The 116,123-nt window shown below is 51.1% G+C and overlaps 2 protein-coding genes across 3 annotated transcripts; one reads left to right on the plus strand and one right to left on the minus strand.

Annotated features, from left to right (window-relative positions):
* Positions 1-6,861: 6,861 nt before the first annotated feature.
* Atp2c2 (ATPase secretory pathway Ca2+ transporting 2) lies at positions 6,862-63,647 on the plus strand. Its single transcript, XM_034522490.2, has 27 exons — positions 6,862-7,083; positions 24,615-24,725; positions 26,340-26,456; positions 30,141-30,230; positions 31,767-31,802; positions 31,906-31,967; positions 35,533-35,641; positions 39,748-39,897; positions 39,970-40,038; positions 40,520-40,595; positions 43,356-43,422; positions 47,947-48,071; positions 48,209-48,306; positions 49,857-49,958; positions 50,963-51,052; positions 53,095-53,196; positions 53,635-53,791; positions 54,487-54,657; positions 55,239-55,336; positions 55,425-55,475; positions 56,617-56,783; positions 58,217-58,285; positions 58,374-58,490; positions 59,673-59,820; positions 60,933-61,031; positions 61,318-61,459; positions 62,861-63,647. The coding sequence occupies exons 1-27, from the start codon at positions 6,991-6,993 to the stop codon at positions 62,977-62,979; spliced, it is 2,835 nt and encodes a 944-aa protein (XP_034378381.1). The 5' UTR covers positions 6,862-6,990; the 3' UTR covers positions 62,980-63,647.
* Positions 63,648-65,482: 1,835 nt separating this feature from the next.
* Meak7 (MTOR associated protein MEAK7) lies at positions 65,483-85,861 on the minus strand. Of its 2 annotated transcripts, XM_034522992.3 has the most exons (9): positions 85,470-85,861; positions 83,971-84,251; positions 79,576-79,744; positions 76,779-77,009; positions 75,795-75,939; positions 73,324-73,752; positions 69,240-69,358; positions 67,605-67,784; positions 65,483-67,175 (listed from the first exon to the last, which is right to left on the minus strand). In XM_034522992.3, exons 2-9 carry the CDS (start codon positions 83,982-83,984, stop codon positions 67,059-67,061), a joined length of 1,404 nt encoding a protein of 467 aa, XP_034378883.1. In that variant the 5' UTR covers positions 83,985-84,251; positions 85,470-85,861; the 3' UTR covers positions 65,483-67,058. The 2 variants fall into 2 exon arrangements, with proteins under 2 accessions (XP_034378883.1, XP_034378884.1); XM_034522993.2 differs by lacking the exons at positions 83,971-84,251; positions 85,470-85,861 and adding an exon at positions 83,463-83,580.
* Between the last annotated feature and the right edge of the window lie 30,262 nt (positions 85,862-116,123).

A 116,123-nucleotide genomic window follows, 5' to 3' on the forward strand; every position in this document is an offset into this window, starting at 1 on the left:
AGGCCTGGAAAAAGAGGAAACCCCACAAAGATTGTGGGGAGATTATGCTGGGCTGAGAAGGCCAGGAATATAGAAGCTGGGGGCAGGGCTGGTTGACTCTCCTTTGAATAGTAACCAGGGCTGTGAGCACGGAGAGGATGGCAGAGGGATCTGTGGTCTTGGCCCAGGGGTTAGATGTACCCATGTCCTGGTTCAGGTCTCCAGGTAGCCCAAGTCCTACAGGTTTGGAAAATGAGTCCTTGGGGAGTCATGAAGAAGAGATGATTTCTTTTTCTTTGTGTATGTGTGTTTATTCACATGTATACATGTGTGTGTGAACATGCAGAAGCCAGAGATCAATGACAAGTGCCTCTCTTAATTGCCTGTCATTGCTTTTGCTTCTCCTCCTCCCCCTCCTCCTTCTTCCCCTCCTTTCCCTCCTCCCTCTTCTCCCCCCTCCCCCTCCTCCTCCTTCATCATTGTTTATGTAAATGGGATGCATGTGTGCCAGTGTCTGTGACAGTCAAAGGATAATTTTGGGTGTCAATCCTCCTCTTTGTTTGAGACAGCATCTCTTGTTCACCACTGTGCAGAGCAAGTTAGCTAACCTAGAAGCTTCCAGGTTCCCCTGTCTCTGCATCTGTTCTTGCTGTAGGGGTGTTGGGATCACAGATGCTATTGTGGCAGGCTTGGCCTTGGTTCTGGGGTTCCAAGTCTGAGTCCTCAGTGTTCCATAGCAAGGCATGACTCTCTGAGCCACCTCGCCATCTCGGGAGCCATTTATCTGGAACCACAAATTCCTACCACGCCATGACGTTGGCCTGGGAAGCAAAGGCCTGTGACTTGGAGATCTCCACCTGCATATCTACCTTCTAGAAAGTTTCTGGAAGTCCTCCCAGCCATGCTTGGTCTTCTCCCTGTGAAAACCCTTCTGTAAATAGATATAGTTGTACATCAGGTGCCAATAATTATGGTGGCTTCTAAGAATGGTAAGGAGAGGATTCCCAGGCCTGCCTTGGCCCAGGGAGAATGACCCATTGCTGTGACCTGGTGACCGAACAGAAATGCCTATGGCTGGGGGAGGAGGGGGAAGGCATCAGGCATCTGAGCTATGTGTTTACCCCTTGGGCTCCTTTGAGTCCTGGGTCACCTTTGCTGGGTCGCTGGTGTTCTCAGGCACAGGTTGGAGCTTGTCCCGGTCTGGTGGAATGAAAACCCTGCAAGAACATTGATGTCACCAGCAGGACAGCTCTGGAGAAGACACTGAGAGCGAGCATTGGAAGTGGCTGTCACCCCTGTCGCCCCAGGCCTCTGCTGTGCCCTTCGCTCCTTGGAGCCTACCCTCCCCCAGGGTCCCATTCCTCACTTTCAGTTCTGCGCCTTCACGTCACCTCCCGGCCACTTCCACTGAAGGCCCCCACCCATCACCCTGCTTATTTATTTTTCGTTTAAAAAAAGATTTTTTTGAACTTATATCGTCTGCATAAAAGCCCTGCCTGCTCTCTCTCTCTCTCTCTCTGTGTGTGTGTGTGTCGTGTACAAGCCTGAGGCTGTGGAGACCAGAAGATATCAGAGGAGATGGAGCTACAGGCAGTTGTGAACTCTCTGACGTGGGAGCTTGGAACCGATCTTGAGTCCTCTGGAGGAGCAAGTGCCCTCAATTGTTGAGCCACCTCTCCAGCCCTGGCTCCTTGGTAGTCTCTGTCTGTCTGTCTGTCTGTCTGTCTGTCTCTCTCTCTCTCATTTGCTCTTTCACTCTCTCTCTTAATTAATATACAGATTTCATTATAGGGTTTCCTATGCACTTGGTTTTGGTTGACCCCCCCACCTCCCTCCCCTGCTATACCTCTCCATCCCCAGTATCTACTCTCTTTTCCACTTTGATACAATGTGCATTCTCCTGCTGCCACACTATACACTCCCTCCCTCACTGCCCCCCTGGAAGCCTCCTCATAAACCCCTTTCCATTCCTGGCCTCGACTCTCACCCACAAACACTCACATTTGATGGTTAGAAGCTAAGCTCCATGTGTGAGTGTGAACACACACTATTTGTTTTTCTGTGCTGGGTCACCTCTTTTAATATTGTCTTCATGACATTACTGCTTGTCCCCAGCTCTGGGCTGTAACAGTGATCAGCACCTACCCTCAGGGCCCCAAACTCCAAGTATTTGTTCTCTCAGATCTAGAAGTCACAGTCTAAAATCTGGTACTGGCAGGGCCACACTCCCTCTGGGGCAGGAGGCTTTGCCATCCTTCCAGGGTTGGATGGTTCCAGGTCCTCTTTGGTGACACTTCAGGTTCTAAGACTTCCTCATCCATCTATCTCCAATTCTGTCACTCTGATGACATCACCAGTGCTGGAGTCAGAACTGTTACAGGGGCCTGAGATCTTAGCACAGCTGACGCCATGACAGAATACCATCCAGAACCTAGAGGGCACAACCTGCCAAAACTAAAACAAAGGCCTAATCTATCAATGTCCATAGTTCTGGGAACGTCTCTAAATGTACTAACTTTGTTTTGGGGCTTCTGTGATTCCATTTCTGGCTAACTGTTCTTGCTAACTGAAGTATGTCAACCCAGAGCATGGTTGTTGTGCTTACAATCTCACCCTAAGAAAGGCTCAATGCTACACTGGGTAGCCACCAGTCGGCGAATAGACTTTCCATTGGCTGAAGCCCCTGTCAGAGCAGTCTTCTCCGGTGAACACCTCACAACAAGGACTCCCAGTCAACTCAGGCTGAATTTACTCCTGGAGGCTTAAAAACAGTGCATCTATGAAGATCTTCATTTCAGATAAGGACCTGCCCTCTGATGTGATGGTTAACATGCTAGGGTTTCTAGTCACCATGGAAACAAAGTTTTGTGCTTGTCTATGAGGGATTATCTAGGTAAATTGAGGTAGGGAAGAACCAGCCTAAATATGGGTAACACCATGCTGTGGGCTGAGGTCCTGGGCTTCCTACAAAAGGAAAACCAATTGAGGACCAGCATCCACCTCTCTCTGCTTCCTGATTGGGTACAATATGAACAGTCACCTGTCTCCTCCCACGTGACTCCCCTACCATGATCGAATGTCTTTCTTGGAACTGTGAGTAAAAAACAAACTTAAGGTCTTCCTTAAGTTGCTTTGTCAGGCACTTTGTCACAAAGTGAGGAAAGTGACACAGGAGGGGTTAGACGGGGACATGTCTTCTCCCTCCCCACCATTATTCAGTCTGCTACCTCACTGCCTGGTGTTGCACCACACAGAGATTCACAGCAGTCCTGTCTCATCGGCTACGAGAGGACAGGGCTGGAGTCTGCTGTGCTTCTGGTTCCTTCCCCATAGACCCTGGACACAGCTTAAAAAATATTGTTGAGGGGCCTGGAGGTGGCTCAGTCTGTAAAGAGCTTCCTGTGTAACCATGACGACCTGAGTTCCATGTGATGAGACCCTGGGAATCCCAGCGCTGAGAAGACAAAGAGAAATAATTTCCATGGCTCGCTGACCACACCAGTGAGAGACCTCCTCTCAAAAACCAAGGTGAAGATCAACAGAGGAAGACACACAAGGTTGACTTCTAGCCTCTACTCACAGGTACACCACGTGCCTGTGCACTTCTGTGAACACACGTCCACATACATGTGAACATGCACACAGCGTGAACACACACATACAAATGTGTTCAATCAGTGAGATGGGTTGTTTTTTCCTCCAGTGACTTAGCTTTCTTCAACTGTACAATATATTGTTACTGCTGTTTTGAGACAAGGTCTCACATTGTAGTTCAGGCTGGCCTGGGACCTCACTACATAGCCCAGCCTGGCCTTAAACTCATAGCAATCCTCCTGCCTCTCACTCTCCAGTGCTGGGGTTACAGGTGTGTCACACCTGCTTCTGTGGTTGTACTATTTTGTGTGTGCTGCTAACACACAACCCGGGGAGTGTTTGTACAAGTGCATGTCACTGCCAGCTCATTCCTACAACTTAAAAATGTGTCTGAAATAACACCTGTGTGCAATGCACCCTCTTAGAAGAGGACACCTCCAGTTGCCAAACCCAGGAGTGCAGTTTATGACCAAATAAATTTCAGGTGCCTTGAGACTGTGTCAAGCCTGCTTTTCTAGATGCATTCTTGGGAGCTAATTCACAGAGAAAGAAAGGACTCCACTTTCAAGGAGAGAGTGAAGGGAGTTGACCAGTGTGACCTCACTCATTGCTCAAGGTATCCAGAGCAGACATTTCAAGAAAGGCTACATGCTTCTTAGGCCTCGCCCTTGGCCCAGCTGTCAGGACCATCTCCAAACAGCACACCTCAGGGGTTCCCAGGTAGGGCAGTTATTTTTGTCTGAGGACATTCCTTAAAAGGTGGGTTCTAGAATCTTCCAAGGTGAAGAAAGAAATGAAACAGAATTTCTCAAAGGGAAAATGAAAACCCTTGGACTCTGTAGGGGCGATTGCAGTATGTCAGGTGACAAGACAAGAAGAGAGACAGAAAACAAACAGAAGCCCCAGGTGTCACTGCTGTGAACATCTGCACAAGAGCCCTGCTTACTCCAGATCAAGGTAAACGATGAAAGACAGAGAGTATTTACCTCAAAAAGTCAGCAAGAAGCATGAGAGAGGCGGAGAGAAGCCAGCAGGACACACTGATGTGGGACGAGGGAACTCAGAGGGACAGGAAAGTGCCTGCAAAGGAAACTTCAAAGCCCCTCTCCCTGTGTCAGCTCAAGTGGCTGTCACCAGAAAGCACAGGACCAGACACTGGCAGTTACCTTACAAACAGCACACTTTGCACGCAGCTCACGGTGGTCTGGAGATGCCCCGAGAACGTGGCCTGCAGGGCAATGATAAGGTTCAGAAAATAAAGATCTAGCAAAAGCATGTCCACAGGCTGCATTTTCTCATCACAACGAAAACCTTAGTCTCCAAAGCCTGAGTCGGCCACTTCCAGTCGCTGTGCTGATCTTTCCACGATCTGCTTCATTTGGGGGGACTGCTCCGTGACATTTGGCACAGTGTCCCCTCTCACACTTCCTGCACGTTCTCACGCCTGCCCACAGATTCCAGCTTCCACACATCCGGTGGGAGCGTGGCTGTGGTGATGGGGATCCAGGAGCTGAGCTGTGAAGAGGGCATGGGGGGAGGTTAGCCAACCAGCCCATTGCTGCTGCTGCCAGAACCTGCCTTGTCCCCATCAGCAATGCCCCGGGAAGGAAGGTGAGAGGTTCCTCACCACCAGAGCATTCTTTTTAGAGTCACGGGAGATAAGTTGCAGAAGACTCAGGAGATAACGGAGCCAAGTTCCCATGTGTTCTCCACAAGAACGAAGGCTCTCCTGAGAGCTCAGATGTCAGTGCTAGGCAGTGGCTGAGGCTTCCCACTGCACAAGCACGCACCAGCAACACAGCAGGCCCTGACATTTGTTCTGGAAGTTTCTTTTCTGTGCCCACAGAATGTGTTCTTACCCTTCTCCTAGAGACTCAGCCCAGGAGGGGACACCAGTGACCTCCTGTCTTATGCCCAGAGCCACTTCTTCCCCTGAAGCTCCCCCACTTACACTTAGTGGGTTTCTCCTCTCTCCATGCAGGCCCTCCACACACAGTAGTCAGTTCATCCTATTGCTCTCTCTGATCCTTTATGCTTTTCCTGCTGTGTCCACATCTCTCTCACAGACAGTCTCTCACTGAAGCTCTCTGGTGCTGTTTTCTTTCAGGACACCAACTCACACGGGTGGGTAGGCAGGGTGGGTAGGCAGTATCTCCCCCACTTCACGGAGGAGTAAACTGAGGTGGAGAGAGACCGGAAAAGTCATCTAAGATCACATGTGGCCTGAACTGCAAAGCTTAGGGAGACCAGTAGTTTCTCTCTCTCTCTCTCTCTCTCTCTCTCTCTCTCTTTTAAAGAAGTGGGGTGGGGGTGGGGTGAAGTCTCATGCTGGGGGAGGGACCTCACAGCCGGAGCAGGCCTCGTGGTGGGGGATGGGCAGGATGATGGAGGCACTTCGGTTTTGTTAAGAGAGAAAGATGCAAGGGAGACATGAAGCCCACCCCGTCAGGTTGACAAGGATTGCAGGGGCCACCGCTTGGGGGAGCCAGTGAGGCAGGTGGCAACTATTTGTTCAAAGGGGGCAGTTTAGTTACACAAACAAATATTCAGTCAGTTGATCAACTGCCTGAGGTCAAAAGTAAACCCAGGATGGGGCATGGGCCAGCCCTCTCCAGGGGCCGCCTTTGCTCCGTGGAGTTGGGGACCCTGGTCCACCCTAAAGCCCTGTGGCTTTCCAGAGCACACACTGGGCAGCCCAAAGTGTGCGACACCCCTCTCCTTGTCACAGGGTACCAGGGTGCTGCCGATGCAAACACGCTCTGTGCCGAGCCCTTCAGGATCACCCTGCCTACAGGACGCCCAGTTTTCCTGGGATGGGGGTGCTGTTCTGATCACTAGAAAGAGAGGAGTGTGCTTTACAGGTGGACATAAAGGTTGGAGATCGTCCACAGGTGGCTGTGATACCCCCAGTTTCCCTACTCCCAAGGGCGCATCTGCATAGGTGTGGGTAAGGTTCCTGTAGGTCAGGTCTCAGCTTTCTGCTCTATTTCAATTACAGATGCGGCCAGGTGGCTCAGAGAGGCCAGATAATTGACTGGCCCGGAGCTGCTCTGTCCCGAGTGAGGCTTTTGGCTCAAGACTTTCTCCCTTTCAGGTGATTCTTACGCTCTGGCAGGTTTGGACAAGAATCTTAGCTCTGAGACCACACAGTGGCTTCCTGATCCTTCCAGAGCCGACCCTGGGAGTCTGGGGTCCTGGCGCCAGCGGGGCGGGCCTGGCGTGCAGAGGGCGGAGCTACTGAGCCCTGCCCAGGGGCGGAGCTCACCTGGGGACCAGGTAGGCAGCTCCCCGGCAACCCGGCCGCCCGGGAAGCCTGGGCGCGCAGCAGCCGCGGCCTCTCTAGGGCCCCAGGGACGCGGGCAGGGACAGCGACCCGCCCCACGCCCGGCCGTGGAGCAGCCTGGACACCAGCTCACCATGGGGAGACGCTTCAAGTTTCTGCAGAAACTGGCCTTCTTGGGCCAGAACCACCGGTACAAGGCGCTGGAGAGGGACGAGGTGGAAACCCTGGTGAGTCTGGGCGATTTGGTGTGAAGCATGACTCCACATCTGTCCCCTGGGACTCTCTGTATCTGACCCCCGGAACCCCGTGGGTCACTGGATACTGAGATTCTTCTCAGCACCTCCTTTGACTCTGAAAAGAAGCTAGCTTCGAAGTAAGCAGCTCGACCTGGCTCAAGGCACAGAACTCAGTAGTTCACTTGGTTAGGTCAGCCCATTTTGGGAATGAGAAACTGAGGCCTGTGCTCTTTAAGGGCATGGAGCTAGTAGGCCACCTAGCCCATCTAGCCAGGGAGTTAACTTAGTTTTTTTCTCTGATTCTAGGGAATTTAAATATTTAAATGCCTTAACACACACAGACAGCTGCATGGACTTTTAAAGCCTGCTGGGATGGAAAGAGATGGGGACAAACTACACACCCCCCCATACACACACACACACACACACACACACACACACACACAATCCTGCTCAAGTTTAAGAGTGAAAATTGAAGCATCTCAGTCGGGCTCCTGTGGAGGCCTTTCCTCTACATCCGCATGGTTTTTAAAAAACTGCTCTGAGCCAGGGTAGCGCGTGCCTTTCATCCCAGCATTTGGGAGGCAGGGACAGGTGGATCTCTAAGATGGAGACCAGCCTGATTTATATGGTGAGTTTCAGTACAGTCAGAGTGACACAGAGAAACCCTTTCTTTAAAACAAGCAAACAAACAAACACCCACTCTAAACTGTATAAAGTCTTTGAACCCCCAGGGGACCCTCTGGGATAACCTTACAGCACTTAAGTGCAAGACCTTTCTCGTCAGGACCAACAACCATAAAGTTGTTTCTGTGACTCTGATGGGGAAGTAGGTTGGTGACCCTCCCCCGCCTGCTTTGTAAAGTCTGAGAATGGAAACTCACAGCACACCCAGAACGCCATGCTTGTCCATGGGAAACACCCCCCCCCCAAAAAAAAAAAAAACAAAACGGTCTTTTCATGCCAAGGGGGGAGGAGGAGCTAGGTTAAATTTGTATCAACAGAAGATGTTTCATAACATTTCAAATTTATTTTCTCCCAAGGAATGCCATGGTCAAAACACTTAATGGTGTGGTTTTTAGATATCTATGCATTTATTTACAAAAGTTACTGTCTGTATCCGTATTGGTGTTGATGTAAGAATTCTGGTCTTAATGCTGTGAACCACAGGACCCAAGACTATCCATGTTTCTCTGCAGCCTTATGGGTTAGCGGTGTACCATAATCCTTTGCTAATGCCAAGCGTGTCCCTACACATTTGTACTGTGTGGTTGGCGGGAGTTGGAAGTGTATTTGTTGACCCTGATGGCTTCCTTTCAACTTTTTCTCTTCTATTTCTTCCTCTGTCTTTTGATGTTTTGGGCAAGGCGGGGCATCCCTAAGCACTCCTAGATGTGTAGCTGGTGTCATCAGGGATTCTGCGAGTGTGCAGGTGTGGGTTGGATGAAAAGTCCATCTGGAGATGCTCTGAGCCAGGTGGACTTTGTTTCCCCGAGCTGTTCAGAAGAGCTGTATAAAGGCAACCTGTCTGCAGGCGTATTTCCCAGCTGGCCGTATTATCTGTAGCACACTAAAGATGAGGGAGCCTTGGGCATGTGGAGACTTATGAGGAGGTCAGCAATACAAGCAGTCCTCAGAAAAGGCCAGCTGTGTCAGGTGTACTGTCCCCAAAGCTGGCCTTACAAACACGAGGCACGAAATAAGGGTGCATAGTCAGGGTCTGGGGAGAGTGGAACTCAATGGTGGATCAATGCTTCAGTCCCTGCTTCCATCCCCAGTACCACAAGAAACAAAGCAACCACACTAAACGCCAGTCCCCAGGAATGAGATGAAGAAATAAGGCTGGGAATACATTGCATCCTGCTGGGGCTGAAACCCTGTGTGTTTTTTTCTCCCCAAAGGCTTTGGGGAGAAATCCAGTTCACTCTGGGATCACTTCTGCAATTGTCATGACGTGGCTTTATGATCATTTGGTATGTGCTGTGTCCCAGGTGCTGGCTGGTTTCGCAGTACACGCAGGTGTCCTGAGACTGGCTGAGTCCCCTCCGAGGCCTCTGGCCTCCAGATGAACTTTATGGCAATTTTGGCACAGAGATGAGTGCCAAGGTTCCAATGGGCATCGTTTGGTTCTCACTGAGTATTGACTGGACAATCTTGGGCAGCGCAGAGGGTAAGACAGCACACAGTACTCACAAATTAGTTCATGGGGAGGAGACGGGAGTGATAGATGAAGGAAGAAGAACGTGCTTCATCAATGGTCTTATCGACTCAGATGTGCCAAGGAAGAAAGCCAAAGAGACTGGAAGGAGAAGAGAGGCTGGAAGAGATGGGGAAATCACCAGGTTCCGGGGGTCAAGGCGGATTTGAGGTTCAGCCCCCAGGCTGGCGGGGTAGCTCCTTTTTGCTGCGATTTCAGAGTGACAAATGGACAAGCATTTGTAAGACTTCTTGGTTTTGACGTTGAACAACGCTCTCTCTGATGTCCTGCACAGTAGGGACAACAGGAGACTAGAAATCCCTACTCCTGGGAAGGCTAGGTGCCAGCTCCAGGGATCTTGACTCTGTCCTCGAGACTGCTCCTGAGGTGGACGTGACCCCCACCTGTCCTACCATCCTAACTATTGGCCTTGTCATCCTTCTGGGCTCTGCAGATCCAGACCTGGGTACCAGTAGGTGGGCATGTGCAATGGGCACCGTGTCACTCGACTGCTGTGTGTTGGGTTGGGCTGAGGAAAAAGCCTGCACTCTCTGCTCTTAGGCACCCATCCTGGTGGGTGGAAGCAGGTCAGAGTTGACCTTGACTGTGGAGTTTGGAGAGAGCAGTGTCTGAGATTAACAGGAGTAGAAAGATGAGTGAGCCGGGCAGAGTGCCAGACAGGAGGGGGGAAGTACAGGGGCTGGTCTGAAAAGGCCAGGCTACACAGGTGACCCAAGGAGCCTCAGCAGAAAGACTCTGGCCTTTCTATTTACAGTTGTGGGGACCTTTGACTAGTTTTAAATCAGGTCTTGGCAGTTGTTCACATATTCATAAATGTACCAGACTTCAGAGACTCAGTAAAGAAAAAAAATTCACAGATTTGTATGTTTAAGACCCAACGTTCAGCTGGAGAGATGGCTTCTTCATTAAAGTACTGGTTGCTTTTCCAGAGGACCCAGGTTCGATTCCCAGACCCACATGACAGCTCTCAGACATCTGTAATTCCAGTTCTAGGGGGTCCATGTACTCTTCCAATGTCTGAGATAGCTGCATACATGTGGTCACAGACATGCACACAGACAAACACCCATATACATTAAAAAAAAAAAGATTAATTAAAAAACAAAGACATGACTCTTATCTAGCATGTGCAAGGCCCTGGGTTCTATAACGTGTGTGTGTGTATGTATAAAAACATATATGTATGTGTGTGTGTGTATATATATATATATATATATATATATATATATATATATCTTGGCATATACTGAGCAGGCTGTATGTGTGCACACATGTGTGCATGTACATGTGTGTGTATGTATGTGTGTGCATGTGTGTAGCCTTCTTGATATGAATCATGTCAGTTAAAGAAATTGACAGAGAATTGGTGTGGGCTTTTTCCTCAACCCAACCCAACACACAGCAATTGCTGGAGTCTGGGTTGAATGACATGGCATCCATTGCACATAAAAAAAAGACATGTATACATCACATATATGTATGTATACATGCTATATATCACAGAATTTATACATATATATTCTTAGCCTGAGGCTGACTCACACCCATCAGAATAGAATTCACCAATATACAGGGATCTTAGAGAAAAGGATCACAGCCTCTTCCCCTTGTCATCTTAACGATTGACACTGAGGTGTGACTTCAATCCATATTTTCATTCACCTTGCCAATCAAAGGAGCCACAGGCCTGCAGCTCAGCTGTGGACACAGGCTGTATGTATACCCACTGTGAGGAGACTGGAAACCACTGAGACCCAACCCATGATGGAACGGAATGGCTGGTTCCGTTCTCCATCCCTGGCTGAAGAACACTTTGCCCCCAAGCTTGGAACAGATACTTACACTTGTACAGCTAAGTGCTCCTGGCTCAGGGTCGCTCTCAAGGTGGTGGTCACACTGTGTGCAGGACTGTGTTTTTATCTGGAGCCATCCAATTCTAAGCTCTATGGCTATGGCAGGTCTGTTCCCTGGCTGTGTGGTCCTTTCTAAGGGGCTCACTGTTGCCCGGCAGATGGATGGCTCAGTGGGAATGAGTAAAGGTAGCCTTAGAATACCCACAACGAACCCCATGAATGAGGACTCCCAACTCCTGCCGTACCTCTTTGCAGTTCTTCGAAGGAACTCCAGGCTTAGTCCCCTCCATGGGAAAGGGATGGCACACTGTGTGAGTGAACACTAGGGAGCACGGTGTTAATTAGGAACTCCCTCAGGCTGCCCTCTCACAGTAGTGGGAAGACTTCCAGCCAGTGTGTGTATCTGTCGTCACAGCATTCTAGAAGTGGAGACAGGAGGATCTACATTCAACCACCCCCTAGCTCCATAGATAGGTCTGGGAAAGCCTGGGCTACATGAGACCCTGCCCAAAAAAAGAGCAGAAAAGAGAGGAGGATTTCTGTAACTGACATGATTCATATCAAAAAGGTTACACACACCTACACACACATATGTACGCACATGCATGTGCTCACACACATAGCCTGCTGCTTGGGAGTCCCTAGTTCTGTGATGTTTCCTTTGGTGCTATCTTTTTCACCTGGGCTCAGAGTTTGGAGTTGTGAGCATGCTCGCACCAAGAATGGCCATGTCCACATGTGTGTGTCGAACGGGATATCAATATCCAGGAGCTTGCTAGTTTAAGGTGCTCAGTCTCGGGCCTGTGACACCTGGTGGCAAGCTGGCTGTGACCAATAGCTGCAGAACTGGCTCGGCCACTTGCAGATAAGGAACATCTGGATTACAGGAGGTGTTGCTTCACTTCGGTCTGTTGTATATAATAACTCCCTTCAGGGCTCCTTGGAGGTGGCAGGCAGGGAGCTATGAACAAAGACAGGCTTCATGTCAGCCACCTGCCTGTGGCCAGCTGGCCCTCTCTAACCCCCTAACCTCTGTAGCATTACCCTGGGATCCCCAACTGGGATCTGTGATGTCTCCATTCTCCTGTGAGTTGAGAATCTTGTCACTGGTGCCACCAGGTCTGTGCTTATCAGGCCACTGAAAGAGATTCAACTTAGTAAGTTCTCAGGCAGCCTGAAGGTCCTGGAGAATCAACATATAAAGATACCATGGTGTCCATTTAGTCCTAACGTCACAAGCCTTGTCCTTGTCCTCTCTTCTCTGACCATATGAGTCCCAGGACTCAAATTCAGATCCTCAGGCTTGACAACAAGGATCTTTCTTTCCTCGATGAGCCATCCCACCCATCTCCTTGGAGGGCTTTTGACCTGTGAAACTTTGGAAATGACAGCAGGGCAGGGATCGCAGCACCATTCAGTGGGGCCTGTGGTCACCATGGCCTCCAGGGCTAGAGGGCTGGGATTTTTCTCAGCTTCCTGCCTACTTCCTGTCTACAGGACCTAGCTGGGGGGTGGAGGTTCAACGATGTTGCTCATGGGTACAGGGGTCCCAGGTGAGCCAGCCTACCCTTGGAGGAGGTGCTTGCTATGGTTCACACTGGAAGCCTGGGAGGGAGGGACTAGCTCCTGGCTCCTCCTGCGCTGGAGAGCACCATCTCCCTTGATGCATCCTGGTCATCTTCTGAGGGCATCTTGTGTCCTGAGCTACTAAGAACTCCAACCTGGTGGACCACCCTCAGTGGCCTTGCTTCTTTTAAAGCCCTGACTGCTGAGAAGCCATATCCTGAGGCTGGAGTCATGGTGGTCATGGGAGGGGAGGCAGCACATAGCTCCAAGTTCCTTATGGGAAAACTCTCCTAAGGAGTCATTGTCCTCCCAGGAGCTGCAGTCACTGTGGGAAAACCATAGAGGCTGTACAGTACTTGAAGTTAGGCTAAGCCCTGGTCTGTCCCCACATCTAGACAGAAACTGTTCTTCTGTGAAGTCTCTTCCAGAACCTTCTGTTGACCTACTGGAGGGAAGAGAGCCCAGCAAAGCACAATCAAGTGTAGACAGAGAAGACGTGCCCACGACTTGTGACTCTGGAAACTTCCAGAACCAAGGTCATTGTTGCACACATGATCTCTCTGAACAGCCATGAGTATGAGCCTGGTTAGTTTGTGTGTCACCCACAAGACCACTCACATATTCCCAGGGCTTACAAGTATTTGCTTCTAGGCAGATCAAATGTGGGGGTCTTGTGGGTATTGGGGGGTTTGATCTGAGACCAGCCATGGCCCAGAGTTTCAGCTGCAGCCCTGGCAGGCCCATTTCTTCCTGGTGTATGAAGGAGGCTGAGGTGACTCATCTGGTATCTCCCTGTGTTCTGCTGTGTAAGGAGACACTTGGTCATAAGAATGGATGAGAGTCGGGTTCATTCCTGGGCTTCTGGGTTCTTCCTTTGCCCTGTCCACAGGATCCTTAGAGCTTTTAGGCAGCAGTCTCAGAGTTTTCATGGTCCTTGCATGTCCACAGGCCTCCCCTCAGCACTTATGGAGAGTTAATGGAATAACCAAGAAGTTGTACTGACTCTTAGCAGCCCCAGGGAGCATGCGAGCAGAGTGTCGGGCCTGCTTTATACCTCAGACACTGGCACCTAGGGTGATTCTGACACTCTGGGCTTCCACGGGCCTTGGTGGCTCTGGTGCTCCCTGGACCATGAGACCTACTCAGTGGGTCAGCAGCTTCTCATCGGTTAGACATCCACCTCTTGTGCTCCCTCTGGGGTGAGAGAGTGAGCAGAATGCCTGCCCCATGAGGAAGGGCGGAGCATGGCAGACAGACAAAGCCTGTTGCTTCTGCTGGGCTACTTTCTGGAGGAAAGAGTGGGGCTCAGAGATCCGAGGCTTGCATTTGACTGACACGCTTCCGGGTGACAGCTCGCACCACGCACAGGCCCTGGAGCCCACAGCATGGCCACGGTGGCAGATTCCTGGGAAATGAAGTCTCTCTTCCTCCTCTGTGATCTGGGAGGTGACTGGGCCCCTGGAAGCCCTGAGGGCAGGTGTCTCTATGAGTCACTTTCCCTCTGCCTTCTGTAGTTTTCCCTTATAGCTACTCCTCCCCAATCCCTCCCCCAAGCACAGAGGTTGTGAAATTTCAGTGTGCCCTGCCTTCTCTTCTCATTAGATTCTGCCCGTGTCCATTGTTATTAATTGTGGCCTCTGGAGTATCTGGGACTAGACATGACCCTTCCCTCTTTGTCTTCCCATTTCCCCCCTTTTTATACCTGTCCTATTTTTTTTCCCTCATGAACCCACAGCAAACCTCAATGGACACAATTCCACACCCTCACCCCCACCACGCATTTCGGGCCCCGTTTTCCTCCCGGGCACTGTTAGCTTATCGATGTGCGACAGCCAGGCTATGGTGTGCATGGGCGTTCTGGTTCTTCTTTCTCAGATCCGCTCTAAAGACTGTGGGATATGTTGCAAGATTCTCTGGCCCAGGCTGCTTTCCTGTAGACTCTATTGCTCTACCCGGCCCTGTGAGAACTTGTGTGGTAATGCCTTCCCGTCCCCACGCCTGAATCTACCCCTCTGTGCAATGGGGAAAATGGTGCACATCTGAGGTGCCCCCGGGAAAGAGTGATTAATATAGGATTAAATATTTAGATCATTAAATAGTGATTAAATATTACATAGGGAATGGAGTATCGAGCCACCTGAGGGCCGCTCATGTGTATGTTCCTGCACACACCTGCAGGGAGGTCAGGCCAGAATCTTGACTTCTGTTTGAACCTCAGACACCGTATTTTGTCTCCCACTGGCCTAAAAATTGCCAAGTAGGCTAGGCTGGCAGGCCAGAGAGTGGTTCATCTGTCTCTCCCTCTAACCTGCCTTCTTCCCAGGACTGCTTGATGTTTTGTTTAATTTAATGTGGTTTTTGGAAATTAAACTTGGATCCTTGTGCTTGTAAAGCACAGTCCCCATTGTTACTCTTTAGTGATGGGTAGGTGTCATTGCATGTCTCTGTATCTTTTCTCCACCTTCAGTGAGACATCCCAATTCTACTGCCCCCCCCCAGCTCCCCCAGGCTCCCCCAGTCCTGCACCATTAGTAGGCAGGCGTATATCCACCTTGGATGGTGTCTATACCTAGCTAGTTGCCTCTTCCATTTTGAATCCTTAGAGAGAGTACCAGAAGTTCTGACGTTTCAAGAACTTGTCTATAGTTAGACAACTTGCCTGGGAATTTGAAGTCTGGCCCTCTGACTTGTAAGTTTTACTTCTCTGTGCTGGTGGCTAATTTTCTCTTAGGCTCCTCAGCCTCTTTCAAAATGTTTTATGCAAATAGCTTCTTGGTGTCAAGTGAGTAAGCCAATCATCGTCCTTCCTGTCTCTTCCTGGCCAGATGGATTCCAGCTCCCCACCCCCCAACACTGCTCCAGCCAGGGACCTGGGACAAATGTTCCCAAGACCAGAGGTCAGAGACCCAACATCACTGAGGTGAGGGGTCTGATGCTGCCCACAGGGAGGCCCTGGACATCGCAGGAAGAGGCAGGCAGGTTTTTCCCAGTGCTGGAAGAAAGCCATCTTTATCCACTGGTCTCCAGAAGTGAGGCCCACAGAGGTAGCCTCAAGACAGGCAGGCAAAGCCTGAAGCTGAAACCAGGGGTGGGACTCAGTTTCCAGGAACACAGGCACGGTACTTCCTGGAGATCAGACCCTGCTACTTCTTGCTGTACAGGCCACAGCAGGTCTTAAGGAAACTCACCTTGCACAACTGATCCCAGGATGAGTGGATGACATGGAGACCCAGGCCTATGTCTGTCTATGAGGCAGGGAGGTGGACTGGTGGCACCACTGCCCACCAGGAGGTAGGCTCAGTGCTCAGGCTTACTGTGGCCTTGGGTGGAGCCCTTTGATCCTGGGACACCACTTGCCCCTTCAACAAAGTGGTCACTGTGAATCACCAACCTTTAGGACAGACTTGGAAGCTGGTAAACGCAGGCTTGGCAGCTGTGTTGGGGCAGACGTGCTCAGTGAATATGCAGACTGGGTCTGCAGCTGTAAGAGGGACCTGTTAGAAGACCATGAGACAGACACTGAATGTCCTTCGTGCAGACCCCTATAGTTAATACATGTCTATGCTAACCACCTTACCGTCACCCTTGCCACCCATATTTGGGCACAAATTATACAGTGATCCCTTACCCCTAAACACTTGAAGACATTCATTCCTAATTGCAGTAAAGGTTTTACAGTCCTCTCTGTACCTCCACTCAACCATGGGCACATTCATGTGGTGCGAGGACTCACTGGGGTCTAGAACCTTCTGGGGTCCAGTGTTCCTTGCCACCTGATATAAGCAATGGTTCCTTGGTTTTCCTGATCTTTGGGGTCCCTGGCATTCTTCCACGATCAATAGAACTTTTTTGTTTTTCAAGTCAAGATTTCTCTGTGTAGCCTTGGCTGTCCTGGACTTTCTTTGTAGACCAGGTTGGCCTCAAACTCACAGAGATCCACCTGCCTCTGCCTCCTGAGTGCTGGATTAACAGTGTGTGTCACCATGCCCATCTGAGGTCCCTGGCGATCTTAAAGATTCCAAGCTCATAACTTTGTGGATTATTTCCCTATTTGGTCTGGTCCGGTGTTTCCTCAGGTACACATTAGGTCCACTCTCTGAGGGGCCTTGTGGAGGGTGTGTGTGTACACTCACTGTGTGCTGACGTGCTCACTGTGTGTTGAGGTCGGCCTTGATTTGGGCGTCTCCACTTCACTTTTTGAAACTGAGTTTCTCACTGAACTTGGTGCTTGGTGGTTTGGTTACATTGTCTGCCTCCCTGTCCCCAGCACTGGGGCTATGACATGTACTGCCGTGTGTGACTTTTACATGGGTGCTGGTGGGCACTGAACTCATGGTTGTGTGGCCTGCACTTTATCAACTGAGCCAGGTCCCCAGTGCCCTTGTGATGCTAAGTGTCCCATTGCTGGTGGTGGCAGCTCCTAGCCTGAGCCGAAACTAATGTGTTCCTCTCTGGCCTGCATGGGTGATGCTCGCCTGACTAAAAGCGTGACAGAGTGATGTCCTAATCCCACTGTCAGGCACTTCCTGCGCTTCCTCTTCTCCCCGCCCCTTGAGTCATCCACTCCCGTGTGAGCACAGCAATTCCAGTTTGACTCTGCTCGTGTCTGCCACAGTCAATATTCATTGTAGCTTGCTCTAGATGCCCCAGATCTGGCTTGTGTGAGACCCTTCCTAAGATCTCCTTGACTTTCTAGCCTTCCCCAGAAGCAGGTGAGCCTGTTGACATGGAAGAAATACTAGATTTAACTTCTGGGAAGCAGTCTTGTCTCTTGGATCCTGGTGTGCATTTTGCTTGGACCACAGTTTTGAGAAAAAAAAATATCTCTGTTTGTCTTTGCTAATGGGATGAGGGTAAGGATGAGGGTGTGTGTGTGTGTGTGTGTGTGCATACACTGTCTGTCTATACTCAGCCGTGTGTCTGTGCATATATACACCCATACATTTCAATCCAATAAACCTCAAACAGCCCATGTCCACTCCCTGAGCACTTCATGGTAATCGGGCTATTTCTGAATCATGTAGTTTACCCATGTGTGAACAGTCTCTTCCCCTTGTCAGCTATGTGTTGCTTCCCAATTATACTGGCTGCCACTCAGCCAGCTGTGTCCCCTGGTCCCTGACTATGCTGTCCCTCTTGAACAGCACACGTGGTGGGTCATGATTGTTGAGAGCTGGATACTCCTTTAGGCCTTGCTTCATACACGCATGCATACATGTGCACACACTCACATACATTCACTTCATGTACACATGTACACACACACATGCATGTGCACACTCACATATATTCACTCTCATGCACACATGTACACATACATACATGCATATGCACACACACACATTCACTCTCATGTACACATGTACACATACATGCATACATGTGCACACACACTCACATACATTCACTCTCATGCACACATGTACACATACATGCATACATGTGCACGCACATTCACTCTCATGTACACACATACACATACATGCATACATGAGCACACACACATTCACCCTCATGTACACACGTACACATACATACATGCATGTGCACACACACTCACATTCATCCTCATGCACACACATACACATATATGCATACATGTGCACACACACATATAGTCACTCTCATGCACACACGTACACATACATGCATGCATGCAAATACATGCACATGCACCCTCTAGACTCCATGGCAGACCAGGCAGGAGCTTGTTGTCCGTCTTGACTGGAGGCTACAGCTGGGGCTGTCTCTCGGCAGTCTTGGCTGTGCGTTCTTGTTGAGTTCATACTACAGGATGACACACCAAGATTTAAGAAAGCCATGGGCTTTGCTGAAGGGGGCCCAATGGGCAGGTAGGGGACCAGGATTTGAATCCTGGGCAAGCAGCCTCCCGTCTATCCATGGCTCCCTGGGTTGGTGCATGGAGGGATTTTTCCACTTGATACCGAGCCCTACTGGGCTCACTTGCAACATCCGCCCCTTCCTTTCTCTCCTGCACGTGCACTATGCCAGCAGACCTGCCTCTCTGGGTGCGTAGGACCTGAGGCTCCTCCAGAGCTGCTCTCTGCCCTGCAGCATCCCCTCTGGGCCTGCTGGCGGATAATGGAAGTTTTTTCTCATAAGCCTCTTTCCTTAGAGAGCCAGTCTTATGGTCCCTCAGTGTTTCTTTCTGAGGAAGCTGCTGCCCACTCTCCACCCCTGTCCCCAGATAAGGCAGGACTGGCTCCCCACTTTGAATCAGTAACTCTTACATGTAGTTCAAGACTCACAAAAACCACAAAACCACTCCCCATTGTCCCTGCCTTTAGCTACCAGGCTCCCAAACTCAAAGGCCACCCGAGTCCCCATTGTCTGGTGGATTCTACTGGGAGCATCTTCCACCTTCTCTTCCTCCGTGTCTTGTATAGGGCTACCTTATACATAGCAGCCCATGCCTGTATTTTTCTTCCATCTCCATCTGTCATTAATGGTGCCACTATTTGGGGAAGACTCTGTAGAAATGTCCACTATAGCTAAACACCTGCTGTGGGAACTAACAGCTTTGTGTGCCTATGATGTAACAGCCCAGACTGGTTACAGCCTACATGTCCACCCCTCCAGTCATCAGGCTGCTATATACTGATAGAATGAACTGGCCATGGTCCCACAAAGTGACAGAGTGTGACCTGCAGTCACAAAGATGACAGGAGGGCTGGGGTCCCTAGGTAGGACAGTTCTATGGGTTTCTGAAGCAGGCAGGCCAGATCCATGTATAAAGCAATGTTTAATATTTCTCGAGGGCAGAGAGAGAGAGACAGAGAGAGAGAGAGAGAGAGAGAGAGAGAGAGAGAGAGAGAGCCAGCCAGCCCAGTGCCAGGGGGATTCTGGGACCTGTAAGTTCTATCCTGGTTCTGGGTGATGCTCACTCAGGTGTATACACATGTGAGTGTCCACACAGCTGTGTGTGATTTGTATGCCTGACTGTGGCAGGTATTCTTCAATATACAGTTAACATTTTCCTCCAGGGAACTTGGAGAGGTCTCTTAGTCTTCTCACAGAGGCAGCATTGGGCCATGTGTCATGAGAGTCTCCTGGTTGGCCAGCCAGCCCATCAGTGGGTGTGTTGGATCGGCGCTAACACAGAACTGTTATAAACAGTGAGGCTCTGAGAAAACCCTTCTGTAAGAAGGTCTGTCTGAACAAGAAGTGAGCAGAGCATCTCCAACGTAGACGGAGTCACGTGCCTTGCAATGGGGAGTGTCCCGATTCATGCCCCACAGCTGTATGTGAGAGATGAGCTCTCTCTGGCACCAGAACTAATGTGTGGATGCCTTCAGCTTTATCATGGGATTGGCAGCCCTAGTCCAGATCCTTTTCCCAGTTTTCATAAAAAAGCCCAATGGATGGTCAATTTCCCCTTTCACAGGCCAGAGACTCACATCTCTCCTTCAGCAGCTTTATCTCTGGAAGCTGCATACAGTGCTCACCCTGTGTGTTAGGAAACCCATTTTTCTTTCTATCTGGGACTTGAATGCATTTCTTTTTTGTTTGTTTGTTTTGTTTTGTTTTTGTTTTTTGAGACAGGGTTTCTCTGTGTAGCCCTGGCTGTCCTGGAACTCACTCTATAGACCAGGCTGGCCTCGAACTCAGAAATCCGCCTGCCTCTGCCTCTCAAGTGCTGGGATTAAAGGCGTGCGCCACCACTGCCCAGCTTGAATGCATTTTTTATCTGAGTTTTATCTTATACATAGAAAGTCCTTTCTCACTCCGAGATCCTAAGAAAAGGCAGGCCTCAGCTTCCTCTTGCTCTTGGATGGCTTGTCTTTGTTCCTGTGTTTTCACTTGCTGATTTAAGTGGAGGTGCTTGCGTAATTTCTTGGCATAGCACAGGAACTGTGGTCTCCCAGGCAGCGGGCAGGGTTCTCTGCATTCAGAAGGAAGCCGGGGAATAAGGGAGCAATCCAACGAAGCATTGTTAGGGTAGACTTTCGTTGGCAGCAGAGGCCGTGGCACAGGCATTGGCCTCTGTAGAGAGGAGGGTGGTGCCACCATAAGGGACACCCTGTGCTGTGACTGCCACTCCCTGCCTGCTCCTGTGACGGCCTCCCTGTTCATGGCTGTGCATGCAGCTGTCATGACCACTTTCCCTTTCTAACAGCAACAGAGACAGTTCTTGCCATCTCTCCCTTCTACAGCGAGTTGTAGTGCCTTCCATTTTGCATAAACTGTGCTCACATTCCTGTGTAAGTTGGACTGTGGCTGCCCCCTCTCCCATGAGGCCAGTTGAGCCATGTGGGAGTCCTATGTATGAGCCAGCAGGCCTGAGTGTCTGGGTACAGGGAGGTGCTGGAGCCTGGAGTTTGGCAAGCAGGTGATGACCACACTAGAATACCAATGTTGCTTTGACCCGACACAAGCTTCCATCACTCCAAGCTACGCCCACGTTCTCCTTAGTGCTTGGAGAACAGAGTCCAACCTGGGTCTCATGCATAAAAGTCAGTCTGACCAGGGTGGCTTCTTGTGCTGGTTCCAGGGAAAAATCTATTTCCCTGCCTTTCCCAGCTCCAGGAGGCCACCTGCTGCTCTTAGCTTGTGACCCCTCCATCTCCAGCACAGAGTTCACTGTCTCCATCAAGACAGTACCACACATCCCTCAGTGTCTCTCAAATTCTTCACACCTAGTGCCATTGTAAGATGCACATGCCTGCACACACACACACACACACACACACACACACACACACACACGACCTATGGCTTAAAAAAAAATCACTGTATTTTTAAAAAAACCAGGATTTTGCTTAACTGGATTAAAACAGGATTTAACTTACCCTGGCCCTGAATTCTCAGCAATCCTCCTGCCTCAGCATCCCAAGTGCTGAAAATGCACATATAAGCTCAGTTTGAGTAATTTTTTCCAGTGGATGAGTGTCTCAGGTTCATACACACAAAGGGATCCCTGAGTGCTCATTTGGACATCAGAGGTGACAGGGCCCCTGTGCTCCTGTTTATTAAGCCTGGTGTTTTCTCAAGACCCTAGTTTCTGAAAGGAACCCCGCTGTCTCCTCATGGCCTAGGTCTGTCCCCTCATGGCCTAGGTCTGGGGTTTTCTTAGTGCCAGGAAGGGCACATGGCTCTTCCCTCTTCTTTTGTCCAATAGCCTGCTGCAGTTCTGTGATGTCCCCACTGTGACAGTCCATACTACTCAGAGAAGGAAACTGAGGCAGGGTCAGTTTTTCACAAGTATATTGGAGGAACCCATGTGACATCAGCCCCAGAACAGGACAGAGATTCCTGGAGTCTAAGTGAAATGAATGGGGCCTCTGTGCTGGACAGACGGGAGGCAGAGAGGATGGACACATGGGGAGGCAGAGAAGTGCGCTGGACAGCCAAGGAGGCTCTGGACAGATGGACAGGGAGGCAGAGAGGACGGGACAGGGCTGAGGGAGGCTGCGCCCTGCTGCCCAAATGGTGCCTCTGCACTGAGCTCCAGGCTGTCTGTTGAGCGTGTGTCTTCCATGGGACGCTATATTTGTCCTTTGTGAGTGCCAGCCTGAGCCTGCTGCTGGAAGAAGCTTCTCTGAGAAGTCTCTGTGTCTTGGACTGTCACTTCAGGCCTCCACATGGGAGCAGCAGAATGTTGTTTACCTGGGTTTGCTCCAGGTAAACAACATTCCGGGGTCACAGAGGAGGCATTGGGTGGGGGCAGGGAAGGTCAGCTAGTGTGGGAGTCTATAATACCAAACCCACAGAGGTCAAGCCTCGGAGAAAATAAGGCTGTGATTGCAAAGACGGGGGTGGGGGGTGGGGGGAAGGGGAGGAGACAAGGGGTGCCACAGGACACAGAATGGGGACAGACACCTGAGGGGGTGTCAGTCACCATAGTCAAGTCATGAGACATGGGTGGGTCTGAGAGCAGCCAGGATCTGAGTGTTATCAAGCCTGTGTGTGTGTGTGTCCGTCTGTCTGTGTGAGGTATGTGTATTTGTGTATGTGCATGTATATATGTCTGTATGCCTTTGGGGTATGTCTGGGAGTGTGTGTGTGTGTGTGTATAATATATATATATATATATATATATATATATATATATATATATATAGTGTCTATGTCTATGTATATGTGTGTGCATGTATGTATGTGTGTGCACACATGTGATGTTTCAAGGTCACAGGACACTACATTTGGAAAGTGAATGTGGTGTAGCCAGAGGGAGAGGTACAGGTGTGCTCACACCCAGGGCTGTCTTCCCATGATGCAGCGGGAGCAAGAGTGAGGGCTTGCAGGGCACTGCAGGACGAGAGTGCCACAGTCCAGTGGAGCATATTTCTCTGTAGAGGGATCTGGGGCAAGCTCGTTATTGGTGTGGAACATTCAGGGGACCACGGAGCCTGGCGAGGAGCTGTGTCCTTATTGCCAGACTCTGCTTCTTGATACCAGAAGCAGAATTCCAGAGGTGAATGTGGTTCTGGTCGCTGTAACAAATGGGCCATTGGGTGCTAACTCTTGCTTGGGGTGCTGTCTCGGTGAGAAAGGAAGAGGAACTTGGCCTCCACCTCAGCTGAAGGAAGATGTCGCCACCTCTTCCCTTCCTCCTTCCCAGTTTCCACTGATGGCCTGAGAAGGAAGAGATGCTATCGTGTCCCGGTGTCAGAATTCTGGGAAGAGCATTGTAAACATCTAAATGTGCCCTGGCGCTGAGGTCGGTCTGTTGTCACAGTGTCCCAGGCCTCTGGGCATTTGATGTGCCTTGAGGTCTGGGCTCAGATCTCAGGCCTGGAGAACGTAACAAGTGGCCTCTCTGTGGCTTATGCTTAACCTGGATTTCCTCAGGGAGGCGTCAGGGTTTTTGAACATGTACAGTGTCACCCTAATCCTGTTAAAGAAACTTGTTTCGTGCAGCTGGACAGATCATTGAGATGGCAAAGTGCTTTGATACAGACATGAGGACCCGACCATGGTCTCCAGGTCCACATAGACATGAGTGGTACACATGTGTAATAATATGTCTGTGACCGCAGGCACAGGTGTGCAGAACCCGGTGGCGCCTCGGGGCTCAGCGGCCAGCCAGTCTTACCAACAGGGGAATCCTTGGTTCAGTGAGAGACCCTGTCTCTTAAAGAAACAAAACAAAACTGAACACAGTGATGAAAATTCCACATGTTAACCACATGTATGCACACACTACACACACATGATGACCACATGTATGTGCACACTACACACGCATGTTGACTGCATGTATGTGGCCACTACACATACACACACCACACACATACCATATATACACTAAAATATAATAACATACCATACATATACCATAACGCACATATAACAACACACATACTCATACAACACCACCACACATACCATATACACACTAGAATATAATAATAAAAACATACCATAAACATACCATGCACACGTACAATAGCACACATACTCAGACAAGATCACACACACACACAAAAGAATATAATAATAATAACAACAACAGAAAAAGGTTATTTCCAGACAGATGTATCAGTAATATCAGTAATAGCCAATGACTATAAATAAAACCCCGTGTCCCCCTAGCAGGATGGCTCGGAGCTGAATCTGCCCATGCTGAGGAGATCTGAGCACCTGTAGAAAGAGCAGTGTGCCACACTGTCATGATGTGGAGAGAAAGCACAGGCGGAGGATGTTAGGCATGCGACTGTCTCTGTAGAGTTCATGCTGGAAAAATCACTTTGGGTGGTTGGTGAGGAGCTCGGGGACCGAAGCCGCCTGTCTCCTGATGCAGAAGCAGATCTTGAGGGTTGGTGTGTGTACTTGACAAATACTCACTTTGCATATATCCTGCTTTACCAGAGGCCTCTTAGCAGGATGTCCTGTACTCACCCGCCACGCTGCTCTCTCCACAGATTGATGAACAGTGCGAGCTGAAAGCTATCGAGAGAGAAAAGACGGTCGCAGCTCTGCCACCCAGGGAAGCTTGCAAATGCAGCAACGAGGAGTTGGCCAGAGCCTTCCACGTAAGAACGTTGTAACAGCTTGTAATAGCCCTTCCTGTCAGCTGCTCTTGGAGGGCGGTGTTTTTGTCATGATGAGTACCTGAGGGACATAGAATTTGTGAGCAGTGTATGAGAGGCACAGACTCTGGCCTAGGAGTCCAACCTCTGGGGCCACAGGATGAAGCCAACATCATATCTTTAACTTATGCTGCTTGGAACGCCAGGCAGACTGGTGACACCTGTGCATGTGCACATGTGCATGCATGTTTGTGTGCATGCATATGTGTGTATTGGTATGTTACGTGCATTCACATATGTATAAATTGCATGTGTGTATAGGGGCGTGTGTGCATGCATATATGTATTACATGGGCAGCTGTGTACCTGTGCATGGGTATTGGGATGTATATTAAGTGTACGTGTATGGGGATTTGTGTGCATAGATGCCCAGTGTCTGCTTCCCCGTTGGGGTAGCCAGGCCACCAAGCTGGACTGGGAAGGAAGCTTAGCCGGGTGTGGGTGAGCACAGTGCAGGATCGCGGTAAGCACTGAGTGTGTGGGCAGTGAACAACCCCTGGGAACAGCTTTGGAGAGCTGGTTCCATTTATTGAGGGAGATGGTATTTGTGCCCATGAAGAGGTGGCCAGGGTCTCTAAGGCAAGGTTTATGTGACCATGTACAGGGGGAGTTGAAGATGCTTTATCTACAGACTCAGGGGCTGTAGAGTGTATGTGTGCGGAGGGAAAACTTGTAAGGTCAAACAAGGAATGAAGTCTGGTAACTCGCAGGATGATAAATTTGTACGAGGGTTCATGGTAGGGGAGCTGGCTTTATAGTGCCAGGTTGGGAGGAGGGAGATAGCCAACTCCCAGTATCCTCATGTGTGAGGTATTCAGGCTTGAAGTTCTCTCAACCCTTCCTCTGTGACCCTAGGCCATTGGGGTCTCACAGCCCCTCCCATTTGTTTTATAAAGGAACAGTATTGTCATAGTCAACACCTACGTTGGGAATGGTTTGATACTGAACCAGAGCCTGGCTGGATGTGATTCTTGCCTCCCATTTGGCCTGTAGCCCATACGAAATGAAACTATGTGTCAACAGGAATGAAGATGTATTTTTTTGGCAGCCGAACTGGGGAACGTGGGTGACATCGATTTGCCAGAGGGCATTGGGTTTGGTGGGACCCATGGTCTGTAATGCAGGGGTAGTGATAAGACATGCAGAAGAGGAACATGGTTTTAGTATGCTCTGAGGTTGAGCCAAGGGAAGGTGGGGGAAATGGGTGTGAAGCCCTCTTTGTGTGTGTGTGTGCGCGTGTGCGTGTGCTTGTGAATAGAATCGGTCTAATTGTTTAAGAGAGGTGACAAACACTCCTGTGGGGCAACCTGCTCAGTGAGGACACTTCCCTTAGACCTCAGACCTGGCAAAGAGCTATGGGATCTTACCTGCCGGATTCTGCAGGAGAGGAGCGCTCTATATCTACTTCAAGTGTCTCCTCCTCCAGGGACAAGCCCATTTTCCTAGTCCCCTCCTGGCCCCAGAAGATGCTGGCTCTCACCAGGCACCTGTGACTTCACTCTTCGGTCCTCTCTGGACCTGGCAGTGTGCTCACCCTACATTCCTATCTCCTTTTAGGTGGACCTGGACAGCGGCCTGTCGGAATTTGCAGTGGCCCAGCGCAGGCTGGTCCATGGCTGGAATGAGTTCATCACTGATAACACTGAGCCCGTGTGGAAGAAATACCTGGATCAGGTAGGGGCAGGGCATCCTTCTCTGTGGTCACTAGGGGCACTGGTCAGGAAGGGCGGGCCAAGCATTCATTCTTTAAATATTGATCCTGGGTGTCCTTGGACAGGTTGCACTTGGGGTGTGGGATGAATACGTTTCAAGATAAACAGTTTTGTCCTTTGGGATGCTTTGAGCCTCCAGGAGGAACCCTGCATAGGTGACTACAGATACAGGTGGCCATAACCCTTACTAGCCATCATGGGCACTAGGGACATTTTCCACACAGCAGGCACCATGCCGAGTGGTTAAGTAAATAGGTAATGTCAATTTATTTTATCATTCCTCTAAAGTCATTTGCAAAGGGGTGGGGGAGTGTGGCAGAGGAGCAGGAAGCCTTTCTGCATGGCACACATATTTGCCAGAGGAAGCAAAGAGAGACACGAGATATCCTGGCAAACGGGCATTTCAGAAGGCCAAGAAAGAATTAAGAAGCGTGCCTCCATAGACTATAAAAGTGAAGCTATAAAAGTGAAGTCAGGCTGGAGAGACGGCTCGGCCACGGCTCGGCCAGTAAAGCGGTTTTGCTTTATGAGCACAAGGGCCCTGTCCAGAACCTACTCAGTTTAAAGCTGAGTTCGCTGCTGTGTGGTTGAAATCCTAGTACCAGGGAGGTAGAGACAGGTGGATCCAGCTAGCCTAGCTTACTTAGTGAGTTCCAGGCTAGTAAAGGGGGGGGGGGGGGGCGGACCGGGAACGGGAGGAGCAGGCAGAGACAGAGACACAGACACACCCCTGTGGTTCTGAACTTCGAGTTTACCTGCTCATCTTGGGTCCAGGAGCCCAAAGTCACCCAGCAGAAGGCTGTGGTGCTGAAGACATTCATACCCCTGCAGCCTGTCCCTGGGTACCTGCCCATCTTAGCTGATGAGCTCAGCGCTGGCCTGGTGCTGAAGGATGGTCTACCAGTCAAATGCGTAGCCACTATTAGGGAAAGGGGAGTGACCACAGCTGCCCGTTCTGGTCTAGAAGTCTGTATTTTTCCGCCAACCCAGTGTCAATCCCAGAGACCAGGCAGAGATCTCCAACACCTGAGGCCTCCGGGTCGCTTTCCCTTCCCTCTTCCTTCGTTTCTCATTTCAGGCCAGGCCTCCCCTCTTTCTGTTTGTAGACTCCAGGGCTGCCCCTAGGCTGCAGTAGCTCTCTGATTGGTTCTATGTTCAAAGCTTCCTTGATTGGTTGGTCCAAGGACCAATCATAGTTCAGGAAGACTCTTCTACTAGTGGGCTTCACCCAGATCGCTACCCAGCTCTCAGTTTGACCCCAAAACTGGTTTATAGGCACTGGGGTGGATCTGGCCAAACCCAGAAGAGACATTGTCCAGGCTGTGGAGGCTGCCAGAAGTTAGAGCCTAAGGATGAAGGCTCAGACCAAGACCAGCCGGGGTTCAGACAGCTCTACTCCGTTGGCTTTCTGCTAGGTTCTCACCCTGTCTCTTCCTCTGGAGCCCTTTGTGTGCACACTGAAAGCTCCCTGCAACACTTCTCAGGAACCCCCGCAGCAAAGCCTTGCTCTGTCTCTTTCGTAGGCTAAGAGCTGGCTCACTTATCTCCTTCTTCTGTAAGTACAAGGACACACTTATGAAAAGTGGCTGGACTCTGGGGTCCTATGTGCACACAGATTCTCTGTGTACACCCTGCATACATTCACCCCTTCCTTACATCCACTAAACTGCTGAGGCAGCCATGGGGGAGCCCTCCATTGTGTCTTCTTCTGTGACCCAATGGACTGGCTGCTGAGTCTCAGAAAGGGTATGAACAAGACCCACTCATAGCTTTGGGCGGCTGGTCCCCTTAAATGGCTTGTGAAGATCTTTGGAACATGGTGGGGTCTGGAAAGGAGACATCTATATCCTATGACATCGCCCTTGCAGCACACACTGCAGCCATCTGGAGGAGTCTGTTTGTGTGTTTTTTGAGTCAGTCTTGAACTTTGTGGGGATCAGGTTCTTCTTGCCAGCAGACCCTAACCTGTATGCCTCAGACCCAATTCCAGAGCTTGAAAGTATCCCACTGTATAAAGGAATTCTCTGAAGGACTGGTTTCTTCCCGTCCCTTCCCATCCCTCCTCCCTGCAGCCCTAGGAAGGAAGAGGAGAAACTTCCTGCTGGCTCAGGAGCCATTCCTGGAGCTGCACAGCCAATGTTTCTCCATCCCACCAATACCAGATACTATTGTGTCAGCCTAGACATGGGCAGTGGCCACTTATTGAGCCCTGGGCTGGCTACTCTCAGTGTCATGATTCCAAAGAGCCAGAAGCAACTGGGCATGGAGACTCTTACATGTAATCCCAACACTCAAGAGGCAGAGGCAGAAGATTACTCTGAGTTCTGAGTCAGCCTGCAGTAGATAGTGGGATGCCAGGCACAGAGTGGATGCCTGTGACCCCAGGCACTAAGAATTCAAGCCCAACCTTGACCATGTGGCAAGTCTGAGGGGAGAGTGAGCTAAGGAGACCCTATCTCAGAAATGAAAGTGAAAGAGAAAGAGTGGAGGGGGAGGGAAGCGGGGAGGAGAGGAGAAAAAAGACAGACAGACAGACAGACAGACAGATGATAGACAGCATTCCTATGCACTAGGAATTAGAGGCTGGGAGAAGTTGGAGGTGGGTCCAGATCATGAGTCGGTAGTGGAGACAGGCAGGAAAAAATATGATTTCTGAGTTTTTGTCCAGCATATCACACTACAGGAGCCTGTGCTGGATCATGAAAACACTGTGACATCCAGGGTAGTTGAGGTCTGTGATCTCAGGACTGTTATCTCCCCACTGTCAAGTACAGATGGTCTGGCAGGATCAAAGTGTCTTTATGCCTCTGGTGCAGAAGAGGCGAGACTTTGCTAGGGCCAACTCAAGGCTGCTGCTTGAGATGCCTTAGCCCCTCTCCCCCCCCCACCCCACCCCCCGCCCATCCTCCCACAGAGGCTAAACCTGACAGCTCCAGGGGTGATGGTGGGGTTCAACCCCTTCACCTGTCAAACCAACACACACTGCTGTGCTTCTCACAGGCCGTGGGACCCATGCACTGGACCGTATTTCCTTTTGTGCCTTGGCCACTGGGAAGCTCAGAGGCAGAGAGATATCTAAGATCTCCCTGTTCTCCTTGGCTCAGCTCTCTGATCTTCGGTGTGCTTGTATTTCCTTTCCGTTCTCTGTAACACGAGCTGTCATGGCATGAAGGATGGACCGACAGAGCACTAATGGAAAGTTCTTTGGAGAGATCTTTGGGACTTCAATGCCTAAGTGACATGGGGTGACACATCTGGGGGCTAAGAGGAACATCACTAGAGTCCCCAGATGTTATCACAGGATGGGGTGATTGTGGTACACAGGGTTGGGGGTCTATTGTAGCAAGAGAGGAGTGCTTGCTGAGGGTAGCTAGGATGGTCATCCACCGTGTATCCCAGACAGATCCTTGAAGGATGACATGTGGCCACGCGAGACAAAGAACTCAAAGTCAGGACAGGTCTGGATGAGGACAGCGTCAAGATCAACCCACAAGTCTGTCAATGGTGGACTTACCTACAAAGGAGGTCCCCTATGTAGGGAAGACTGTTAGCCTGGCCTCATGTGAAGGTCTGAGCTGCCCAACAGCTTCGGGGAGGAACCTCTGCTGGCTTTTGTGACATTAAGATTCTGTTGTTCACCTTTCAGTTCAGGAACCCCCTGATCCTGCTGCTGCTGGGCTCGTCCGTGGTGAGCGTCCTCACCAGAGAGTATGAAGATGCCATCAGCATCGCCCTGGTGAGTAACTGGTGGCCTCTACTCCTGGATTGGGGTGCTCTGGGCTGGTTGTGTCTCCTGCACCTGTCTTTCAAAAAAAAAAAAGATCATGGTTTACGTATGTACGTACGCATACATGTGGGAACATGTGTGCACCTGTACAGAGGCTAAAGGACAACCTCATTTCCCAGGTACCATTCATCTTGTTCTCTGAGGCAGTCTTTCACTAGCCTGGAGCTCACTAAGTAGGCTAGGCTTTCTAGCTAGCAAGGCCCAGGAATCCTCCTGTCTCTGCCTCGGCAGTGCTGGGGCTACAGGGATGCACTGCTACGCCTGGCTTTTTAGTTGGGTTCCGGGGATTGAACTGAGATCTTCATACTCACAAGGCAAGTGCTTTACTGGTGGAGCTATCTCCTAGCTCTGTGGCTGGTTATGGCACAAGATAAAGTGGGTAGGAGTGTACTGTGAGCAAAGGAAGAAAGGGACAGATAAAAGCAAGCAAGCCCACCACTTGCCTTTCTGCCAGCATTGAGGGGTGTGTGTGGTATAGGCGGCCCCAGCGTGAAGGGGTCTGTTTGGGGCAGGCTGTTTGCCGTCTTCTCCCCTCCCCGTGAGATCTGAGTGTTTGTGTTATAAAATGCAGTCGCTTTCTCTCTGCTGCAACCAAATACCAGAAAGAAACATCTCAGAAAAGGTTGTTTTGGCTCCAGCTTTACGAGGGGACAACAGTCCATCTGGTGGTGAAGATAATGCTGTTGTGGTGGTGGGATGGATACACACACACATATATATACATATATATATATGGTAGATATCATTCATATATATATATATATATATATATATATACATATATATATATATATATATATATATATATATATATATATATATATATATAATATTATTTTAAGTCAGGGTTTGTATTCCTGCACAAAACATCATGACCAAGAAGAAAATTGGGGAGGAAAGGGTTTATTTAGCTTACACTTCCACATTGCTGTTCATCACCAAAGGAAGGCAGGACAAAAACTAACACAGGGTAGGATCCTGGAGGCAGGAGCTGATGCAGAGGCCATGGAGAGATGCTGCTTACTGGCTTGCTTCCCCTGGCTTGCTCAGCTTGCTTTCTTATAGAACCCAGGACTACCAGCCTAGGGATGGTACCACCCACAATGGGCCCTCCCACCCTTGATCACTAATTGAGAAAATGTCTTACAGCTGGATCTCATGGAGGCATTTCTTAAGGGAGGCTCCTTTCTCTGTGATAACTCCAGCTTGTGTCAAGTGGACACACAAAACCAGCCACTACTTACACACACACACATAATTTATATATTATATATATTTATAATGTATTCAATATATATTTAATGCACGTGTGTGTGTGTGTTTGTGTGTGTGTGTGTGTGTGTAGTATATATAGGCCTTGGATCACAGGTCCATACCACGAGGCTTGGCGTACAGTAGGCTCAGACCCTCTGAGCCCCAACAGTGAGGTCAGAGCCCCGCTGTAAGTAGGGCTCACATCCCCGCTCCCGGCACCCTGTCTTCCAGGCGGTTCTCATCGTGGTGACTGTTGGCTTCATCCAGGTGCGTACATCCTAAATCCCATCTGGGTGGAGTAACTGGGCCGTGGTGGGAATTTGTCGGGGTTCCCACCCTTGAACAGCACATCTGATGTGCTTCCTGCCAGGAATACAGGTCGGAGAAGTCTCTGGAAGAGCTCACCAAGCTGGTACCTCCAGAGTGCAACTGGTAAGTCTGGACCCCCATGAGCCCATGGTCCATGGAAGGAGCAAATGAATACGCTGATGGGTCTAACAGATGCTTGGCCAGTGCTGTCACCTTCATGGTGTGCCATGGGGAGAGCAGTCTCAGTCTCACTGTGAGTGAGGAGACCTGGTATCTGGTGGCTTGATGTGTGACCATAGGCAGGAGGCGCCACCTCTCTGGGCCTCTGCTCGGGCATCAGGGTCTAACTTGACTTGGCAGGGGCTGTGGGGAAAAGCCTGGGAAATAGAGCAGAAACCTGAGTTTCGCCTGAAGAGAGGGGCCCAGAGCGCCAAGATGAAGTTGAGCTGGGGTGGTAACGGGCCCAGCCTCAGAGCGCGGTGTGGCTGTAGCCTGGCTGTATGTGCAGGGCGGGTCCTAGGCACTGTTCTACTGTTGTGAAGAGACACCATGGCCAAGGCCAAAGGACGAGATTACTGGGGCTCACTGTTTCAGAAGGGGGGGGGTTCATAATCATCGTGACAGGGAGCATGGCAGCAGACAAGTAGGCGTGGTACTGGAGCTTACATTTGAGATACTGAGACAACAACCACAAGTCAGAGTGGAGGAGAGAGAGAGTGAGAGAGCAAGAGTGGGGGAGGGAGAGAGAGCGAGAGAGCGAGGGAGAGCGAGGGAGAGCGAGAGAGAGAGCGAGAGAGCAAAAGAGAGAGAGAGCGAGAGCGAGAGAGAGAGAGAGAGAGAGAGAGAGAGAGAGAGAGAGAGAGAGAGAGAGAGAATGCAAGAGTGCCAGCCAGAGTAGGATGGTGTGGGCTCTTTTGAAAACCCACCCAGGGACACACCTCCTCCAACAAGACCACACCTCCTCCAAGGTGACCACACACCCCCAAGACCACACCTCCTCCAATAAGACCACACCTCCTCCAACATGACCACACCTCTTCCAATAAGACCACACCTCCTCCAACATGACCACACCTCCTCCAATAAGACCACACCTCCTCCAACATGACCACACCTCCTAATCTTTCACAAACAGATCTATAAACTGAGACCAAGCATTCAAACATATGAGACTACAGGAGCCATTCTACCACGAGGATGTTTTCTGTCTGATTGGGTCAGCAGCTCTGGGCAGGTGGCTGCCTCTTGCCAACCCACATGTTGCTCCTCTGCCATTTACTGTCCCCAGCTCCCATCAGCGATGTTTTAAAAAGGAAAATAACAAAAGCAACAAAAGCACCCATCTGTCCTTCACGGCCAGTGCAACACGCATGCGTAGAAACTTCTAGAAGTATCGTCTAACCTGCTCTGTACAGTGTGGGGTCGCTAGCTGTGGTTTCTAAGAACTTCAAGTGTGGCTGACTGAGGAGGCAGGGTCCTCATTTTCTGTCCTTTTTTTGATTTTATTAAAGTGAGAACGTTGGCGGGAGGGATGCTTGGACAGAAAGGAGTCTGAATGCATTAGGGGTCAACTACATTTTTTTAAAAATATTTACTTATTTGTGTGTATTTGTGTCAGTGTAGCATGCCGTGGCATGTGTAAGGCCAGAAGACAATTTGGGGGAGCCAGTTCTCTCCTGCCATGGGCTTCTAGGGGTCAAACTTGCCCTGCTGAGCCATCTTCAGACTCTAGGGCCAGCTTTTAAGGATATCATGTAGAATTCACAAGCCACCCCCTGGAACTGAAGGGAAAGACCTATCCTTCACCCACCCACGGACCTGGCTGAGGGTCCCACATGCGGCTGGGTCCCCTCAGTACCTGTACTGATCATAATGAAGACTAGAGGCACCATGTAGCCTTAGGATATTAGGAGACTCAGACACTCAGCTCAGCTCTGAGCCTGCCCAGAGATTTTTCAGGAACACCCATGACTTAAGTTGGGACTTTAGGTAGGAAGCAAGCCTCATGGGTCATAGGTCTGGCTGGTCTCCCAAGGTGCCAGCAGTTATGGGGTGTGTGTCAGACAGACAGACAGAGACAGATGCAAGACAGAGGAAGAAGGGCACAGTTGGGATGGAGAGGGAGATATGGACCCATAGGCAGGATGAACATTCCAGAAGCTGCAAAGGATAATGACCATCTGGGTCCGCCGGTTGGAGTATGAGGCCATCAGACACCCAGACAGGTGACATTAGCTGAGCAGCCAGAAATGAGTGATCTAGTATGATGACCGGACTTTAAGCTTAAATACCAAGTCTTGCCCTTTTCATAGTTGAGTACATTACCACTACCCCCAGAAGCAAATTCAGAGACAGTTTCCCTTTTAAACCAGGGCCAAGGACCTGGTGAGGTGCTCAGAGATCATCCTGGTAGGAGGAGTTAGGGGACTGTGGGCCTCTGAGAGCTCAGGGCCCTCTCACGAGTAGAGACAGGATAACTGGGAAGCAGCAGATGCTCAGTGCTCCCCAAAGCCCAAACTATCAAACCGAGAAAACTCATAGGGGTGTGGCAGTGATGGGGGCGGGGGGAAACAAGGACAGCTCTGAGGATCATCAGGTGGCCCTGACAGGACACTGGAGGCAGGGAGGGCACTGAAGGAAACACCCGTGGAGCAGCAGCCCAGTGTTCTTGGCTACAAAGAATGGAAAACTTAATTGTGCAGGACACAAGGAAATAATGTCATGTCATAGCAAGGGATCAGCGTGGGGGTTGATTGACGTGGTACCATGGGCTTGGTCTTGCCTCCTCGATCTGACTGGCTTCCCTAGAGGTGCCAAGATGGCCGCCACAGCTCTGGCCATCACTGTCACAATATAAAGGTCCCACTGAAGAGACTGTATATACGGGGCAAGGAGACCTTTCTCACAAGTTCCGGTCAACACCTCATAAGCCTGTCTCGTAAACCTGTCACAGGCAAAAATGGAACCACTCTGGTGATTATACCCAGGTATGGCCCACTAGCTAAATAAACAGGCGGCTGTAGAAAAGGGAGGGGCCCTAAGCAAAATCAAGTCTTCTGCCAGGAGGAAGGGGATTCCTACCCTGTCTCTTAAGGTCTACAAAGACCCAAGACCATGAAAGGGGGTCTGAGTGGAGACAGGAGTAGCAGGAGGTGGATCAGATGGCAGATTTTGTGGGGTGGCTGCCTCCAAGGGGCCATGAGAAGCCACTGGGAGGGTTTTGTCCTAGCTCTGTCTAGTTGCTGAGCTAGGGGAACTAGAAGAAAGGACATCTGCAGTAGAAACCTGTGCCCAGACAGCCATAGGTGACTATGCACTGAGCAGGGCCAGGCTTCCTAGGTGTTGAGGCTGCTGCCCTGATGGCATCCTTCCTTCCTGGCCTCCAAGCCAGGGCAGTGTGTTCTTGCAGTGTCAAAGTGTGATTTCCCAGGTGCCACCTGGAAGCCATAGACTACATGACCTCTACCTCCTGAACCTTCCAGAGGCAGCAGCTCCATCCCTCATGGGAGACCCAGGGTCTCTCAGTAGCCACATGCCTTCCTGAAGTATTTTGAGATGCAAGAGTTTAAAAAGTAGGACTGTAAAGTCTCGAGAGTCTGCCTGCAATAAAAATGCCAAGTCGACCTGTTCATCTAGTTGTCAGAGGGCATGAAACGGGGGTCACCATGCCGTCTCCTCTCCCATGCAGCCTGAGAGATGGCAAGCTCCAGCACATGCTCGCAAGAGACCTGGTTCCAGGAGACATTGTGTCCTTGTCCATGGGAGACCGGATCCCTGCTGACATCCGACTCACTGAGGTGAGCACCCCTTGACACTGTAGCTTGCATATAGTAGCTGGTTCTGCTGAGCAGACAGTGTGGGCACAAGACCCCCAAATCTACCGTTACCAACCAGCTTATTCTTCTAGAACCGAGGTTCCCCTGGCTGTGTGGCTTCCATTACAGTTTGTTACCCATAGTGTCAACAATGGTCCAAAAATATTAGTAATTGTCTTCTCTCTTGAGAGAGTGAAAGAGACAGAGATCATTTATTATAATTTTTTTTCTTTTAGTTGAGTATCTTTCTAGGGAGCTGGTAACACCGCCCCATGACTGAGCAGGGTAGGGGGGTTGGGGAGCAGCCAGCACAGGTCTAACACATCTTGGTTATGTGGGGTTTTGTGCGTGATGTGAGTGAGCTCGCGTGTGTGCGTATGAGCATGGAGGCTGCTGAACCACCTTGGGTGTCATTTCTGACACTGTTCCTTGAGCCCAGAGCTTGCCAAGTAGCCTCAACTGGCTGAACAGTTAGTCCCACAGACCTGCCTGTCTGTCTCCCTAGCTCTGGGATTTCCTTTGCACACTGTTGCCATGGCAGCTGCCACCACCACAACCTCCTCCTCCTCTCTTCCTCCTCCTCCTCTCTTCTTCCTCATCCCTTTCTTCTCCTCCCTCCCTCCTCTTTCCTTCCCTCCTACTTCCCTCCCTCCTCTCCCCTCTTTTTCCTCCTCCTCCTCCTCCTCCTCCTCCTCCTCCTCCTCCTCTTCCTCCTCTTCTTCTTCTTCCTCCTCTTCCTTTTGTCATTGTCTTCTCTTTTCTTCCCATATGGGTCTGGGACTCAGATCAGGTCCTTGTAACTAGCAAGGCAAGCATTTTACCAACTAAACTACCTCCTTACCCAGGGTATATGGTTTACAGAGCAGATCACAGTGGCAAAATCATCTAAGGTAGGATTTGGGTAGGCTATGGGCTACTGCTTAGCAAGGAGGGAAACTGAGGCAGAGAACCATCAAGCATGGCAGAGGTCTGGCTTGGCGACTGCGGTGGAGCTGTCTGCTCTCACACCTTGAAGGTTCAGAGTTACCATCTAGTAGAAGCATACATGGAGCTGTGTGAGGTGATGCTACTACCGCTTGGAGAAAGGACTGGGTGGCAGTCACATGAGTGACAGCCTCTCTCAAGAACAGGTGAGCACTGCTTGGTCTCTTAGTGAGATGAATGGCAAGTGACTGAGAGATTTATCCATGGAGTTCTGAGGATGAGGAGCTCTCTCTGCTGCAAGTGTTCTTGGGAGGTAAAAAGGCAGGGCCACGAGAGGGGCTGCACATGGGCCTCGTTTTGAACTCAACACCTAAAATGCCAAGTGTGTAAGTAACCTGGAGCTCTCTGCTTACCCGCATCGTGCCTCAGTTTCTTTAAATGTAACACAGGAGGTGATAACAGCCTGGGACAGTTAGGAGGGTTAAGTAGCTTTGAGGATACGGAATTGAGGAAACACTGGGTGGTGCAGTCTGTGGGAGAAGCAGGAGACCCTTGGGCATTAAGTCCTGGCCTGGTGTCTCACTTACGACATAACAGTTTGTCCAGTCTGTGCAGAGTACCGTGAGGACCAGGTAATCCATCACCTGTGATGGCCCGGGTATTGGCGGGTAATTTAAGCTATGTAGCCCTGAGTAGACCTCGGGCTTCTAGGTCAGTTTAAGCATCACCTTGACTGCTGCTACTGGCTACGCAGCCTCGGATTAATTTCAATAACGCCCGCATGTATCGGTATTGCAAATATGACACCTTTGTGCCCTGCACATCTCCCTGTTGGCACCTTGCAGCTCCCTGGGATGATCAATAGCTTTTGTTTATTCACGGCAGAAAACCTTTATCAGCGATTAAGCTCCAAGACTCGGGAGTGGCCAGCCCTGATCAGTGAGTTCCAGGAACAGGAGGTTCAGAAGCCTCAGGACAGGACCCACAATAGCCTGTGCACAGCTGCATGGTGTCACAAAGCCTTACCGTCTGTTCCCCTGAGTGGGAACAGAGGCAAAGTTCTTGGCTATTCTTTCCCACTGTGAAGTCTCAAGTGAGGACTTGTCAGAGCTGCAAGGAAGCTTTATCAAGAGGTCCTAGCACTAGGGACAGGATTGTGGGGTAGCGAGCAGAAGCACACACGTAGCCTGGGAAAGGAGGGAGCCTTTGTGAGCCCCATCCTCCAGCATCTTGGTCACATTGGGGCTACGTGGGTTATGTCCCCAGCTCTGTCTTGGACTCACTCATGTCTCTCCACCCCCCAGCCCCTGCCTCATCCCCCGAGATTGTGTCCTCTTCCCACTACCAGCTCCTTCTCCTTCAGATGCTCCATCCGAAGAGACCAGTGTTCATCTATGATCATAGACTGCAAACTGCACTCTGGGCCACTAGAGCCATGTGCACTGTGGTGGGGCCCTACCAGTTTGGCCCCCTAGTGAGGTTACTGCCATCTTGGCTTTGTCTGCGCTCTCTGTGATGTCCGCTCAAGTTGAAGCTGCACAAAGACACATTTGTTAGAACCTTCCCCGGCATTAGCATGTGTGGCTATGCTTGTACTTAGGAGCCTGTTTCTCTTGGAACTTCCTCATGGCCTATAAGGCTGCACAGCCTCCTGAGGTGGCACTCAGCGTAGCTTTGAACCTAGCCTGTTCTTGCCCCTCTCTTGTCCAGCTGTCTTTCTATGTCCCTTCTGCCTGCCAGGCACCAGTAGCTGCTGTAACAAGCCAAGTACAGGAGGCCATGCTCCTCCCTTCTCCCTCCTCCCTTCTTCCTCCTCCCTTCTCCCTCCTCCCCCAGCTCTAGAGACCAGGAGCGTCCCAGTGACCGGAGGTGCCAGTCCCCTGCATTTCTTATGGCCCCTTTCAACCTTTAGCCCCTCTCTGATCATTTGTCCTCCTCAATGACCTTGGGGTGCCATTACCCTTACTCTCTTAGGAGTCAGTATCAGCTCCCTGTTACAGAGAGCCTGTCACACCTGCCAAGTTCCCTCTGCTAAACTGGGAAAACACATCTATACATTCTGAAGATGGTGATGTTGGTATCTTGGGAGGATCCATTCCAGGGCCCCTCCCTTGCCCCACTGTCCTCCAACACTGAGGTAGGGATCCAGGGCCTCGTGCGTGCTAAGCCCACACCAACCGATGAGGAACACAACCTCAGAGTGACATCTCTAGCCCTCGATTTGCATTTTAGTTTGAGACAGGTTTCACTAAGTTGTCCAGGCTGGCTTTGAACTTTTGGCTCTCTTGCCTTAGCCACCCAAGCTCTGGATGGCATATCAGCACTGCCAGGCCTAGCTGACCTATGTTTGTATGTGCAGGGCTCTGTCCTGGGTGCCAAGAATGACCCTGAGCTCCTGGGTTTACAGCCCAGAGGGACAGGCCTGAGCCTGTCCTTGGGGGGTCATTGTTCAGTGGTTGTTGGGAGAGTCTGATAGGAAGGCCTGGACCCAAGAGCCCAGCCCCTGCCTGAGGAGGGCAGGATGGGATTCTTGGAGACAACACAACCACTTTGGGGCTGACCTTGAAGGTTAAATGGACAAGAATTAGCTGTTTTGAACAGGAATAGGCCCAAGCCAGAAGCTAGGCCTGGCTCCACCCAGAGGTACTATTGTCTCCTTGCAGGGGCTGTGCTGCTGGGACTGTTTCCTATTGACCCTTCCCATTCTGAGGTCTCAGCTGAGGTCTGTCCTTCTGCCCAGCCTCCTCCTAGGGGCTTTTCTCCCTGCCCTGTGTCTTTACCTGCTGAGCCACCTCACTGGGCCTGCAGCACACCCCACCCTGGAGAAGCTCACTCCCCATCCAGAGTGGAGCCTTTGGTTATCACATGGCTCTCACAGTAGTGAAAGGTGCTTGGTGGGGGCAGGTACGTGGAGAGGCAAAGAAGTGTTTAGGGAACAGTCGAGCCATGTTTTCTGCTGATTCTGACATTGCAAATAGCATCAAACAGGCTGTAAGACTTGCATGTCTTCCTCGAGAGGCCCAGGGCTCCAAGCTTTTCTAAGTCTGTCTTTCCAAGGCTCCTTCCCTGCCTGACAGCTGTCAATGCTTTTGGTACTGTTCCAAATACTCGAGGCCTCTGAAGGACAAGAGGAGACCTGAGGGTCTCACCTTTGCCCTCCCCAGGTCACAGACCTCCTGGTGGATGAATCCAGCTTCACAGGAGAAGTGGAGCCATGCGGCAAAACAGACAGCCCATTGGCTGGCGGCGGGGATCTCAGCACCCTGAGCAACGTGGTCTTCATGGGGACGCTGGTGCAGTGCGGGAAGGGTCAGGTAAATGGAGCCCCGGCGCCCTGCCAGTTACAGCTCCAGACCCTGTGTTACCTCCGTCTCTCCTCCACACAGGGAGTTGTGATCGGAACCGGGGAGCAGTCTCAGTTTGGAGAAGTTTTCAAGATGATGCGGGCGGAAGAGGTGAGGGCTGTGGGGTTGTGGGCGCTGCGGGGACTGCGGGGACTGCGAGGACTGCGGGGCTTCTGGGCTGCAGGTGCAGGGGCTACGGGGCTGCGAGGCTACAGGGGCTGTGGGGAGGCAGAAGAAGAGGCCAGCAGGGCTGAGGGTGGTCAGCCACAGCTTCCAACAGATTTGTTCTAAGCCAGAGTCAGCCCTGCTCCCCTTCAGAAAATTGGAGGACAGGGGATTTGGGCGCATACTTTTCGTTTTTAATTTTAAAACTTAGCATGTGTGCTGGCAAGATGGCTTAATGAGTGAGGGTACTTGCCACCAAGCCTCATATGGGAGAGAACCATCTCCCGAAAGTTATCCTCAGAACTTCATGTGTGCCTCCCCAACCACCCCTGCCCCATCATGTTTATCAAATATCTGTGCATGGTACCCAAGGTTCCTAACCATGGTCCCTCCACCCTTCCTCCTCCTCCTCCTCCTCAACCTGCAGACACCTAAAACTCCACTGCAGAAGAGCATGGACAAGCTGGGCAAGCAGCTAACTATCTTTTCCTTTGGCATCATTGGTGAGTGAAGTCGGTTCCTGGTGGGTTCTGCAGACCTAGCAGGGCCATGCTGTTGAAACTTCAGGGGCTCCGTGTTGGGCGCCACACACTGTTGGGTGTCTTAGGGTTTCCACTGCTGTGGAGAGACACCGTGACCAAGGCAACTCTTATAAAGGATAACATTTAATTGGGGCTGGCTTACAGGTTCAGAGGTTCAGTCCATTATCATCATGGTGGGAACATAGCTGCATCCAGGCAGGCATGGTGCAGGAGGAGCCGAGAGTTCTACATCTTCATCTGAAGGCAGCCAGGGGAACACTGGCTCCCATGTGGCTAGGAGGAGGGTCTCTAAGCCCACCCCCACAGTGACACACTTCCCCCAGCAAGGCCAGACCTAACAGTACCACTCCCTAGGCCAAGCATATTCAAACCTCCATACTAGTGAAACTGGAGTCCCCTCTTCGGGTTCTTAGTCTCATTAATTAAAGAATTTTATTTATTTATTTATTTATTTTAAGACAGGGTTTCTCTGTATAGCCCTGGCTATGTCCTGGAACTCACTCTGTAGACCAGGCTGGCCTCGAACTCACAGAGATCCACTTGCCTCTGCCTCCCAAGTACTGGGATTAAAGGTGTGTGGCAGCCCCACCCCCACCCCCAGGCAATAAAAGAATTTTTAAATGAGTTTGGAAGAGAGCTTGAGGACATTTTTTTTTTTAAATTAGAATTTGCAAGAAAATAATGGACCATCTTTCAGGGAGACTAATGTGGGGGGAGAGGAAGACAGATGTCCATGGCTTTCTAAAGTTAGACCAGAATGTTCTGCCATGGAGGTCAATAGGCATTTGTATGGAGAAAGAGACAGGGTCAGGGGTAGCTTCAGAAAACGAACAAAAAAGCCCAAAGCATTAGGGAAAACATGTTCTGGCTTTGGTCAGTATCCAAAAGAAAGAGACAGAAAAAGAAAAAAAAAAAAAAAAAAAAAAGGAAAAGCTATCGCTCTGAGTTAGGGCTTGTAACCCTGTGTTTTTCCACCTGCGCTCCCGTTCCCGAATAACAACTGGGAGGATTATTATTATTGAAAAAAGTGCCTAGGCCATAACTTTGGCCTGTTCCCTGCTAGCTTGTAACTTATATTAACCATTTATATTAATTTACATCTGCCCCATGGCCTTAGAGGCTGGGTGGGGAATCTTCCCACGCTTCTCTATTTCCCAGAATTCCTCAATCCCCCGCCCCGCCCCCCACGGGATGTCCCACCTACTAATCCTGCCTCAGCTTATTGGCCATTCAGCTCGTTATTGACAGATGATGCTTCCACCCAGTACACAAGAGATTATCCCTGCAAGAACTCAGAAATGGGGCCAACTGATTAGAATTGCCTGGTGAGGCTCTGTGAAGGATTGATGTAAGGGCATTCTCCAGGGGGGAAACGTGCATTATGTCTTTAAGGGAATGATTATTTCTCCCGCCTCCTTAGAAGGACTTCCGGTGAATCAGACTTCCTAGGGGTGGTCTCTAGCTGGTGATTGACAGACCCGGCTAGATTAACCCATAAGGGAAGGGACAATGGCCTATGATGTTCTCAACTTTCGAGCAGATCAGAATGCCCTGTCTCTACCAAGAGCCAAAGGAGAACCATTAGAAAGAGTCCCATCCTCAATGGCCTTTTCGGATCCCATAACAACACTGTTAGAGGAAAGACTCGAATTAGGGACGGTACCTCCAGAGAGCTCCAGGTTCTCATATCCTGGAACAAAGCATTGGACCAGAAGCTTGTGAATGGGGAGAAATGTAGAGATATTGTATTCAGGAAGAGAAAGGCATGGTAGACAGTGAAGAGGGTAAGAGAGCAACAGAGAACAATGGGGCCCAGACTCAGGTCTTTCAGTCCTTCTCTCTCTTGCTGGAACATCTTGTGAATTTGTTCCTGGCTCCCAGGGTGACTCAGGTCAATTCTTCCCCCGCACCTCCAGGGCCCAGCACAATACCTAGTGCTTTGTAAACATTTGATAACTGATCGGCAAAGGAGGAAGAGGAAATTTAATCAGGACCTAAGACATATTTAAAAAAACAGTGACCCCGGGGCGTTGGGGTGTGGCTCTGTGGTAGAGAGCTGGCTGGTGTGTGTGTGAGGCTCTGGGATCCATCCCCAACACTGAAAAAAGAAAAAAACAAAACAAAAGTAAGAGGAAGCAACAGAGGCTTACCCCAGCCCTCACAGGAATTAACAGAATATAGACGAGAACTGCCCAGTGTGAGAACTGCCCAGTGTGAACTGGTGTCGAGTGTCTTCATCCTAAGCTTGGTGGGAATCTTCTGGGAGGGGGTGGGGAGTGTGTGGGGGGAAGAGACAGGATTTTATTTCCTAGTAGAATGTGGTTTTTTTTTTTTTTTTAACAGAAAAGTTGGGTGTGTGTGGGTTCTTTTTATTTCTTTGCTTTTGTTCATTTGAAACAATGTCAATGCTGACCTCAAACACATGGCTATCCTCCTGTCTCCGCCTCCAGAATGCTGGGATTGTAAGTATGAGCCACCATGCCTACATATCCTGTGTTATTTCTTTTGCACTGCTCGCCCATCCCCCAGTCCTGGAGACTGGACCAGGGCTCCGAGCACTCGAGGCCATCCTTCTTTCCCAGCTCTGCAGTTTCAAGCTCCCGAGGTCACTACTTAGTCCCAGCATTTGAGTTCCCAGAGGGCCCCTCGGCAAGCCGCTATAAGCACGATGAGACACTGGGGACACAGGAGCCCAGACTGATGCTGCCCTGTCTCTTGCAGGTCTCCTGATGCTGGTTGGCTGGGTGCAAGGGAAGCCCCTTCTCAGCATGTTCACTATCGGGGTCAGGTAAGTGGCAAAGGCTCCCAGGTCTCTTCCCCCAGCAGAGCGTGTAGCATGCTGCAGGCCAGGCAGGGATGGGAGAGATACTTCTTGACCCCATCAAACTGGGTCTCCAGTGGCATACGGGAGAAGGCATGCACTGTATAGAACATGGGGACCCCTTCTCATCCCTCTTTGCTGAGGGTTGGATCTACCCAGCTGAGAGCCTGGGCCATATGGTAGCCTGTCTAGATAAGAGTGTGCCCCCAACCCAGACAGGGTGTGACCTTGTTTCTCAGTTTCTAGTCACCGTGACAAAACACATGAGGAAAGGAAGTAAGGGAGCAATAACTTCTTTTGGCTCAAGGTTTCAGAGGGTTCCCCACGGTCACCTTGCTCCTGTGGTGAGCCAGACCCTGTGGTGGAAGGCATAGCAGGCCAGAGATTCTCCTGGCAGAAATCGGGGAGACACGCAGGTGCCCCTGGTTCTCCTCTTTCATTCCGTCTAGGCCCTTTGGGGTGGCACTGCCCCACAAACTCCCAGCCAATCCTCTTATACCCAGAGGTATGCTTTACTAACCTCTCTGTCCAATCAAGCTGGCAGTCCAGAGACTCTAAGATGGGCCAGGGCGGAGCTCAGTGATAGAATGTCGTTGGGATGTGCAAAGCCCTGGGTTCCATCCCTGTACCACCAAAGATCAGCACAACATCTTACCATGGCTTGATTACATCTACCAAGACTCTGTTCTCAGATAAGGTTAGCCATACATCCAGGGTTAGGACCTGGATGAATCCATCAGCCTCTCTGTCTGTTTCTGACAGGATCTCATGTAGCCCAGGCTTGCCTTGAACTTCTGATACCCTGCATGTGCCTGGTATATGCCCTGCTGGGAATTGAGCCCAGGGTTTGGGGGGTACCCAGGAGTGGGAGCCTGGATCCTCTGATACCAAGACAGGGAACCGGAATTGAACAGGTGATGCTAGCTGGTCCTTGCTCAACTCCACGAAGTCACACATGCTCCATTTTACAAGTGGGGAAACTGAGACTCAGGCTTTACAGCTGCTCATGGCTATAGAATCGAAGAGTGGAGGACAGACTCTGAACCATCCCTCATGGTGCAGGATAGGACTTCTAAGATTCTGTTCCCACCCTTGGCAGCCGGCAGTCCTCACCGGCCTACAAATATTGACTGAGGGTTGACGGGCTGGCTGTTACATCATCAACGCACTGACTGAGCCTCAGGCCTGGGCCCTCGTAGGGTTTTCAGGCTGGAGAAGACAGTAAATGTGAACGATTTAAGTGTGGGTTAGCAATGTGGTTCCGGAGCTGGAGAGATGGCTCAGTGGTTTAAGAGCACTGACTGCTCTTCTAGAGGACCTGGGTTCAATTCCCAGCATCCACATGGCAGCTCACAACTCTGTGTAGCTCCAATTCTAGCGTGTCTGGCACCTTCACGGGCATACATGCAGGCAAACCACCGATGCACATAAAATAAAAGCTAAATAAGCCTTACAAATAAACAATGCAGTTAACAGCTTAACATCCATGCTGTATTGATACCCCATGGGTAATGCTGTGAGAGAGACTGAGAGGGAGCTAGGAAGGGACCTGGGACTGGGGAAGTGCCCAGGGATGTGTTTTCTGGGGCACTGAGAGTAGGGAGTTGACAAAAGACAGCTAAGAGAATATCATGAAGGGGAGCATCAGGCAGGAAGAGAATAGCAGGAGGGGAGCACCAGACAGGAAGAGAATAGCAGCAGGGGAGCACCAGGCAGGAAGAGATTAGCAGGAGAGGAGCACCAGGCAGGAAGAGAATAGCAGCATGGGAGCACCAGACAGGAAGAGAATTGCAGGAGGGGAGCACCAGGCAGGAAGAGAATAGCAGCAGGGGAGCACCAGGCAGGAAGAGAATAGCAGCAGGGGAGCACCAGGCAGGAAGAGAATAGCAGGAGGGGAGCACCAGGCAGGAAGAGAATAACAGGAGGGGAGCACCAGACAGGAAGAGAATAACAGGAGGGGAGCACTAAGCAGGAAGAGAATAGCAGGAGGGGAGCACCAGACAGGAAGAGAATAGCAGGAGAGGAGCACCAGGCAGGAAGAGATTAGCAGGAGAGGAGCACCAGGCAGGAAGAGAATAGCAGCATGGGAGCACCAGACAGGAAGAGAATTGCAGGAGGGGAGCACCAGGCAGGAAGAGAATAGCAGCAGGGGAGCACCAGGCAGGAAGAGAATAGCAGCAGGGGAGCACCAGGCAGGAAGAGAATAGCAGGAGGGGAGCACCAGGCAGGAAGAGAATAACAGGAGGGGAGCACCAGACAGGAAGAGAATAACAGGAGGGGAGCACTAAGCAGGAAGAGAATAGCAGGAGGGGAGCACCAGGCAGGAAGAGAATTGCAGGAGGGGAGCACCAGGCAGGAAGAGAATGCAGGAAGGAGCATCACTGACTCAAAAGGTAGAAAAGCAGAAGAGTCACTGAGGAGACATTGTAAAAGAAATAAAAGCGGAGACTCATTCTTGTAGGAACTCTACCTCAGGCCTCGATGGCCAGTCTGTTATTAAGGATGGTTCAGGAACTTGCTCTTCCTGGTCTCTCCTGATCTTTTATTAGTTTGTGGATTATTTTTTTTTATGCTATGAACATAGTCAGGTGTGCACACTACACCCATCTCTTGACATATGGGGGCGTCCCCCTTATAATCTAAAGTAAATGTTTGCGTAGCTGGTCTATCCAGCCCGGGCCATAAAACCAAGGAAATTGTCTTTGCCATCACCATGGAAACTGACCCCCCTCCCATGCCAAATTCAGTAATCCAGGTTTATATAACTTGTCTCTGAATGGCTCATTGTCTCCGGGTGAGAGGTCACTATTTATAGTTCTCCTCTTTTTGTTTTGTTTTGTGCTTTTTTTAAGACTAGGATCTGATACAGCTCAGGCTAGCCTCATGCTCATGGTGATCCCCCTGCCTCTGCCTCCTGAGTGCTGGAATTGCAATCGTGAGCCACCATACACTGCTGAGACCAGAAAACCCACACTACACCATACCACCATACACACTGCATTTAAAAAAAAAAAAGAAGAAGAAAAGCATTTATCTATTTGAGGGTAGGCAGGCACATGTGGAGGTATGTTTGAGATGTGCACATGCGTACATGGAGACCAGGGCACAAATTGCAGGAGTCAGTTCTCTTCTTCTACCATGTGGGTTCCGGAGATGGAACTCCATCTCCAGTGAGTGCTCGGTGGCAACTATCTTTACCACCTGAGTCCTTTCACCAGCCTGGCTCTTTTCTCAGTGGGAAACCCAACCATGACCCTCAGTGCGCTGAGGTACCATGGGTGATGAAGGCGAGGGGGAAGTGGCATCAACGTAACCAGAAATGGCTTTCAATTAGAACTCTGTCATGTTGAAAATTTTCTGTTACTAATGCTTACAAATTAGGTCCCTGTCAGGCTGGACATGTGGCTCGGTTGGTAGGGCACTTGCCTAGCATGCTTGATGCCCTGGGTTCCACTCCAGCACCTCGGAAACCAGGTGTGGTTGTGCATGCGTCTCGTCCCCACTTTCGAGGTGGAAGAAGGAAAATCAAGGTTATCTTTAGCTACATAGTGAGTTCAAGGCCAGCCTGAGCTATGTGAAACCTTGTCTTGTAAAACAAAACAAATATAGTCACTATATTAAAATAGCACTTGGCCTCCAGTTTCTTGGGAAGGACAGTTGATCTGGCAGAATGCTTGTCCCAGACCGCTGGGTGACAGTTTGCTTTGGGCAGGCCTAGCCTGGGGCTCCCATGCTCAGCATGGCTGGGGCTGACTCCTCTCTTATCTTGTGTGTGGCTCCTCAGGTAACAGAGTTTTCCCTACCACGCCCACAACCCAAGAAGTCGCTTTTTAGAAATTACTGTGGGCAGCTCCCTCTAATGAAAATACTTGAGAGTTCGCTATGGTTACAAGGCAGTCGCCTCCACCTCCACTCTAGGGCTAAAGGAGGGGGGATTGGGTGGTGGGTGTGGCCAGCTTCTCTCAGGATCTAAGCTGGGGGGGCGGTCACAGTGTTGAAGGGGCATTCGTGAAGTGTGCAGACATCAGATCTACTCCTGTGAAGGTGTGCATGTGCACGGGATGGGGTGAGGGTCCCCTCTGCTTTGGTTTCTTTGGTAGCCACAGGAAAAATAGTAAACCACTAAATTAGCCAGTGACCACTAGAATTTAAGGGACCCAGAGAAGAGTCCACATGCCACTAGTCTCCTGACTCGGTAACTCTACCTCATAATTCTCATAAATGAGAATGGTTGAAATGCTAAAAAATATATATATATAGCAGGCGCCAATTCACACTAACATGTGACTGCACGACTGGAGAGGCCCCTCTCAAGTCACAGATGTAGTTTACCAGGGATGTAGTCAGGACAGAAATAGTGAAGGAGACCAGTGCATCATGGGATTAGAAAATGAATAGAATGTTCACCGGGGCAAAGACAGCTTCACTAGCGCCAGCTGAGACTCATATCACTCTTTGGTGTGTTAAGTCTGGTTCGACTTTTCTACCCAGTCTGGCTGTGGCAGCCATTCCAGAGGGGCTGCCCATCGTTGTCATGGTGACGCTGGTCCTGGGGGTGCTTCGGATGGCTAAGAAGAGGGTCATCGTGAAGAAGCTGCCCATTGTAGAGACTCTTGGTGAGGGCTCCCCCTCCCATGCAGACCGAGTCAGGGGGCGGTGTGGGGTTGGGTTGTATGAACCTGGGGCTTCAAGCATGTGTGTCACCCAGGCTTGGTGACAGCTCATCTCTCTAAACCTGTCTCTATGGTACCAGGTTGCTGTAATGTCATCTGCTCTGACAAGACAGGCACTCTGACAGCCAATGAAATGACAGCAACCCAGCTTGTCACATCTGATGGGTTCCATGCCGAGGTAAGCCTCAAGCTCTTTCACAAGGCAGGAGACCAAGGTGTGCCCTGCTAACCCCCTCCTGCCTGGGGAAATGACAGAGTCCTCTAGTAATAGCAAGGAAGAAATAAATACCTTGGAGGTTGGTCTAAGAAAGTATTGTGACCAATTAAAGATGGCCTTTTTGATTTTATTTATTTATTTATTTATTTATTTATTTATTTTGGTTTTTGGGTTTTTTGTTTTGTTGTTTTTGGTTTTGGTTTTTGTTTTGTTTTCAAGACAGGGTTTCTCTGTGTATCCCTGGCTGTCCTGGAACTCACTCTATAGACCAGGCTGGCCTCGAACTTAGAGATCCGCCTGCCTCTGTCTCCTGAGTGCTGGGATTAAAGGCGTGCGCCACCACTGCCTGGCTCCTCTTTTATTTCTTTTTAATTGTCACATCTTACTTTTTATATTTTTTCAGGATGGAACCCAGGGTCCCCTCCATGCTAGACAGGCACTGTACTCCTGAACCACACTCCCATCCCCTCATCAGTGTCCCACCCCGATTTTGTGGTGCTGAGGATCGCCTGGCATGCTGGGAAAACACTCCGCCATTGAGCCGTACTCCCTGGCTCGCTGTTCACTTTTATTTGGAGACAAGGTCTTAACTTTGTAGCCAGGCTGACTTTGAACTTGAGATCACCTGCCTCGGCCTCTCCAGTAGCGAAGAGGACAGAGCCTGTCTCTCCTGGAGCTTTTTGAAACAGAGTTTCACTCTGTAGCCTAGGCTGGGCTGAACCTCACTGAGTAGCCCAGGATTTACTGCGTAGTAAATCTCTTGTCTCAGCTTCCCATATGATGGAGTTTCCAGGCCTGAGTCACCCCACCCAGATCTTTACAAAATTTAAAGGCTACAAACGTACCTGTCACCACCCATGACAAACTGACCCTGAGTCACTGCTCTCTGCCTCGCCCGTGGCACAGCTGTACGCTCCCTAGTATGGATATTTTTCGGTGGAGCTTTCCAGAGCAAAGGATCACCAAGGGGGGGCTCACAGGCCATGGCCTTGGAGGCCAGAAGAGGGCGCTGGAGTCCCCCAAAGCTGGTGTTACAAGCAGTTTGAAGCCATCTAGTGGTGGTGCTGGGAACTGAACATGGGTCCCTAATAAGACCACTCTTAACCACTGGCTGCCCCTCGGGCCACCTCTCAATAGAATAGCATTGTCTTGGCACACTGCCATGCTGATCTGTAAAACATTACATGGCTGGTTGCTTTTCTGCCCCAGCCTGCACCATCTTCCCTGATAGAGGTTTACGAGCTGCAGAAGTCTCAGTGTTTCCTCTCGGCTTAGGGTGCAGTCTCTTCCAAGCCCTCTCTGTGTGCACCTTAGCTTGTGTAACCACAGCCTCCACTGGGAGGGCTTGCAGCCTCTACTGTCAGAAAGAGGTCCTGGGGCAGCTGACAGTCTGCAGGGTCATCCTCAGTGTAGGCTTATGGCTTTGGGGTAGACCTAGGAGAGGGAACTTGTGCCATGCAGGGGTTGGGGGTTTTAGCTCTTAATGACACCCTCCTGCCGTGTCCTTCCAGGTCAGTGGCATCGGATACAGTGGCGAAGGGACTGTGTGTCTTCTGCCATCCAAGGAAGTAATCAAAGGATTCAGCAACGTGTCAGTGGGGAAGCTGGTGGAGGTGAGGATTGGGTAGTCATAGTGGAGTGGTGTGAGACTTGCCCGAAATGAAGGGGGGTGACTGACTGACCTCAGGGGTTGGCTCAGACATCACCCCTAAGTGGATAGGAAGGCAGAAGGGAAAAGGAAGGCTGGAGCCTGGCTGGGCTCCTGGTGGGGATCCTGATCCTCCTCCACCTAAGTCATCAGCCCTCTCTGTATGGCAGGCAGCCCCCAGGAAGTCAGAGCCTCCCTCCTCCCCGGCAGCCCTTCTTCTCACTTGGGCCCTGCTTGGCTGCCTTCCCTCCCCTCAGCCCCCTCAGCTCCAGCCTTACAGACTCAGGAACAAACTCGCAGACACCACTGGAAGGCTGAGCTCAGCCCCAGGGTGACAGGGAAGAGGCAGTTGCTCATGCCCTCCAGTTTCTAGTCCAGATTTCTCCCTAAGCTAGCTGCTGCGGAGTCCTTCCATAAAGGCTGTGGCTTAGTGATGTCTGCTCATCCTCCCATCACTTCCTTGCTCCAGAGCACGGTGTCACCTCAAGTAGAGACCCTACTAGTGGTCATTGCCATCCCACCACCCCACCTCAGACCCCAGGCCACCTGTGCCAGGTGCTCCCCTATGACAGCTTCTGGCACCATTTCCTATCCTGGTGGTACAGACCTGGCATCCCAGCTACTCGAGAGGCTAAGGCAAGAGAATTGCAGGTTCAAGGCCTGCCTGGGCAACTTAGCAAGCCCTACCTCAAAATGTAAAATGAAAAACTGAAACTACACAGTTCAGTGGGAGAAGACTTTTCCAGCATGTGAGAGGCGCTGAGTTCCACACCCGAGTGTGGGGGAGGGGAGGAGAGCACACATCTGTATGTGTCTGAGTCACTGGCTTATTTGAAGAGAACCCTTCATAGCCTGGCCCAGTGCTAAGACCATGCCTACAGTGTCCAGCCTTTTCATGGTGTGAGTGAGCCCAGGGCCCAGGTGCTGTTCGCAATACTGACTTCGGATATTGCAAACCCCCGCCTTCAGGCAGGCTGTGTTGCCAACAACGCTGTCATCAGGAAGAATGCTGTAATGGGGCAGCCTACAGAAGGGGCCTTGATGGCGCTGGCCATGAAGGTAAGAGGTCAGAAGAGGATGTTAGTGTCTTCTGTGACTCTCCACTTGCTCCCTTGAGACAGGGTCTCTCACTGAACCTAGAGCCAGGCTGGCAGCGAGCGATCCCCAGAAATCTTCCTGTTACCCTCCCCATCCCCAACAGCACTGAGGTGACAACACATACGACCGCTTGCTGGCCTAGAAGTTTTGGTTCTAGAGTGGGAAGAACTCCCACCAGGAGCCATAACCAACATTCCACTGAAGTGGAATCCCAGCCTTCCCCCTGCCTACTGTGGGCTTCTGGCACCCAGAAGCCAACAGGCTAAGAAAGGGATAACCGTGTTAGAAGGGCTGACTGACCCCCATAACCAAGGGAAACTAGCTTGCTTCTCCACAAGAAGTGTCTGCAGTGGAGAGGATCCTTTAGGGTGTCTGTTGGTCCTACTGTGTCCTGTGGTTAAAGTCAATGGAAAACTACAACAGCCTAATCCAGGCAAGATGACAAAGGACACAGATGCTTCAGGGATGAAGGTATGGGTCACTCCTCCAGGAAAAGAGCCAAGACCCGCTGAGGTGCTTGCTGAGGATAGAGGAAACACAGAATGGGCCGTAGCAGAAGGTAGTTATAAATACCAGCTAAGGTCACATGACCAGTTACAGAAACAAGGATTATAATTGACATGTTCCATCATGCTTTGTTAAGAATGTGTGTGTGTGTGTGCATATACACACATGTGTTAAGCAGATATTTGTGTTTTCTTTTCTCTCTTTTTCATGTCACTACACTGATTCTGTAATCAGTTCTGTTCCTATGGAGGACACTAACTAGTACACATGGGTGCTGGGGATTTGAACTCATGTCTTCATGTTGGCAGAGCAAGGCCTCTTACCTGCAAAGCCATCTCCCCAGGCCTAGACATCTGCCCACCCCGTCTTACGTCATCTTCACAATTTCATTACTTAGTTTTAGGTACTGAGAATGGAACTCAGGGCACTACAGTTGGCTGAGCCACGCTCCAACCTTAATTGAGTTCACTGGGTTTGCACAAAGTAACATGGGGACCCCAAACAGCCACGTCCCTGCAAAGCCCACCCCAGCATGGGTGTGACATCCCCTGAGCTGCGGAGATAGAACCCACCCCTGATCTGGTGTCCCCTGCAGGGACCCTTCTACCTCTTACATACTCTAGCATGCCCACTGCAGTTGAGAACATTGCAGTTGGGGGGCGCGGGGAGCTAGAATCCCGGATGAGGACACATAAGGGTCTGAGGCCCGCCCTACTCCTCCTCCTGAGGGGATGTCAATGGGCCTCATCCTGAGGGTCTCTTGGGATGAGTCACACTTCTCTGATGAAGATACTCATGGCTGCCTTTCTCAGAGGATGGCATTCCACAGATCAGCCACTGCTCACTGCTGTGGGGGCTGCAGGCGTATCTGTGCTTTGAGAAGCATGGGGGGCTGACTCTTTCCAGGCATGGTAGCACATGCCTTTAATCTCAACATTAAGGAAGAAGAGCTGGGCAGATCTCTGTGAGTAAAGGGGCAGCCTGGTCTAGATAGCAAATCCCAGGCTAGCCGGGGCTATAATGTGAGCCCCTGTATCAATAGGGGACCAGGGTACTATGGCTGCCTCTTTCCACAAGTCATTCCCACATCTACCACTGTTACTGGAATTTTGGAATTTTCCTCCCAGACACTAACTCTAGTGCATGAGATACCCAGCTAACACCAGGTTGCTTTTAGAAAACTGAGTTTGATCTGGTGAGCAACAGGCCCCAAAGTCCTCAAAGACCACACAGCGATGGCCCTGCAGGCCCCAGGCTACACCTACCCAAACGCCTTTGTTCCCTAGAAGTTTCTAAAGGAGCTGAGGCAAAGGCTTGGTTCTGGGACCAGAGAAAAGAAATTGTTTTCCTGGGTGAGACCTCTGAAAACAGGCCGTCTTCCTTCCCATAGCTATAGCCTGGGATTCTGCAGTTGGGATGCTGATTTACACGGACAAAGCTTAGCATGCAGCCTGGCTCAGGATGACTCCCTAAAAACGTCCCCTCTAACACCCTAGATGAACTTAGGTGGCATCAAAGATTCGTACATACGGAAAAAGGAAATCCCCTTCAGCTCGGAGCAGAAGTGGATGGCAGTGAGGTGCAGCCCAAGGAACGAGGTAAGCTTGCCTTGTGTTGAGACAAGTTTCACTAAGGGGCCTAGACCAACCTGGAACTCGGGAACCTCCTGCCTCAGTGTCTGAGAGCTGGGATGATAGGCACACCCTGTGTCTGTGATGCTATCCTTCCCTCAAACCAAAATAAGGCACAAACACCTAGGAAAGAGTGGCGGGGGTACTCTACACCTTCCAGAAACCTCCAAATAGAAAGACAACAGCCATGAACCAGGCAGTCTGGCCCATGGTGGGCACAGTGAGGACCCTGATCCAGCCACAATGTGGGGGTCTCAGGTTCCTCCTGACCTGCATTGGAAAGTCCAGGTGTGGACCCGGGGACTGGTGTCTTTGGGGGTTCTGATAAAGGCTCAAGTGCGAGGCAGCTGTCTATGCAGCAGGAAGCACCCAGTGGCAGTGGATTCTTTTCCTTTTCTTTCCAAGGATCGGGAAGACATTTACTTCATGAAGGGGGCCTTTGAGGAAGTGATCCATCACTGCAGCATGTACAACAATGGGGGCATCCCCCTGCCTCTGACACCCCAGCAGAAGTCCTACTGGCAACAGGAAGAGAAGAAGATGGGGTCACTTGGCTTGAGGGGTTGGTATTGTGTCCTCCCACCCCCTTCTCACTGGGACTTGGAGTTTGCCCGGAGTGATGCTGGGATTCACGAGAATCCTGGGCAGATCTGCCACCATCCAGAACAGCAGGCAGGTGCAGGCTGACAGCAAGGCCCAGTGTGAGACTGCCCAGTCACCAGTGACCCCTGCTGATGCAGGGGTGGCTTATGTACTGGGAGCGTCATTTGCCTCTTTCTCAAGAGCATACAGAGTTTGTGCCGTGAATTAATTTCAGGCACAAACTTCACTCCCTGCCCTCTTGGTCACTTTGACGGTTTCTCGGCGACATGGTCAGTGTCTTCCCCCATCAGACTGATGTTAAAACCCTCGTGCCATTTGCTGCCCGGTCCCTTGGAGAAAAACTCTGAAAACACTGTGGAATGCCTGTGTTCCATGGGGGCAGGAGAGGCGGTGAAGTCACCCTATTCATTACCTCTACATCCCAACTCTGGGGACAGTTGAGTGTGCACTGAGCCAGTAGCAGCCAAGGCTTTGTCCAGATGCCTGTTCTCCAGCTCCCAGGGGCTGCGTCTGGACAATCTGCCTTGTGTGACCTGGGCTATTTCCCACACCCATCCTTCCCTGTCTAGAGCGCCTGTGCTGCCCTAAGAGCCACTTGCTAGGGACAAAAGATGGTCCCCAGCTCCCACCAAGCTGGCCTTCTATTTCTCATAGTGCTGGCCCTGGCGTCTGGTCCTGAGCTGGGGAGACTGACATTCCTGGGTCTCGTGGGCATCATCGACCCCCCAAGGGCTGGAGTGAAGGAAGCCGTCCAGATCCTCTCTGAGTCTGGTGTGTCAGTTAAGATGGTGACAGGGGATGCTCTGGAGACCGCCGTGGCCATAGGTAACCAGGGTGAGGGGCAGGGAGGGAAGGAGCCTCACACCCAGTGCTCCCTACTCCGCCTTGTGTCCAAAAGGGGGAAAGTCTACATGTAAACAATGGACCTACTATGTGCTTAGGGGCTTTTCAGCTGTGATGTCCATGCACAAGTGGCATCCTATACCGTGTAATTCCAGTCTGGCTTCCTCCATTGGCTGGGCATCTTTGACAAAGTCATAGGACCACTCTGATGCTCGAGTGTCTTCATCAGCAGTGAGCCAGCAGGGCCTCCTCTGCCTCCTCCTATCATTACAGTTAGGATCAGTCATGTTGACTCTGTCCCACTAAGGCCCAGTGCCGTGAGGTCACAGGCCAGAGTTTCAGGGTGGTCATGTCAGGTGCCAGTAATACCGCTTCCCAGCAGAGTGGCCTCGGGGAAGCCGATTTTCCCATAGCTTCCTTGACATGCGTAAATGCAGGTTCACCGTGGTTATGTCCAACATGGCGACCGAGAAGGGCTAAAAAGTCAGGTGTGTCAAATGCTGGGTGGGTCAGGGCCACAGTTCTGGCCTAGAAGCCACTCCTCAGCCCCGACTCTCTCAAAGGAAGAACCATTGGCCTGTGCAACGAGAAGCTGAAAGCTATGTCCGGGGAGGAGGTGGAAGGCACGGAGCAGGGCGCACTGGCAGCCCGAGTGAGGCAGGTGGGTTCTCCCGGGGGCAGACAGGGTAGGGATGGAGGGGTCCTCCATCTCCCATGTCCACTGATGGTTCTTTGACTCCCTATACCAGGTATCTATATTCTTCAGGACCAGCCCGAAGCACAAGGTTAAGATCATTAAGGTAACTGGGCCAAATGATGGGGGCCGTCTAGGGTAGGGCCATCCAGGGGGCAGGCTCTCAGCTGGCCAAGTGACAGGAATGGTCCAGGGGGGCAGGCAGCTCAGCTGGCCGTGGTTGTAGCTTTCTTCTCTAGGTTTTAGGCAGCTGTGTGCATCCCATGTACCCATCCATCCCCACTTACAGGGCAGAATGCTATCACATGTTTAGCTGCAAAGGATGCTGGGAAACACCATATCCTAGTGGGATAGGTACTTCTCAGCTAAAACAGGAGTGGGCCCTATAAATGTGGATGTGAGAAAGCAGGGGTCCACTGACCACAGACCCTGGAAACAGCAGGGGGAGCTAGAGGCTGTAAAGAGAAAATATTCAGGCGCCCACACGGAGCTGTGCTGGTTTCTTTTTGTCAATCAGAGGCCTGTGAGTTTCAGGCCTTGTACCCGGAATTTCACTGAGTCCTTTGGTAGCTGTATTTTGTTCTTTGGGGGGGGGGGGTGCTGTTTGACGGAGTTCTGGGATATTTAGGTTTTAGTGCCAAAGAATTAATATATGGTGGCTCACAACTGTCATCCCAGTACCCGGGAAGCTGAGGTAGGAGGATCATGAGATCTAGGACAGCCTAAGATACATAAAAAGACGAGGGGGAGGGGGAAGAGAGAGAATATATATATATATGTATATGAAGGTGGGTGCACACATGCCCCAGTGCATGTGTGGAGGTCACGTGACAACCCAAGGACATCAGTCCTCTCCTATTGACCATGTGAGTCCTGGGAATCACAGTCAGGGCATCAGGACTGGTGACAAAGCTTTACTTGATGAGACATCTTGCTAGCCCCAAGAATTGGCTTAGTTTACTGCTGTTACAGTGCCTTTTAAAAGCCACCTGTGTTGCCCTAGCTGGGGTCTCACAGCAGCCTGTGAGGCCAGGATGGTGACTGCCATCTGCTTTGCAGATGAAGAAACTAAGCCGAGTAGTCCAAGGCCATGCCCCTGCAGTAGAGCCACTGTAACTAGGCCAGCTGGCCCCAGCTTCTTGAGGATAGGTGGCCACTGCCCCGTGATACAGCAGGGAGGGCGTCAGAAAAGGTGTCAGAGAGCCCTCGGGCTGCGTGCGAGCCTCCACTGCCTGCTCTTCACACAGGCATTGCAGGAGTCAGGGGCAGTTGTGGCCATGACAGGGGACGGGGTGAATGACTCGGTTGCCCTGAAGTCTGCAGACATCGGGATCGCCATGGGACAGACAGGGACAGACGTCAGCAAAGAGGCCGCCAACATGATTCTGGTAGACGACGACTTCTCGGCCATTATGTGAGTTCCCAGATCTGTACCCCAGAATGTACCGTGGTGGATATGAGGGGGTTCTCATGGGGCTCAGGGGAGTCCCTGGGGAGAGCTATATCCCAGGCTTATCACTGTGGCAGGGGTCCCCCACTCCAAATGTATGGAGCTTCTCAAGGCAGGGTCCTGGGGCTGTCCTGTCATCACTATGGAACATTAAAGAAAGCCTAGCCCAGTGGTTCTCAACCTTCCTAATGCTGAGACCCTTCAACCCAGTTCCTCATGTTGTGGTGACCCCCAATCATAAAGTTATTGCGTTGCTACTTCATAACTATAATTTTGCTAGTTCTGAATTATAATGTAAAAGTTTTTGGGAGCTATTTTGGAGTTTGCCAATGGAGTCATGGCTCACAGGCTGGGAACCACAGGCCTAGAGCCACTTGACTAACCAGAGTAACCAGAGGCGGCTGTCAGAGATCATGCTTAGGGGGCTTGAGGGATGGCTCGGTCACCAGCTTGCTTGGCCTGCAAGCGTGGGGACATGAATGTGGCACCCTGAGATGGCATGAAAATGCAGGCAGGGTGATAGAAGCTGTCAGGGAGACCCAGGGCTTACTAACAGCCGGCCTTGTCTGATTGACAAGCTCCAGGCCAGTCAGAGATCTTGTCTCACAGGAAGGGCAGCCTTTCTGGGGATGAGATCCGGGGTTGTTCCCTGGCCTCCATACTTATGAACACTTACATAAATCAAAGCCATGGCTGGAGGCTCAACCGGGAGGCAGAGGCGGGAGGATTGAAGTTGCCCTCCTCTGGATGTAATGTTGACCAGCTGAAAGACTAACACTTTGCTCTTAAGTAAATCACAATACTTAGAACACTCAGAAGGCTGTTTTTAACAACAAAGGCACCACTGTAGCAAAGTTTCTCTGCCATTAAAAATACTCTTCCAAGCATGATTATGTGTGGGTGTGTCTGTCTGTCTGTGTAGCCCACGGGCATAGCCATATAATATATGTATAATGTATAATGTATGTCTGTAACCCTGGTACTGTGAGGGGCAGAGACAGGAGGATCCCTGGGACTTGCTGGCTGCTAGCATTGCTTCAGGCTCCATGAAGCACTGATTCACAGGAGTAAGGCAGAGACAGCGGGACATCCAACGTGTTTAGGTGCATACACAGAAGATGGATGGACGGTGATGTCTCTGAACCTCTTGCTCTGCCTCCAGTGTGGATCTTGGGTTCTTACACCTGCTGTCGAGCCAGGTGTATTGAACCCTCAACATCCTGAGCATGGGTGGGGCCCTGGCTCCAGTTGAGAGGGGTCACCCACAGGATTTGCACAGAAAGAATACACCTACCAGTGTGTCCCAGGTGTCCCAGGAAGGGTTAGCTGCCCTGTTGCACCTGGGCTGACCACTCAATGTGACCTCTTGCTCACACACACTCTTGTCTCCCTTCTAGGGATGCAGTTGAGGAAGGCAAGGGTATCTTCTACAACATCAAGAACTTTGTCCGCTTCCAGCTGAGCACGTAAGCAGAGACAGACCTTCCTCCCTACTCTCTGGGTGCTGCGTCTGGAGCACGCACTGACGGGCTGTCTGTCACCTGTGCCCAACAGGAGCATCGCAGCCCTGAGCCTCATCACCCTGTCCACCGTGTGCAACCTGCCCAGCCCCCTCAACGCCATGCAGATCCTATGGGTCAACATTATCATGGATGGGCCGCCAGCGCAGAGGTGAGGCGGCGGGCTGCGGGCAGGACCGCGCGCGTGCGCCCCCTCAGGAAGGAATCTCCAGGCTGCTGAAGTGTGAACAGTTTCCGGAAGGGCAGACTGCAGCTCCCTCGGTCACAGTATACTCCTGGGGCCCGTGGCTCCATCCCACTGTAGTCAGGCCACCACATCCAGGAAGTCCTCTCTGATCACTCTAACAGTGGTGGCCTCATCCTTGGGCGTCTTCCCTGCCTCTCCCTGAAGGGGGAAGTGTCATTGTTTTGATTGATTGGGTCCATCCCCACTCTAGCTGGTTACCATGGACTTGATGCCCTTTGACCCTTAGGATGCTGCTTGCATGATACGGATGCTCACTGGTGTCGCAGGAGTCCATGGGAAGGGAAGTGTGGGCTGGCTGGAAGGTGCAGAAGACCTGTGTGCCCAACAGCCTTGGTTGCTTACACAGGGAGGTGTCACTACAAATGCAATTGATCTTTCTGTTAGTGTCTCTATAATCCTCTGTGGTACACAGAGGGAGAGCTCAGTCCATTTCCCCAGAGCCCAGTGGGGGCTGAGGTTTCCATAGGCCTCAGCTGCTGTAAGACAGCAGGTCGGAGAGCTCTCAGGTCTCTAACCCCTGTGCATCTGGGTTCTCCTGATGTTTCTGGGTGACAGAGCTGGGCCCTGTTTCTCCAGGCCCCACTTAGGACCCCTTATGGTAATGGAAATGCATGGGGGTTAGGAGGCCATGACATGGGGAAGGTTGAAGCCCAGTGCCGGCCCTAGCTAGGTTCTTGGGCCTCTCTGCATCTGGATATTTGGAGACAGATGAACAGAGAGAGAGAGAGAGGAGAGAGAGAGACAGAGAGAGAGACAGAGAGAGAGAGAGAGAGAGAGAGAGAGAGAGAGAGAGAGAGAGAGCACTATGGCTATCTGTGGGACAGTTGCTCGGGGACAAGAGCAGCCCCACTCACAGGCAACAATTTGGAGACAAGTCTGAGGCCATTGCCAGGTGTCCTTTTTAGAGGAAAACGCTCGGTGTATAGTCCAGGCTGGCCTGGGGATTTACTATGTAACCCAGGCTGGCCTTGAACCCAGAGATCCTCCTGCCTCAGCCTCCCGAAACCTGGGGTTACAGGTTGTGTACCACCTGGGCCAGCTTCTGACCGTTGCTACTTCAAAGCACCCCTGATCTTTTCTGCACAGCCTAGGGGTAGAACCTGTGGACAGAGACGCCCTGCGGAGGCCTCCACGGAGCGTCAGGGACACAATCCTGAACAGAGCCCTGATCCTGAAGGTCCTCATGTCGGCTGCTGTCATCATAGGGGGGACCCTCTTTATCTTCTGGAGAGAGGTGAGCAGGGAATGGCATTGGGTCGAACTGGGACAAGAAGGGAAGCCTTGTGCACAACTGGGGACTGGGTGCTCTCTCTGAGGCACACGCACACACAGAAGAGAAGGAAGAAGAGGAGGAGGAGGAGGGGGAGGATGAAGAGGAGGAAGAGGAGGAGAGGGAGAGAGAGAGTGGGAGAGAGAGAGAGAGAGAGCTTGTTGTCAGAGGCCAGAGAGTGGGTGCTGTGTGGGGAGAGTACAGAGGGCCAGAGCACAGACATGGGGCCTTGGGGGATTTTTATTGTCACAGGAAGTTACAAGACCCTCTTATAGTCTGAGCTCTTCCTAGCATGGGTAAATTTCATGGCCCACTGGGGAAGCCTCTTACAAGGTTGGATATGGCGAGATGAGGAATTAGGTGGTCCATGAGCTGCCTGGTAGGCTGAGGAAACCCTGTTGTGTGTAGACATGTCCTCCAGGGCATCCAGATGGCAACTTGGTTCTGAAAGCCCGCCTGGCAGCCAAGGTGGGGGGATATACATGGAACTGAGCTGTGTTCCGGCCTGGAGAGGAGTCCATCGCGGGGTTGGGGGAAACAGAGGCAAAAACATCTGAAAACTTGCACCCACAAATCCATCTCATGGGGCCTCCGGCCAGTCCTTGTGATGAGCCGGCCTGGACAGACACGGTTAGGTGTAACCATGTCTTACCATGCACAGTGACCTCTGAGGTCAGCTGTCCCATACTCCTCAAAGGACATGGGTTCTGGTCTGTGGGTTTGTGCAGTGAGATGACCTGCAAGGCAGTTACCCACTAGGATGGTGGTTCCCAACCTTCCTAATACTGAGCCCTTTAATACAGTTCGTGTTCTGGTGACCCCCAACCATAGAATTACTTTTATTGGTACATGACGACTGTAATTTTGCTGCTATTGTGATGACAGGGTGGGAGTCTCCTGGGGCCAGCACAACACATGGCTCAGAGCCAGCTTCTAGTGTATACCTTCGGGGCTGGGCTGACCAGCCATCCTCGGGCAGCATCCATAGGTCACCCCGGTACATTGTACCCCTCAGCTCTAAGACAGGGAGTCCCCTTCCTCCTCTGCCGTGAGTGTGCCTATATACTGCATTCCAGATCCCAGAGAACGGTACCAGCACCCCACGCACCACCACCATGGCCTTCACCTGCTTCGTGTTTTTCGACCTCTTCAACGCCCTAAGCTGCCGCTCTCAGGTGAGCTGAGCTAGCCCTGCCTGAAGCCCCATTCCTGTGGACCCAGGACGGGGTACTGTGGACAGGGACCCTGCAACGCTGTGTCTCTATACTCCAGGCAGAGGTTTGGGAAGAGGCATACAAGTCTCAGCTTTCATGCCCCCAGGGGCTCCAGCTCCAACACATCTGCCATTCAGCTGCCAACTTGGGGAGCAGGCACAGACTGCACGGTGTCCCTGGGGCACAAGCTCCTGAACCCACGCTGTGTGCTTACACCAGCCCACTCATGCCTCTCATCCCCCCACAGACCAAGCTGATATTTGAGATTGGCTTTTTCCGGAACCGCATGTTCCTGTACTCGGTCCTTGGGTCCCTCCTTGGGCAGCTGGCCGTGATCTATGCCCCGCCCCTGCAAAAGGTCTTCCAGACTGAAAACCTGAGCGCACTCGGTGAGTGATGGGAACTGAGACTTGACCACCAACTGGGGTGAAACTGTGAGGGCCACAGACAGAGTGGGAGCTTGAAGTCCGAGCTGCTCTCAAAAGGCAGGCTGGTCCACAGGCTTCTGTTCTGTGGTAGGAAGGTGACATGCAGACACAGGGGACACAGAGAAGGCTCCTCTGCACAGAGTGAGTCCTGAGGCTAGGACTGGGTAGCTGCATCCTGAACCTCAGAACACACACAGTCTGGGGGCTTGACTGGGGATGGTGTGACTTCTATGGTTGCTCATCTGAGCAGGCCGTCCTGCTGTTCTTGCTGAAATGACATAATGTCCAAAGGCATCCAGTGTGCACGCCCGGCTCTGGAGCCCAGGACTCCCACACTGCCAAAAAGAAGTGGGGACAGGAATAAACAAGCAGACCCTAGGCCTGCAGGCATGGATCCTGCAGTGAAACTAGCCCAAGAACAGTGGTTGAATGTCCCCTACCTTTCCTTCTGTTCCACGATGGTCACTGGCCACCTCCATCCAGGAGCAGGGGACAGAGTCGGCTCCCAGATCTAGTGCAGAGCAGGCCATTGCTCCAGCACAGATCACTACAGGCCCAGAATGGCCACGTGGATGTGCAAATACGCAAATAGTGCAAACACTTGAGACCACAGAGCAGGCCAGGAAGGGCAGCCCTCCCTGTGACCTAAAATCCGAGTCCCCAAGTCCCCGTGGGGCCTCAGTGAGTCCTCTATAGGAGAGAGCAATGAAAAGGAACCCAGGGGCTGGGAACACAGGTCAGCATGAGGACCCAGGTTTGATCCTCCAGAATCCATGCTACTGCTGGGGACTTGAGGGGCTCAGTGGCCAGCCAGCCAGCCTAGCTGAAAATGGTGACCTCCAGGTTCTGTGAGAAATGCTGTCTCACAAAAGGAAGGTGGAGAGCAGACAGCCAGAGTCAATCTCTGGCCTTTGCCTCAACATTCAAGTGCAAAGAAAACCTTTGGGAGGGGGCTCTGTTGGCAAAGTGTTTGCCTGGCTTATCCCCAGCTCCACATGACCTAGGCAGGCCTGTAATCCTAACACTGGCGCTGGTGAGGTGCAGGCAGGAGGATCCGCAGTATGAAATCCTCAGCTGTACAAGCTTGAGGCTATCCTGAGCTACCTGAGGCGCACCTCAGAAAGACAGGGAACCCACGAGCAAGTTTCTAAGCAGCCTTTTCCACAGTAGGGCAGAAAGTCAGCTTGCCAAAGCCTTGGTGACTTGTTTGGGCATCTAATGTCACAGAAGGACCCTGGCCTCTTCAAGGGTGGTAAGCCCCTTCCCCTCAGCCACCACAGTTTGTTAGGTTGAAGGGGAAGGCAGAGGACATGGTGGGTGGCTTGTAGGCGGGCACTATTGTCTGGGACTCTCTCCCCACAGACCTGCTGCTGCTGACTGGCCTGGCCTCGTCCGTGTTCATTCTGTCGGAGCTGCTCAAACTCTGTGAAAAGTTCTTCTCCAGAGCCAAGCCCACTCAGATGCCCCCGGAGGCTGTGTGATGGAAACAGTGTGTCTCGGCCTCGAACGACCTGTGTCCTTGGATACCTCTGGCCTGTCCCCGTCCTTCTGTACTATCTACTCCGTCCAAGAGGCAAATTTTAGGACCGTGCAGCATCAGGACACTGGCTCCACATGTCCTCCCGGCCTGCTGGGACATGTCCTGCACAGGACGGGGTGGAGCTTATGCTAAAACATGGCGCTATTTATTAAACCACCGTGGTTTTTTTTTAACCTGTCTCTGTGCTTGAACAATGCAGCCCCATGTGGAGGCACAGGACTTCACGGCCACCAGGACTAGGGCCACTCTGCCCACAGATGTTCCCTGCTGAGGCTTTGCATCCCCATCTAAGATGTGGTTCTACAAAGAGCTTTGCCTCGTGATTTGGAGTTCAATCCCCTGTCCTCTGGGGGAAAGCGGGGGGGGGGGGGGTGTGACTCCGAAAATATAATTTACGTAAAATCTGACTTAAAACAAAGACACAGTGGCATCGCTTAACATGGATGGGGCATTTAGTGAGAGCTGAAAATGTAAGACGCTGAAATCCCACAGACCTTTACCCTCACTCTGATGGAAGCACAATGGTGCCTAGTGTGTGCAATGGTGCCTACTGTGTGCAAAGTTCTCATGCTTACTCCGTGGACGCCAAAATAAAACCCAGTCATGACAGGAATGCCTCAGAAACACAAACACGAATGGAAGGTCCCTCCCCCAGAAACATCTCAAAGCACATGTTGGCATCACACCTTGTGGAGAAAGAACCGAGACTGGGAGTCAGGGAGGAGGAGGCGGTAGAGGTGTCACCGAGCTGGGCACTCACCTGACAATCCAGCTACTTGGGGAGCTAAGGCAAGAAGGTTACAAGCTCAAGGCCAACCTGGACAAGTCAGCAAGACTCATGATCCCCGTCTCTGCCCCTTAAAGTAAAAGGGCTGGACTTGGCGCTTGAGCGTCTACCTGGCACAGATGAGCCCCTGGCTGCATCCCACACTGAAACATGAATATGAGGAGATGTGTAATGTCACTGGAGGAACCGTGCCTGCACACTCAAAAGACAACCTATAGATGAACAGAAACCATTATGGCAGCTGTCAGAGGGAGCGGGGCCTACAGTAGCATCACTAGCTGGGCAGCTCGGGCCCTCGGGTCCCTTCGCACTTCCTTCTCAAACAAGGGGAAGCCCACACTCCTGTATCTCAAGAGGCTGGACAGGTGGATCCGTGATACTCATGGCAGGGGCGCAGGATACGAAAGGATTCAGCAAGCATCAGGAACATTATCTCACACATGTGTGCTCATGTGTGCCCAAGTACATGTGTGCTCATGTGTGCCCAAGTGTACTGTCTCGCAGGCACATGTCACATACACACGAATGTACATCTGTACAGAATGTACATCTGTACATGGACATATGCCCCAACACAGATGTATATCTGTACACAAGCCTAGGTACACACACACACACGTACACCTGGGCAAAGGTGTGCATCACACTCGTATGAGTGTGCATCTGCAAAGACATATGTGCAGACAAAAATGCCCATCTATATATAGTACATAAAAATTTTAAAGTAGCTTAAGTAGAAGAAAGGCATACCATTCAACACAAAGGGTATTAGGGGCTGAAGAGACTCTCAAAAAGCCAAGGGCTGGGGACAAGGCACAGCAGGAAGCACTTGCCTAGCTGGCACCAAGCCTCCTCAGCCCCCCCTCCTCCCCCTCCACCACCATTGCATTTCTTAGCACTGCCAGAAAGAAAAACCAGCATCTTTTAAACCAACAAGTCTTGCAGTTCATCCCAGACACACAGTGCCAGGTGCAGGAAGGGCAGTCACTATGGCAACAGTCAGCCTCCAATCAGATGCTGACCTGCCTGAAAGGATGGCGCAGTTGCACAGCTGACACAAACATCGGGAAAGACGTCAGGAGAGAACCCCTGAGCAACTCCCACTGACGGACAGAAGATGTGCAGACATGGCTGTGCCCCCCCCACCCCCACATATGCAAAGAGAGGCCTCCAGAGGAGCCTGGGGAGGAGGGGATGAACCTTCCCAGAGCCGTCAGTCTCTCCATCTTTCCAGCCCTTCACTCGGGCACTCATTATAACAACCACCTGTGCAGCATGGTCTGCGTTTCTTTACCTCTTCCTTCTAGCTCTTTCTAGGCTCACCTCCACTTCCGTCTCCGCCTGTAGGAAGGTCTCTGGTGCTCTCATCCTTCTGCATCTCACAGAAGACCACAGTCCTCGTTTACAAGGAATGATCAGTTCCTCGGGCCTGTCTGACACCCCGTGAGCGTTTGTTCCCTGAGGAATGTGTTAAAGGTATGGGAAACAAAGCCTGTCACCCATACCACAAGGGGGCTGTGCTCTCTGAGCAAACACTGGTGAGACCATCCTGTCTTTAGGATGCTATCTTATGCAGAATCCCATCCCAGCACAGAGGTCAGAAAAGAACGGGGACCATAGTATCATGACCTCCCAAGGTGTCATGCCAAGTCTGCTATCAGTGAAAGACATGACTACATTTTTATTTAAAACAAACAAAAAAACACTTGCCATTTGCCAGGCGGTGGTGGTGTACACCCTTAATCCCAGCACTCAGGAGGCAGAGGCAGGTGCATCTCTGAGTTGGAGGACAGCCAGGGCTACATAGAGAAACCCTGTCTCAAGAAAAACAAAACAAAGCAAAACAAAAGACACACTCTGTAGCACAGTGGCCCAGTTCTGTTAAGTCACACGGGGGTTGTCTGGAGATTCTAGTGTTTTCTATCTCTAGCCCACAAACCACTGACAACTGGCTTCTTGCTAAGAAAACCAAATTGGCCCGGCCCTTGTCAGCACCACACACCAACCCCTGTGCACAGAAATGGCATTTTTGTTTGGAAGGTCTTGCCTCAGACCTTCTGTTATGCTCAAGGTTGTCATGTGGGGAATTCCAGAAGCTTCCTGGGCAGAAATGCAGAACTGGAAAAATGTGCATACCTGACTTTTCTGTGGCTTTTGATTGAGGCAAACTGTATACTTCAGTAAAACTTGTATCAGATCTGTAAAGGTTCAAGTTTACAGCAAAAGACAAAACGTAGAGGTCTCAGGGGTCCGCAGCTCCTCTGGGTGGATGGAGCCAGGCGGCCATCACTTCATTGTGGTGGGCAGCCTGGTCACCTGAGTCATCTTCGGTCTTTTGGGACCACTGGAGTCTGTCTGAAGTAAGTCTGTGGTGTCCCATGACCCATCCTCCTCCTGAGAAGCCCTGAGCTGTGACCTCAGAGAAGGCACCTAGAGGCTGAGCCTCCAGCCAAGGCTGGACATCACCCACCACTGACATCTGGGATGGGCAGATGTTATGTACACACTAGGCAAGCACACAGACTTCAAGTCTCCCCAAAGGTCCCAGGTCCCGTATTTGGGTTAGCAGCACAGTAAAGGCTTGGTCTCTGGGTAAATAGATTGGGTTTGCCCACTTGTTCACGGGACTTGCTTAAAAAGTGGGAGAAAGCTAGATGGGACCCCATGACAAGCCCGTTCTGATGACCTGCCCCCACAGACATTTCCTTCAGATCTTCATCGACAAACCCACAAATTCCATGCTGCGGGTGTTGGGGGGGGGTGTTCTCACAGAGTAGAGAGATATTCATCTAAGCACCTCCTGTCTTTCCACTCATGATGGGCCATGGGGTACTTACAGGGACCCCAGAGCAAAGGCCAAGCAAGGTGCTTCCTCACAAGGCAAGAACGTAGGCCCCCAACATCCGACCACCGGTCCCAGCAGGTTTCAAGCCTCTTTGTCTTTGGATGCCATGGACAAAAGACTGAAGACAGAGTTTAAGGCCAAGGTTGACCTGTGCTCGGGGCCCCTGGGAGGCAACACCCATCAGTTATGGCTTCAGAGGATCCTTCCTGGCATGGCTGTGATGGCCTGTGTACAACCATGTGGTTCTGTGGTAAGGCTAAGCGGGAGTGAGGGCAGAGGGTCAGAAGAGCTCTTGCTGCTCACCCAGCAGTGAGGAATCTGGATGCTGTCTGCCCTGCATCTCTGGGGGAGCTCCCACCCCTGCTCCAGGAAGCTCTGTCCAGGAGCCTCAGTCCTCATCCTTGGGGACTTCCCGCAGTCCCTCGCTGTGCCGAGCCCGTCCACTGATCTCCAACAGGCTACGGGCGTCGGGATTTGAGTCCAGGATGCTCTTCTTGTTCTTGTCCTTGGGAAGAGAGGAAGTGGGTGGGTTCAGGATGTATACAGGGAGGTAACAGTGGCCACCAGCTTAGACCACACAGTGACTTCCTCCCTGTGGCTGGTGTGTCAGACCGGAGCAACAAAGTAGCCAGGTGGCATGGTAACCTGAAGCCTCCCTGGCTGGGATGCAATTGCCAGGGTCACGCAGAAATCTACTCTTCTTGCAGACAGGGCGGGCAAAGGGCCGTCTAGCTGGGCAAGGAGTGCGTCTTAGGTAGGCCCCACTCCCGAGGCAGACCCATACTCCACTTTGCTGCGTATATCCTGGCACAGCCCATAGCTGGTAAAGTCAAACTGTCCCCAGAGGGAGAGGAGGCACACACACACACACACACACACACACACATCGGAAAGGCTGCGGCTCTGTATAAGGTCACTGCCATGTAAGACTCACCTGATATGTCTCTGAGAGGTCGCCAAGTCCCCACACCTCCATCTTATCAAACAGGAAGTCCTCCTGGGCAGACAGCTGTGGGCTGTTGTAGGTGGTGCACGCGGGCTTGGCCTTGCTGTGTCCTTTCCCAAAGTCGGCAGCCACCCAAAGCCCAAAGTAATGGTGCTGCCCACCCATGCCCTGTAGAGCAAAGTGGGGACAGGTGACAGTGTCAGCAGCCATTGGGGGTGGGGAACTTCAAAAACAACAGGCTTGCTCACGCCAGAGGAACAGGAAGATCCTGAGTTCTTGACTAGCCTGTCTAAAAGACTTTGCCTCAAAAAGAGGGGTGGTAGTGGAACCAGCCAGAGACATGGGGGAAGTAGGAATTTGAGACCAGTTTTCTTTTCCTGGGTTGTGATTATAATTATATTCCGAGCTGCTAAACAGTTATGGATATCAGCCAATCACATTCCACAGATCTCTCCTGAGGCTACACACAGGGAACAGCAGGCTAGAAAATCTGCAGACTTCCTGCGTGTCCCAGGCGGTACAGGGACAGGGTGAGCACAGAGACCCCTGGAAACCCATCTGCACTCTGTGCCCATAGGAAACCAACCTGTGCCCAATGACTCCCTCAGAAAAGGTGGCAGGCTAGGGGTGGCAACTCAATTTCTCCTCTCCCCACTGCCAGGCTCAAGCTGTTACCCTGCTTCCCTGGCAGCTTTGTCCTGATGTCACCTCCGTCTCACCCTCTTGTCCCTGGTGGGCCTGGGGAACATGATACGACAACCTTCCATCTTGGACATATAGGGATCTTAGCCTGTGTCTAGAAGCTGCTCTTGGTCCCCAGGCCAAAGACTAATGGTTTCTGTGGATGTTGAGACTATTCCTGAGGCTGACAGACAAGCCCATTCTGGGCTAAACTCCCGTGCCTAAACTCTGATGTCCTGGTCATCTGGCCATGTCCCTCCTGCTTGCTGTGGTAGCATCCTGGGAGCGAACCCCTGACCCTCTTTAGCTGGCGGCCTTGGCTCTCAGCTCACCAAATACAGATGAGAAGACTTGTCAGGAAGCAGGGCAAAGAAAAAAGCCAGCAGGTCGGGTGGCTGTCACCTATGCCAAACATCCTTGCAGGTATCTGTCCTGCTACATCCAGCTGCCATGGCTGACCTGGCCTTCCCTCCCCTGCTCTCTTCTCCTCTCCTCTCCCCTCTCCTTTCTTCTCTCCTTGCCTTCCTGTGGCTAGCAACAGGCAAGAAAACGATTACCACAAGTAGAGCCTGATTTCTATCTCACGAGCTACCACTAACTAGCCCCAGTGCCCAGAGCCCTCAGCTCAGGGATCTTCCACCACCGCCAAGCTCAGCACACGGGCTCACTGTGCAGGCTCAGCACGTGAGGTGGTCGTATCGATGTGAGGGAGGATGGCAAGTGACTTGTGATGTGTCCACCACCAACACGCTCTCAGGACACAGACCAACCACTTGGGGTCTGGGGAAAGGGCCAGACTGTTTGCACACAGTCATGGGGAAAACCCAGCAAAGGTACAGCCCCCCACTGAAGAAGATGTGCCCTGGTATTGGCTCTCGGCACACACTGCACGGAGAGCACTTGCACCTGGCTGGTGGGACGCCCCCCTCCCCACCTGCTTACCAGTCCGTTGGGCATGGTCTGCTGTCCACAATTCAAGTACATGAAGTGGTTATTGTAGCCCGTGTGCAGGTGTGTGGCCATTCTGGGGGCGATGGAGAATAGGAAACATTTGTTGTCCCCTGGAAGTGACAGAGAGCCAAGGAAATAGTCACTGCCTCCGAAGCAGGCACAAAGAACTGCAGATACCAACAGGTGGCATCTCAGAACACAGCAACAAAGATCTTGTGCATCTTTGGGGAGGATATGGAGTGGTGATCAGGGGGACAGGCCCAAGACCCCGTACAAGACAAGCCTTACGGATGTCTGGGAACTCAGATGGAGGTGAAGGCCCAAGGATCCGATGTCAGTGACTGGACAATGTGGTCATCTTCAGACCTGGCCACCGGGGCTGAGTCCATTTCCCAGTGTTAGCAGGAACATGAGCATGGGGCCGAGTGGGTCTCTTAACTGATAAGCTAGAGGCAGGTGGTCACCATGGAGATGTGGACAGCTGTTGCACAGGTCAGTGTGTGACACGGTGCGGGGCTGCCCTCCCACATAAAGAATGCACCATGCGGGAGACAGCACACCCCCAGGGCTGCTGGGATGGGAACAGACAGAGCACAGTAACTATCTACCTTCATCCCAGGATGCAGGGGTGGGGACATGGGATGTAAAAAGGATGCCACTGAGCCAGGTGTGGTAGTGCACTCCTAGAATCCTAATACAGGAGCAGCTGAGACAGAGGGATTGCCTTGAGTCTGAGGCCAGCCTGGGCTACTGAGCTCCAAATCAACCTAAGCTATAGCATGACCCTCTGAAGAGGGAGAAAGAGCAAGGGAGAAGGAAAGAAGGGGGGAGGGAAGGGGGGGAGGAAGAGGGAGAGGAAAAGAAGGATGGGGGCACAATGGTACATGCTTTTCATCCCAGCACTCAGACTCTCTCTTTGAGCTCAAGGCAGCATGGCTACATATTGTCTCAAAAAGAAACAAACAAACATACAAACAAAAAGAAATCCAAGGAGGTGGGAGGGATGAAGGAGGGAGGGAAGGAGGGAGTACTGAGGTGAGGGGAGTCAGTCAAAGCCCCGGCACAGACAAGATCCTCCATTCCCCTGACTTCTGCATTTGGATAGAAAAGCCAAGTGGCATTTGTCCCAATGTATCCAATGGCTACTGTGCCCCATGACACCAAGCAAAAGGACAGGACCATAGCCTGGGCCGAGGAGGGCACATTGGGAAGATCATTCCCCAGCTCACCATCGAGGACCTAAGAGCCTCACCGTGCCCTTCTGAGCCTGCCAGAGCATCACCACAGCCCAGCACGGTGCTTTCTACCTGCAGCAAACACAAGTGAGCTGCATGGCTGGTCACCACATAGGGAAAGGACACCAGAGAACAAGCACCAGCCCAAAACTGAGATGCAAACTCCCCACTACTCAGGCCGAAGCCTCGGGACACCAGCACATCAGGGAAATGGCCTGGGCTGGGGCACGGTGATGGAACACGGCCTAACATGCTAGCATGTGCAAATATGCCCTAATGTGCTCACATGCACGAACCTGGAGTGGGATCCCCAGCACCAAGAAAAAGAAGTCACCAGAGCCCAATGCCATTCGCTCACAACTCTGGCAGGCGTGGCCGCCCTCTGCTGGAGCTCTGGGCTCAGTTGTAGAGCAAGTGAGGTTTGGAAGCACCCTCCTCACCAGGGTCAAGCCTGCCTGTTTCAAAACCACTGAGACCCAGACCTGCAGCGCTGCCAGAAATTAGTGCAAAGACTCTGGAGGAAGTGGGGTTCTTCTTGATCTCACTCAGCTCTTGAGTGGAGCCTGCAGGGGTCACAGTGAGGTGCATCCTGCCCTGGACTGTCTAGTGGGGTGCAGGGCAAGCCCTTCCAAGGACAATGCAGCAAACGGCACATACATTTGACAACCCTGGACAAACCATTCTGACTGGAAGCTCTCTGGGGAAGAGCAGTCCTGCCCCCTGCCCACGTCCCCCACCCCACTCCGGGCTCCAGAGCTGCATTTGCAGAGGGACGATAAGGCAGCGCTAAGGTACACTGTATCACCGGGCACCAGAGCCTTGGGTGAGAGCTGGCCACCTGTGGACACAGGAAGCAGCCTGCCACCCGTGGAGGAGTCTGGAGATGGCTCCGGTAGGGCAGTGAGAAAAGGGTACAACTGACACGGTCACACACAGAACCTCCACAGCCAACAAAGCCACAAAAGCAGAAAGGCTTGGACATGGGCCAAGGCAACACCCATCGGGAGGGGCAGAGCGGTGAGCATAAGCATCCCCTCCTGGGGATCTAGTGGCATCTGTGTTGTCCCCTGGAAGCAGGGTTGACTCCCTGGGCCAAAGAAGGGGTCTGTGATGCCAAACAGGAGCATGGTAATTCTACTGCAGGTAAGAAACCACTGGATGGTCAGGAACCCTATGTGTGCATGTGCGCATGTGTGTGCATGTGTGTGCAAACATGTATGGAGTCCAGAGGTTGTACCCAGGCAGCAGCCCTCCCCAGGCTTCTTCAAGCCCTCAGGGTTTAGACTCCTGCTATGATTTAGGTGTGAAATGTCTCCCACAGGCTCACATGTCTCAACGTGTGGAGCTGATGGGGGAGGGTATGGGACCTTTAGGCAGAGGAGGAGGAAGAGTTTCACTGGTCTTAGATGTTACAGCCCAGGGCCACCTCTGCCCTGCCCCCACAGAAATGTGTGTGTATCACACGTGTACCTAGTGCCCTCAGAGGTCAGAAAAGGGCATCAGATCCCCTGGAACTCGAGTTACAGACAGCTGTGAGCCACCATGTAAGGGCTGGGGCCCTCTGCAAAAGTAGCTGGTGCTCTAAGCTCTGAGCCGTCTTCCCAGCCCCGCTGCAATGCTTCTAAAGCCACCAAGATGTAGGCAAGCCGCTGTCACCTGCTCCCACCACCACGGCTTGACCCCCATGATTAATCGTGCCCCTGAAAACCGTGAGCCATGACAGCCTCTTGTCAGGCAGTTGTCACAGCAACAAAAATCAGTGGCCTGGTTCCGTTTCTGTTGCTCTGTAAGACCCAGAGAACAAGCAGCACAGGACTGAGGGTGGTTTGCCTCATAATTCCAGATTACAGATCACCATGTTAGGGAAGGCGAGGCAAGAACACAGCATCTAGGCACGCCATAGCCACAGTGGCAGAGAGGGACCACCCCCACAACGCTCACTGGCTCAGCTAGCCTTCTTCACAGAATTGCACCACCGACAAGGGATGGGGTCTTCCCTCATCAATTAACAGCCTACTCTGGACAATGCCTAAGACTGTTACAGTATCTTTTTTTTCCTGATGTAACTGTTGTCTCTGAGGCTTACTGCCTCTGCTAAGCTAGGCCTAGTCCTGGAAGCTTCCAGCCTCTGTCCAATCTATCTAAGCCTAGGATGTTTCCAGCCTCTGAGACTTGCTGCTGAATGAGCTCACCTTGTCTAGTTCTTTCTGAACTCTGGCTGGGTGGTTTGACTCAGCTGTTCTGGCCCAAACTCCTCTCCACGCTGACAGATTCAGTCTGGCTTCTCTCTCTCTCTCTCAGCCTCTCCTGAATATTTGCTCTGCTTAACCTCCAAATAACTCTGGCAATCTGTTCTAATCTTCTGGCTCCTTCTCACTCTCTGGCTCGTTCTGTCTTCACCTGTGTCTAGCTTGTTCTCGCTTCAACCTGTCCCTGTAAAACTCTCCTGGCTAAATTACCTCCTTCTTCTCTCCCTCTCTCTTACATAGCTTCCTTTTCCTCTCTCTTCTCCCCAGTTGGGCACATCCTAGTCTGTCAAATCTTCCTCTGATTCATCACTTTGTCTGCCACTCAATTAGACATCACTTTCAAACATGGCTGCTTCCTTCTACAAACTAACTTTACCTTCATTGTTTGGGATTAAAGGTGTGTGTGAAGGACTGAGCCACACCACAAGTAGACACAGGTATTTTCAGTAAATAACATAATCTTGGTGTGTGTGTGGGGGGGGGGGGGTCACAGTGTGACCTGCAACATAAGACACCCTTCTCAGGAGCTCTAGGTTCTAGGTTGTGCCAAGTTGGCAGTTAGCACTGCCCAGCGTAGTACCCAATGCTTACCTTGGAACTGAGGCTTAATTTCCCAAGAGCAGGAGGCAAAGCCACCAAAGACGTAGCCATCCCTGTCCTCAAGGACAAGCAGGCTGGGCCCCTGGTTCGTGATGTGGCTGCACAGCTGGGAGAAGCTCTGTCCGTGGAGCTGTGTGGAGAACAGCAGGCGCCAGCGGTGCCGGTGCTCCACTGCCAGGTGGGAGCTGAGGTAGATGACGGATAGCACATCCAGAATGCTCTCCAACGGCCTGCCTTGGTCCACGTGGCACTCGGGGACCAGTGTGGAAAGGTCAAAGGATGAGCTCAGGAGGCACAGGCCCCTGTGGATGACCACGCCCAGAAACACGCCCACGCGAGGGACATGAAACACCCACTCCTCGATCATGGCTTGGTTACAGATCTGGTCCAGGCACTGAGGGCCCGGAAACTGGTGACCATCTAAGAAAAGAGAAAATCAGGATTGCTGAGTGCACAGTGCCACCTTCTGGTCACTCTCCAAGCCTTCAAAAACCAATCTAAAAATCACAAGTCATCTGAGCTAGGGCAAGTCACAAGTCTAATGAGCTCTCCCAATTTTAAACACCCGCTATGACAATTCACTGTTGCATACCACAATATTCAGATTATACAGATTAGAGACATATTTTGAATATATTAGTAAAACTCTCTTCTCCGTTTCTTTGTACAATTTTGTTCTTGTGGAGGAAGGATCTCATTTAGCTCAGGCTAACCTCAAACTCACTATGTATCTGAGTGAGGGTGGCCTTGAACTCTCATCCCCCTGGCTCCAGCTCCCAAGAGCACAAGATATGTGTTCCCAAGGTCACAGATATGTGTGCCACAACTGATGTATGTGGTGCTGGACCTTGAAGTCAAGGCCTTGCGGATGCCAGGCACTATGGACTGAGCCATACCCCAAGCCTACCTTTGTTCTATGTTAATGTGACCACTAGAAAAATTGAAACTTTGTGGGCTAGCCTATTTCATTGTCTGGTATTGATTTGAACAGTTTGGCTCTGATACCCCCTCAGCTTTTCCCTCTCCTCAAAATGTACTTTGGAAGCCCGTGTCAATGGGAGGTCTTTACAAGGAAGCCCAGCCTGGGAACCCCTCAGCTCCGATGTTGGCAGAGATCACACTCAGCTGAGGGCAACAGAAGACTGGAGACCTGTACTCTATCCTGGTGGGGTGTGGCTCATGGAGCACCCGCTGGCCTACCTGGGAGGGGCAGGTTTCACCAACTACTAACCAAGCCTCTTCCCCACAATATTTACAGTGTGGCTTCCCAGTACCTAACTCCAAAGAGTCACCTGTGGAACACTCCTGGGATTTCAATTTGGGGTCCCCAGGTATAAAGTGGAGGTGGTGCTAGAGCCTGCTAGGTTGCTATGAAGACAGGAGGAACATATGTGGTCAGACTCACAGAAAGAGACAAAGGCTCTGCTCACACTGTTCCCCAGGAGTGGAAACCCGAGTGTGAACTCAGTAGGGTTGATCTTTTTGTCATTGTTGGTTTTGGAGACAGGATTTCTCTGTGAAGCCCTGAATGTCCTAGAACTCGCTCTGTGGACCAGGCTGGCCTCAACCTCAAAGATCTGCCTGCCTCTACCTCCTGAGTGCTGGGATTAAAAGTGTACACCACTACACCTGGTGGTAAGGTTGGATTTCCAACACCCTAGTCTTAAATGCCTGTAAGTCCAGCTCCAGAGGATCTGACACCCTCTTCTGGCCTCTGTAGGCACTTACACATGTGCACATATACGCACAGATAAATAAAACTAACTAGCTGAGTTAAGACACTAAGAGCGATGAAGACCAAAGCCACACGAGAGCCTCTGGGATGCAGCCAAAGGACCGTTCAGAGGGAAATTTACAGCTACAAACACCAACCCCAAAGAAGGCGGACCTCAACTTCATCATCTAAACCGCAAGAAACTAGGAAGACAGGGCTTCCTAATGAGGGGATGGGCTCAGTTGGTAAAGTCCCTGCCAAGCAAACCTGAAGACTTCAGTTCAGACCCACAGCTATGTCCCTCTACCCTCAGCACTGGGGAGGGGAGAAAGACAGGTGCATCCCTGGGCTCCCTGGTCAGTCCCAGGCTCAGTGAGAGACCCTGACTCAAAATATAAGACAGTCAGCAGTTAAAGAAGATGCCTAACATGAACATGTTCAAACACAAACATACACACACACAATAGACACAGAGATACATACATACATATACACAGATACATACATACATACACACATACACACACAAACATACATATACACACATACACACAATACACACAGAGATACATATACACATGTACACACACAAACATACATATACACACATATACATAGAGGCATACAAACATACATACATGCACAGAAACATATATATGTACATACATACACACACTACAGAGATACATATACACATACAAACATACACACACACACATACAATATACAGATACATATATACACTTGCCTTGAAACTTCATCTCTGAGAGCAGCTGGGCAACCATCGCCTGCATACTGCTGGGGGGCGCCTCGGATTTCCTCCAGGTCCAGCCTCGAAGCTCATGCTGGTGGGTCAGCACATGCACCACAGAGGCCACCAGGTCCTCTGTGAACTGGGAGATACTTCACTGTTAGGGCCAAACCTCCCCAACCCAGTCCCTGCACATCACAGTGGAGATGGTGATGTTTATCCTTCAGTAACGACCTCAGTGGACCACAGTGGATCGCAGTGGATCGCAGTGGACCGCAGTGGACCTCAGTGGACCGCAGTGGACCGCAGTGGACCTCAGTGGACCGCAGTGGACCTCAGTGGACCGCAGTGGACCGCAGTGGACCTCAGTGGACCGCAGTGGACCGCAGTGGACCGCAGTGGACCTCAGTGGATCGCAGTGGACCGCAGTGGACCGCAGTGGATCACAGCGTGGGCCCCGCCCACCTTGTTTAGCTGCTCGCGGATTCTTTTTCTTTCTTTTGGCACTCCATGTAGCTCAGACTGGCCTCCAACTCGCTATGGAACTGAGGATGATCCTGACCCCCTGCCTCTGCCCGCCAAGTGCTGGGATTACAGATGTGGGCCACTACACCTGCTTCAAAAGCTGCTGGGGAGGGAGCCGTGGGCTTCGTGGATGCCATGTGGCCGTTCCACCAAGTGAGAATACATCTCTAAGCCCTCCTCCCTCTTTGTAAAGTTTTGACAAGGGTCTTACCAAGCAAGATGCCTAGGCTGGCCTTTGACCCTCTTGAGTAGCTGGGATATCAGGCCTGCGCCACCAGGCCAGGCTTTCATTTTTCTAATTACACACTTAGCACCCCTGAAAGCTCGCCAAAACCCTAGTTCAAGAGTTCTAAGTAAATCCAAACTGTTATGTGGGCTCAGTTCCCCAAGGCCGGCCAGCAACATTACCTAAGCCACTGTCCCCAAGTCCCCCACCCATGGACACCAAGTGTGTACCTTCTGGACATCTCTGGTCTTTGTAGGACCCTCTGCAGCCGAGACCATGTTCATAACCATGAGGCCCTTCTCCTCGCTGCTCCCTCTCAACAGCTGGGACAGGAATGCTGTGAACTGCTCCCTGGAAACGTTCTTGCAGCTCCCGTGTGCCCTGTCGGTCGGCTTCACCCTCCGCATGCCGGTATATAGTCTGGTGACCATTGCTGGGGGAAGGGCATCCTTGACGTGACTCTGTTGGGGACAAACAGAAGAGTGAGTTAAACAGGGTTTACTGAGAAACAAGCTGAGGACAAGGCCAACCGATGCTCTGCAGATGCCACCTGCAACTGCGAGACCTTCCTGTGTCCCTGTGGTGCCATCTCCCCAACAGGAAGATCCCAAAGTGTACTGGCTCAGTCTGAGGTAGAGCTCAGTGGTAGAGGGTTCACTGCCATGTGGAAGGGCCCAGGGTTTGATCTGTAGTGGTGACAATAAGAGGAAGATGGAGGAGGAGGAGGTGAAGGAAGAGGAGGAGATGGAGGAGAAGACAGAGGAGAAAGAAGAAGGAGGAGGAGAAGAGGAGATGGAGGAGGAGAAGAAGAGGAGGAGGAGGAGAAGGAAGAAAAAAGCAGCAGCAGCAGCAAGCAGCTGGGTGGTGGTGGCGCACACCTTCAATCTCAGTACTCAGAAGCAGAGGCAGGCAGATCTCTGAGTTCAAAGCCAGCCTGGTCTACAGAGCGAGTTCCAGGACAGCCAGGGCTACACAGAGACACCCTGTCTCAGAAAACCAAATAAAGAAATAGAACCACAGGCTCTCCAGCTCATCATGGCCATCAGACATGTCCTGTGTAGCCACTGCCTGCACCTCCTCCCCAGCCTCCCCAGACAGGACATGTCCTTCCTGCCTCTGCCGCTCACTCTGCCTGGGGCCCCTTGATCTTAGATTCCTTTAGCTGCAGCACCCATCTATGTAAGGCCGCTCTGTATTAGCTGCATTCCTTCTGTGTTTTAAACTATTCTCAGTCTTGTTTCCTTTGCAGTGCTGCAGAGGGAACCCAAAGCCTCATGCATGCCCAGAAAGCGCTCTCCCACTTAGCTATAGCACCTGCCATGAGACCTTAACATCCTGCGAACAGAACTGCTGGAGGATCAAATTTGACAAAGAAGTGGAAAAAAGAGTGTTTCTCACAAACAGCATCTCATGTGTCCTGCAGAGCAGGGTCTGTGTGCTGGATCCTTGCAGCAGCCCACAGCACCCATAGCCTGTCCTGACTGAACGCTGTGGTTGCTGCCAGGCTCATCCCTTGTGCATGCCTTGAAAGGGTCTTCCTCAAAATCCTGAGGCGTAGGAGCCACTACAGCCTCCCCCAAAGAAGAGTCACCAGCCTCATAGCAACCCATCACCATGTGCCTCGACTGATCCTGTGGGCTTGACTATCTATTCCAGCTGCACCTTAGTCACCCGCATACACGCATGTGCATGCACATATATGCACGTATACCACATGTGGGGGTCCTTCACTTATGGAGCAACTGGTTGGCTGACCATGGTTGTGCATCCCCAAAGCCCCCATCTGCTGCCTTCTGTGTGCTCTAAGACAGCAGTTCTCGGCCTTCCTAAAGCTGCACCCCTTGGATACAGTTCCTCATGTTGTGATGACCCTCAGCCACAGAATTCTTTTTTTTTTTTTTAAGATGTATTTATTTTATGTACATGAATATACTGTAGTTGTCTTCACACACACACACTAGAAGAGGGCATCAGATCCCATTACAGATGGTTGTGAGCCACCATGTGGTTGCTGGGAATTGAACTCAGGACCTCTGGAAGAGCAGTCAGTGTTCTTAACCACTGAGCCATCTCTCCAGCCCAGAGAATTCTTTTGCTGCTGCTTCGTAACTGCAATTTTGCCACTGTTATGAATCGTTAGGTGAACGTCTGTGGTGTCTGATGGTCTTAGGGTACCCTTGTGAAAGGGCCGGTTGACCCCAGACAGTTGAGAACTGTTGCTCTCGAGGCTAAAGCTTTTGAATGGCTTCGCAGATGTACCCATCCCCAGCCTCTGGAGATAAGCTGTTTGCTTGTGTCCCTGTCCGGAGAAGCATGGCGGTCAGTCACCCCCGAGGACATGGCCAGCTCTCCCCTCTTAAACTGAGACTTTGGTGCTAAGTGAAGACGCCATGAAATTCTCTGACCACATTCTAGAGGCAACAGACGGCTGAGACACCAAGTGTGGTCCGGGCCACCACCCGGAAGGAGGTGGCTGCTCCAATTAGAAACGCCCTGAACACTGTCCCCTCACAATCCAGTAAATCCCGCCCCTCCCCCGCCCCCTGTCTCCCCTGCTTCCTCCCTCCCTCTATCTTTCCCTCTGACCTTTCCTCCTGTTTTCTGAGACAAGGCCTCATGATGTAGCCCTTTACAGACGTCTCGGTGGCCTTCCTCAGTCCTGAGTGTGTGGACCTCGGGCATACGAGACCATGCCAAGCACCGGGTCCTCGCTTAAGTACATATAAGACTCTACGTTTCCACCTATTGTCCCAGCAACTCGTAGGACTAAGGGGGGAGAGCCACTTATCAAGGCCAGCCTGGCCCTATACAGTGAATTTGAGGCTAGACCAGTATCTCTGTTCCCAAAAAACAGGGTGAGAGTGTTGTTCACCCATGGGTACCCTATGAGGACAGAACATGGTGACATAATCATAGAGCCAACCATGCCAAAAACAGGGGCCCTTCACCAAAAATCAACTTTTTAATGCTTGGCACAACTGCAGACCCTAAATTCACCGCCCCCCCCCCCCATGTGACCGCTCTTGCCTTCAGTGCCTCCAGAGAGAATGTCCCCATTGCCACGCCGCCTTCTCTAGATGACAGGGCATCAAACAGCCTGTCCACCTCAGCCTGTTCCTCGGGCAAGAACCTTGAGCCCATCCTCTGGTCCGACAGGCTCTTGGCATTACCCATCTTGCCTGCTCTCTGGAGCTCTCTGCAGACCAGAAAGAAAGAGAAAAGCCACAGCGTGAGAGTCACACAAGTATTGAGGGCCCAGGGTCAGGGACCGACCGCTCACTGCAAAATGCAGCTAAAATACTTTTGATGGGAATTTGAATCTGATGAGGTGGAAATTAACAACGGACACACATGAAAGTACGGAGGCCCTGAGTCAACAGAAGCAGCCTGGATTCCTTCTCAAAACACACTCCTTGGCGCTGGTGTGGTGGCAAGGCCCATAATCCTACCATTCAGGAGACTGAAGCAGGGGTGGTAGTGGTGGCTGTGAGTTTGAGGCCAGCCTGGGCTACATAGTTATGTTTTAGCACTCCTTTTCATGGCTGTATAATATGCCATTGTATAGACATACCACATTTTGTTTACCGGTCACTAACTGGCAGGTATCCAAGCTGCTCCCACTGTGGGGCTGTTACAAATAGTGCTGCTGCAATCCCCTATACTTGAACCTCTCTTTTCAGGTCTCTATATTCCGCCCACGGGCTTCAAGCCTCAGACACGGAACAGTAGAACTTTGGTGTCTTAAGGAGCTGCTATCTTGTTCTCCAATTTATATTCCCACCAGCCCAGCACAAGGTCCCATGCTCTCCACAGCCTTGCCAACCTTTGTGCTTTGCTGTCTTTGGGTGGTTGGGGACCTGCTCTCAACAGGTTTCCCCTGAAGACATGTCCCTCCAGAGGGCTCCTGAAGGTGGGCTGGAAACGGGGCTCACTCAGCACTCCCCTCTGCCAACATTCAATCTAACTGCTTTAAAGATTCTCAGTGGCAGCTCCAGCCCACACACCTACACACCACAGCCAGGAGCACAGGCTGGCCTCACCTTGAAAGCGAACAGACAGCAGCATGGCTGAACCCCATCCCTCTAGGGACGCAGCCTGTGTGGTCACACTAAGCAGGACCTCCATACCCTACCCCCACCCCATCCCGAACCCCTCCCACCCTGGGAAGGCAACCTCAAGCGGCAGCTCAGCCATTTGGGACTCAAGTTATCCGTGGCCACAGCTGAGTTTTAAAGAGCCACTGACTTCCAGGTGTGCAGTCACCAGATACAATGTTGCAGCTGTTTGTGGAAAGGTTGGGGGGCGGGGGATGGCGCTGCTTAGGGAGGGGACCATGAAGAATAATGTACTTCAAAGCCGCTAGAAGGGCAGACTTCTGACATCCAAGGTGACAGCTATGTGGGTCACCCAGACTTGGAAGCACAGCGGGGGTTCACTGAGACCATCTGACCACCAGGAACAGTGTGGTGACGCCTCGGAGTGTCCTGAGGCAGGGTTGGGACAATTATAATGGAAAATGCCAACCTGGATCTCCCTGGTAGTCCCCACCCATGAACCCTTCCCTCTCCTTGTCCTTCCCTGTCTCCCATGGGGACCTCAACACCTGACCCTAAAGCCCTTCCCTCAGGCCATGCCTGACTCCTGACTCCAATCTGAAGGCCACAAAAAGGGACTCTGCTCCAAGACCACTCTCCCGTGTCTTAGCCTGAGGTAACACACAGGTGTACTGATGTCTACTGTTCCCCTGCAGCCTCTCAGGAGGCGGTTTGCTCTCTGTCATATCTAATCTTGCCTGTCAGCTTTTTGAATTTGGAACCACCTAGGAGACAGAGTTCTAGGTAGGTCTGTGGAGGATTTTTGAGACTAGGTTGATTGACAGAGGAAGAATCACCCTAACTGTGGGCGGCTCCATTCCCTAGGCTGGGGACCTGGACTGGATAAAAGGGAAAGTTACCAGTGTCCATCTCCCTCAGCTTCCTGACTGTGGGTGTCATGTGACCAGCTCCTCACGCCCCTGCTCCCATCCTTTCCCCTCTGGGATAGGCTGTACCCCCACACTGTGAGCCAAAAATCAATCTTTTCCCTCTTAAATAGCTTTTGTCAGGTGTTTGGCCACAGTGACAGAAAAGGTAGATGTCACCCTCTCCTTCCATTTGGTGTGTTTTCTAGTGCTAATTCTGAGCCAGGTCCTAGGACACCCCCAAGGGCTCAAGCCTACCCTGACCCCACGAAAACCCCATGGTCAGCACCACCTGCCCCACTATGCACAACCTGCCCCTACACAGTGATATGAGCTGCATACCCCACAGCCTGTTAGTAATGAGCCACAGGAATGGATGGGGGCTGGAGGGGCGAGGGGTGGCAGCGGCAATTTACTGAGAAAGTAATTGCTAAACACCAAGCCTTGAAAGGAAAACAAGCCAGGGTCAGCACAGGACGGGGCCAGAGCACAGCTGCTCTGTGGGGGAAAGCGGAGGGAGGGGGAGGACAGGTCTGGAGCCCACAGCTCAGGGAGGACTGGGGAGAGACCTTGAAAATACAGCTCTGCACCCTGTACCACCTCCTTGAAAGGCTGCCTGCCTCCATTCAGGTGCAGTAAGAATGATTCTCGGGGGCCAAGGCTCTCCCTCCAGGCTGCCAGCTCTGTAATGTGGCCAGAAATCTGTCAGCTTCCTGGAGAAAGGTCTTTGATGCATCAGAGGCAGGTTCTGTCTGGTGTCCAGGACCTCCATAGGGACACCTGGTACATAGGGTAGCTTCCTGCTGGCAACTTATATCTGCCTTCTTCAGGAGAAGACACCTCTCAGTTACTGTAAGGTCACTTGGAGCAGTGAGTATCAACCTTCAACCCAAAAAGAGACATTTGGGAGGATCAGAGCCATTTTTCATGCCAGAAAGGGGGAGGAGGGGTCGCTGCTCACATCCACTGGGCCCAAACAGGAGAGATCCTTTAAAGGTCACCCACAGCACTGACCATTCTCCACACAGGGCTGGTGAGCTCTGCAGTGGCAATCTGGACATAGGTGGCCTCACCGGATACCTTGTCCATAACAATGGGCAGGTGACTGTTTTCCCACCTGGGTACAATCGAGGGGCAAGCCTTTCCCCGACCAGATCTAAGTCTCCTAAGCCCACCTGTATGCTTCCCTGAACATTCCAGCCTCAACCACAGTCCCCCCTCAATACTCCACAATCCTTGATAGCTAATCAGGTCCTTCCTCCTCCCCCATAACCAGGTGATCCATTCAGGAGGAACCCAGCCTCTCCCCAACTGTGAAACTCCATCACCACGTCACTGCCCCATGGCCTTAAAAGGACTTTGGCTTGCCCTGCTTTAATGAGCCTGGTTGAATCCGTTAACATCAGACTGAGGGAAGCTATCCAGGCCACCTGGTTCTGCTTCCCGGAAACCAAAGACAGCGTTTGTCACAAAGAATGGGAAAGCCAGCTCTTGGCATCCCCCAAGATCCCGGTGGCAGGCTGGAGTGTGGCTCGGACTCATCCCATAGGACCTCCAAGAAATCGTGACACTCTGGTTCCTGGGGTCAACGGCCACCACCCCATCTGAACAGCCACACCAAGCCCATGTTTGAGTCCTGAGCCTACTAGGGCCTCTGCAACTGGCCGCCCTCCATCTGTGCCAGCCTCCCGCAGGGGTGCAGGCCAGGGCACCTTCCTCACCTCCCCCTAATCTGGTTTTGTGCTCGCCTCTGAAGGAACCCTGCTGGGTTTGTCTTGGAAAACAAGGCAGGCCCACGGATCCCTTCAGAGTGCAGTTTCACCCTTCCCAGGCACTCTCTGCTTCTCTGACAGTGGGAAGACTCCTTGGGAGCTGCTCAGGCCACCCCAAAAGCCTTCCTTCCTTCCTTGAGCTGTCCCCCCGCCTCGCCCAGGGCTCCCTCCCTCCGGCTCACCAGCCTTGGCCTACAGGGACCGAGCTCTTTCCGGTGCGTCCAAGGCTACAAGGTTGCCCCGGTGGCCCAGCCCATTCCCTAGCAACAGCGCTGACGGACGGTCATGAGCACCAATCGGAGAAGGGTCATTTAGAGGTGGAGCCCGAGTCAGATCTTAACCAATGGGATTGTAGTTCACAGGGAGTGGGCGGAGCCTGAGATCGGAGAACGTTGAGTCTGAACAGCCAAGCGCCTGGGGATGGCTGACCGCGGCGGGTTCTGCAAAGGCTGTGCGCGGGGCTTGAGGAGGTGATGGCTTACAGGGACCGAGCTCCTTTCGGTGCGCCCAAGGCTGCTAAAGGGCTGGGAACGAATCAGGAGGGTTTAAATGCAGGGAGCTGATAGAAGGGGGCTTCCAGCAAGGGAGCTGGGAGCAGAGTAGGGATGCCGCGAGCAGAGGAACTGTGAACAGAAGGCCTGAGCTGGGGCTAGCCCCCCAGAACTCGGGTGGAAAAGCTGACCTCCTTACCTCCTGAAGTCCATTGCGCTGGCCAATAGAGCACTTGACACACAGAAGCAGATGCCGGCCGATCTTGTCCCCAGGAGTGGGATAGCTTGCTGGCAGCCCTGCCGAGCCTTTTCTGGCGCTGGAGACAGACACAGAGGTAGGGTACGGGAAAGCTCCAAAATTCTCAGCAGTGACGTCCCCACTGTGGGGCAGCCTCTTCCATCGAACCCCACCGTCCGAGTGGCGCAAGGGAACTCCTCTGAGTCCCCAACAGTAACAGAAGCTGCTGTCTGAAATTATAGCTGGAAAAATAACACCAGAGATTGGAGAGGTGGCAGAGTAATTAAGAACACTTGCTTCTCTAACAGAGGACACAGGTGAACCCACACTTCAGCTCAGGCCTGCTTGTTAACTCCAATTCCAGGGGATCCGACGCCCTCTTCTGGCCTCCAGAGGCATTGCACACACGGTGCACATCAAGCAAAACACCCACACATTTTATTATTTTATTATTATTATTATTATTATTATTATTATTATTATTATTATTATTATTATTATTATTATGCCAGCCCAGCTGAGTGTGGTGGCAATATACTTCTGGTCTCAGCACTCCAAGAGAATTAGGACGATTGCTGCAAGTTTGCAGCCAACCTGGTCTACACAGTGCGTTCCAGACCAGCCTGGGATACAGACACTGGAAGTTTTGAAAAGGCTAGTAGAGAAGAGACGGCAAAAGAGAAAATGGGCAGCTAGCTCTCCCTAGTGGATTGAAGTCACATGTCCACCAGAAATCATCTGCCTTCCTTTCGCTCAGCCAAGCTCCACCTAGCGTTTGTTCCCAGCATTCTACAGCCATCTTGAACCCCAGGCCTTGGGAATCAAGAACGCAGTCCTGACCTTGCTTGAGACATCTTGAACTGACTTGACCCCCACCTTCCTAAGAGCCCCTGAGAAAATGACTGGAGTCAGTGGGCGGAGCCTTGAGCAGAGGTCAGGCTCCAGCGGCCATCATGGGGAAGTGAGGCTGAGGCAGCCAGGACAGCCTTTGGGTCCTCCAGGGAATCATGGGTCACCAGTCTGTGACATTTGGAAATGTGTCAGGCCCCTTCCCCCTCCCCTTAGCACCAGGGGCGTGGCTGTGGATGTAAGCTGGGGTTGGAGCTAGTGACGTGGAGAGGAGCTGGGATTCAGGGGCTGCAGCAAGAAACCAGAGAGGTTATAAGGTCCCAATTGGATGTCTAGGGTTGAGAGTTCATCCAAGCATGCTTATTTCTATGTCATGGCTGAACCACCTTTCCAGGCCTCTCATAATCTGAAGCCAGGGTCCTATGCTGACCCAGGGTTCAGAGAGGTTAAGTGACTTTCCCAGGAACACACACAGCTGGGACACAAGCAGACCTGGTGCCAAACTGAGGGCTTGTTCCATTGTACCCTGTCACGGTGGCTTAGCAGTCATTTCCAGAGAAGAGACTGCTCTGTGGGTTTGGATTTTTGGAGCTTCTTGTTACCGTTGTTACCTCATATGGTGCAGCATGCACGGCAGAAGACAACTTGTGGAAATTGGTTCTCTTCTTCCACCGTGTGGGTGCTGGGACTGAATTCATGTCTTCAGACTTGGTGGCAAGCTACTTTACCTACTGAGCCTGGCCTTGTGGTTTTTCAGTGTTTGCTGCTGTTCTGAGATGAGGGGTCTCCAAACTTTCAGTCCTGCCTTCACCTCCCAGGCATTGGGATGACAGTCATGTCCAGCCTTGTTTCTAGAGGCCCCATGAGACCTCCCCACAGTGGGTAGGGAACTCTCATGAAGTAGCAGAAGCCTCTGAAAAAGGCTTCCGAGAATGGCTCCATCCAGGATTCTACCGCACTCTGAAGCAGGTGACCCAGCATGTGCATCCTTCTGCTGGGCAGAGAGCCCTGGCAGGAGAATTCTGCACAAAAAAAAAAAAAAAAAAAAAAAAAAAAAAAAAAAAAGCTTACTACATAGGACAAGGATCAAAGCTCAGGGTATCAGAACCAGATATGAAAGCTATGGGAAGGGGTCTCTCTCTGCACCCTCGTTCCTGGCCACTGCCTACACATGTTTTATTGATCTGCCCACCTGGACCCTGCAGGCTCCTGTCTGGCCAGCTGCCATCCTTACTCTGTCTTCTCAGTAGCTGGAGCCATCCTAACGAAGCTGTCATCAGGCCACCCCTTCCTGAAAGACTGTCAAGGCTTCTTGCTGCAGTTCACGAGATAACCCCCCCTTTTTTCCCCCAAATTCACCTGTCACCAAATTTCTAATGTCAGCCAGGGCTACCCTCCTCCCTGCATGACAGCCAGCCTCAGTCATGCTACCACCAGTGCCTGGAGCTCTTCAACCTTTCCTCGCCCAGCTTCCCCCTGAGCCAAGCAGCCCCACACTGCCGCGGTCACACCTTCCCATCCCGTGACCCCTGAACTGTCTTCTGCATCTCCATTACCTCTGTTACTGTTTGGCCTGACTCTACTTCTTATCTGTTTCCCATAAAGACACCTGTCAGCCCTGTCACTGTCCCCTCAGCACCTAGCCATCGGGATGTGACCGGCTGTTCATAGTGAGACAGGCAAGCCTGCTGCCTAGAGTCAGTACGGAAGGGACCTTTGCAGTGGGGGCCAAGCAGCGAGAGCCCATGGGCTTCGATAGGTGGTTGGAAAGCCACCAGCCATGTGGAATGTGGGAGCATAAGGCCATGAGGTCAGAGGTAGAGAACCTGGGCCAGGCTCAGACAGAACAAAGCTGTATGCTCCCAAAGATGGTCCTGTCCTAATCACTAACCCATGTGCACCTGTTGTGTTGTCTCCCATAACCAATCTGTGGGTGGGAGTGAGGCCAGGATTGTGATGGTTTGCATAAGTTTGACCCTGGGAGTGGCCCCATTGGAGTGGGTGTGGCCTTGTCCGAGTGGGTGTGTCTCTGTGGGTGTGAGCTTTAAGACCCTCCTCCTAGCTGCCTGGAAGTCAGTATTCTGCTAGCAGCCTTCAGATGAAGATGTAGAACTCTCAGTTCCTCCTGCACCATGCCTGCCTGGATGCTGCCACGCTCCCGCCTTGATGATAATGGACTGAACCTCTGAACCTATAAGCCAGCCCCAATTAAATGTTGTCCTTATAAGGTCATGGTGTATCTTCACAGCAGTAAAACCCTAACTAAGACAAGGACCTTGAGATGAAGAGAGCTTCTCAGATGGCTCCAGCATCTCAGGAGGACCCAGCTCATGATACTGTGAGCATAGTGTTTACACCTGCAAGCTCTGCTCTCAGGAGGTAGAGGCAGGATGATCGGAAGTTCAGAGTCAACCTTATCTATGTGAAAAGTTCAAGGGCACTGTGGAATGAGATGGCTCTCTTATAAACAAACACAACAAACAAAAAACCCAGCTGGGCAGTGGTGGCCTATACCTTTCGTTCCAGCACTCAGGAGGCTAAGGCAGGTGAATCTCTTCAGTTCGAGGCTAGCCTGCTCTATAGAGTGAGTTCCAGGACAGCCAGAGCTACACAGAGAAACCCTGTCTCACTCACACACACACACACACACACACAAACAAACAAAATCACAAAAACAAACAACAAAACAACACAAAACCAACCCCACACACACAAACCAACAACAAACAAAAACATGTCCTGTGGATTCAGGGGAAAAAAGGGGAGACCCTGCACCTGCCTTGCTGTAGACCTTAATGGGTTGAAATTGCTCTCAATGTAGTGACTCTGAGACCTGGCTGTTTACAAGTTGACAGAAAAAAAATATATAGGAAAAGCCTTGGGGTGGGCGTGGGGGACTCTTTTGGGGAGAAACAGTCAACCCTAGTCATCTCAAATAGGACTGGGGGCTTGGCAGGAAAAGAAGCCATCCCCCAAACGCTGTCTATGGTCAGTTAAAATGGGATGCCTCAGCTCTGTGTCTAATTCAAGGTGCAGACGGAGGCTGCTGCCCAGGAGTCCTGTCCCTGCTCTGTAGGATTTTCTTCCCCTCTCACTACCCCCCACACACACACACCAGAGGGCAGGAGACAGGCCTCCCCACTTTCTGCACCACAAAAGCTTTTGGGAGAGCTCTTTCTGGGTACAGCAATGCCATATAGCCTTGTGTCCACAAGGTGGCGCTCATGCTTGCTGCAAAATAAATTGCTACAGCACTGTCTTAAAAAACAAACAAACAAAAAACCTTGGCTTTGCAGGGCCTGCTGGCACATGCCTGTAATTCCAGCACTCAAACTCTACACAGGTAGATCAGGGTTCGGTGCCAGCCTCGGGTACATGAACCCTGTCCCAAATCATCACTATGATAGTTTTTAAAAAAGAGAATGCAGAAGATGGGGGGTTGGAGCAACAGCTTGTCCACATTATCCGGGTTTGATTCCCAGCACCCACATGGCAATGTAGTGATGAATTTGGAGTTTTAGTTTCCTTGAAAAACACAGAAAATATTATGGGAATATGTTATCATTTTAATCCCAGGTGTGAGATACAGGGCTGCTTCAGACTGTCCACAGCAGTTGACTGTGATTTGCCCGGCGCTCTGGTAAGTTGGTTTTGCCTGCTGCAGATAGTTTCTGTGATTGTGTCATGTTTAGAATTCTGGAGGCCTTTTAGAGAGTATATAAATGCTAGCAACCCCCCTCACACACACGGTGGGTTGTTGATTGGTTGTTGTTGTTGGTGGTTGCTGTTGGTATCAGTTTGTTAAACAGTCGTGTGCACAAAAGCAACAACAAAAAGAAATTAGATATCCTGACAGCGAAGACCAAACTCGCCCCAAGGAACTCAATGACCCTCATCAGCAGGAAGTAGACTAATGATAATGTTGTCCCCTTTCAGACCCCCGACTTTATTCTCTCCTTTCCTCTCCATCCTTTTCTTTCTCATCTTGTGCTAGGGGCTGAAAGAGTGGAAGAAAAAAGGGTGGAGAAGGGTGGAGGAAAGAGGAACCCACAGAGTAGCCTAAGACAGTTACATGGCAGCTCACAACCATCTGAACCTGCTGCCAGGGGACCCGACACCTTCTTCTTGCCTCTAAAGACATTGAGTGTACGTGTTACGCAAACACACATGCGGTCAAAATTAATAAAATTACATTTAAATTTTTTTTTTAAATGCAGAAGGTACTGAAGCAATGCCTCGGCACTGAAGAACACTGGCTGTCTTTTCAGAGGACAGAGATTGGGTTCTCACCTCCTCCCATGTGACAACTCACAACTCTGTAATTCCAGTTCTGTGAGATCTGACGCCCTCCTCTGGCCCTGTGGGCACACACATGCACATGATACACAGACATGCATGCAGACAGAACACCCGTTACATAAAAATAATTCTTGTTTTGTTTTGGGTTTGAGAAAGGGTTTCTACCGTGGTTTGAAAGAGAGTAGCCCTGCGTACATTCATATATTTGAATATTTGAATGCTTAGTCACCAGGGAGTAAAACTCTCTGAAAGGGTTAGAAGGATTAGGTGTGGCCTCGTGTCACTGAGGGTGAGCTTTGAGGTGTAAAAGCCCATTCCAGGCCCAGTCTCTATCTGCCTTCAGGTAAGGATGCAATTCTCAACTACATCTCCAGCATCATGGCCGCCAGGTCTGCCGACATGCTCTTTGCTGAGATGATAAGAAACTAATCTGAAACTGTAAGCAAGACTTCAAATAAGTGATTTCTCTTATAACAGTTGCCTTGGTCACGATTCCGTTCCTAGTTAGGGTTACCATTGCTGTGATGAAACACCAGGACCAAAAGCAAGTTGGGGAGGAAAGGGTTTGTTTGGCTTACACTTCCACATTATGGTCCATCACTGAAGGAAGTCAGGACAAGAATTCCTGGGCAGGAACTTGGAGGCAGGAGCTGATGCCGAGGCCATGGAGGATGCTGCTTACTGGCTTGCTTCCCCTGGCTTGCTCAACTTGCTTCCTTATAGAATCCAGGACTACTAGTGCAGCGATGGCACCGCTCACAATGGGCTGGGTCCTCCCATATCAATCACTAATTGAGAAATTTCGCTACAGGCTTGGCTACAGCCAGACCATCTAGAGGCATTTTCTCAGTTGAGGCTCCCTCCTCTCTGATGACTCCAGCGTGTGTCAAGTTGACATAAAATCCAGCCATCGCAGTGTCTCTTCACAGCAACAGAACAGAGACTAAGACAGTCTCTCTGTTACCTGTCACTGTTCTGGAACTCACTCTGTAGACCAGGCTAGCCTCCAACTCATGGAGATCTATCTCCCTCTCCTTACTGAGATTAAAGGCGTGTGCCACCAAAATAAATCTTTTTAAAAATTAAAAGTACCTTGTGAGAAAGTCTGACTGCATCAGATCGCTCAGTGTAACCCACAACTCCCCTCGATATTACTGGATATCTCTCCAGCACATTTGTCACCATTCAAGAGCTGGCATTGATGTGTCGATACTAATTAACAATTGCATTCCAGGCTGGATGGTGGTGGCACTTGGGAGGCAGAGGCAGGTGGATCTCTGAGTTTGAGGCCAGCCTGGTCTACAGAGTTTCAGGACAGCCTGGGCTACACAGAGAAACCCTGTTTTGAAAAACAACAAACAAACAAACCCTGTTTCCAAGCCAGACTGGGTAATTCAGCCTTATCACATCAGTTACTCCAAGGCTGAGGCAGGAGGATTCCAAGATTAAGCTCTGACTGGGCTACAGAATGAGATCTATCCCAAGAGGCTGGAGGAGGAGAAGGGAGAGGCAAGGAGAGGGAGGTACAGATCATGAAGTCCTGGGTTCCATCCCCAGCACAATATAAACTGACTGACCATGGTGGTTCACACCTATAGTCCCAGCGCTTGGAGGTGGAGGCAGGAGGATTAGAAATTCAAACTCATCCTCAGCTACATAGTCAGTTTGAAGCCAGCCTGGGCTACAAGAGAGACCCTAATTCAAAATGGCCATTGAATGACAGTTGGCTGATGACCCCTTGCCCCCATCCACAGTAGTTCAGTTATACCAGGCAAACGGGAACCTGCCTCTCACCTGGTTCAACGCCTGCCTGTGACTGCCTGCCACCTTATCAGAGCCCCACCCCATCGAATCCCCCACATCTGTCCACACCCAGCACCTTCCTTTCTGCCTAGACTGAGCTCCCCACCTCTCCCCCCTTATCCCCATCCCCCCTCAGGCCTCTGCTTAAATGCCACTCCCCCACCTTCATACCCGCCCAAAGCTTCACAGTCATGTCCCTCGCCCAGCCCTGAGATGGGAGAATCAGCAGATGTCTGTGCTGACAACCCAGGGCATGGCCAGACCCCACGGGGAGCAGGAGAGAGAGAGCCCTGGAGGACCCTCTGCCTCCCTCCCATTGCTTTCCCCGCAGGGTCGCCAGTTCTCCTATTCTGTCTCTGTGCAGTCACCATGTGACCCGGCAAAGGCTGGCTCTGTGGTGTCACTCTGAGTACAGCCCACACATCTCACAGGGTGAGACTCTGCTTCTGTTTTGTGAAGCCCGGGTCTCTCGTCTTCCTCCAAAGCCATAAAAGGTGACAAAGTCGCTCAGCCGCTGAAGTCCCCTGTGCGCAGCACAGCTGGGAGAGTTTGTGGCTTTGCTGAAAGAGGCTCATGGCTGCCTATTCACCTGTGTCACTGAAAGGAGATATTGCCTTATACGGCCAAGAGCAACCACCCACCAGCCACCAAGAGCGAGCGGAGGATGCACTCAGTTTCACAAGAGCCTTGTGAGACCTCTGTGCTGTCCTTGTCCCTTCTGTCCAACTCTCTACAGAAGGGCCAGGGTGCCTAGGGCCACCAAGAGTCAGGTAGGTGTTCAAGTTAAATGAGGTGATCCAACTTCTGGCCCAGCGGTTAAAATGAACCACACCCAGGTAGAGCCAGGAAAAAGAATCTCATTTATCCCTCAAACAACTCTGTAGGGGGCTGGGTAGCCTCATCGTTCCTACTCAGGGGCCATGTCTGGAAGGTCAGTAGCTGGTCCACTGAGTAAGCAACAAATGGGGGAGGTGGCATAGCAACTCTGCCTCCAGGGTAGCCATGCCAGAGAGACACAGAGGGCTGCAGCCATGCCAACATCACAGCTGCCAAGGGCTGAACTTGGCTATGGGAAGAACAGAGCTGAAGGTATGACCAGGATACACACACTACCGTGGATGTTAAAATACGGGCCAGTGAGAGGGCTTGGTGAGTAAAGAGGCTTGCTGCCAAGCCTGATGACCTTGGCTCAATCCCCTGAACCTACATAGGAGAGTCCTGACTCCTCTCCCCCCCCCCCCCCGCGCACACACACACACACACACACACACAGAGAGAGAGAGAGAGAGAGAGAGAGAGAGAGAGAGAGAGAGAGAGAACTCAAAGTTTTCAAAGACATTAAAATGTCTTGGATTTTAAGACCATGCTGAAATAAAAACAACTTCCTGGGAAGTTTTGGAGATAACTTTGTGGGTCTTACCCTTCTTGCCATTTCCCCCATGAGGAACTTTTCATGAGACACACAGTATCCAAACCAGGACAGACAGACAATGAGTATGACACAGAGGGCTAGTCCAGTCATTGCCCTGGGAGTGTAGATGGGACAGCCTTAGCTAAAACAGACAAAAACCTACTCTCTGGCTAGAGAGACCTGCTTGCACTGCCCCCTACCCTAATGCCTTTCCTGCTTGCACCGTCCCCCAATGTCTTTATCTATGTGGGCTCCATGCTAGAACAGCACCTGTATGCACGGCCTTCTAGAAGACACACCACTCAAATTAGCTACATGGCATGGGAAACACCGGGGGGGGGGGCAGAGGGGGGATTCATGTTCCAACACGAGACCTATGTGCTGTTTCTCTCTAGAGTTCAGATGTTGTCAGGGCTCCTGGGTGGGAGCTGGGGAAACAGCTCTGTTGGTAGGGTTCTTACCACTCAAACGAGAGAATTTGGTTCTGATCCCCAGACCTGTGTTAAAAAAAAAAAAAAAGCCAGGCCTGGCAGTGTGTGCTCAGAATTCCAGCTCTAGAGGCTGGAGCAGAAAGAAGCCAACATACATCTGAAAAAACAAGGCCAACAGTGCCTGAGGAACACCACCGTGGATGTCCTCTGGTCTCTGCATGCGTGTAGACACATGTGCACTCACACTGGCACACATGCAGAAGTTCAGACCCGAGATGCTACTAGCTTCCCTAGGGGAGACCTGGGGACACCCAGGCCTGTAAAGCCATTGAGGACTGTCCCTCCATCTACACAGCCATTGAATACCTACTTGTGCCGGAAACGGGGGAGATCGGAAGCAGCACTCCCCCCCCCACACACACTCCTGCTATAATAATTTGGTAAAAGTGGACAGAGGGGTCAACTGCACAAAACAGTTGAGGCAGGAGCGTTGCTCAGAACACTGAATTGTTCCCACCACCTCACAGACAGTGTCTGGGCACAGATTGGCAGGTCAGATGGAGCAGGTTACTGTGGCAGACACATAAAGATGCCATCTGTCAGCCCTAGAGAGAAGCGGAGAGAGGAACCAGTCCTGCCCACACATCGATCAGACTTCAGAACAGGGCAGGGATGGGGGAGGTGCTGTGAAGTTTCAGGCTGCCCGTCTGAGGTTCTGTTCAACAATGGCCCTACGGCACGAACACTCAGATCCATCCTCAAAGCTCAGCTATGCTATTCGGGCAAGCTCGCCTGGCTGAGCCCACCATGAGAGGCTCGTGTGATGGGACAGGGTGGCACTCAGCCAGCCTGGGTACTTCAGACAAATTGATATTCCAGGCTGCAACCAGGGAGCCTCACCACCTTCTCTGCCAATGGAGGATGTTGAGGGAATTTGTAGGTGAGTCCCCCAGCTGGCCCGAGAGTTAAGCGAGGAGGGAAGCCCACCAGCGGAACAGCAAGCCTTTCTAGTGCAGACCTCAGCCCAGCTTCCTGATGCTTAAGAGAAAGGTGCCTCCACCTCTCACCTCATCCCTGAGAAAGGGTCTGTGTGGCCTTAGACCATCCTTGCAGACCCTCCAGATTGTAAAAGTGACAGGCTAAAGTGTGAAGAGAAGCCCAGATCTGCACATACACCTCACCGCACACACATCCTAGACACCACACATGGGCACACACACACACCCACTGCAAGCACACAACACACACACACAAAATACCAAAGCATTTCCTTTCTAACACACAAGCACAGTAATCTGTCAAAATGTCTGAGAGGAGGCTAGAAAAAGAAAATTTCAGCCAGGCCTTGGAGCTGTCATCCCAGCTGTTCAGAAGTCTGAGGCAGGAGAATTGAAAGTTCAAGGCCAATTTGGGCAACTCAGTGAGACTGTCTCAAAATAGAGAGAGAGAGACAGACAGACAGAGAGGCAGAGAGACAGACAGAGACAGAGAGGCAGAGAGAGATAGAGAGAAAGGGAGGGAGAGAGAGAGGGAAGGAGAGAGAGAAAGAGACTGGGGACATAGGTCAATGGAAGAAGGCTTGAAGGAGGTTTAGTTTGCAGAATACCCAGTGCATGAAAGAAAGAAGTGGAGAGAGGGAGGGAGGGAGGGAGGGAGGGAGGGAGGGAGGGAAGAAGGGAGGGAGAGAAGGAGGGAGGGAGGCAGGGAGAAGAAGAAATATAATCTCATCTCTACCTAGGGCTCCCACAGCAGCTGCCATTGGGGGCCCCATGGGGGTCCCACACTTCTGTCACTGGGGGCCGTGTGGGGGCCCCACACTTCTGTGAATACATGTTCACATCTACCTGCTCCCCTTACTCTCTGGACCACCACAATGCCTCACCTGCTCTTTCCCTCCCTGCAAGCACACGCAAACCTACACTTTCCCAGCCGTGAAGGGAGTCGAGGGAATGGCCCTATACAGTGGATCCCTTCCTGTGGGGGCAGCAGCCACTCTGCCCATCGCTTTACAAGGCTTGTACCTACAATCCTTGCCTAGGCATCTTTATACAGAGTCTAATATTTATACAGAGGGTGTAATATCTTTATTTATACAGAGAGGCTAGACCTGTAGGCTTCATGGGCCAATGCCCAAAACACAGAACTAGTGTGCAGCTGCTTTCTTGTTTTTGAAACTGAGGACATTAAAAAAAAAAAAAAAGGTTAAAAAAAGAAAGGGAAAAAGGTATTTTCTTCCTAACACACAAGCACAATAAACTGTCAAAGAGTCTGAGAAGAGACTAAAAAAAGAAAATCTCAGGTCTCAAAGCTGTCATCCAACAGCTCAGGAGTCTGAGGCAGGAGGATTAAAAGTTCAAGGCCAATCTTGTCATTTGTCATTACCCAACTCTTAGCTGGATGTGGTGGGGTACACCTTTAATCCCAGCACCCAGAAGCCGCTGGACTTTTATGAGTCTGACCTTAGCTTGGTCTACATAGCAAGTGTCAGGCCAGCCAGGACTACATAGTGAGATCCTGTCTCAAAATACAAATTTAAAAAAAAATCATCTTAACATCTGAACCTTAGAAAGGACTAGAATTTTACAAAGCAACTAAGTTTTAAACTGGCAGGATGGCTCAATGGGTAAAGGCATTTGCCATGGAAACCTTGAGACCTGAGTTGATCCCTGGGGCCCACGTAAAAGTGAAAGAGAACCCAGTCCACAGGGTTGTTCTCTGACCTCCACGTGCACATCATAACAATAAATTCACAAAACAGACACCAGGACACCCTGAATGCCGACTTCCAGCTTCCTGAAGAGAGAGACAAAGTTTCTGTTGCATCAAGGTACCCAGCCTCCGTATTGGAGTGCTTAGTCCTAACTAACCAATTCACTATGTCCCTTTGCAGATGAATCACAGGCACAAATGGCATCCCTGCTGACGGGTTTCCAGCAGCCATTTCTGGGATGGTGGGTGAAGGGAGAGAGGAGGGAGAGAGGAGGAGAGGGAGAGAGGAGGGAGGAAAGCAGAGCAGTGCTCACCCGGTGGCTCCAGCTCAGGTGTCCCTGGGGATCTTGGTCTGAAGGGTCCCCCAGGCTCCTTCCTGCCTGCTTCCCTTCACCATGCCCTGATTTTCAGGCTCTCCTAATTTAGAGTGAGCTACCCTGACATCAGGTGGGTCAGCCCAAGAGGTGATCCCACCCAGCTGACTAATGAGACCGGCAGGGAGGCCAGGCAGCTGCTTCATTTACACAGAAACCCAGTGGCAGGTGCTCACTGCACCAAGGCTGGACCAGCCTCTGTGGTCTAGCCCCGCCGTCTCTCTGCAGCTGGCTGGCACACAGTCTCTGCTGTCCAGGCTAAAATGGCTGGAAACGGGACAAGGGTGTCCATGTTGTGGACTCCTCCCTGCATCCCTGGTGAGGGGGCAGTCTCCAACTCTCATGCATATGTAGAGGTGGGTTGTTCTTCCCAAATCCCTATTCACCAATGCCAGGTCCAAAGACAGCAGCCTGCCACCACTGGGCAGATAGGGTTTGCGTTTTTAACCAGAGCATATGCACAGGCTGAGCAGAGCCCATAAGCAGAGCCAGGGGCTCTGTGACACCGTGGGTTCATGCTCTCTCCCTCTTAGGAGGCCCATAGGCACCAGAAGACCCCACCTAGCCCCTCTATCTACCTGCCTCTTCTCTGAGGACCCATGTCGTCCTCTGGTGTTGGACATTGGTTTTTCTGAAATTGGGCTCTCTGATGCAGAGACTGGGCTCCTTGATGCAACAGAAACTTCACCCCTCCCTATACAGGAAGCTAGAAGTCTACACTCAGTGCCCAAAGGGAGGGCCTGGAGTAAGACTTCGCCCTTTCTCACCACAGACACTTCATGCCAACCTCTGCTCTGTCTTCAGTGTCTCTTCTAAGTCCCCAGAAGCTGGTGAAGCTGGGTTGGGTCGAATGGCGAGGCAGTGGACTGTTGGATCCTTGCTTTCATGTTTTTGGATCCTGCAACGTGTGTGTCCCTGTATGCCTTGGCTCTGGTGACCTCTAAGGACAGAGGACCGAGGCCCCAGATGCTCATACGTGATGGACCTCATTCATTTACTCCGATATCTCTGGTTCTCAATCCGGGCATTATCAGATATTTACACTGGGATTTATAACAGTGGCAAAATTCCAGTTGCTATTTCCGTAGCAACAAAATAATTTTATGGTTGAGGGTCACCATAACATGAGGAAGCTTGAGGAACCATTGCCCTAGACCCATGGGACAGGTCTAGGGCAATGGTTCCTCAAGGGTCAGACTCTGAATAGCCTTCAAAGTGGGGCTGCTGACTTTGGAGCCGTGGGGTAGCACTAAAAAGCCAGTGGCGGGGCTGGAGAGATGGCTCAGCAGCTAAGAGCACTGACTGTTCTTCCAGAGGTCCTGAGTTCAATTCCCAGCAACCACATGGTGGCTCACAACCATCTGTAATGGGATCTGATGCCCTCTTCTGGTGTCTGAAGATAGTGACAGTGTACTCATATGAATATAATAAATAAATAAATATTAAAAAAAAAAAAAAGCCAGTGGCAAGGACTGCAACTCAGGCAGAGGCAACGTGAAACACTGTGGCTTCAAAGGGACAGGCAGGACAAGGGACTGGGCAACGGCCACCAGCTTGAATCGCAGCGAACCTGCCTCCCCTGGAGCCCCTGCAGCCTCCCAGACCCCTCTTCACCTTTGACCCTTGATCCTGTAATAGGCTTTTGTCCCCTTTCACAGTTCAGCCTTGAGGCTGCTGTGTGCACACACTCTGCCTGTGGTAGCCATGGATGTTGAGACTTTCCCTAAAGGGAGGGAACGCCTCCACCATCATCCTCAGGCAACCAAGTGTGTCCACAGGAGATCCTCAGTCCTGAGTGGATCTGTCTGATGTGTGGAGAGTCTTTTGGTGTTCTCTCACGGGAGGAGGGACTAGGGAAGATCTTTAGACCCTCACTTGAGATTCCAGCCACCCACTCTGGTGCCCTTCTCCCAGCTGGAATCCCGCCTCAGCTGCAAGTGATCTTGGGAGGTGTTGGGTATCTGAGAGGTGTTACAGAAACAGAAGGTGGTTATCATCCATCTGGGGGGCTTTTTCACTGATACAAGCTGTCTTAATTTTATTTTATGGGGTTTGTTGTTTTGTTCCATGGCATAGCCTTGGCTCTCCTGAAACTCACGATGTAGACCAGACTGGCCTTGAACTCAGAGATCTGTCCACCTCAGCCTTCCGAGTGCCAGAATTAAAGGCGTGAGCCACCACTGACAGGATGATGCAGCTGTTTTATAAGTAACCCTTCACCCACACTTGCAGTGAAAGCTGTGGCAGTGAAACTCCCTGGTTCCCGTCCACTCAAGCTTGACTTGAAATGGAATTCCTTTGGTCTGTCTATGGTTCCTACATCTCAGAATCCTTCGCCCAATTTTCCCCTATGAGATCCGGAGGTGTCCCTCCTCAGAAGCAATGACAGCAGGATTAGGGGCTCCTTGGACCAGCCATGTGACCCCAGGGAGGCCCTCCCATGGGTCATTTTTGTCCTGGGATTAACCCATGACCCAGCTGGGACTTTTAGGGGACCAAGTCTATCCCCATCCTGATTTTTGGTTTGTTTTGTTTCTAGACAGGGTTTCTCTGTGTAGCCCTGGCTGTCCTGGAACTCCCTCTGTAAACCAGGCTGGCCTCAAACTCACAGAGATCTGCCTGCCTCTGCCTGGAAAACACTGGGACTGAAGGCATGCATCACCACTGCCCAGGCCTCATTTTGATTTCATAGGTGACACACACAAGTCCTGTAAGTCAATGCCTTCAATATCTACCTATTCCTGCTGCCTTCCCCTCGATCCACCCTGGGCATTACATTCAACGTTAACTCCAACTAGGAATTCAAATATGTTGGGAGCCAACTTTAGTAGAAAGCAGCTAGATCAACTTTGCAGCCAGCTGGAACCATATACCCTGATGAAAGACTTGGTTTTCAAAAGCCTATAACAGCTGAAGCACACTCTGATAAGTATATTGTTTATCCCACATAGCTTGTTTTGCTGTTTAGTGACCTCAGCTGTATGGTGCACGTGGCATGAGTTCATGGGCTCCTGGCAGGGTTTATAAGCTGTGCCCGGGAAGGGATCGCAGACTCGCCATCTTGACTACCAACTGCTAAGCATCCTGAGTAAACTGCTGTGAGAAGGAACCGGTTGTTCCTTGTCTTAATTCCTGCTGGTCAGGGTTGACCGCGGTACACAAATGCACATCTCAAAGACCAGGAATGACACCGAAGCAGCGCGGTCCCCACTCAGGACTCACTACATGCTGGGTCAACCGCATATAAGAATGGGACTCAATTAACACATTTGTCAGCGTCTTCCATATTCAAACAGGCCCAAGTCCCACCCCCAAAGCAGCAACCACTCTGCCTCTGCCACCTCTCCCCCGCACCCCCATAAAATGCCCTGTGTCCTGGATCTTTTCTCGTTTCTTTTTGTTGAGGCAGGATCTCCCTACCAGCCCAGGCTGACCCTGAAGTCTGTATGATTCTCCTGCCTCAGCCTCCTGAGTGCTGGGATTATGGGCATGTTCCTCAGTCTTTTCACATTGAACAAAATCATTACCCAAGTCTATAACCAGCAGGTCCCAAGAACTTCCCATCCAGGTGTCCATCCGTCCATCCATCTGACTTAGAGGACACAGGTGGACTCACATTTGGGTTAATATCTTTATCCCTGTCGAAAGATAGTCGTTTTCTTCATAACGCATATTTGATGACAGTAACTACACAGCCCTGTGCTACATGTCCAAGGAAACGTTCAGGGACTCACTGGCCCCAGCTCAGGAGTATTTAAGCAATGAGCTTTGGGTCCCTCCTGTGCTCTCAGGATTGACCTGAGGAGCTCCCGGCTAAGGTCAACCCTGGACTGAGATCAGCGATATTGAGCTGTCTGACCCTGCTGAAGCCAACCTGAGACTCGGAGGGAGTTACGAAGCTGCCACCCTCAGTCTTGAATGTAGAGAAGGGTCTCAGTCTCTGCTTCACCTCCCTACAGCACCACTAGCTGCTCATCTGTCTTCTGCTGAGCCAAGCACACAGTCAGACCCTGGAAAGCCCTACTAGGAGGCACAGACCCATAGGAGACAGGCTCTGCACTAGTGACCAGGGGACTCTCGTCCTGCCTCAGAAAGTCATTCCGTGTGATACCTCAGAGGTATGGGTGTGGGCAACAGCCTTGGCACAAACAAAAAGCGGCCAGTCACCACTCACTGGCCGCTCTGCTGACATGAAGGATTCTGAGGTACACAACACCTACTCCCAGTCCCTCTGCAGAATGGCCTTCTCATGCTGTTATCAGCCCAAGAGGTGACTGAAACTCTGAGAGAGACTACAAGGTCCTCGGCTCCTGGGGCTTCCAGAGGTGGCAGGTGGCCCAGCTCAGAGAACAGTCACTTTCCTGATGTTTCCTTTGCTCAGGAGAATCTAGGTCAGTTGGTTACAAAGACTCTGCTCCAGTTACTTGTATTTGAACCAGGATTTCCTCCCCCCCCCTTCCCTGCCCAACCACCTGGAATGACACCTCATTTCATGTATAAATCAGCCTCACTAGGCTCCGGTAACTTGACCACAGCACATGGCTGCCGCATGAATCCCTAAGCACAGATGATGCAGGCAGGTCAAGGCTGCACCTGGAGTCTCCTGACCCCGGCTGGGATCAGGTGATTCAGCAGCTCATCCCATGACATGGTTAAAGAATTTTCCAAGAAAATTCTGTCCTTTGGGAACTGTGGACCCGTTATATTTAAAATACTGCAATACCAACTGGGGACGGGGCTCACTTAAGAGTGTTTGCCAGACACTCTGGAGTCAATCCACAGCACTGCTGGAGTGGCAGTGGACACCTGCAATCCCAGAATCCAGTGCAGTGCTTCTCAGCCCTCCTAATGCTTTGACCGTCTAATGGTTCCTCATGCTGTGCTGACCCCCCAGTGATAAAGTTAGTTTCCTTGCTACTTCATAACTCTAATTTTGCTACCGTTGTTAACTGTAATATGGCTGTGTTTTTCAACGGTCTTTGATGACCCCTGTCAAACGGTCATTTGACCCCCCCCATGGGATCTTTGAGACCCATGGGTTGAGAACCACTGTAGTATGTGGGGATGAAGACCAGAAGTTCAAGATGAATTTGGACATTTTGGAGAGACTTTGTCTAGAAGTGAAAAATGTAAGGATGAGCACATGACTTCAGCTAACAAGGGACTCCTCTCTCTCTCTCTCTCTCTCTCTCTCTCTCTCTCTCTCTCTCTCTCTCATTCCCTTCTTCCTAGCCCTCTTCCTCTCTCCTCACCGAGCCCTCTCCTCTTCCTCCTCTGATTTCTAGCTTCCCTCTTATCCATCCTCCCCCACCCCCATCCCTTGAGTCTTCATGTCTATACCCTGTTACTCTCTTAACCGGCCCCAAGACTACCTCTGTACCCCTGATATTCCAAACCTTAGCCCCACTGCAATATCACCCAACAGAGAATCTGGTCCAGCTTGGGTCCGTATTCAGCCTGGCCGGTTGGGTCTGGCCCAGTTATCCACTGCACAAGCCTGGCCCTTGTGTGGCAGCAGGAAGCAGTCAGTCAACGACTGGGAAGCCTGTTCACAGACCCAGGCAACTGCCCCCCACTCCAGTCTCACTCTTCACCCCAACCCCCCTCCCCAGCTGGCCTCTCATTCTGAGCTGACTAGATTTGACTGACAGATTGACCTTTGGCCTCTTGCCATAGCCAGCAGGGCTACTCTGTGCTGAGGGCTAATGGAAGCCTTGTCCTCTCTGGTCACTTCCTCTCTCTCTCTCTCTTCCAGTTGGAAAACAAACTGAAGTAAGCTGAAATCCTACACAAGGATGCCAAGAGGGGGAGAGCTGCCTGCTCTCCACACAGCTGGGCTGCGAGCTTTGCTGCCCCTCTGGGTGTTTCTCAAATGCTGCAAGCAAGTTGTGTGTTTCGCCTGACCCTTGGCAGCTTGTCCAAAAGGCATTCTCTGAGCCTTGGGGGAGTTCTGATCTGAGAGACAAAGGCTCCTCCCAGAAGCAGATCTGTGTCTCCTTTGCGTCCTTACACGGAGGTGATGGCAAGGGGAAAAAAAATCGTGTCTTCTTTGAGAGGAACAAAGGCCCTGTGTCCACGGTGCCCCGTTGACCTTCTCATGCGTTATGAATGGTGACCTCGTGATTAATTCACAAGCTCCAGCTCTGAACGCCCTGCTCCTCAGTGGCACTCGGAGGCGAGCCTCTAGGCTACTGTCCCCATCCTCTGTGCTCTTCCCCTGCCAGGTTACTCCAGCCCTGCATGTCAGACCAAGGGGACTACTGGGCTTCCAATCAGGAACACCAGCTAGGCAGGCCTCCTGTTGATGTCACAGGGATATGTGGCAAGTATGAAAGGACCGGGCTCCATGATCTATTGTCTCTGGGTTAAATGACCAGGAATGGAATTTAGGAAGCAATCTCTGGCTGGAGACAATCCCCCCCAGACTGGGGAATAGAGGATATGCCTGTGATCCAATTACTTGAGAGATAGACTCAGAAGGGTCAGAAGTTCAGGTCTTCCATGGTTACATAACAAGTTTGAGGCTGGCCTGGCCTCCATGAAACCCTGACTCAAAAGAAGAAGGAGGAGGAGGAGGAGGAGGAGGAGGAGGAGGAGGAGGAGGAGGAGGAGGAGGAGGAGAAAGAAGAGGAGGAAGAGGAGGAGGAGGAGGAGGAGGAGGAGGAGGAGGAAGAAGAGGAGGAGGAGGAGGAAGAAGAGGAGGAGGAAGAGGAGGAAGAGGAGGAAGAAGAAAGGAAGAGAAGAGCAGGTGGATGGGTGGGAAGAAGGAAGGGAAGGAAGGAAGCAAGCAAGTAAGCAAGGAGAGCCCCAAATCCTGAACAAAGCTCTTCCAAGCATAGGATCCAGTGAGCACCCTACAGGTACCCAGTGGCCAGTGCTGGCCAAAGTTGGGGAATCAGTTGTCCCCACTGATTCTTCAGCTAAGGAGACAATCAGCAAGTCGAGCCTTTCCTAAAGCCGGCACCAACACCTCAGCCTCCTAACAGAGACACGTACATGTGTAAGGACTTGTTCTAGAGCATTCTTAGCAGCTCTAGAACAATCCCTCTCCTCTGGGAACCGTTTATATCGATCCACAGTTGAACGATCCAAAGCTGGGGTTGACAGATACCACACTGTAGCATAACCAAATTCCCATGAAGACAGGGAGCCCGACAAACCAGATGCACGTAAGGATGTAGCATGTGGGTCCTCAAGTAGACACAGCTGGACTTCAGATGTTGGTTTAAAAGGTGCAAGGTGGCAGCGGAACACTAATGCTTTGCCATTGCGTTGATAGCCAGCTGGGAGTGCAAAGATTCACCAGGTCTGTATCATCCCAGTCCATCTGTCTATCAGATTAAAAAGTGTTATATTTTACTTATTTTGTGCATGGGAAGCACATGCGTTTGTGCAGGGAGGTCAGAGGACAACTTCTGGGAGTCAGTTCTTTTATGTAGTCTTGGGGTTCAAACTCAGGCTGACAGTCTTGGCGGCAATCACCTCTACTCTCTGAGACCTCTTACCAGCCTCCTTCTCTGACATATTGGATCTCATAAAAATCATGAGGCCAGGGAGATGGCTCAGTGTACAAAGGAGCTTGCTGCTAAGCCTGATGACCTGAGTTTGGTCACCAAAACGTGGGACCCACATGGTGGAAGGAGAGAACAGACACTTGGGTATACACATGATAGACAGACAGACAGACAGACAGATACATAGATAGACACATAGATAGATACAAAGATAGATTAAACAAACATAAAAACAGAAGGCTGGGGAAATGGCTCAGTGGTTTAAAGTATTGTAGCTTTGGCAGAGGATCAGGGTTTGGGTCCCGCATCCAAATGGTGGCTTACAACCATCCATTACTCTGTTTCCTAGAAATTCAATGTCGCTTTCTGACTTCTGTGGATACCAGATACACACATGGTACATGTACACAGGAAAAAACACTCATACACATTAAACAACAAATAAATAAATAAAATATTTTTAAAAACCTCATGCCTTTCCTGAGACCTTCCTGCGGGAAAGGGAAGGGGAGGGGCTTGCTGAAGCACCACCCACAACCTTCCCTAAAGTCCTAGGTCTCCTGCCTTGTGGCTACCAGCCTCCAGCAGGCTAATCCTGTAATGTCCTGTGGCCGCAGGCAGCAGCCCCTGTGTCTGTCCAGGGATTAGGTTAAGGAGTCATTGTTCAGTTTACCCCTGTTCTTTCTAGAGAGCCCAGACTGTCCGTGGGTAACCGAACCTCAGATTTAGATTTCCGTTAAGTGTCATCAAACCACGGGGCTTTTTAAGGTTCCTCTAGTGGAGCTGGGGGCCCTGCCTCTTCCATACTCCTGTGTCCTTTCAAGTGAGACTGTGCTGAGGACTGACCCTCTGTTGTCTGAGTCCACATCTGCCCAAGTCTAGTTCTGTTTTGAGACTCACTCTTTGCCTGTAACCCTGTAACTCACCATGTAGCCCAAACGGACCTCAAACATCCTAGTGGCGGAAGCTGGAAATGAGTCTCCATCCTCCTTCCAGGGGGAAACCCACAAACTGGGATTACTGGCATGCACCACCACGCCCATTTTTCAAACGCTGTCCTCAAGCTGCTAGCCACGCAAAATGTGTGGCTCTGAGGGAAAAATAATCCAGAGGTCCCTCGGTGACCAACGTGAGGTCAGGTGAACACCTGGCACCCAGAATGCCAAGGGGCCATGAAGTCAGCCCTAGGGTGAAAACCAGAAACTCTAGCCCAGGCCCAGATGCTTCAGGTCAGAGTGAAATCTGAGGCACCTGGGCCACTGGCCTCACTTTGAAAACTAAGAATCGTGAATAATGAAGTCACCATCGTGTCCTTCCTTATGGTCATCCCCACAGCATCATGGGATGCAATTATCTTTAAGAGCTGGACCCTCAGCTGGGTGGTGGAAGCCCACATCTTTGATCAAAGCACTCTGGCTGCAAAGGCAGGTAGATCTCGAGTTTGAGGCTAGCCTGGTCTACAGAGTGAGAGTGAGTTCGAGGACAGCCAGGACTATCATAGAACAACCTGTCTTGAGAACAGAGAAATCCTGTCTTGAAAAACCAAAAATTTTCCCAGCACTTGGGAGGCAGAGGCAGAGGCAGGTGGATTTCTGAGTTCCAGGCCAGCCTGGTCTACAGAGTGAGTTCCAGGACAGCCAGGTCTACACAGAGAAACCCTGTCTTGAAAAAAACCCAAATGCCCCCCCCCCAAAAAAAAAGAAAAAAAAGAAAAAGAAATAAAAACCAAAAAATTATTTATATATGTGTGTGTGTGTGTGTGTGTGTGTGTGTGTGTGTGTGTGTGTGTGTATGTATGTGTAAACAAAGTGTCTTCAAAAAAAATCTGGACCTCATTGCTGATTCCTCTCAGATGTGAAGACTTCCTACAAAATGTCCCTAGGATGTTGGTTCCCCACTGCCAGTACCCCCACTGCAGGTGCTTTGGGACACCACCCAGCACACCAAGGGGGTGGTTTAGGTCAAATAGTATCTGCAACTGTTTCCTCCGGAGTCCACAGGTTGGCACTGCCATTACCTTCCCTTTTGGGTTTCGGTTTTGTGTTGTCTAAATAATGGGTGACATCAGGTGAGCCTTTGCAGAAACCGACACAACCCATCCCTGGTTCCCTGGCTTTTATGTCCAAGAAGTCTCATTAGCAGGTGACTTGGATTGTCCTCTGTCCCCAAAACCAGACAACAACAAACACAGGTCTGGGAATAAAGGTATTATGTCTGGAATACCTGAGGTTCTGGACTCCATTCCCAACACAGAAAAGAAAGAAAGAAAGAAAGAAAGAAAGAAAGAAAGAAAGAAAGAAAGAAAGAAAGAAAGAAGCAAAGAAAGAAAGAAAGAAAGAAACAAACAAACAAAGCAATAAAGAAACAAAGTAACAAAGAAATGAACAAGGCAACAAAAGAAACAAAGAAACAAAGGAAAGAAGACAGAAAGGAAGGAAGGAAGGAAGGAAGGAAGGAAGGAAGGAAGGAAAGAAAAAAGTAACAAGAAAGAAAGAAACAAAGGAGAGAGAGAGAGAGAGAAGGAGGAGGAGGAGGAACCTGATTTCACTCTAAGCCATCTGCTTTCCAGGTGGAAGGAAACGCCTCCCAGGTCCCTTGAGGACAATTGTCCTTCTGGCATAGCATCCTCCAGGCTTCACCACCTCCCTGCCTGTCTCCTGTGGCAGAGCAGTGATCCGGATGGGGGAGTCAGTTAACAGAGCCAGCGTTCCCTCCACAGAATTTTCTATGGTTCCTACTTTCAGCACTATAAACCAGTGAAAGGCTGGGGAAAGAAAGACTGTGCAGTGGCCCAGGCCTAGGGGTGCCGAGCAGGCTTCGGGGATGGGCAGGGGGTGTTCACTTATGGTACTGGGCAGGTGTTCACTCACTATCCTAGGAGTCTTTCTTTGAGCAAAGGTGGTATTGTCAATTTTATCACTCTGACAGAGACATGGAGACAGGGTGGGCACAGGACCGCAAAGGAATTGGTCAGGCAGCAGACAGAGAGCTATCAGGCAGCAGACAGAGAGGAATGAAACTCACACAGACCTCTGGGCTGGATGAGTTGGGAGGGGGTTATGTGCCTGTTCTCAGTACAAGGTACCAAGCTCCCTTGGGTGTCTATCCTACAGTACTGACCATTCTAGCCTTGGTCCAGCACAGGTAGGAGAAACCTGTACTTGTCTATGCCTCTGGTATGACCCATTTGGAGTGATCTGACAGGATCCTCGCTCTCTCTCCATGTCAGAAGGGCCAGCCTGACCCTGTGTACTGAGGCATAGCTGTCTGCAGACTTGTTCCTCAGGCCGCAGTGTGCTAGGATGAGAACGTTCACCCGTAGGTAACACAAGCATGTGACACGCTTACTCCGTGAGCTGCCATCACAGAGTACGTTGACAGAGCTGGCACAGCTGACGGGGGTCTCCCTGTGCTCTATAGATGCCCACCAGACACCAGGAGTACCAGACATTCACAAATGCATCCAGACCTCTGGTTCACCGGGCTCACATGGCAGGTACCTTTACCTGATGAACTATGTCACCAACAGGTTATCACCATGTTGCCCAAGCTGACTCGTAAACTACCATCTTCCTGCCTCAGTTTCCCAAGTGTTGGGGTCACGGGTGTGTGCCACCACATCAGCTGCAGGTGACTTTATATGGCAAGCAAAGAGGGACAGAGACAAGGGGGAGTGGCAGACACAGCACTGTGCCCCCACAGTCCACAAGTTTTAACAGAGTTCTCGTGCCATGTCTGAGTCGCTCAGTGCCAGAGACAGGATCTCCGCCTTTCTGGAAATGACATTGTGTCAGGAGAAGCTGGCAACCAGGAAGCAGGGTGTCCAGTGGGAAGGAGTGCTCTGAACACTCATCGGGCTGTGTCTCCACTGGTCGGTGCTCACCTAGCCTGCACAAAGCTGAATCACCATCAGCGTAAGCATTACTCAGGGTTCTCTAACGGGGCCAAACTGATAGTGTGAGTGTGTCTATGTGTCTGTGTGTCTGTCTGTTTGTGTGTCTGTGTATCTTGTGTCTCTGTGTGTGTCTGTGTATCTATGTCTGTGTGTCTGTGTGTATGTCTCTGTGTCTGTGTCTGTCTGTGTCTGTGTGTGTGTCTGTGAGTGTATATATCTGTGTGTGTATCTATGTCTGTGTGTCTGTGTGTATCTATGTCTGTGTGTCTGTGTATTTATGTCTGTGTCTGTGTGTGTGTCTGTGAGCATATATATCTGTGTATGTATCTATATCTGTGTGTGTCTGTGTGTATGTGTTTCTGTGTGTGTGTCTGTGTATATGTGTCTCTGTGTGTGTCTGTGTATCTCTGTGTGTGTCTGTATGACCGTGTGTTTTATATTAAGACTGTGTCTCACGCAGCACAACTTGCTATGCCACCAAGGCTGATCCTGGCTCTACCTCCCAAGGGCTAGAATTACAGCAGTGTCCACCACACTTGGTTTATATGGTGTGATGGCTAATTTGGTTACCTGCTTGACTGCATCTGGAATGAACAAAAATGCAAAGCTGGGCACTCCTTTAAATATAGCCATATATTTAAAGGGAGATTTATTAGATTGACCGACATGATATAGTCCTATATTCTGACAATGGGTGTCTCACACCAGAGAAATAAGGAATCTAGTAGTTTCTCAGTCCACAGCACTGGTCGTCTCTTCAGTCCCAGTCTGATGCTGGAGGGCTGGGAGATTGTTGAAGAGCTGTCAAACTTCAGTCTATGCTGGAAGCTAGACGGAACTGGTTTTAATATCAGTGAAGAGGTGCAGCAGCGGCAGCCACAGAATAGATAAACTTGCCTGCAAGAGTAAAGGTAAGCAGGCAAAAAGCAAAGTTTCTTTTCACCCATCCCACTTTAATCTGGGCTGCTGGGAATCACGTTCAGGGCGGGGCCTCCTCACTTCAAATCTTTTCATCAGGAAAATCCCTCACAAGAGTGCCCCGTGGCTTGCCCCTTTGTTGATTTCAGATGCAGTCAAGCAGGTAACCAAGATGAGCCACCAGGCCACATAAGTCAAGTGTGGTGGTACGCACCTGTAATTCCAGCACTTGGAAGACAGAGGCAGGAGGATCGGCCTTGATAACATAGCAAGTTGTGCTGGGTGAGACACAGTCTCAAAATAATAAACAACTGTAACGAGTCTCCAGCAGGGCACAGGAGATGTTCTAGAAGAGGGTCTGGAAAACTCTTACTAATGAAGTGACATGGCAGAGACCTGTGTGGATAAGAGCATGGAAGCATCAACTCGGTCCAGGCAGCAAGGGAGATTTGAAGAGGTCCAGAGCAGGGTGATCCTCCTGTCTCTACTTCCCAGGCTGCCCAGTGTAAATAGGAACCTGTTGAGGAGGCTCGTGTCAGCAACAAGGTGACTGGGGTGGCACAGGGATGCCCTGCCGGTGAGAGCAGAAATCCTCACTTTGGCCCTAAGCAGTGGCATCTTTTTTCTATACTGTAGACCCGGGAGTCAGACAGGATCCTGGGTAGAGAAAGCTGGGAATCTGACATGGGCACCAAGCGCCTCACTCTGGAGACGACAGCAACCTGACGATCTCCACCTGTTGAGCTGAAACAGTTGGTAAGTGTTCTGGAATGTTCTGAAGCCTTCATGGATGGTTGCAGAGATCACACGAGGAAAGGAAAAGGAGGGAAGGGTGGGGAGGAGACATGGACCAGAACACTTGCCAATCCAGCAGATCCATGTTCGAACCCCACGCCCACCTCCTTAAACTAGCAAGTCCACGTGACACCCCAAATCAAGCAGAAGCCCCTCCTCTTCACATTGCCAGGTAGTCCTGACAGAGGAGGCTCTGGCTGCTCTCATCCAACTGTGATCTGATTTCTCAGCTGCAACTCAGAGGCACAGAGACCCTCAGGCAGCCTGGGGCAGGCACCTGCAGGTTGTCAGTGAAAGTACAGGTTGGAGTTCACGTGACTGCCAACCTTTGGGCTTGATTGTACTATCAAGTTGACTCTTGGCACAGCATCCACAGGCCAGGTCTGAAACCCAGAGAGGCTAGTTAGGGTGAGCTCTTTTCTCCTCCTGAGGTCCTTGGCACTGTGGCTGCCCTGACATCTGGCTCACCAACCTGCTCCCCGCAGGACTTTATGTGTGACATTCCATTTCCTTCCCTCCCTCCTTCTCTTCCTCCCTCCCTCCCTCCCTTCTCGGCTCAGCAGCAATCAGCCCCCAACACTCTTAGCACAGACCCCAGACAGGAGAGGTCAGGACCCTCCTGAAGCATCTGTTCAAGACCTCATAAAAGCACAAGAACAATCCCAGGCTCCCCATGTCAGGCAGGATGGGGGGCTGGGCTGGAGGGGGCGGGCGGGCTACAGACACTCCAAGGAAAACAGCATACAGCCTTGCTCAGCTTTCATGCAGTGCCATGGAAACAGACCCAGGGAAGCAGGCAGCTGAAGAGAATGTTCTAGAATCTGTGAAAGGCCTGGCAGGAGTACATGGGACCCAGAGACAAAGCTGGGTGTATCTGTCTTAAGCTTTATAGGGTTCACTCAGCCTGGAGCCCCGTTGTCCCCACTCTTGTCCTGGTTAAATGGGACAGTGTGGAAACACTGGCTGTCTGCTCCCCACGCTCTCCCCATTGGCCTAAACAATTCAGGAGTGTTTGGGAGAAGTGCCAATCACTTAAATATCACAGTTTGGGGGTTATCTTGAAAGTTAGGAGAGGCCGGGTGGTGGTGGCACACGCCTTTAATTCCAGCACTGAGGAAGCAGAGGCAGGTGGATCTCTGGTTTTGAGGCCAGCCTGTGAGGCCAGTCTACAGAGTTAATGTTGGGACAGTCAGGGCTGTACAGACAAACCCTGCCTAGGAAGAAAGGAAGAAAGAAAGAAAGAAGGGAGGAGGGAGGGAGGGAGGGAGGGAAGGAAGGAAGGGAAGAAGGAAGGAAAGAAGGGAGGAAGGAAGGAAGAAAGGAAGGAAGGAAAGAGGGAAGGAGAGAGAAAGGAAAGGAGGGAAGGAGGAAGGAAAGGAGAGAGGGAGGAAAGACAGACAGACAGACAGACAGGAGACCTAGATGCACACAGCCACATGGGCATGCAATGGGAAGGAGAGGGTTAGATGGCCACCTGTTTTATGGTTTTATTGTTGTGAAGAGACACCATGACCAAGGCAACTCTTAAGGACAACATTTAATTAGGACTGGCTTACAGGTTCAGTCCATTATCATCAAGGTGGGAGCACGGCAGTGTCCAGGCAGGCCTGGTGCAGGCGGAGTTGAGAGTTCTATACCCTCATCTAGTAGGAGAAGACTGGCTTCCAGGCAGCTAGGATGAGGGTCTCAAAGCCCACACCCACAGCGACACACCTACTCCAACAAGGCCACACCTCCTAAGAGTGCCACTCCCTGGGCCAAGCATATACAAACCATCACACCATCCCAAGGAAACACAAAGTCATTTCTCGCATCTTTGTCTTCTCAGACTAGCTGCTCTTCCTTCATGTGAACGCTCGTTCCCACCCCGAGCCCCTCCCCATGGTGCTGAGGTACATGCCGAGGACCCTTGAAGGAGAAGAGAAAGAAAAAACCACCCCATTCCCCAGGGAAGTATCTCAAGCATGAAACAGTATGATTCTGGTATTGGCAGGTCACAGGAATGAAGGACCGCTTTGGGAGCCAGCTCCAGGCTCAGCCGTGTAACGATCCCTCACCCTGGATGGGGTGTGTGTGTGTGTGTGTGTGTGTGTGTGTGTGTGTGTGTGTGGAAGAACAGAGAATGGGGGTTGGTCAAGCAGCCTCAGGCACTGACTGGAGTCCAGGGTGTGGCGCCACGCCCTGACACTGCACCCTGCTACAACACCTAGACACTGGCAAAGCTGGGGTACCACACAGCATCCCGACAGACAGCAGTGAAGGCTTCTGCCTCCCCCCTGGCTTCCGGGTTCACGAGAAGGCATGGACCAAATCTGCACCCAGATCCGAGAGCATTTGTGTGATGCCATTTTGACAGTACTGGTGATTTTCTTTAGGTTTTGTGGTGTTGGAGGTGAGTCTTTGCAGACACCAGGCAAGCATTCGCCCACTGAGCTACATCCCAGCCCAGCCCAACCCATTCCTCCTCAGCACCCAAGGAATCACAAGGAGGAAAGAGCAGAAGCTGGAGACCAAAGTCAGAAATTGCAAAGACCACTGGGAGACATGGACACTGGGGGATGGGCAGGAGCCACCGGATCCCAAGACACCTTCTTGTCCCAGTAATAAGGAGGGCCTTGACACCCCCATCCAGGTTCCTTGGGTAACCTCTACTGTTCCTTGCACAGCCCATGGTGAGAGTAAGCTTTTCTATTTTGACCTCATCATCGTCAGATAACTGCAGGTACTTTGTACCAGAGGCTGGTCTTGAACATCCGATCCTTCTGCCTCAGCCTCCCAACAGCTGATGTCAGCCACTGAACCCAGGTTGCAAAACACAACTTAATAGCTGTCCTGTACTGTGTGACCACAGTTTACCATGCACTGTGCTGAGCCCTTATTTTCTGACCCACCAACCACATGCTATGTGTTCTTTAGCAATCTTTACGAGGAAGACTGTCATTATATTCTTATTTTAAAAGTCATGAGGACCAAGTGTGGTGTTACACACCTTTAATCCAAGCACCAGAGAGTCAGATGTATCTCTGTAAGTTGGAGGCCAGCCTGCTGTACATGGAGAGTTCTAGGCTAACCTGGGCTGTACAGCAAGAGCCTATCTCAAAAGGGAGAGGAGGGGGCGTGAAACTGAGGCTCAAAGAGGTTTGTGATTTAAGATGGTTGCACGATGTGGGGTTCACAGAGAGGAAATAAAAACAGCCTAAGAGGATGATGGTCCCAGTGCCAGCTGGATCTGGGCTGTGCTGAGGAGGGGGTGCCGCTCCCTGGAGGATGCTCTGCCTTCATCCCTGAAGCCTGCTACAAGATAGTCCCGGGGTTGCCATGGCAACCCTCATCTGGGCTGTTTACAACAAGTGTGACTAACGGCTTCTGACTCTATAGACTATTGTGTGGCTTAAGAAAGTGATTCCGTCATTCAACAATGCCAGGGCCAGCCAGGGCAAACACCTGCCATCCAGAGGGCTAAGGCAAAGGAGCTGAAGAAAGGATGCCAGAGAGATGGGGTGGGGGAGAGGAGCATACCCTTCCCCTCACAAGCAGCCTGTCTTAGTCTGGGTTCTTATTACTATGATAAGCACCGTGACCAAAAGCAATTCGGGAGGAGCTTTAGTTTGCAGCCTGTAGCCCATCATCTAGAGAACTCCTAGGAACCCAAAGCCCTGGAGGGGTGCTGCTTACTGGCTTGCTTCTCATCGATTGCTCAGCCTGCTGTTGGCTATTGCTCAGAACCACCTGGCTAAACATGGTAGTATCCACAGTGAGCTGGGCTCTCCCACGTCAAGCATCAGGGAAAATGCCTACCTACAGGCCAACCCTATGGAGACATTTTCTCAATGATTCCTTCTTCTAGCTGTGTGTGGTAGCACATGCGTTTGACCCCAGCACTTGAGAGGCAGAGGCAGGTAGATCTCTGTGAGTTTGAGGCCAGCCTGGTCTACAGAGTGAGTCCAGGACAGCCAGCCAAAGGTTGTTACACAAGAAAGCCCTCTCCTGAAAAAAAAAATCCTTCTTCCCAGATGGTCCTAGCTGTGTCAAGGTAACATTAAAAACTAGCCAGCACACAGCCTTGACTCGGTTTTAGCCCTAGATACACTGCAGTGATGTAAGCCCAGAGTGACTGTATCCTCCGATGTCCTAAGAAAAACTGAGAACTAACTGTGTTTCATGGAAAACCTCTCCGATTCACATTTTTGAGAAGGGGTTTCTGGGTACTGTTGTATACTCTGTGCACTGCAGGACTTGGGGACTTGGTTGTGTTAGGTCAGGATGCAGTACCTCATGCATGCTGCTGTGTGTGCGAGCTGAGTCGTCAAACCAGGGACTGAGTCTGGCTTGTGGGTCAGCAGCTTGTCCCTCTCAGCTCTAGACGTAGAGCCAGAGTATGTTATTGTACAACCACCGACATAAGCCACTGAAAAGCCATGAGCCGAGTACGGTGACACCTGCCTGTCATCCTAGCATCTGAGAGTGGAAGGCAGGGGATTGCAAGCTCAAGGCCAGCCTGGGCTACATAGTGATGCCTTGTCTTGGGAGAAATGCAATGATGAACAGTGCCTGTGGGTGTGAAAACGTGCTTATGATATAGTACAAATTATTGATAAAATTCCTTCCCCGGGGGAGACCAAACCAACACCTAAATTCCAGGGAGAAACCCCAAGAACCATCCCATCCCAGTTCACTCTGGGGAAACAATGAGCTTATTGCACTGAATTATACAACATTGGGTAAGGGGTTCTTTAAAGCAGCCACTGGAAGGTCTACACTTAGCCAGGAGTGACTCCTGCATGGCCACACAGAGCCACCTCCTCCCAGACCTTTCCCACCTCACACGTCCTCGAACTCTTCCTTAAGGCCACCTGTCATACCCCTGTGGTAATTTTGCAAGCAGGCACAGCTGAACTCATAAAGATGGCTGTAGTTTGGCTTAGAGGGTAAATGTGCAGAACACATGTGGAAAGAGCGTCTCACAGAGAGTGACCAAGCAGGGGACACAGCGGCTCAGGCGGCAAAGCGCCTGCTGCTTGGCAGGAGGAACCAAGTTCAGATTCTTAGCACCCACATTAAAACACAAAACAAAACAAATACAGAGTGGCTCATGCTTGTAACCTAAAATCTGTGGGTAGTGGGGTGATAGAGACGGGGTGGGGCTGGGGAGTCCCTGAAGCTCATTAGCTAGCCAGCCTAGCCAAATCCAGGAGCTTTGGTTAAATGAGAGATTGTGATTCAAAAAATAAAGGTGGGTGACCAGTGGGAGGCTCAGTGGGTAAAGGCTGCCATTGCTAAGCCTGGGCGGACTGCAGTCCCCAGGTCCCATGTGGCAGAAATGAGATCAGCAGGGCTGGAGAGATGGCTCAGGGGTTAAGAGCACTGACTGCTCTTCCAGAGGTCCTGAGTTCAATTCCCAGCAACCACATGGTGGCTCACAACCATCTATAAGAGGATCTGGCGCCCTCTTCAGGCCTGAGGATGTATATGTAGCAGAGCACTCATACATTAAATAAATTAAAAAATTTTTTTAAAGTACGAAGCCGAAGAGATACCTGGCTCAACAGTTAAGAGCACTGGTTGCTCTTCCAGAGGACCCAGGTTCAATTCCCAGCACCCACATGGTATCTCACAAGCGTCTGTAGCTCCAGAGGGATCTGACGCCCTCTTCTGGCTTCCATGAGCACTGCATGCACACGGTGCATGCATGGGGGGACGGTTGGGGTATGCATGAGTAGAGGTCAAAAGACAACCTGCAGAAGTAAGTTTGGTGCTTTCCTTCTACCCTGTGGGTCCTGGGGCTCGGACTCTGGTTGCCAGGCTAGAGAGCAAGTGCCTTTACCTATGGATCCATCTCACCAGCCCTCCAAACAACTACAAATGAGATAAAATACGGGTGGCGAACAATCAAGGAAAGACATCTCAATATTGACTTCTAGAGTCTACACACACACAGACACACACACACACAAGCACACGCATACAAGATCACACAGCACACACACAAGATCACATACACATGCACATACAAGCATGCACGCACACACACAAGCACACGCATACAAGATCACACAAGTTCACACACACAAGTACACACACATACACAAGTGCACACACGAGATCACACACACAAGCACACACACACACAAGCACACACACATACACAAGTGCACACACAAGATCATACAGCACACACACAAGATCACACAAGTTCACACACACAAGTACACACACATACACAAGTGCACACACGAGATCACACACACATAAGCACAAACACACACACAAGCACACACACATACAAGATCACACAAGTGCACACACACAAGTGCACATACACATACAAGATCACACACACACATGCACACGCATACAAGCGCACACACACAAGTACACAGGTGTATGCACACACACATAACCAAACATGGTCACAGTTTGAAGACATGAATGCTCACAATATATTTAGGAATCTGGAGGGCTGTACCCTTAAACGTGATAATGGTGACCCTTGGGGAGGCAGCATATGAATGTTTTTGTCTTCTCCATTTTTGTGGGACTTTTGTTGTACTTAAAGTTTTTCCTTCATTTGTTGCTTTGTTTTGTTTTTGCTTTGCTGAGACAAGGTCTCACTACTCCAACCCTGGCTGTCCTGGAACCCATTATGGAGACCAGGCTGACACCAAACTCCAAAGAGTTTTTGCCTCTGCTACCTCAACACTGGGATTAAAGGTGTGCGCCACCAAGTCCAGCCACTTCCATGCTTTTAGCATGCCAAGCCAAAACCTTGCCCACTGCCCCCGCCCCCATGGGCAGACTCAGTAGCAAGACGGAGCATGGACTCTGCCTTACAGGTCTGTCTCCAGTGTGGCTCTTACTGCTGTCACTAAGCAAATGGTCACTAAAGGACCCGAGACCCACCTTGCAGGGGTGGGAGGGCTACAGGGCTGGTGTCTGTCCCCACAGGCCCAAGACCCTCTTTAAGTGATCTACTCTGAAAGTAAAATGGAATTGCAAGTCGCCAGCCTCTGTGTGCTCACCCACCTAGGTAACACCCGCTACAAGCTGTGAGCAAAAGTCCCAGAAAGACACTGCACATTCAACGGAACCTTCCACAAGGCTGGATAACTGATGCAA

Source organism: Arvicanthis niloticus, chromosome 18 (genome assembly GCF_011762505.2).
Source record: "Arvicanthis niloticus isolate mArvNil1 chromosome 18, mArvNil1.pat.X, whole genome shotgun sequence".
Taxonomy (NCBI): Eukaryota; Metazoa; Chordata; class Mammalia; order Rodentia; family Muridae; genus Arvicanthis; species Arvicanthis niloticus.

Excerpts from the sequence above, each read along its gene's own strand:
- Atp2c2 (XM_034522490.2), top strand. The coding sequence starts at position 6,991 with ATGGGGAGACGCTTCAAGTTTCTGCAGAAACTGGCCTTCTTGGGCCAG. Across the intron at positions 31,803-31,905 it reads TGACTGTTGGCTTCATCCAG|GAATACAGGTCGGAGAAGTC; the intron begins GTGCGTACATCC and ends GCTTCCTGCCAG. Across the intron at positions 56,784-58,216 it reads GACGACTTCTCGGCCATTAT|GGATGCAGTTGAGGAAGGCA; the intron begins GTGAGTTCCCAG and ends TCTCCCTTCTAG.
- Meak7 (XM_034522992.3), bottom strand. Across the intron at positions 73,753-75,794 it reads CTCAGAGATGAAGTTTCAAG|ATGGTCACCAGTTTCCGGGC; the intron begins GCAAGTGTATAT and ends CTCTTTTCTTAG. Across the intron at positions 69,359-73,323 it reads AATTAAGCCTCAGTTCCAAG|GGGACAACAAATGTTTCCTA; the intron begins GTAAGCATTGGG and ends TGTCACTTCCAG.